This window comes from Oryzias latipes, chromosome 11 (genome assembly GCF_002234675.1).
Source record: "Oryzias latipes chromosome 11, ASM223467v1".
Classification (NCBI taxonomy): domain Eukaryota; kingdom Metazoa; phylum Chordata; class Actinopteri; order Beloniformes; family Adrianichthyidae; genus Oryzias; species Oryzias latipes.
In genome coordinates, this window is record NC_019869.2 from 6797601 (window position 1) to 6941779 (window position 144179).

The window sequence follows — 144179 nt, forward strand, 5'->3', positions numbered from 1 at the left end:
TAGCTAAACTGTCTGGGGCTTAAGCCCCTGGAAGGGTCTCCCATGGCAGGCAGGTCCTGGGTGACGAGTCAGACAGAGAGTGGTTCTGCAGTACCCAGTTACGTCACCCGAATTGGCCTCACCGGGGCCCCATGCAGTCACAAATGCAGCTCTCTGTCTGTCAACTCAGAGGTTTGTTAGCATTCTCCAGACATCAGTCTGCTGGTCCTCATGGAGGTTTACATTAACCAGAACAACCTGTTGACTTTGTCCGTTTTGATGTAATCTGGAAGCTGTTCCTTTGAGGAAGTATTTGGATGATATTCGACAGTTTTCACATTAATTAATTTTTTCAGTTGTCCTTAAAACCTTTATGCTAATCAACCACAATGAAGCAAATCAAAAGAACCGAAGAGGATAAATGTTTTTGTTTAAGTCTTTGTAAATTCAATAATAGAAGAAAGATTACTTCAAAAACGTAAAGATAAAAAAAAAAAAACGTTCAAAATAAGGTATAAAAAGCAATACAAAGAACAGTTATTTAAGTCTTTAGTTCAGGACTGGGAGCACTGGTCTCTCCTGAGTGTCTCCAAGACTGGACGGTGGGATCCTCTCTTGGCCTGACAGGTCACCTTCTCCCACTGGTCTGCAGAGAGCCTCAGGGTGCTGCTCCAGCTGTAGAGGCCGTCCTTCTGCAGCACCCCGGGGCTCCTGCTCTCCTCCCAGCTGCTGCTGCCGACTACCTCCCAGGACAGAGTCCAGTCTGAGGGGAAGCCCTTGTTGGCCACACACATGAGTGTGGCCTTCCCCTGCTGCAGCTCATTCATGGAGGGGGACAGCACTGTCAGCAAGGGCGACGCATCACCTAGGAGACACCAATCAGCTTAGAGGACAGGAACCACACAGCTGTCAATCAAAAAGCTCTCATTGGATGCAGTGGTTTCAGTTTGAAGAAGGTTTCTGTTCAGGTGTTTTTCTGCTCCATCAGTCATTGATTCACACATTGTTTCACTTCCTTGAAGAAATCTCTCATGCAGATCAGCAACGAGACAAACTTCAGTTTCTACTGAAAAATGTCAAACTGGGTTAGAAAAAGAGCAGATGCATCTTCATGTAGAAAACAAGTTTGGACTGAATGTCTTTAAAAAGCTTCATCATACATTAAAGAGATGTAGAAATAAGGACAAAAACACAACAATCATGTCAGTTTTTTGTGTCTTGGTGAAATTCCTTAAAACAAAATAAAAAATAGATATTTTGAAGTAAAATAAACTTTAAAATCTATTTTGAAAGATAAACTAACTAACTAATTGATGCTCACTGTGTCCACATAATACCTAATTTATGCTTTAACACAACACAATGTTTATAAAAGAGACATAAACAATAGTAGGATGTTGATTAAAAAATAAACCTTTTCTTTCATTTCTGTTAAATTTGATTTGACACAACTAAATATTCAGGTAATATTTAAAAATTCACAAACTTCTAGTCTGGTTTCTCCATTAAAGTCCATCACAGTGATACAAACTGACTGTAATCTCGTACAAAAATCTCTGACTTTACAGATGCGCTCTCTGACTGTCAATCTAAACTAAATGTTCTAAATTTGTTTTTTTTCTGCTAAAAGACATATTTTATTTCATAATTAAGGGAAGGCATTTTTATGGTTGGTTTCACACAGATTAAGTTTGTTTTAAAAGAAAAAAAAGAAAGATTATGTCATGTGGGGGAGGCTCGAGAGCCGGTAGGACCCAGACGCAGGGGCGGGAGGCAAACGGGTTCAGTGCTAGAGGGTTTAATTATAACAAATGGCGCTGCAGAGCAGGATGACAACAACAAAACAAAAACTCACTGTGGCGTGGCGAGGCATGAAACATGAGTGTGGCAAAAACATGGAGACATGAACACCATGACAAAAGGTAATGGACCAGCACAGGAGGAAGGCAAAGACAAGACTTAAATACAGACAGGGCAGACAAGACACAGGTGGACACGATCAGGGCTGATGGGGACCAAAGGAAGTAAAACTCAAGAAACAAGACAAGACAAGACCTTTCAAAATAAAACAGGAAACAGAACCAAACCATGACAGAACAAGACAGAAAGCAAAAACCAATACAAAAGAAACTCAAACCATGACAGATTAAAAAGGAAAAAACTACATAATACTTACAGATATTTTAAAATCTGATAGGAAAATAATGTAATAGATCAAAAAATACAAAAGCGACAAAGACTTTTACTTACTTCCAACATCCAGTCTGGTTCCTCCACCAAAAGTCCACCACAGTGATACAAACTGATTGAAGCGTCGTACAAAAGCCTCTGACTGTACAGAGATACACTCTCTGACTCTGAAACAAACAAACTCAACTGAAAAAATGGTAGAAAATCTAAAAATAAAACATCTTAGTTTTAGAAATTAAATTTTTCTTAGGTTATAATAAATAAATAAACTAGTAATTGTTTAATGATATTCTCACTGCAGTAACTAATGTAATCATTGCTCAGTTAAAGCTAAATGAAAGCACAACCACCAAAATGCTAAAAAAATGTTTAATGTCTCTTCTTAAAAATTAGAATGCATGCCACAATAAGTTTAACAGTTTTAAAATGTGGCTGCAGGTCATATAGATAGATCTACAACTTTACTGAAATCCATGTTTAAAACGTTGCTCTGCAAAATCATTTTTCTAGTGATAGCAGTACAGTTTGACTCCACAAATAATTCCCACCATGCATTGAAAAATTATCCACTCTTATGTCAGCAGAATTTCTGTCTTTAAATACAATAAACAGCTGTGTCAGTCATTTTAAGTAAAACTTCATTTGGAAATAAATCAACGTTAAGAATTTATGACAAAAATGTTTCAACATGTCTTAAAATGTGGTTTCTATTGTCGTGCTGATTTTTGTCAGCTGTCATGTTTCATCTACACATGAAGATAAAGGAAATAAGTAGCTGTTATGTGTTTCCTTTGCACGCTATGTTTCTAATTGAGTGGTAATTTTTAAAATCACTCAGATCTGAATTTATACATTTAGACGCTTCAAGAAAAATGGAAACAAAATAAAAAAAACTTCAGAAATTGAATACAAAAACAATTATAAAAACACTTCAATGTCCTGATATCACATTGAACAGCTATGCGGTCATGATATTTAAATAAGGTAAATAGTGCCTCCATTATCATCTGAAACCAAGTATTCCTGCTAAGTATTTATTTGTTCAGAAAACATTACTTCCAGTTTTCTGATAATCTTGATGATGAGGAGGATCTATGGTCATTCTGGAGTCAATGGTAGCATTTCCATAGAGACACTTTGCATCAGCAGCTCCATGCTCCAGTGCTCTGGGAGACTTTATAGTCCTGAGAGTTGAAGACTGGATGACTGACAGCTGTCCTTCATCACAGCAGAAGACACAGAAATCCTCCTCCTCATCCTCATCCAAAACATGACTGTGATCTGCGTCCTCATCTGGACTCTCCTCTGCTGCTGCTTCACAGGTAAAGTCCAGAGAATCCAACTCCTCTCCTCTATGAACATCCATCCCTCTGAAATGAAGGCCACAAAAGCATGAAGCTGCTTTCTGTTTCTGTCTCTGTATCCTCAGAGTCCAGAGGACAGGTCACAGTGACTCAGCCTGGAGCAGTGAGCTCTGCTGTGGGGGGATCTGTCTCCATCTCATGTAGAACCAGTCACAGGGTGGATGATGGTACTGACCTATCCTGGTACCAACAGAAAGATGGAGAAACTCCTAAACTACTAATTTACTATGCTAGCACTCGAGCATCAGGAACTCCAAGTCGTTTTACAGGCAGTGGATCAAACTCTGATTTCACTCTGACCATCAGTGGAATTCAGGCTGAAGATGCAGCAGTTTATTACTGTTTGGGTGAATTCTACATCAACAGCAAATACTCGTTCACACAGTGAAAAACAGTCGTACAAAAACCTCCTTCAGTCAGAGAGAACAGAAACCTAACTGACACAGTTCAATGAAGACACAGAGAAGCACACACACACTTTTAAGATAATATTGACAGTACGCGTGCTTTCATTAAATTCTACACCATCTGAAAATTTCAGATCCTAAACTTACAAAGAATCTTAGAAATAATTTTTAAACAACAGAATCTTAAGACTTAAGATATTTAAGACTTACAATCTATAAACCACTGTTCATGAAAAATAAGCCTCCAGTGTTGAAGATGAAACATGTTTTATTTTTATACTTCACATATTTCTATTTGATCCCCAGAAAAATGTTCCTGTGATTTGGTTTACGTTCATTCATGTGGGCTCTATCTACCAATAGTTGATATGCTGGTTGTCATGGCGATTACCTGATCTGATTCTTCTCCACATGCAACTGTCTTTAAAGGCATTTTATTTATTTATTTATTTAATATGTCGGAATTTAATATATAGAATAATGTGGGTGGGGGGTGAAAGAGAATAAAAGGAAGAGAGGTGGAGAAAGTGGGGGATACAGGCACTGATTTGAAGAAGTTATTATTTTAAGCTGTAACAATTATACGAGATCTGCTGGAAAGACAAATATTACTTCCAAATGTGAAATTCTGACATGAAGATGAGCAGAAGATATCTGTCCATCAATACACTGTGGGTTAGGAGGAGGGATGAATCAGAAAGGGAGCAGTGTGGCAGTGTGCACGTGGGGGTGGAGATACATGCATGCTGCCGAAGTCAACCGTGTCTTCATAAGGGGAACCAGATCCTTCCCAGCCAGATAAGGAGAGTCGGGGAGAGATCCCCAAGCCAGGAGCACCCCCGGCGGCGGGACCCACTCAGCCCCCCCCTACAGGGGCTCCCCCGGTGCCAGGAGCCATAGGCGAACACCAAACACAGAGACGTGGGCCAAGGACGAAGCCAGGGCCCAGAGCCATGAGCCGCCCACCACACGACCGGTGCCCAGTCTCTGCAAGCCAGCCCCGGCACCCGACCCGAAGAACCCAGAGATCACCGCGCAACCACAGCTCCACTACTCTACCCTCTACAGCCCTCCTCACCTGCTATGTTCTCCGACCCCTCCTCCCATATCCCCCCAGTGCCCTCCCTACTCTGCGATGGGGAGGGAGAGCCCCAGAGGATCCCGATGAGCCGGCCCCCAGGTCTGTCCCACCCATGCACTCTTGCACACACACTCGCAATATTCTGGTTGCCACCCACCCCCTGTCGCCACGCGGTAACCTCCTCCAGCCGATCGACCCCACACCGCCACATGCCGACCACCACTACAGCCGACTGGATACCCACTTTAAAGGCATTAAAAAAAAATTAATCAATACTTATCTTGTTGTTCCGAGCCAAACATGAGCTCATCCATCCGTCCATCCATCCATCCATCTTCCTCTGCTTATCCAGGACCGGGTCGCAGGTGCAGCATTCTAAGCATAAATGCCCAGACTTCCCTCGCCCCGGCCACTTCCTCCAGCTCCTCTGGGGGGGACTCTAAGGCGTTCCCAGGCCAGCCTACAGACAGTCTCTCCAGCGTGTCTGGATCTTCCCCGGGGCCTCTGCCCAGTGGGACATGCCTGGAACACCTCCCCAGGGAGGCGTCCAGGAGGCATCCAGACTAGATGCCCGAGCCACCTCAACTGGCTGCTTTCTCTCCCTACCCTATCTCTTAGGAAGCACCTAGCCACCCTACAGAGGAAGCTCATTTCAGCCACTTCTATTCTGGACCCTGTTCATTCGGTCATGATCCAGAGCTCATGACCATAGGTGAGTATTGGAACCTCCTCTGTGAACCGCCACGTTAACGTGGTGGAGGAGTTTGAGAGCTTGAGTAATCCCAGTAGCTAAGCTGTCTGGGGCTTAAGTCCCTGGTAGGGTCTCCCATGGCAGGCAGGTCCTGGGTGACGAGTCAGACAGAGAGATTCAGAAGACCCTCATGAGAAGCACAATGAAGGACACAGTTACGTCACCCGGATTGGCGTCACCGAGGCCCCATGCAGTCAAATGCATCTCTCTGTCTGTCAGCTCAGAGGTTTGCTAGCGTTCCTCTGTCCTCCAGACATCAGTCTGCTGGTCCTCATGAAGGTTCACTTTACCCAGAACAACCTGTTGACTTTGTCTGTTTTAGTGACATCTGGAAGCTGTTCCTTTGAGGAAGTATTTGGATGATATTAGATTTATTAGATAGTTTTCTCATCAATTGTTGTTAGTTTGCATTTTGAATTTGTCATTTGTCCTTCAAACATTTATGCCAATTAAACACATTGAAGCAAAACAACAGAAACTGAGGAAGAGGTTCAGTGTTTTTATTTAAGCCTTTATAAATGCAACGATGGAAGAAAAATGAGTTCAAAAACGTATAAAAGATGTCAAGAAACTTTTGAAAGAATTTATAAAAAGCAATGAAAAGAGCAGTTATGTAAGTCTTTCAGTTCAGGACTGGGAGCACTGGTCTCTCCTGAAAGTCTCTAAGACTGGATCCTTGGATCCTCTCTTGGCCTGACAGGTCACCTTCTCCCACTGGTCTGCAGAGAGCCTCAGGGTGCTGCTCCAGCTGTAGAGGCCGTCCTTCTGCAGCACCCCGGGGCTCCTGCTCTCTTCCCAGCTGCTGCTGCCGACCACCTCCCAGGACAGAGTCCAGTCTGAAGGGAAGCCCTTGTTGGCCACACACATGAGTGTGGCCTTCCCCTGCTGCAGCTCCTTCACGGAGGGGGACAGCACTGTCAGCAAGGGCGAGGCATCACCTAGGAGACACCAATCAGCTTAGAGGACAGGAACCACACTGCTGTCAATCAAAAAGCTCTCATTGGATGCAGTGGTTTCAGTTTGAAGAAGGTTTCTGTTCAGGTGTTTTTCTGCTCCATCAGTCATTGATTCACACATTGTTTCACTTCCTTGAAGAAATCTCTCATGCAGATCAGCAACAAGACAAACTTCAGTTTCTACTGAAAAATGTCAAACTGGGTTAGAAGAGCAGATGCATCTTTATGAAGAAAACAAGTTTGGACTGAATGTCTTTAAAAAGCTTCATCATACATTAAAGAGATGTACAAATTAGGAAAAAAACACAACAATCATGTCAGTTTTCAGTCAGAAAATCCTTGAAATAACAATTAAATATTCAGAAATTTTAGATGCCAAAAAATCAGTCCAGAATGAACATTTTTCAGTAAAAACTGCCTTTTCATACACTATGACCACATAAACATGCAATTCTTTTTAAAAAACAGACTGTTAATAGTAAATTCTGTAACAAAAAATACAACTTGTTTAAGTTTAAATATTTTAACTAAACAAGAGTTTAGTTCCAATCAATAAAAACTAAAACTTAACCTAAATGTTTCTTCAGGTAATATTCAAACATTTATTCCAGTCTGGTTCTTCCACCACAAGTTCACCACTGTGATACAAACTGACTAATGTGTTTTACAGAAACCTCTGACTGTACAGAGGCTTTCTCTCCAGCTTTTTTTAATTTGAATTAAATATTTCAAATTTCTTGATTCACATAGAAATGATGATTTATCTTATGTTAGGCAACACAATTTTGTATTTTCAAGTTTCACACAGACTAATTCTTTTTATAAAAAATGCATTTTACCAAAAATAATAGAATGCCCTTTTTCAAAGTATTTTAGTAACTCAGGATCAATTAAAGAAGGAAATCAAACAAGAAAACATAAAAAGCAACAAAAAGATCTACTTACTTCCAAACTCCAGTCTGGTTCCTCCACCAAAAGTCCACCACAGTGATACAAACTGATTGAAGCGTCGTACAAAAACCTCTGACTGTACAGAGACACGCTCTCTGACTCTGAAACAAACAAACTCAACTGAAAAATGGTAGAAAATTTAAAAATAACACATCTTAGTCTCAGAATAAAAACTAAATTGTAAGTCAGCTGTAAACAACTTTTAATCATATTTCTGCTTAAGAAACAGTTTTTAAAAATAACTAAATTATTATTACATGGCAGCAGCACCACCTGATCCCAAAACGCTGCTAAATTTTCTCTTACAATTTAAAAGAAGATCATTTGGACTGATTGAGCAAAATCCCACAATTCAATGAGTTACAGAGATGATGTAAGTAAAAAGTCAATGAATTCTGTCTTAAATACAATTAACCTTGGTATTATTTTTGTACTCTAAATTTCACGTTGAATTCTGGGAAATATTAAAAGCCCTTAAGTTTTACCTCATAGTTATATAGACACATCTACAACAAAAATGTCTGTGCACGTGTGGTTTTGTGAGTGATAGAATGTGTGTGTGTTGAATAATGTGAGTGTGCAGGAATCCTGATGACATGTGGAGAACTGCAGCTTCTGACTGATTCAGTGTGTTTGCATATGTGTGCTGCCTCTCTGCTTCCAGCAGTTAAAGCTCAGTGTTGATCAGTGGCCGTCCAGACCTTTCAGAGACACTGACTCGCCCGCAGCACAATGATGATGTCACTGACTCTGCTGCTCTTCACCCTGGAGCTCCTCGTTCAGGGTGAGACTGTCTTCTGGAAGCTTTGCTTCAAGCAGCAACCAGGTTCTCCACAATGATGTTCTGCTGTGATGGACAAACACTGAAACTAGCAGCACTGAGCTTCTTCTTCTGCATTTTTCTTTGAGCTGTTTTTGTCTCAATAATTCTTCTCTTTTTATTGTTTTCAGCTTCATCAGGACAACTGCTGACTCAGTCTGGAGCTCAGTCTGTAGTTCAAGGACAGACTGTCTCCATCAGATGTACAATCAGTCAAAGCACTAGCTACTGCTTTAACTGGTATCTTCAGAGACGGGCAGAAGCCCCTAAACTTCTTATTTATTGTACAAACTCTCGTCAGTCTGGAGTTTCTGATCGTTTCAGTGGATCAGGCTCTGGATTAGACTACACTCTGACCATCAGTGGAGTTCAGGCTGAAGATACTGGAGTTTATTACTGTCAGACTGGCTTCAGCATCAACAGTCAGTCTGTGTTCACACAGTGAAAAACTGTTGTACAAAAACCTCTTTCAGAAACTAAGAGAATGACACAGTTTACTGAAGACACAACACACACACACACACCTACACACACACAAACCCACACCCACATGTAATTTATTCAGTTTCTTATTTTATTTTTTACTGTGAACAGAGGTTGGGATGACTGATCCATTTAAATTCAATTTTCTAAATTCACTAAACTTTCAGTTTTACGTCTTACTTCAGGTCAGACTGTTTTCTTTTTCTTGTCAGGATTGAGAACATTTACTTAAACTTAAGGCTCAGCCGTGTCTCAGTGGTTCAGGCAGTTGAGCATGTCGGAGGATCGGCGGTTTGATCCCCACCAGTCAACTGTTGTTGTGTCCTTGTGTCCCTCCCTGCCTCCAGTGTTGATCCTCTGGTCAGGGTAGATTAAAAGTTAGAAAAATAAATAGAATAAAGTCAAAAGTTAAAAGTTAAAATTAGAAAACAAACTTACAAGGCATATAAAAATATAAGTATGAGTAAAATATGAACATGAATATTGCAGCGACCCAGTCTGTACAGAAGAATTATTGCACATAGAATTATTGCACATATTATTGTTTATTGCACTTAGTGATTCAGTCCGGTCTTCCTTTTCTGATGTCCTTTCCCAGAATTCTGATTGCTGTTGGGAAGAAGCTGCTGTGGAAGCGTGTGGTGTGTGTTTGGATGCTTTCAGGCCTGCGACGTCTGAGGTTGTGGCCTGAGTCCACACGCTTGATCAGTGTGTGAGCAGGGTGGTGTCTGTCTCTGATGATCTTAGAGACTCTCCTCCTGCAGCGCTGTTCGTAGATGGTGTCCATGGATGCGAGGTTGCAACCTATAATTTTGCCAGCTGTGTTGATGACCCTCTGCAGCATCTTTCTCTCTTTAATGGTGGTATTTCCGAACCAGGCTGTTAGTCCGCTGGTGAGGATGCTTTCCACAAGCCCCCTGTAGGCTTGGGTGAGGGTCCGACGCTTGAGACCAGCCTTCTTCAGCAGCCTGATGAAGTACAACCTCTGCTGGGCTTTCTTCACTGTGGCAACAGTATTTCTTTCCCAGCTGAGGCTGTCAAAAGGGCCATAGGCGTGAACCACCCCCTTTGTCAGTCTGCCCTAGGGCAGGTGTGGCTACATCATTAGCTTAACATCACCCAGTATGAAGGGGATGAATGAATAATGAACATACATTATAAGCGCATTGAGCGTCTGGAAAAACGCAGTTAAATCCAATCCATTATTATTATTATTAAACATCTCCACATCCATCAATGATTCCACTGACTTGCTGCGGCTCTAATTTCACTGTTTTCTTCTCACTTCTCTGATTGTTTCATCTGTAAGTTGATGTCATCAAAACAAAAACTGCTTCATAAAACTCTTGTAATTTGTCAGAAAGCTGCTCTCATCTTTGGTGTTAGTGGATCAAATATTGACCTGAGATTTAACGCAGCATGAAAATGTTTAAAAACTCCCATTGTTTCATCCATTTATTTGTATTCATTTCTATTTTATATCGTATGGAAAACTTAGTATACATTCTTGGAAATGCTGTTTTTTTGGCTCCACAGACCTTTTATCTTACACTACATCACATGATTTCAAATACAGAAACTATATTTCAGACTCAGAATCAGAAGTACTTTATTGACCACACACGTAGGAAATTTGTTTTTTTACAGTAGCATTGTAATATTAAAAGAAAATAGAATATAAAAAAGAACAAGTAATTGTAAAAAATAATAATTCTGTTTTTAAGACAATGTACATATTTTGATAAAAATCTTTTCATTTCATTTCAGAATCAAAATCAGAAGTACTTTATTGATCCCACACGTAGGAAATTTGTTTGTTACAGTAGCATTGTAATATTCAAGATAAATAGAATATAAAAAAGAACAAGTAATTGTAAAAAAACAACAACCCTGTTTTTAAGACAATGTACATATTTTAATAAAAATCTATTAATATTTTGTGAGAATGTTGGAGTTCATGTGGGGTAGGGGTTGTGAAGGGAGCTATGTTTGTGCAAGAGTTAGAAGATCTTTATACAATAAAAAACACACAATTATAAAATAATAGAATTCCTCTCATTTAGATTAAACATTATGTTCATGTTGCTTGAATAAGGCTCATTGCAACTCTATATTAATCCAATCATAAAATAAAACCAAATTAATGAATTTAACAAATCCATGCAAAACAACATTTTGTTAAGAGTATTACTTTCAGTGAATTGAGATTCATGATGATCCATGTTCCTGTTGGAGTCAGTGGTAGCATTTCCATAGAGACACTTTGCATCAGCAGCTCCATGCTCCAGTGCTTTGGGAGACTTTATAGTCCTGAGAGTTGAAGACTGGATGACTGACAGCTGTCCTTCATCACAGCAGAAGACACAGAAATCCTCCTCATCATCATCATCATCCAAAACATGACTGTGATCTGCGTCCTCATCTGGACTCTCCTCTGCTGCTGCTTCACAGGTAAAGTCCAGAGAATCCAACTCCTCTCCTCTATGAACATCCGTCCCTCTGAAATGAAGGCCACAAAAGCATGAAGCTGCTTTCTGTTTCTGTCTCTGTATCCTCAGAGTCCAGAGGACAGGTCACAGTGACTCAGCCTGGAGCAGTGAGCTCTGCTGTGGGAGGATCTGTCTCCATCTCATGTAGAACCAGTGAGGATGTTTATAGCAACCATTTCTCCTGGTATCAACAGAAAGATGGAGAAGCCCCGAAACGACTAATTTACTATATTAGCACTCGAGCATCAGGAACTCCAACTCGTTTTACAGGCAGTGGATCAAACTCAGATTTCACTCTGACCATCAGTGGAATTCAGGCTGAAGATGCAGCAGTTTATTACTGTCTGACTCTCATAACCCTCAACAGTCAGTATGTGTTCACACAGTGAAAAACAGTCGTACAATAACCTCCCTCACTCAAACTGAGCAGAAACTGAACTGATACAGTTCAATAAAGACACACCACGCGCACACACACACACATACATTCTCTGTTGAAATTATGTTGATCAAAATGGCAAACAAAAGGTTAGTGGTGGTTTATAATTTATTGATAAAGCTCAATGGGACAGTTTAGTGTGGGGAGGAGAGGAATGATCCATGATTGAGACTGAGGATGAAGATGAGGACGAGGATGAAGATCAGGAGGAAGGCAGACATTCATGTTTTAGGAACCAGGAAAAGATCAACCAAAATCTGGCACTGAGTGGTAGATTGAGGGTTTATACTGTTGGAACTGTGATGAGGAAACTGGCTACAGGTGAGAGGTGGGACTATAGACGAGTCAGAAACTCCATGCAGATCATGCAAAGGGACAAACACAAAGGGAAAAGACACACAGACACACAAAAACATGAGAGTCCCCCCCCCCCCCCAGAATTACTGTTTAGATCACTCTTTGATTTCAAATACAGTAAAATTAACAACAAAAAAGCTACATTTTTGTATATAAAACAGAAATCCGGAAAAAAATAATAAACATTTTTTGAACGTGTTTCCTCTCAAATCACCAGAAACTTGATTCAGTTGTTACCCCGGCGGATTTCATGGTTGTGTAGCTGTTAGAACTATTTCCTCACAGCTTTAAGGTGATCACAATTCAACAGCTTTGTGACCACAAAACGGAATAATGGTTTCAAAAAAAGTTGGATTGTCATCAAAATCTGTGGTCAAACAGTGTTTTTTTTCAGTTTTTAATTTTACAACTTAAATTCGTCTATGTATGTTTGTTTCATGGACAAGTGTGTCCAAGCTTTAGGTTTTCATTGCTAGTGTATTTATTGATAGGACTGAAAAATGACTGTCAGTGTAGAAACTCTGAACTCCTCATGAGATTAAAAACGTGCTTCTTCTTTGCTGTTTTACTACATTTGTTTATCTTTTGTTGTGTTACTAATGCTTGAATTTTTTATTTTTTTTATTGTACTTTAGTCATCACAAAATATTTCATGTGAGTATAAATAAGAACTTTCTTCTGTCATAGTATGACATGGAACCAAATCTGTTGAAAAAGTTTTTTTATTTGTACAAATAAATGAAACTGTAAAAGTCTAAAGTCAGAGTTTAAGAAAGAGAATAAAAGAAGAACTGCATAGAAAACAGATTTATAGTCAGAATGTTCCTGTTCAGGACTGGGAGCACTGGTCTCTCCTGAAAGTCTCTAAGACTGGATCCTTGGATCCTCTCTTGGCCTGACAGGTCACCTTCTCCCACTGGTCTGCAGAGAGCCTCAGGGTGCTGCTCCAGCTGTAGAGGCCGTCCTTCTGCAGCACCCCGGGGCTCCTGCTCTCCTCCCAGCTGCTGCTGCTGCTGCCGACCACCTCCCAGGACAGAGTCCAGTCTGAGGGGAAGCCCTTGTTGGCCACACACATGAGTGTGGCCTTCCCCTGCTGCAGCTCCTTCATGGAGGGGGACAGCACTGTCAGCAAGGGCGGCACATGACCCACTGCAGGGAAACAGAGAAAACATTTTAGAGCTGAGATGAAACTGCTGAGTGTTTCACTTCCCTCTCTAAGCTCAGTAACCATGGTAACAGACAGGCATCACTGATGAACCACAGAAACAGAAGTTTCCTAACTAACGTAAAAACTATTTAAAAAAAATAGCTTTTTTCAGTTGTGACACTTGTCTTATGTTTCAACTCTTCTTAGATGAACATTTTTATAGATCTTGCTTTTTTGTATTAAAGCATCTTTTTCCTAAGTCTGCACTGACAACTGCAAAGAAATCTAAAACAAAATTGTTTTGTTTTAGTTTTAAGCATTCTTTTATCAGTTATTTTACAAATTCATGCTCTGATGACCAAATTTAATGAATATTAAATAAACATTAAAATGAAACTATAATCTGTCCAAACTGATCTCTATCATTCATCAAAGTGCAGCTTTGTTCATTTTCAATCATTGTCACTAAAAGCTCATTAGAAGATTCTGACAGAAACTGACAACAAGGCTCAGCGTTGTCATGAAATTATTGAACAGAAACATAAAAAATGTTTTAAGTGTTCACATGTTAAGACATAAATTATCTATCAGAGAAAAAGAAGAAAGATGAGGAAGTTACAGATAATTGACTATTTTTCTCCGGTTCTTCTGACATTTTTACACAAATAAATTCTTAATTTACAGATGTTATGAGTGAACCAGAAACTTAAAATAAAAAATAAAAACACTTTTGAGATTTGAGATTTTGCGTCTCTACAAAAAAGTGTCATTGAAAAAAACGATTTTTTTTTTTTAAATACAAAAAACATCAACCTTAGATTATAAGAATTTCTTTCATAACATTTATCAGCTTGAAAGTTTTTATTATTATTGTTAAATTAAATCAAAGGTACTTACAGTCAACTACCAGTCTGGTTCCTCCACCAAAAGTCCACCACAGTGATACAAACTGATTGAAGCGTCGTACAAAAACCTCTGACTGTACAGAGACACACTCTCTGACTCTGAAACAAACAAACTCAACTGAAATGATGGCTGGAGATTTAAAAATAACATGTTTTATTTTTAGCAGTAGTTCAATTTTGTTTAATAAATGAGTTATAATTAAGATTAAAAAAACAACATTTGATCTTGGTTCAGATTTAGAAACTGTGACAATAATCAACCAAAGTATTATATCAGCACCACCACCTAATATCTACAAAATCTATTTCAAAATTAAAAATAAATAAAAATATTTGCTTTAATTTAAGAAAATTCCAACATTTACAGAGTAACAGTCTGGCAAAAATACAATGTAACAGTAGTTTTTCTTAGATTTTCAGAAATATTCTTAAATCGTCTTAAAGAAAAGAAACTGCTGTGTTACAATGATTAAGAAAACAAATTTTGAGTTAATTCTGCCTTTGTACATTTACATTCAAATCTTTAAAAAAAATGATATTTTTTTGTGATTTTCATTGTCCTGATGCTCTCTGAAAACCGTCATCTTTCTCTCCACAGTTTAAGGGATAAAATTGAAATCTTTGCACATCAGGTTTTATGTTTCATTTTAAGAAAAATTAAAACACTAAGTTTTGGTTATTACTCATTTAGACATGCGGCTGTGGTGCAGAGGTAGAGCGGTCAACCACTGATCTGAAGTTTGGTTCAAGCCTTTGTGACGCCTATGTGACGAAAAGAAATGAACCCCTCATTGCTTGTGTGTGTGAGTGAAAGTGTGTGAGTTTGTGAATGAGGCTGTGACTGTAAAGCACTGCGGGCAAGGTAGAGAGGTGTAATACAACTATACTCCTTTTTCAAATAAAAATTTGATTTGTGTCCAGGTGGTGTCCATTTAAGTCTGTGTTTATACATGTCTTTGAATATGAAAAGAACACACAATTATAGAAAAGATTATAAAAAATTTCGAAGTTCTCTCATGACATTAGGCAGCTTTTAGTTGAAATATGTTTTAAATATGTTTAAATAAGTTTAAATAAGTGATTCCATTGTCATCTGATAAAAAATGTATATATATATATATATATATATATATATATATATATATATATAGCTTGGAGCTGTACAACATCAACAGGACTCTAACAGCCTTCATAGGAAACTCAATGAAGCTGTGGAAAACCACCCTTGAAGCCAATGGGAAGCCACTTGCACAAGTGTCCATCAAATGTGGTATATACCAAGGTGATGCTCTGTCCCCACTGCTGTTCTGCATAGGTCTCAAACCCCTCAGTCAAATAATCAACAAGACTGGCTATGGATACCGACTCAGAAATGGGGCCAACATCAGTCACCTCCTCTACATGGATGACATCAAGCTATATGCTAAGAGCGAGCGTGACATTGACTCCCTGATCCACACCACCAGGATCTACAGCACTGACATTGGGATGTCATTCGGGCTCGAGAAATGCAGCCGGATGGTGACAAAGAGAGGCAAGGTAGTCCACACAGGAGGGGTCTCACTCCCAGAAGGAACAATAGCAGACATCTAGGACAGTTACAAGTACCTTGGAATTCGACAGGCAAATGGCAACCTGGAGCAGGCAACAAGGAAAGCTGCAACAGCTAAATATCTCAAACGAGTAAGGCAAGTCCTGAGAAGCCAGCTCAATGGCAAAAATAAGACCCGGGCAATTAACAGCTACGCACTGCCAGTTATCAGATACCCTGCAGGAATAATAAGATGGCCAAAGGAAGAGATACAGACCACGGATGTTAAAACACGAAAGCTCCTCACCATGCATGGAGGGTTCCATCCCAAATCCAGCACCCTGAGACTGTATGCTAGCCGCAAGGAAGGAGGCCGAGGACTAGTGAGCGTAGAAGCCACTATCCAGGATGAAACATCCAAGATCCATGAGTACATCAAGCTCAAGGCCCCAACTGACAGTGTGCTCAGTGAATGTCTCAGGCAATGGAGAGCAGAGGATACAGTGCTGGAGGACAGATCCTCATGGGAGGACAAACCCCTGCATGGGATGTACCACCGGACCATAACTGAAGTGGCTGATATCAAGAAGTCCTACCAATGGCTAGAAAGGGCTGGCCTACAGGACAGCACCGAAGCGCTCATCCTGGCAGCCCAGGAACAAGCCCTGAGCACCAGAGCTATAGAGGCTCAGATCTACCACACCAGACAAGACCCAAGGTGTAGGCTGTGCAAAGAGGCCCCTAAAACAATCCAGCACATAACTGCAGGATGTAAGATGCTGGCAGGGAAAGCATACATGGAGCGCCACAATCAAGTGGCTGGAATAATATACAGGAACATGTGTGCAGAATATGAACTGGAAACCCCAAGGTCAAAATGGGAAACACCTCCGAAGGTGGTAGAGAATGAGAGGGCAAAGATCCTGTGGGACTTCCAGATCCAGACTGATAGGATGGTAATGGCGAACCAACCAGACATTGTAGTGGTGGATAAAGAACAGAGGAAAGCCGTTGTGGTGGATGTGGCAGTGCCAAGCGATGGGAAAATCAGGAAGAAGGAACATGAGAAACTGGAGAAATACCAGGGACTCAGAGAAGAACTGGAGAAAGCATGGAAAGTGAAGGTGACAGTGGTGCCTGTGGTAATTGGAGCACTCGGGGCAGTAACCCCCAAGCTGGAGGAGTGGCTACAACAGATACCTGGAAAGACCTCAGACCTCTCAGTCCAGAAAAGCGCAGTGCTAGGAACAGCTAAGATACTGCGCAGGACCCTCAAGCTCCCAGGCCTCTGGTAGAGGACCCGAGCTTGGAGGAGAAACCACTCGCGGAGGGTGAGAGGGGCGTGTTATATATCTACTAGATGATATTTTGTTTTAAAACTACAACTTTCAATTTATTGATAATCATGATGATGAGGATGATCCATGTTCCTGTTGGAGTCAGTGAAAGAATTTAACAAATCCATGCAAAACAATATTTTGTTAAAAGTATTACTTTCAGTGAATCGAGATTCATGATGATCCATATTCCTGTTGGAGTCAGTGGTAGCATTTCCATAGAGACACTTTGCATCAGCAGCTCCATGCTCCAGTGCTTTGGGAGACTTTATAGTCCTGAGAGTTGAAGACTGGATGACTGACAGCTGTCCTTCATCACAGCAGAAGACACAGAAATCCTCCTCCTCATCATCATCATCCAAAACATGACTGTGATCTTCGTCCTCATCTGGACTCTCCTCTGCTGCTGCTTCACAGGTAAAGTCCAGAGAATCCAACTCCTCTCCTCTATGAACATCCGTCCCTCTGAAATGAAGGCCACAAAAGCATGAAGTTGCTTTCTGTTTCTGTCTCTGTATCCTCAGAGTCCAGAGGACAGGTCACAGTGACTCAGCCTGGAGCAGTGAGCTCTGCTGTGGGAGGATCTGTCTCCATCTCATGTAGAACCAGCCAGAATGTTAATGGCAACTATTTATCCTGGTACCAACAGAAAGATGGAGAAACTCCTAAACTACTAATATACCGTGCTAGCACTCGAGAATCAGGAACTCCAAGTCGTTTTACAGGCAGTGGATCAAACTCAGATTTCACTCTGACCATAAATGGAATTCAGGCTGAAGATGCAGCAGTTTATTACTGTATGGGTGAATTCTACATCAACAGCAAATACTCGTTCACACAGTGAAAAACAGTCGTACAAAAACATTTTTCAATCAGAGAGAACAGAAACTGAACGGATACAGTTCAATGAAGACACACACACACACTCACACACATACACCCCCCCCCCCCCCACACACACACACAAATAAACATGCTTCTCTTATTTTACGGTAACTTAATTTCTTTTTTTCAATTCATCAGAAATTCTGGTTTTATGATGTTTATTAACAGTCTTAATTTTACATTGTTCTGTGATTATCACTGTATATGAAGTCTGGGTCAGACTGACATCACCCAAAAGACATGAACCACACAGCTGTCAATCAACAATTTCACACTGGGGGCCACCTTGCCGAGGCCAACTGGGGCTTACCCTCCCTTTTGCAGAGTGGGGAGGGCATCGGGGGCAGATACGGGAGGAGGCTTTGAGGAAGGTGTTAGGTGAGGGGGCTGTAGAGGGTAATGTAGTGTGTGTGTGTGTGTGTGGGGGGGGGGGGGTGAAGCTTTGGTTGCATTGTGATCTTTGTTCTGCTTGGGTCAGGCGCCGGGGTTGGCCTGCACCGTCCTTGGCCCCCATTTCAGTGTCCGGGGCCATATGGTCTAAATGGCTGCCACCAGGTACAGCGGATCGCGCCTGTCCTGTGGCCTTAGGGCCCTGACGCCAGGGGTACTCCTGGTCGGGGGTCTACAGCCCCCTCTCTCCTGGTCTGACCGGTTGGACTAGGGAGGATCTGGTTCCCCCAAATAAACACGTGGTACATTTTTACAGTTTGCATGCATCTGCACCCCATTTGCTCCTGCACACTGGCTCACTGCTGCTGTATCCCTCGGTCCTCACCCACAATGTATTGATGAACGCAACAGGTATCTTCTCTTCATCTTAGTATTTCACTCTTGGATGTAATATTTGTCTTTCTTTCCAGCAGATCTAGCATAAATGTTATGAAGCTTAAAATCATAACCTACTCAATTTAGCAACTTGGCACTTGTATCCCCTCACTTTCTCCCCTATCCTTTTGTTTGCTTCTACCCCTCCTTTCACACTTTTCTTTTCTCTCTCTCTCCTCTGTGAAAAAAGAAAATACATATTTAAAACGTAAAATTTATTAAGTAAACAAAAAATAATAAAAAAACAAAAAGGGGTTTATAGAAATAAACATCCTATCCAAAGCTATCCGAACATACATAACCACTTATTCTTTTACCACTTTTAGGAAGCGATAAAAATTGGCAAACATGTTTATGAGAGTTTCTGTGCATAAAATTGTTCTAATGAAACAGATCAAACATGATAAGAAGAAATGTAAAAAAAATCTTTTTTTAATGATCAGTCAGTAAAAAGCACATTAATTCACATAAAAACACAGATTAACGGTACGCGAAATATTTACATGAATTTAATATAAGTCCTTCTATTTTTAATTTTGACATTTTATTTCTTATGTTGTTTCAAAGTAAACATTTAATTTAACAAATTTGCCATTCCACCTTAAAAAAAGTTATATTTTCTTAGGCCAGGGGTCGGCAACCCAAAATGTTGAAAGAGCCAAATTAGATGAAAAAAACAAATATGTCTGGAGCCGCAAAATATTAGAACCCCTATTTAAGCCTTATAATGAAGGCAACACATGCAATATGTATCTATATTAGCTATATTAGCCTATTATCAAAATGAATAAGTTGCTACAAACACATAATGAGCATTATTAACGATTAAATGTTTATTTGCCCTGCAGTGCATTCTGGGAGAACGACGCGTCACGTGACTGCCCTGTTGTGCAAGTTTAACTGCATTACAATATCAATGAATTATGTTTCATTGCTTTGATAAAATTAAAGAAATGTAATAAAGAAATCCGATTTTTGATGTCATTTTTATTTTGAGGATTCGAACAAAAACCAATAAAATGGAACATGCATGACTGGGAACTAAACAGAGTGCAATAAAACCCAGCCTGCTTTTATACAAAAAGAAAACGGCAGCCTTTAGAAAAAGTAAAACATATAAAATCAAATTAATAAAGTTAAGTTTTATTTCTGTGCAAATGGCAAGCAAGTCAGTGCAAGGGTAAAACGCAGCAGCATCCTCTTCTTGTTTTCGCTGTACATCTCTGGCAAAGACAGTCAGCTTGCGCTCGAATGACAAACAGCTTCAAGCATTTGCGGCGCCTGCAGACTTTCATTCAGCTCGTTTAGGTGGCCTGTCAGTCATATCCACCAAAAAGTGCAGCTTTTTCAGCCACTCAGTATCTTCCAGTTGCGGGTAGTTCAGGTCTTTGCTTTTCAGGGATGTTTTCACGTGTTATTATTCCAAACGACACAGCAAGTATAATTCTATTTTTTTCCGGACTAATTCACTTGTTCTGGGGCTCCCTTTTGTCTGATTGAATCTCATGGATATGGTTACTTTTTGCTTATTTTAATCTACTCCTCTGAGAAATCTGGGCATGTGTTAAATTACAATTGTTGAAACCTATTATATTTTATAAAGCTTTAATAGAGAGGGTTGGTGCAGTTTTGTGTGTCTCCTTTTTGTTTTGTTTGTTTTTTTTTTTGTTTTTTTCCAGCTCTTTTATTTAATTAAAAATAAGATTTTGCAAAAGTTCCTTTATTTCAACAGGTATTTGTGATTTGATGGACATTTCGTACAACGTCTGAATAAATTATATATATATGGATTAAAAAAAATTCAACTTTCAATCTATCGATAATCATGAAGATGAGGACGATCCATGTTTGGAGTCAGTGGTCGCATTTCCATAGAGACACTTTGCATCAGCAGCTCCATGCTCCAGTGCTCTGGGAGACTTTATAGTCCTGAGAGTTGAAGACTGGATGACTGACAGCTGTCCTTCATCACAGCAGAAGACACAGAAATCCTCCTCCTCATCATCCTCATCCAAAACATGACTGTGATCTGCGTCCTCATCTGGACTCTCCTCTGCTGCTGCTTCACAGGTAAAGTCCAGAGAATCCAACTCCTCTCCTCTATGAACATCCGTCCCTCTGAAATGAAGGCCACAAAAGCATGAAGCTGCTTTCTGTTTCTGTCTCTGTATCCTCAGAGTCCAGAGGACAGGTCACAGTGACTCAGCCTGGAGCAGTGAGCTCTGCTGTGGGAGGATCTGTCTCCATCTCATGTAGAACCAACAATGATGTTCAGTATTGGAGCAGCTATCACCTTTTATCCTGGTATCAACAAAAAGATGGAGAAACTCCTAAACTACTAATTTACTATGCTAGCACTCGAGAATCAGGGACTCCAACTCGTTTTACAGGCAGTGGATCAAACTCTGATTTCACTCTGAGCATCAGTGGAATTCAGGCTGAAGATGCAGCAGTTTATTACTGTATGGGTCAATTCCACATCAACAGCAAATACTCGTTCTCACAGTGAAAAACAGTCGTACAAAAACCTCCTTCAGTCAGAGAGAACAGAAACTGAACTGACACAGTTCATTGACAACACACACAGACATACAGTTACACACACACACATACTTCTCTTATTTTAAGGTAACCTAATTTTCATTTTTCAATTCATCACAAAGTCTGGTTTTATGGTGTTTATTGACACCCTTGGTTTTAGATTTGTTCTGTGATAATTACTGTAAATGAAGTCTGGGTTAGACTGACATCACCTCAGAGACACCAACCAACTTTGAGGACATGAACCCCACAGCTGTCAATCAAAAAGTTCACATTGGGGGCCACCTCATCGGGGCCCGATGGGGCTCACCCTCCCTATTGCAGAGTAGGGAGGACATCGGTGGCGGATACGGGAGGAGAGCTTGAGGACGGTGTTAGGTGAGGGGTGGTAGAGTATAAGACAAGTTAAAAAACAAAATACAAATTGTTATGACTGGTTTTAGGTAAAAAAATGTTTGTCAGAATTCTAATTACTTTTTTTATTCATTTATTTATTTATTTTTGTCTATTTAAAGTTTCACTGAAGTCTATGTTTAAAATGTTGTTTTTGCAGAAACTTTGTTGTTTTTAAATATTTGATCAAAAATAAATGCTTTGACAAATCGATGAATCAAAACTACAAATGTATTGATTCCTAAATTTAGAAATGTTATCTTATTCTACATTTAAGGTAAGAATTGATCATTTTAAGGTTCACACAAACTAATTGCTGTTAATTTTTTTTTTTTTTACAAAACTAAAATAAACTTATGTTTTATTATAATAATAGTAAAGAAAAGATGGAAATAAGACATAAAACATAAAAGCATGAAGAAGAAAAAACATAAAGCTCTACATACAACCAACTTCCAGTCTGGTTCATCCACCAAAAGTCCACCACAGTGATACAAACTTATTGAAGCGTCGTACAAAAACCTCTGACTGTACAGAGACACACTCTCTGATCATGACCGAAAATATGAGAAATATCATCCTAGTCTCAGAATTTATGTGAATTTTTTAGTTGATTCTGTATTAAACTGTAAATAACTGTTAATGTCAGTGCTTCTTCCCAAACTGTTGCAATAATGCATCAAATTATAATCATATTCATTTATTCATGGACAGAACTCTTTCTAAAAGTCTGGAAATCCATTTAACCGACATCTTTTGTGCTGTGATTTTATACTTTTCTTCCTTCAACCAATAAACTAGAAAACCAGCTTCTAACAGTCTCTAGTTAACGAACTGTAACTGTATTACTACTATAAAACAGGAGTTTTAAAATGGGGTTGAATTGCGGTGTAGTGGACAGCACTCTCACGCAAGAACATGAAGTCCCTGGTTCAAATCCTTAAGTCCTTTCTTTTTGGAGTTGGCATGTTCTCCTACACGTGTTTTTGTTTTTCTGGCACTTTGTTTCCTCCCACAGTCCAAAAACACGCTTCATTGGGGTCATTAGGTGTGAATGTGTGTGTCTGTCTGTGCGATTTGCAGTGGACTGAAAACTGTCAAATTATTTCAGTCAGACAACTCTTGCAGTAAGAAATATTTATTTGACATACTTAATTTCCCACATTCTTTAAGTTGGCATTCACATCTTTTGTTTGGCATAAGGCTCCGTTCAATTCCATGAGAGATTTCCATAAAACTTTCGGGTAACAAAACCCCCCTTTACGGAGCCCACAGGTGGAAACCGGGGAGGAGGGTGGGGCGAAGAATGAGCGCTGAAGGTAAGAAAGAATGAACAACTGTGCACCTGGGCTTAAATAGGACGCTGAGCAGGTGAGTTAATTGACTGAACCGCCCTAGGGTAGGGTATTACCTGTAAAACACTGCAGCGAGTATCTGCCCGAAATACGATAAATCGTCATTTCATCCAACAATTTCTAAGTAGAATGAGATTTAGTCAGACATTTAACCAGAAATTGATTTTTAAAATATTACATCTTCCTCCAGAATCTTGAAACTTTAGCAGTTTTGAATGTAGCTGCAGGGAGTATATGATTGTAAAATGGAAAAGTCATTATTGTTATTTATATCTTTTTTTTGCTGTGGGTTTCATGTTGAATTTTGCTTTTCAGACTTTTAGGAAGCAGTAAAAATTTGGCAAACATGTTTATGAGAGTTTTTGTGCATAAACTGGAGGAAACAGCTTGACATGTTAAAAACAGCAGATTCTGACTAATTCAGAATGTTTGTATTACAGTATAGTCCATTTTTTGTAAATAGCATCAGATAAAAATTTTTTAATAAAACAGATCAAACATAATAAGAAAAACTGTAAAAACAATTTTTATTTAATGATCAGTCAGTAAAAAGCACATTAATTCACATAAAACTCAGATGAACAGTACGCAATACATACATAAATTCCTTAAAAGTCCTTTTATTTTTAATTTTAACACTTTGTTTCTTTTTTTACAAAATTGCCATTCCACCTTAAAAAAATTATGTTTTCTATATTTTCTTCTTTTTTCCCGACACATTAAAGTGAACACAGATGCACTTTATTGTATAAACTTGAAAATTGTACTTTTTACTGTTAAAAAACATTATTTTATTTTTCAATATTGATATTTATTGGATTCCATGTTCCTGCTGGTGTCAGTGGTAGCATTTCCATAGAGACACTTTGCATCAGCAGCTCCATGCTCCAGTGCTCTGGGAGACTTTATAGTCCTGAGAGTTGAAGACTGGATGACTGACAGCTGTCCTTCATCACAGCAGAAGACACACAAATCCTCCTCATCCAAAACATGACTGTGATCTGCGTCCTCATCTGGACTCTCCTCTGCTGCTGCTTCACAGGTAAAGTCCAGAGAATCCAACTCCTCTCCTCTATGAACATCCGTCCCTCTGAAATGAAGGCCACAAAAGCATGAAGCTGCTTTTCTGTTTCTGTCTCTGTATCCTCAGAGTCCAGAGGACAGTACACAGTGACTCAGCCTGGAGCAGTGAGCTCTGCTGTGGGAGGATCTGTCTCCATCTCATGTAGAACCAGTCACAGGGTGGATGATGGTACTGACCTATCCTGGTATCAACAGAAAGATGGAAAATCTCCTAAACTACTAATTTACTATGCTAGCACTCGAGCATCAGGGACTCCAAGTCGTTTTACAGGCAGTGGATCAAACTCTGATTTCACTCTAACCATCAGTGGAATTCAGGCTGAAGATGCAGCAGTTTATTACTGTTTGGGTGAATTTTACATCAACAGCAAATTCTCGTTCACACAGTGAAAAACAGTCGTACAAAAACCTCCTTCAGTCAGAGAGAACAGAAACTGAACTGACACAGTTCAATGAAGACACAGAGAAGCACGCACACACTTTGTGACAGTACACATGCTTTCATTAAACTCTACACCATCAGAACATTTCTGATCCTACAGTTACAAAGAATCTTAGTAATAATTTTTAAATAACAGAATCTTAAGACTTAAGATATTAAAGACTTACAATCTATAAACCACTGTTCATGAAAACTAAGCCTCCAGTGTTGTAAATGAAACATGTTTTATTTTTATACTTCACATATTTCTATTTGATCCCCAGAAAAATGTTCCTGTGATTTGGTTCACGTTCATTCATGTGGGCTCTATCTACCAATAGTTGATATGCTGGTTGTCATGGCGATTACCTGATCTTATTCTTCCCCACATGCAACTGTCTTTAAAGGAATTTTATTCATTTATTTAATTTGTCGGAATTTAATAAATAGAATAATGTGTGTGTGTGTGTGGGGGGGGGGGGGGGGGGGTGAAAGAGAATAAAAGGAAGAGAGGTGGAGAAAGTGGGGGATACAGGCACTGATTTGAAGAAGTTATTATTTTAAGCTGTGACAATTATACCAGATCTGCTGGAAAGACAAATATTACTCCCAAATGTGTAATTCTGACATGAAGATGAACAGAAGATATCTGTCCATCAATACACCGGGGCCCAGAGCCAGGGCCCAGAGCCATGAGCCGCCCACCACACGTCCGGTGCCCAGTCTCTGCAAGCCAGCCCCGGCACCCGACCCGAAAAACCCAGAGATCACCGCGCAACCACAGCTCCACTACTCTACCTTCTACAGCCCTCCTCACCTGCTGTGTTCTCCAACCCCTCCTCCCATATCCCCCCAGTGCCCTCCCTACTCTGCGATGGGGAGGGAGAGCCCCAGAGGATCTTGGTGAGCCGGCCCCCAGGTCTGTCCCGCCCATGCACTCTTGCGCACACACTCGCAATATTCTGGTTGCCACCCACCCCCCCGTCGCTAGCCCCTCATGAGAAGCACAATGAAGGACACAGTTACGTCACCCGGATTGGCGTCACCGGGGCCCCATGCAGTCAAATGCATCACTCTGTCTGTCAGCTCAGAGGTTTGCTAGCATTCCTCTGTCCTCCAGAGATCAATTACCCAGAACAACCTGTTGACTTTGTCTGTTTCAGTGACATCTGGAAGCTGTTCCTTTGAGGAAGTATTTGGATGATATTAGATTTATTAGATAGTTTTCTCATCAATTGTTGTTAGTTTGCATTTTGAATTTGTAATTTGTCCTTCAAACATTTATGCCAATTAAACACATTGAAGCAAAACAACAGAAACTGAGGAAGAGGTTCAATGTTTTTATTTAAGCCTTTATAAATGCAACGATGGAAGAAAAATGTGTTCAAAAACGTATAAAAGATGTCAAGAAACTTTTGAACGAATTTATAAAAAGCAATGAAAAGGGCAGTTATGTAAGTCTTTCAGTTCAGGACTGAGAGCACTGGTCTCTCCTGAATATCTCTGAGACTGGATCCTTGGATCCTCTCTTGGCCTGACAGGTCACCTTCTCCCATTGGTCTGCAGAGAGCCTCAGGGTGCTGCTCCAGCTGTAGAGGCCGTCCTTCTGCAGCACCCCGGGGCTCCTGCTCTCCTCCCAGCTGCTGCTGCCGACCACCTTCCAGGACAGAGTCCAATCTGAGGGGAAGCCCTTGTTGGCCACACACATGAGTGTGGCCTTCCCCTGCTGCAGCTCCTTCGTGGAGGGGGACAGCACTGTCAGCAAGGGCGAGGCATCACCTAGGAGACACCAATCAGCTTAGAGGACAGGAACCACACAGCTGTCAATCAAAAAGCTCTCATTGGATGCAGTGGTTTCAGTTTGAAGAAGGTTTGTGTTCAGGTGTTTTTCTGCTCCATCAGTCATTGATTCACACATTGTTTCACTTCCTTGAAGAAATCTCTCATGCAGATCAGCAACAAGACAAACTTCAGTTTCTACTGAAAAAATGTCAAACTGGGTTAGAAAAAGAGCAGATGCATCTTTATGTATAGAACAAGTTTGGACTGAATGTCTTTAAAAAGCTTCATCATACTCTAAAGAAATGTACATACTATGTTTAAAACACAACAATCATGTCAGTTTTCTGTGTCATGTAGAAATTCCTCAAGTAATATAAAAATAGATATTTTGAAGGAAAACATTAAAATCTTTTTTGAAAGACAAACGTCTTTTTACAAAACTGAATTAATGCTCACTATGTCCACATAATACTTAATTTATCTTTTAACACAACACAGTGTTTATAAAGAGACATGAACAATAGTAGAATGTTGTTTAAAAAATAAACTGTTTCTTTACCTTCACGTAAATTTGAATTAGATCCAAATAAATATTCAGATAATATTTAAAAATGTATAAACTTCCAGTCTGGTTTCTCCATTAAAGTCTACCACAGTGATACAAACTGACTGTAATCTCATACAAAAACCTCTGACTTTACAGACGCCCTCTCTGACTGTTAATCTAAACTAAATGTTCCAAAAAATTTTTTTACAATGTAAGACATATTTTATTTTATAATTAAGGGAGGGAACTTTTATTATAGGTTTCACACAGAATAGGTCTGCTTTAACAGACAAAAAAGAAAAATTAAAAAGGGAAAAAAATACATAATACTTACAGATAATTTAAAATCTGCAACAGAACAAAAAATACAAAAAGCAACAAAAAATTTTACTTACTTCCAACATCCAGTCTGGTTCCTCCACCAAAAGTCCACCACAGTGATACAAACTGATTGAAGCGTCGTACAAAAACCTCTGACTGTACAGAGACACGCTCTCTGACTCTGAAACAAACAAACTCAACTGAAATGATGGCAGTGAAGCTAAAAATAAAACATCTACGTTTTAGAAATTAAAAATGATCTTAGATAGTAAGCAATAAATTAACTAATTAATGGTTTAATTGTTTTCTTTCAGCAGTAATTAATTTAATAATCGCTCAGTTAAAACTAAATGAGAGCACAACCAACAAAACGTTAAAAAAAGTTTAAATGTCTTTTAAAATATAAGAATGCATGCAAAAATAAGTTTAACAGTTTTTAAATGTGGCTGCAGGTCATATGGATCTACAACTTTACTAAAGTCCATGTTTAAAACGTTGCCCTACAAAAACATTTTTTCAGTAATAGCAGTACAATTTCACTCCAAAAATCATTCCCATCATGCATTGATAAAAAATCCACTCTTTGATCAGCAGAAGTTCTGTCTTAAATACAATAAACAGCTGTGTCGTCAGTTTAAGTAAAACTTCCTTTGGAAATAAACCTACTTTTAAGAATTTATAATAAAATGTTTCAAAATGTCTAAAAAAAAGTCAATGTTGTGGTTTTTGTTGTCCTGCTGCTTTCTGTCAGCTGTCATGTTTCATCTACACATACAGATAATTGAAACAAATAGCTGTTATGTATTTCCTTTGATCAATATGTTTCACCTTGAGTAGTAATTTTTAAAGTCACTCAGATTCTAACTTATACGTTTGGAGACCACAAGAATAATGGAAACAAAATGAAAAAAACTTCAGAAATTGAAAACAAATGCAATTGTAAAAACACTTAGATGTCCTCAAATCACATTCAACAACTTTATGGTCACGATATTTAAAAGGAAAAAAAAGCTCAAAGTCGCTCCATGATCATCTGAAACCAAGTAATACTGTAGGGGATTTATTTGTCCATAACTTATTACTTTCAATTTTCTGATAATCTTGATGATGAGGATGATCCGTGTTCCTGTTGGAGTCAGTGGTAGCATTTCCATAGAGACACTTTGCATCAGCAGCTCCATGCTCCAGTGCTCTGGGAGACTTTATAGTCCTGAGAGTTGAAGACTGGATGACTGACAGCTGTCCATCATCACAACAGAAGACACAGAAATCCTCCTCATCATCATCATCCTCATCCAAAACATGACTGTGATCTGCGTCCTCATCTGGACTCTCCTCTGTTGCTGCTTCACAGGTAAAGTCCAGAGAATCCAACTCCTCTCCTCTATGAACATCCGTCCCTCTGAAATGAAGGCCACAAAAGCATGAAGCTGCTTTCTGTTTCTGTCTCTGTATCCTCAGAGTCCAGAGGACAGGTCACAGTGACTCAGCCTGGACCAGTGAGCTCTGCTGTGGGAGGATCTGTCTCCATCTCATGTACAACCAGTCAGAATATTCATAGCAACTATTTAGCCTGGTACCAACAGAAAGATGGAGAAACTCCTAAACTGCTCATTTATTATATAAGCAGCAGAGCATCAGGGACTGCAACTCGTTTTACAGGCAGTGGATCAAACTCTGGAACAGATTTCACTCTGACCATCAGTGGAATTCAGGCTGAAGATGCAGCAGTTTATTACTGTCAGAGTCTTCACATCATCAACAGTCAGTATGTGTTCACACAGTGAAAAACAGTCGTACAAAAACCTCCCTCATTCTGGCTAAACAGAAACTGAACTGACTGCTGCAGCTGGAAGATGCTGCAAACACTGAAACAGTTCACTGAACATCCATTCTAACAATCAAAAACACAGACAATAGTCACCTTATGTTACCAGATATAAGAACTTGCTCCTGTTTTAATGGAAACTTCTTTAATTAATATATTAATAATCAATATATATTTTATCTTTTGTAAAAAAAAACACACAAAAAAAACGAATTATTCTTCTTAAGAAGTACAATCAAAAAGTATTATATAATTTAAGCTGTTAGGAAGACAGAGCCAACAGATGTGTTATAATATTTCAGAGTGTTCATGAGTCTGTGGACAGGCTCAACCCTTAAGACTCACTGACTCACTACAAAGCAGAATATAAAGCTTTGATGAATTCACTGGTTGATTTAAACTCATCTTTAACCCCTTCACACCTGATTTTTTTCTAAATATATAAACAAATATTTTCTTTAATGTTTTTTACATTCAAGGTGATGTTTATGATTTTTGTTATTATTTTATCTGTTACAGTCAATAGTCACTTTAGAAAAACAAATCAGATAATAAAGTCTAACACCTTACAAAGTAATATTTAAATCTTAACCAAGACAAAAGTACTTTTGTTCATGTACCTTGGATGGATGGCTTTGTAGCAGAGAAGTTTTATAAGCGGCCATTCAGACTTGGTTTATCTTAAGTTGTAGACATTTCAGGGCAACATGTTTACAACTTAAAAAAATAAGTTCAGAAGCCTTTTTCTAAAAAACTTTGTGCAAAGCCAAAAGTTATTAAATTATTTAAATGAAGCCGCTGTGCTGAGATCTTGGGCAAATTATTCCACCACACTGGGATCAGATTGTAGAGTGTAGAAATATTGATTCTGATTGTTTGCCATGTTTTACAGGAACCACCAGCTGGTGCTGCTTTGCAGAGTGTTGTTTGTGTGTTGGATTATAGACCTGGACTTGGTCCTGGTGTAAAAATCCACTTTTAAACATCCTGGCATACAAACAAATTTCCATGCTGTTAACAGCATGGAAATGATAACAAATTTAGCTTAAAGATACTGTAACTCCACACCAGGCACTCACAGACACCAATGGCTCTTAACCCTTGTGCTATCCTAGGCACTTTAACATTGGGAGTGGGGTCATCTAGACCCACTAGACAGTGCGCTGAACCTTTTTTCTTCAATGATTTGTGATCTTCACTGGTGTCCATGGATTACATGAAATCCTCTTTACCTTTATCCACCTTTGTCATGGTAGGGAGAACACGTCAATGGTCACCTTGACCCCATAGGATAGCCCAGGGTTAAAGGGTTTATTTGGTTTCTCAAATGACCGTTAAAGATACTTCACAGTGTATTATAGTAATTACATTTCCAAAAGCGAATGACTATATGCAGATGGAAGTTCAAATACATTTTTTCATGTCCGCCATGTTTAAGGCCAGATTCAAACCTGGACTGGTTCCAGAGTCTATCCAGGAGCTGTCCGAGGTGCTGACCATCAGCATGGAACATGACTGATTTCCAGGAGCTTTCCATGCATTCCTTCACTATTTAACTCTATATGTGCTGCTTTAAGTAAAGTCAACTGTAGTGTTTTGCGTATTTTTTGTATAAATTAGAAATACTTCTGGGAATGCTTTGGATCGCTATTGTTTGCTTAAGGAATCATCTTCTTTTCCTGGATCACCTGAAAAGACAAATCATCTAAAATGAGTGACTTTAAGTAGATGGAACTGATTTGAAGAGAGAACCATATTTTCTACATGTGGTTATTTTTGCAAAGTAATGACTGACTGATAGTTGTTTATATCTCAATATAAGTCTATGGAATTTGAGTTTTTTGGAGCCAGCGGGTACTTCCTGTTTGAGAGGTGAGGGGAAAGGGGTCACTCAGTCCAGTTCTCATATACAGTCTATGGCTCTACATGTCCAAACTAAAGATATTACCACACTCTCAACTCCAAAAGCAGAAGATTACATTCTAACATTTTAATGTGTACAATTCTTAAGAAAATCAACATTACATTACATTCATTGACTGTATGAGAGAAATCTTTGTCTTTACATCCCTAATATTTAGTTTAAAGAACCATTGACGTATATCACTCTACCAGCTCAGTGGCCTTGTGGTAAAGTGTCCACCCAGCAGGTACAAACCGTACATCACTTCCTTTTGTCGCCAACATTGTGAAAGGTAAGTTATTTAACTTAGTTTAGCTTCCTGTAGCATTTCCAGACAGTTTTGTGTCCTTTTTGACTGTCCGATCTATTTAAACAACAGATTCCTCCATATTGACACAAATGTATGATTTCCTCAACAACAGAGAGCTTCCCCTGACTGGATTACAGCGCCATAAAACTGGGAGAATGGCGCCCAAATGCAACACTGTATATTCTCATATTGTTGTCATTGCAGTCAATGAAAATCTCAGTGATGCATGATATCATGAAAACCACAAAGCTTGGAGTCATTTTTCTCTCTGTTTGATTGTTATTATTTTTTTCAGGACACTGGCAATGGGAAAAGATGAAAACTGAAGATGTTTTTCTCTGCGGGATGCCCCCGGGCTACTCTAGCCACTTTTGCAACTAAATGAACTGTTAATAATGTGTCTATATTAAGTGAGTAAATTGGTTGTTTCTGTTTGCATCCTCATACCTCAGAGGGCGGAAACTGCCAGTAAATAAAACAGAAGAAGACATTTACATGTGTGCTACAGATCAGTCAGACCAGCCATGCAGCCGAATTTGCACATGTGCATGTCTGTGTGGGCCGACTTTGCCGATGCGTAATAATGATTGTGCAGTTCTGATACACTACCAAAACCTCTGACTGTACAGAAACACACTCTCTGAATATGATACAAACAAAAAATCTAAATTGAAATGATGGCAGAAAATCTAAAAATAACACATCTTAATCTTTAATTTAAAAGTTTTCACTGTAAGTTATAATTAAACTGTGCATTATTTTATGTCATTGCTACCTTAGAAACAGTATTAATCCTTGTGTAATTAAAATTAAATCACACTAAATCAACCAAAATCCCCCCAAAAAATTAGAAATGTTGCCTCAGAAATTTAAAACCAAAAAAACAAGAACTGATTAGATCTCTTCACATCACATTCAACGGTTTTAAAGTGGTCATATTTCTAAAAGGTTCTAAGCTACTTCATTATCATCTGATCAAACAAAAATATATTTGTTAAAGAAATGGCCAAAAAAATCCCTGCTAATTATTTAATTAAAAAAATACTTTCAGGTAATTTTAAAAAATAATGACAGTGAGAATGATCCATGTTCCTGTTGGAGACAGTGGTAGCATTTCCATAGAGACACTTTGCATCAGCAGCTCCATGCTCCAGTGCTCTGGGAGACTTTATAGTCCTGAGAGTTGAAGACTGGATGACTGACAGCTGTCCTTCATCACAGCACAAGACACAGAAATCCTCCTCCTCATTATCATCCAAAACATGACTGTGATCTGCGTCCTCATCTGGACTCTCCTCTGCTGCTGCTTCACAGGTAAAGTCCAGAGAATCCAACTCATCTCCTCTATGAACATCCGTCCCTCTGAAATGAAGGCCACAAAAGCATGAAGCTGCTTTCTGTTTCTGTCTCTGTATCCTCAGAGTCCAGAGGACAGGTCACAGTGACTCAGCCTGGACCAGTGAGCTCTGCTGTGGGAGGATCTGTCTCCATCTCATGTACAACCAGTCAGAATATTCATAGCAACTATTTAGCCTGGTTCCAACAGAAAGATGGACAATCTCCTAAACTGCTCATTTATTATATAAGCAGCAGAGCATCAGGGACTGCAACTCGTTTTACAGGCAGTGGATCATCTAGTGGACAAGATTTCACTCTGACCATCAGTGGAATTCAGGCTGAAGATGCAGCAGTTTATTACTGTCAGAGTTATCACTACATCAACAGTCTGTGGGTGTTCACACAGTGAAAAACAGTCGTACAAAAACCTCCCTCATTCTGGCTGAACAGAAACTGAACTGACTGCTGCAGCTGGAAGATGCTGCAGACACTGAAACAGTTCACTGAACATCCATTCTAACAAACACAAGAGACACCTCATGTTACAAGATTTCTGTATTTTCATTTAATCTGCAGTACAAATACAGGCATTAATTTTTCTTTTTGTTTTTTTAAGAAATAAAACAACATACTGCTAGATAAGTGCAATCCAGAGACACACTTGTTTTTGTTTTCTGTAAAAATATGTGGGTTATTTTGTTTTTACTTTATTATTTATATATTTTTTGCAGAAGTTGTACTTTTTGAGGTCGCTTTATGACAAAAGCAAAGGAAGATACAACCTTCACCTTAAAAGGCAAAAAACATTAAAGAATAATTTTTATATAATTGGAAAGAAGTCAAATGGGAAGGAATAGTTTTTTTTCTGTTTCCTTTCCTGTTTATTTGATTTCTTACAATAAAAATACCAGTTTGTTTCTGACATAAAAGAGAGTCATGGCAAGGAATCATTTGGCAAACGGTCTTTTTATTTGCAGATAATTCTTCCTACATGGACTGCAACAAGTAAAATAAGAGTTTAGGAAAATAATGTAAAAGAAGAACTGCATAGAAAACAGATTTATAGTCATAATTCCAGTTCAAGACTGGGAGCACTGGTCTCTCCTGAAAGTCTCTATGACTGGATCCTTGGATCCTCTCTTGGCCTGACAGGTCACCTTCTCCCACTGGTCTGCAGAGAGCCTCAGGGTGCTGCTCCAGCTGTAGAGGCCGTCCTTCTGCAGCACCCCGGGGCTCCTGCTCTCCTCCCAGCTGCTGCTGCCGACCACCTCCCAGGACAGAGTCCAGTCTGAGGGGAAGCCCTTGTTGGCCACACACATGAGTGTGGCCTTCCCCTGCTGCAGCTCCTTCGTGGAGGGGGACAGCACTGTCAGCAAGGGCGAGGCATCACCTAGGAGACACCAATCAGCTTAGAGGACAGGAACCACACAGCTGTCAATCAAAAAGCTCTCATTGGATGCAGTGGTTTCAGTTTGAAGAAGGTTTCTGTTCAGGTGTTTTTCTGCTCCATCAGTCATTGATTCACACATTGTTTCACTTCCTTGAAGAAATCTCTCTTGCAGATCAGCAACAAGACAAACTTAAGTTTCTACTGAAAAATGTCAAACTGGGTTAGAAAAAGAGCAGATGCATCTTTATGAAGAAAACAAGTTTGGACTGAATGTCTTTAAAAAGCTTCATCATACATTAAAGAGATGTACAAATTAGGAAAAAAACGCAACAATCATGAAAGTTTCACTGTGTCCTAGGGAAATGTCTTATAGAAAAAAAATGAGACAACGTGAAATAAAATAACCCTTAAGAAAAGTTCTGACAAACATAACTATTTTGTTACAAAACTGAAGTACTGCTCACTGACTAAATATTACAAAATTAACCATTAACACAGCATGTCACTTTTAAGACAAACATAAACATTAAAAAAAGTTGAATAGTGGCTAAAAATTAGTCTTCTTTCTCTCTTAAATTCAACTTTGATCAAAATTTTTCTGCAGGTAATGTTCAGATGCTAGAATGTCAAATTAATAAACTTACTTCCAACATCCAGTCTGGTTCCTCCACCAAAAGTCCACCACAGTGATACAAACTGATTGAAGCGTCGTACAAAAACCTCTGACTGTACAGAGACACGCTCTCTGACTCTGAAACAAACAAACTCAACTGAAAAAAATGGCAGAAAATCTAAAAATATTTTTAATCTTTGGTTTTAAGAATTAGTTTTCTTTATTAAATAGTTGTAAATAAACCTTAATTATTTTTTGTTTGCATTTTTGCTTTAGAATTTTTTTTATTAACCGGCCGCATTGTAACATGACAGCAAAACCCCCTCATCCCTAAAAAGATGTTAAATTGCCTTTTTAAAATTAAAGAAAAGCATTTGGACTATTTTTTGCCCTATATTCCATAATTACAGAAGTCTGTTCTAAACGTCTGTGTCACTTTGATTTAATTAAATTAACTTTAGAGTTCAGTCTGCTTTTGTGCCATTACTTTTAAATCTTTAAAATATCTTTATATATATGATTTATTTTGTGAGTTTCACTGTCCTGTTGTTCTCTGCAAACTGTCATGTTTCTCTCCACATGTTAATAAACAACATTATTAGTTGTTGAAGTTTTTTTTATTTTTGAATAGGTTTCATGCTGCATTCCATGTAATTTAAATAAATTTAATTTTGCTTCACAGTCATTCAGAAAAATTTACGACAAATGAAATACGCTTGTGTATGTGTGTGTTTGTGTGTGTAGAATAATGTGAGTGTGCAGGAATCCTTATGACATGTGGAGAACTGCAGCTTCTGACTGATTCAGTGTGTTTGCATATGTGTGCTGCCTCTCTGCTTCCAGCAGTTAAAGCTCAGTGTTGATCAGTGGCCGTCCAGACCTTTCAGAGACACTGACTCGCCCGCAGCACAATGATGATGTCACTGACTCTGCTGCTCTTCACCCTGGAGCTCCTCGTTCAGGGTGAGACTGTCTTCTGGAAGCTTTGCTTCAAGCAGCAACCAGGTTCTCCACAATGATGTTCTGCTGTGATGGAGAAACACTGAAACTAGCAGCACTGAGTTTCTTCTTTTCCAATTTTCTTTGAGCTGTTTTTGTCTCAATAATTCTTCTCTTTTTATTGTTTTCAGCTTCATCAGGACAACTGCTGACTCAGACTGCTGGAGCTCAGTCTGTAGTTCAAGGACAGACTGTCTCCATCAAATGTAAAACCAGTCAAAGCCCTTACTTCTGCTTTAACTGGTATCTTCAGAGACGGGCAGAAGCCCCTAAACTTCTTCTTTATTGTACAAGCAATCGTCAGTCTGGAGTTTCTGATCGTTTCAGTGGATCAAACTCTGGATTAGACTACACTCTGACCATCAGTGGAGTTCAGGCTGAAGATACTGGAGTTTATTACTGTCAGACTGGCTTCAGCATCAACAGTCAATATGTGTTCACACAGTGAAAAACAGTCGTACAAAAACCTCCTTCAGAAACTGAGAAAAGGAAACAGTTCATTAAAGACACACACACACACACACACATACACACACATACACATGTAATTTAAGCTGTGTTTCTTTTTTTATTATAAATATAGGTTGGGATGAATGATTCATTTAAATTTAATGTGATGAATTCACTAAATGATCAGTTTTATGTCTAACTTCAGGTCAGACTGACTGTTTTCTTTTTCTTGTCAGGGTTGAGATCATTAACTGAAACATCTCCACATCCATCAATGACTCCACTGATTTGCTGCTGCTCTAATTTCACTGTTTTCATCTCATTTCTCTGATTGTTTTATCTGTAATTTGATGTCATCAAAACAAAAACTGCCTCTTTAAACCTTTAAAACTGTAATTTGTTAGAAAGCTGCTCTCTTCTTTACTGTTAGTGGATCAAATATGGACCTTTTATCTTGAAATACATCACCTGTTTTCAATTACAAAAACAACCTAATTTAATTTATTATATTTTCTATTGTAATAAAATGGGTAATTACAATATCTATATCTGATAAAGTTTTATTAGATAAACCTAACCAACACAAATATATTTTTTATTCTATATTTATAGTAATTAATAGTAGGCCCAAGTGTGGGGTTACAGGTCCAAACCTTGTTACGGGGGTATCTTGATGACCCAATTGCAGGAATGAAGAGCCAAGAGTAGTGAGGTGAATGCTTAAATTTATCCACAGGTTCCACATAACAAGCCTGTTAGGAATAATTAGAAATAGAATAGTTAGAAACTCCCTTTTTACTATTATTACATTTACCTATACCTTTTATTACACTAATGGTTTAAACTTAATTCACTGAGCATGTATTATCATCTCAAAATTATATTGCATCCTAAGACAGCACAAACAAGCTATTGTCCTCACAGTTTCTCCTCATCCTCCCTTTTTACTTTTTGTGTGTTCTGCTGTTTGTGCTCTGGCAAATGTCTGTGGGAACATCAGAGAGATCTGACACTTGAAGCTTTATAACCTTCAAGTATCCAGCCTGCAACAGCATGTGGGTGGGTTTTTCACACCATAGATCACCAGACCATCTTTTGAATATGTAAATGTCAGGTATATATACCAAGCCCTTTTCTGAGTGTCTTTGTTCAGACCTGGTTCAGACCTTGTTATCCTGTTCCTCTGTCTGTAACCCTGCGTACAAATCTGTGCTGTTTTGTGCGGAGTAAATCTTCACTGAAGCTAAGTTGTGTCTCTGAGTCATCATTCATTCATTTCTGTGTGCTGGAAACTAAAAAGGGAACGAACCAACCTAATATTTTTATTAATACAGTCCTTTCTAGAAAATCCAGTTTCCTCACAAAGCCAAACCAAGAACATGAGCTGAACCAAACGAAAACTACACTCCAAAACAGAGTACAGAAACAGGTGAGCTTATTAGAACAAACAAATGAATTAAAATGCTAGCAGCTGTACACATAACAGGAATAACGGAGAGAGGCGGGGCCTTCTAGGAGCCAAAGCCAATTTATACACAAAACGAAAGGAAACTGACAGATTGTAACAAACCAACCTATATTGACAGAAATTTTTCTATTTTGGTCGTCTCAAGAAGGATTATCTGAAGAGAACTGACTTGATGTTTTGGATATACAACACAGCACATTTAGTAGTTCTGGAGTCACTTTTTCTTGACTTGACTTGATATTTTGTGGAAATAACACCATAAATGTTGACTTGATGTCCAGCCCTTTTCTTTCAGCATCTCTGACATATGAGTCCTTCTCATCAGAAGTCTGGTTTTGTTCAGGTTCATACTGAGCCTCTTCCTCAGACACATCTTCCTCAGCTTCTGTTTTTTCTTAGTCATCAGGATCATTAGGAAAATATGTGAAAAAGTGAATAAAATTGATGATAAAATGATTATAAAATAACAGATTTCCACTTATGAGAGTAAACAAATTTATGTTTGTGATGTTTAAATGGGGCTCACAGCAACTCTATTTTTATCCAATTAAAAAAATAAGAGATGAAAGGATTCAAAAAATCAATGCAACATAAAATTTTGTTAAAAAGTTGTACTTGCAGAGAATTTGTATTGACAATTCTCCAGATTCCTGTTGGAGTCAGTGGTAGCATTTCCATAGAGACACTTTGCATCAGCAGCTCCATGCTCCAGTGCTCTGGGAGACTTTATAGTCCTGAGAGTTGAAGACTGGATGACTGACAGCTGTCCTTCATCACAGCAGAAGACACAGAAATCCTCCTCTTCCTCCTCCTCCTCCTCCTCATCCAAAACATGACTGTGATCTGCGTCCTCATCTGGACTCTCCTCTGCTGCTGCTTCACAGGTAAAGTCCAGAGAATCCAACTCCTCTCCTCTATGAACATCCGTCCCTCTGAAATGAAGGCCACAAAAGCATGAAGCTGCTTTCTGTTTCTGTCTCTGTATCCTCAGAGTCCAGAGGACAGGTCACAGTGACTCAGCCTGGAGCAGTGAGCTCTGCTGTGGGAGGATCTGTCTCCATCTCATGTACAACCAGTCAGGATGTTCATGGCAACAACTATTTAGCCTGGTACCAACAGAAAGATGGAGAATCTCCTAAACTACTAATTTACTATGCTAGCAATCGAGCATCAGGGACTCCAAGTCGTTTTACAGGCAGTGGATCAAACTCTGATTTCACTCTGAGCATCAGTGGAATTCAGGCTGAAGATGCTGCAGTTTATTACTGTCAGAGTTTTCATGTCATCAACAGTCTGTGGACGTTCACACAGTGAAAAACAGTCGTACAAAAACCTCCCTCATTCTGACTGAACAGAAACTGAACTGACTGCTGCAGCTGGAAGATGCTGCAGACACTGAAACAGTTCACTGAACATCCATTCTAACAAACACACAAACACTATAGACACCCAATGTACCAGATTTGTTCCTTATTTTCTGCAGTAGTCTTATAGAACCAGTTTAAGCAAGATAATATTGTTAAATCTGCCATTAATTTATTGATCACATATAAATGTTTTCATATTTTGCAAAAAAACCCAAAAAAGTTTAATTTTATTCAATCTGCAGCACAAAAAGAGACATTAGATTTTTTTGTTTTTGAAAGATTAGAAAATCAAACAACAAACTGCTAAATAAGTGCAATTCAAAAGCACACTTCTTTTTGTTTTGGTAAGGTATTATTAGACTTCGTATACAATTCATATTTTTTGCAGAACACTGAATAATAATTTTCAAATAATTAGAAAAAAGTCTAGTGTCCTATGTGTTACTATTTATTTTATTATTCACAATAAAATATGAGTTTGCTTCTGTCACAAAAGTTAGTCATGGAAGGAAATCAGTTGGCAAAAGCTCTTTTTATTTGCAGATACATTTTCCTACAGAAACTGTAAGTCAAAAGAGTTTAAGAAAAAGAATAAAACAAGAACTGCACAGAAAAACAGATTTATAGTCATAGTTCCAGTTCAGGACTGGGAGCACTGGTCTCTCCTGAAAGTCTCTATGACTGGATCCTTGGATCCTCTCTTGGCCTGACAGGTCACCTTCTCCCACTGGTCTGCAGAGAGCCTCAGGGTGCTGCTCCAGCTGTAGAGGCCGTCCTTCTGCAGCACCCCGGGGCTCCTGCTCTCCTCCCAGCTGCTGCTGCTGCTGCCGACCACCTCCCAGGACAGAGTCCAGTCTGAGGGGAAGCCCTTGTTGGCCACACACATGAGTGTGGCCTTCCCCTGCTGCAGCTCCTTCGTGGAGGGGGACAGCACTGTCAGCAAGGGCGAGGCATCACCTAGGAGACACCAATCAGCTTAGAGGACAGGAACCACACAACTGTCAATCAGAAAGCTCTCATTGGATGCAGTGGTTTCAGTTTGAAGAAGGTTTCTGTTCAGGTGTTTTTTCTGCTCCATCAGTCATTGATTAACACATTGTTTCACTTCCTTGAAGAAATCTCTCATGCAGATCAGCAACAAGACAAACTTCAGTTTCTACTGAAAAATGTCAAACTGGGTTAGAAAAAGAGCAGATGCATCTTTATGTAGAAAACAAGTTTGGACTGAATGTCTTTAAAAAGCTTCATCATACATTAAAGAAATGTACAAATTAGGACAAAAACACAACAATTATGTCAGTTTTTTCTGTCAGAAAATCCTTGATATAAGAATTTAAAGTTCTGAAATATCAGGTCTCCAAAAATCCGTCCAGAAAGACAATTTTGTGAGTTAAATCTGCCTTTTATTACACTATGACCACATTAGATAAAAAAACAACAACAAAAAACACACACTGTTAATAGCACAGTTTTTAATTCAAAAAACTATTTTAAGTTGATGTATTCTACTAAAAGTTAGTTTAGTTCAAATCAATAAAAACTGAAACTCAACCTAAATATTTTTTCAGGTAATATTTAAACATTTATTCCAGTCTGGTTCTTCCACCAAAAGTTTTCCACTGTGATACAAACAGACTGATCTGTTTTACAAATATCTCTGACTGTACAGAGACTTTCTCTCCAGCTGTTTCAAAATAAATAAACTAAATATTTCAGATTTCTTGATTCATATAGAAATGTTGATTTATTTAATATTAAGGCAACTCAATTTTATATTTTCAAGTTTTACACAGAATAAATTCTATTATAAAAATATATATTTTACCAAAAATAATAGAATGTCTTTTTTTGATGTATAATAGTAAGTCAGGATCAATTAAAGAAGGAAATAAGACACGAATACAGAAAAAGCAACAAAAAGATCTACTTACTTCCAAACTCCAGTCTGGTTCCTCCACCAAACGTGTACCACAGTGATACAAACTGATTGAAGCGTCGTACAAAAACCTCTGACTGTACAGAGACACGCTCTCTGACTCTGAAACAAACAAACTCAACTGAAATGATGACAGTAAATCTAAAAACAATACGTTTTATTGTCTCAGTGTAAACTGCATGATTAACTACGTTATAAAACTAGTAAAAGTATGAATGAATCCAGTATTAAATACTCTGATGAACAGAAAACAACTTTACAGTTATTTTGCTTTCTTGCATTTATATTCATATCTTTATGTTTACTTTCAATTATTTGTTTTTGGGGGAGTTTCACTGTCCTGCTGTTCTCTGCTTACTGTCATGTTTTTCTCCACGTTATGATAAATGGAGTAATTAGTTATTTTGTTTGAATTATTTTTGCACTCTAGGTTTCATGCTGCATCTTCAAATGAATTTAATTGCACTTAATTTTGGTTACGTGTTGTACAGATTCCTAGATAAATAAAAATAAAACGTTTGTGTGTTTGTGTGTGTAGAATAATTAGATTGTAGACTAGAGGAATCCTCATGACATGTGGAGAGCTGCAGCTTCTGACTGATTCAGTGTGTTTGCATATGTGTGCTGCCTCTCTGCTTCCAGCAGTTAAAGCTCAGTGTTGATCAGTGGCCGTCCAGACCTTTCAGAGACACTGACTCGCCCGCAGCACAATGATGATGTCACTGACTCTGCTGCTCTTCACCCTGGAGCTCCTCGTTCAGGGTGAGACTGTCTTCTGGAAGCTTTGCTTCAAGCAGCAACCAGGTTCTCTACAATGATGTTCTGCTGTGATGGAGAAACACTGAAACTAGCAGCACTGAGCTGCTTCTTCTTCAATTTACTTCAAGGTGTTTTTGTCTCAGTAATTCTTCTTTTTTCTGTTTTCAGCTTCGTCAGAAAAGCTCCTCACTCAGACTCCTGGAGCTCAGTCTGTAGTTCAAGGACAGACTGTCTCCATCAGATGTAAAGCCAGTTCAAGTGTTGGCACCTGCCTTAACTGGTACCTTCAGAAAAACGGAGAATCCCCAAAACTCTTGATTTATTATGCTACAAACCGTCAGTCTGGTGTTTCAAGTCACTTCAGTGGAAGTGGATCTGGAACTGACTTTACTCTGACAGTCAGTGGAATTGAACCTGAACATGCAGGAGTTTATTACTGTCAGCAGTGTAACAGCCTTCCGTTCACACAGTGAAAAACAATCGTACAAAAACCTCCTTCAGTCAAACTAAACTGAAACTGAACTGATACAGCTCACTAACAACACACACACACCTGGACATCCCAAAGCTTCATGTAAAGTACATTTACTAGTGAAGACAAAAATTTAAATCTTTCCTTACAAACCAAGGCCAAATATTTTATGTCTGAGAGTAATATGTAAAATAAGCACAATATGACAAAATAACAATTAGATAGTTTATGCACAATTTTCCTCTGTATACTAATTATTATAAAACTGTTCATCTCTATCTGATTTTCTGATGCAGGATTTAAAGCTAATATAGTTCAGAGACAACAGAGTCATTCTGTTGCTGCAAACTGAAAAGCACGGAAAAAGAAATCAAACCGATCATTTTACCACTTTGTTGTTATTTTACTTAATACAGAAATTTTAATTAAACCAAAACTTCAAAAAATAAAATTAATTTTAAGAAAACACAAAATATCAATTTGTCGTCTGTAAAACATGTCGATACATTAAACAATTTTGTGAACTTTGTGCTTTTGAGTAAAGAGATTTTACTTTCTGTTGGGTTTACATTTCAAACAAAAAATTCAGTTTATTTGACTTAGTTGACAAAGTTACAGTGTTCATCCCTCCATCCAATTCGCCAGTCCATTGCAGGGCTTCAATGATTATGTAACTGATAATCAAAATATTAAACATTATTCAGATTCCTGTTGGAGTCAGTGGTAGCATTTCCATAGAGACACTTTGCATCAGCAGCTCCATGCTCCAGTGCTCTGGGAGACTTTATAGTCCTGAGAGTTGAAGACTGGATGACTGACAGCTGTCCTTCATCACAGCAGAAGACACAGAAATCCTCCTCCTCCTCATCCAAAACATGACTGTGATCTGCGTCCTCATCTGGACTCTCCTCTGCTGCTGCTTCACAGGTAAAGTCCAGAGAATCCAACTCCTCTCCTCTATGAACATCCGTCCCTCTGAAATGAAGGCCACAAAAGCATGAAGCTGCTTTCTGTTTCTGTCTCTGTATCCTCAGAGTCCAGAGGACAGGTCACAGTGACTCAGCCTGGAGCAGTGAGCTCTGCTGTGGGAGGATCTGTCTCCATCTCATGTAGAACCAGTCAGGATATTTATAGTGATCGTTTAGCCTGGTATCAACAGAAAGATGGAGAAACTCCTAAACTGCTCATTCTTTATATTAGCAGCAGAGCATCAGGGACTCCAACTCGTTTTACAGGCAGTGGATCAAACTCTGGAACAGATTTCACTCTGACCATCAGTGGAATTCAGGCTGAAGATGCAGCAGTTTATTACTGTCAGAGTTATCACAGCGGTGGTGTGTTCACACAGTGAAAAACAGTCGTACAAAAACCTCCCTCATTCTGGCTGAACAGAAACTGAACTGACTGCTGCAGCTGGAAGATGCTGCAGACACTGAAACAGTTCACTGAACACCAATTTTTGGGCGGCAGTGGCTCAGGCAGATGAGCAGTTGTCCAATGATTGAAGGGTCAGCAGTTTGATCCCTGCTCCCTCCAGTCAAATGTTGTATCCTTGGGTATGATACTTCACCCTCCAGTGTGAATGTGCATGAATGTCCCGGTGATGGTCAAAGTGACCGTAGCCGCGAACTGGCAGCCACTTCTCGGTCAGTCTGCCCTAGGGCAGTTTTGGCTACATCAGTAGTTTACCATCACCCAGTATGAACAAGGAGTGAATGAATAATGGACACAATGTAAGTGCTTTAGCATCTGGAAATGTGTGGATAAATCCAATCCATTATTAGTATTATTCTAATAAACACACAAACACAACAGACACTTAATGACCAGATTTGTTCTCAATTTTTTTCAGTAGTCTTTAGGAAACAGTTTAAGACAAATAGTATTGTTAAATTGTATAAATAATTTATAAAAAACATATTTATGTTTTCATAGTTTGGAATAAAAAAATTTTTATTCAATCTGCAGCACAAAAAGAAGCATTTGATTAGAAAATGCAGAAATACAATGTTATTCCAATTTCCTGTACAAAGGAATAGTTATTTTCTAGATACATTTAAGTGTCTAGTTATGCAGTTTGGTTGCTGGGTAGAGTTTGTGTTAACAACAGTAAAACAAGCTGATGATTGCTGAGAAATGTCCTGACGTTAACTAAAAAGGATCCGTTCATCTTATGAAATTGTTGAAAAGAAATGTGTATAGTTTATGTGTTCATGTGTGTTCTTTCAAGAACAAGTGGGTCCAAGCTTTTGACTGCTACTGTATTTATTATAACAGGTCAAAATAGAAATTTTGAACTCCTGAGTTTAGCAAACCTCGTCCTTCAAAGCAAATGTTAGATATTTAGTTGCTTTTAACAAACTCTTTAACATCTTCAGGCTGTATGTCATTAATTAGCAACATGCCAATGGACAAAACCTAATTTAGCATCACCTTAAAAGGCAAAAAAATCGAAAGATTTTTTTTTTAAATTGGAGCGAAGTCTCCATATGATTCACTGTGTTTTTATTCCTCAACAAATTTATCACAATAAAACTATGAGTTTGCTTCTGTACAAAAATAGAGTCATTGAATGAAATCAGTTGGCAAAAGCTCTTTTTATTTGCAGATAATTTTTCTACTGAAACTGTAACAAGTCAAAAAAAGTTTGATAAAAAGAATAAAAGAAGAACTGCATAGAAAACAGATTTATAGTCATAATTTACAGATGTCATGACTGAATCACAGTTTAATGTTTGATAACAGCAGAGACTTAAAGTAAAAGTAAAACTTCAATAATAACATTTTAAATTGCATTTACAGATACATTTTTGAAAGATTTCCTCTTTTTTAGAACTAAATTAACTATTAAAACAATTTATCTTACCTTAAAGAAATACATTGAGTTTAGAATATTATTAAAAAATGTTAATGAGACCAAAAGTTGAAGTGTTTATAATGAATCAAAAGTACTTACAGTCAATCACCAGTCTGGTTCCTCCACCAAACGTGTACCACAGTGATACAAACTGATTGAAGCGTCGTGCAAAAACCTCTGACTGTACAGAGACACGCTCTCTGACTCTGAAACAAACAAACTCAACTTAAATGATGACAGAAAATCTAAAAATAATACAGTTTATTGTTACAATGTAAATTGTATATTACAGTTTATTACTGTCAGCAGCATAACAGCTTCCCGTTCACACAGTGAAACACAGTCGTACAAAAACCTAGAACGCTAAATAGGAACTGATCTACAGCCGCACTGAAGCAGAGGATTTCCAGACAAACACACCAAAGACATTAATTTTAAGTTTTGGTTTTTAGATGTAACAATTATTTTACTCATTATTAACTCAGATGTAAAACAATTTATGCAAAACAGTCTTCATTGAACTCACAAACACTATAAGTATTCATCTCTGAAATGTATTATTGTATTATTTTAAAACCAGTAGTTCAGGTTCAACTGCATCAAGCTGTCAGTTTTATGGTCAGTTAACCCACAAAAATGAACTGAAACTGATCATTTGACCTCTTTTCTGTCAAAAACGTATTGAAATGTTCAAATCCTCACCTCACTTACCTCCCCTCAAAACATTTCAGCCATATTTTTAAATGTTTCCTTGTGTCATGTTGAGTTTATTTTGATTTGATGAGTCACAAAGATTTTCTTTGACTTCTGTTTCATCAAACTATACAAAAACAAACAGCCGTTCGTGAACGTTTCCTTTATTTACTGAATCTTCCGTCACTGTGATCTCTGTGTGATCCCCTGACAGTTTGCGTGGTCCAGACTCTGAACCAAAGCCTTGTGAGTTGTGAGTTTTTCATAACTAACAGTAAATGTCTCTAATCATAAATCGTTCCTATTTTGGAACCACTTCCCTGTTTTTGGGTAAACCAACTCCATGTCCACTAAATGTATTTGTGAGCCACACTTTCATGATGATTCTTCAGGTGTCCTGAGTCTTTTTTCCATCAAAATTGAAATCCATTACAGCTCAAAGCTGTCTCGAATGAAAATCATTTTTTTCTTCTTCTCACCTTAGACATTTAGGGCCCTTGGTGGGGAGGGTGATTGGACATCGCTGTGAGTAATCAGGAGATGTCCTCTCAGTGCCCTACCCGCCAATTTTAACTGCACCCCCTTATAGTCCACACACCCTTTACCCCTCTAAATATACACTCCAACACAAACACATACATGCACACACACGCCCTCACAAACACACACACATGCATTTCACAAAGCAGGTGGGACCTCGGAGCATCTGTCCCCTACCCCATCCCTGGTAGGGGGTACCAGGCCCTTGGCAACGGCGGCCGTGTTCCCCGGGTGCCCGCTTCCTGGACACGGAAGCCCTTTCTCTGCGCAGGGAGAGGGATCCCTGAGTTCTCTGGCAAGACCAAGACATCACATCTGAGCCGGAGGGGGGAGGGGTCTGTGCCCGTGTGGTGTGGGCCTCACCAAATTTCCAAATGTGGGCGAGCCTAGTCGGGCCATGTTCACAACACTTCTTGTGGACGCCCCTCCTCCACTGGTGTCTTCCTCCTGGATGGGGATTGCTGGCCCCCTCTCCTGGACCAACCATGGGCGTGGTGGGTGGCTGCCTTGGGGGGTCCTAGCTCGTACCTTTGGTTGGGGTGGGGGGGTGCCCAGAACTCCTGGGTGGTGGTGGGGTGCTGGTCTGGGGCTGTGGGAGCTCTTCTGGGGTGGGGTCCCGTGCGCCGGAGGGCTCTCCTGGTTGGGCTGAAGCTGCACTCTCTGTCCCCCCATGACACCCTGCTCTCTGGCTTTGGGGGCCCCCGTGGCAGTCCTGGTGGCCCTGGCCTGGGTGGCGGATGTGGGGGTGGTTGTTCTCTATCTGCTACTGTGCGGGTGTTGGGGGGTTCTAGCTGCTGCTGCGGCAGGGGTCTTAGTGTGGGAATGGCTATGCACTCTCCCTCCTTCTTTTTACATTCCATTATACATTTAAGAGGAACATAAACACTCACAAGAGCACAGGTGTTAGCTCACCTTTACACTAAAAGTTTGTGTGATTGAATGAAATATTTCATACTAGTTGGTTTGAATGCATAGGTGTGCGTGTGTGAACAATATCTGTGTTGTGTACATGTTGACATGTGGACACTTTTGAGCCAACAGGTATGTTCGTAACATTTGAGTGTGTGTGTGGACAAGCCCCGCCCCTATAGACCTGTATTACATCTGAACCTAACCGTAACAAGTACAGCCATCCGGAAACTCGTTGCTTTATGCTGCTTCATGGTTTTACCCCCATTCCCTTTCAATAATCACCTTTCTACCCCACCCCTCTCTAACATCCCTCTCTCTTTTTCCCTCCTTTTCTTTTCCGTCCGGTCCAACACAAAAGATTTTCAAATATGATTAAAATGAATAAAGATTGGCCTCGATAACAAAAAGGGTTTATTCAGACACATCTCTGTTTTTTTTCCAGAAAATTCATAACCTCTATTGTTAAAGTAAATTATGTCCAACACGAGAGGCCTTCAGCTCTCATCAGTTTGCCCAGCTGTTTGACAGGAAAAGTAAAAAAAAATCAAAATCATTATTCATCAGCAGGATTTTAAATAGTAGCTTCACTAAACTGAAGTAAACAAAAATTTATTTTACGTTATTTAGTTTGTTGCGTTTGACACTTCTGTCTAATTCAAACATTTTTTTATTAATTCCTTTTAACTTATCTTCCACAGATTAGTTTATTTCTTCAAACTGTCAAAAATGTCCCAAATGCTACAATAAGAAATAATTAAAAATGATTCTAACTATAAAAATGATCCATATTCCTGTTGGAGTCAGTGGTCGCATTTCCATAGAGACACTTTGCATCAGCAGCTCCATGCTCCAGTGCTCTGGGAGACTTTATAGTCCTGAGAGTTGAAGACTGGATGACTGACAGCTGTCCTTCATCACAGCAGAAGACACAGAAATCCTCCTCATCATCATCCTCATCCAAAACATGACTGTGATCTGCGTCCTCATCTGGACTCTCCTCTGCTGCTGCTTCACAGGTAAAGTCCAGAGAATCCAACTCCTCTCCTCTATGAACATCCGTCCCTCTGAAATGAAGGCCACAAAAGCATGAAGCTGCTTTCTGTTTCTGTCTCTGTATCCTCAGAGTCCAGAGGACAGGTCACAGTGACTCAGCCTGGAGCAGTGAGCTCTGCTGTGAGAGGATCTGTCTCCATCTCATGTAGAACCAGTCAGGATGTTAATGGCAACAACAATTTAGCCTGGTACCAACAGAAAGATGGAGAATCTCCTAAACTACTGTTCTACTATGTTGGCAGCAGAGTATCAGGGACTCCAACTCGTTTTACAGATGGTGGATCAAACTCTGATTTCACTCTGACCATCAGTGGAATTCAGGCTGAAGATGCAGCAGTTTATTACTGTCAGAGTCTTCACTACATCAACAGTCAGTGGGTGTTCACACAGTGAAAAACAGTCGTACAAAAACCTCCCTCATTCTGACTGAACAGAAACTGAACTGACTGCTGCAGCTGGAAGATGCTGCAGACACTGAAACACTTCACTGAACATCCATTCTAACAAACACACAAACACAATGATACTTAATGTTACCAGATTTGTTCCTAATTTTCTTCAGTAGTCTTATAAACCCAGTTTAAGCGAGATAATATTGTTAAATCTGCCATTAATTTATTGATCACATATAAATGTTTTCATATTTTGAAAAAAAAAAAAAAAAGTGTAAATTTATTCAATCAGCAGCACAAAAAGATACATTAGATTTTTTTGTTTTTGAAAGATTAGAAAATCAAACAACAAACTGCTAAATGAGTGCAATTCAAAAGCACACTTCTTTTTGTTTTGGTAAGCTATTAGATTTTCATTTCATATTTTTGCAGAACACTAAAGAATAATTTTCATTATTATTCATTGTCTCAAATACAATATGAGTTTGCTTCTGTCACAAAAGAGAGTCATGGAAGGAAATCAGTTGGCAAAAGCTCTTTTTATTTTCAGATACATTTTCCCACAAAAACTGTAACAAGTCAAAAGAGTTTAAGAAAAAGAATGGAAAAGAAGAACTGCATAGAAAACAGATTTGTAGTCATAGTTCCAGTTCAGGACTGGGAGCACTGGTCTCTCCTGAAAGTCTCTAAGACTGGATCCTTGGATCCTCTCTTGGCCTGACAGGTCACCTTCTCCCACTGGTCTGCAGAGAGCCTCAGGGTGCTGCTCCAGCTGTAGAGGCCGTCCTTCTGCAGCACCCCGGGGCTCCTGCTCTCCTCCCAGCTGCTGCTGCCGACCACCTCCCAGGACAGAGTCCAGTCTGAGGGGAAGCCCTTGTTGGCCACACACATGAGTGTGGCCTTCCCCTGCTGCAGCTCCTTCGTGGAGGGGGACAGCACTGTCAGCAAGGGCGAGGCATCACCTAGGAGACACCAATCAGCTTAGAGGACAGGAACCACACAGCTGTCAATCAAAAAGCTCTCATTGGATGCAGTGGTTTCAGTTTGATGAAGGTTTGTGTTCAGGTGTTTTTCTGCTCCATCAGTCATTGATTCACACATTGTTTCACTTCCTTGAAGAAATCTCTCATGCAGATCAGCAACAAGACAAACTTCAGTTTCTACTGAAAAATGTCAAACTGGGTTAGAAAAAGAGCAGATGCATCTTTATGAAGAAAACAAGTTTGGACTGAATGTCTTTAAAAAGCTTCATTATACATTAAAGAAATGTAGAAATTAGGACAAAATCATAACAATCATTAAAGTTTTCTGTCAGAAAATCCTTTGAATAACAATTACATTTTCTGAAATATCAGATGTCCAAACATTCGTCCAGAAAGAAAATGATGTGAGTAAAAACTGCCTTTAAATACACTATGACCACATGACCACATACTTTTTTTTTAACACACAATGTTTATAGCACATTTTGTAATCAAATACAATTTTTTTTAAGTTGAAATCTTTTGACTAAAAATCAGTTCAGTTTTAATTGAAAAAAACTGAAACTATAGCAAAATGTTTCTTCAGGTAATATTTAAACATTTATTCCAGTCTGGTTCTTCCACCAAAAGTTCCCAACTGTGATACAAACTGACTAATGTGTTTTACAAAAACCTCTGACTCTACAGAGACTTTCTTTCCTGCTGTTTCAATTTAAACTAAATATTTCTAATTTCTTGATTCACATGGAAATTATGATTTATTTTATATTAGAAAACACAATTTTAATATTTTCAAGTTTCACACAAACTAAGTCTGCTTATAAAAAAAAAAATAATTTACCAAAAATAATCAAATGTCATTTTTATACAGTAATTTACTAGTAACTCAGAATCAATGAAAGAAAGAAATAAGACACGAATACAGAAAAAGCAACAAAAAGATCTACTTACTTCCAAACTCCAGTCTGGTTCCTCCACCAAACGTGTACCACAGTGATACAAACTGATTGAAGCGTCGTACAAAAACCTCTGACTGTACAGAGACACGCTCTCTGACTCTGAAACAAACAAACTCAACTGAAATGATGACAGAAAATCTAAAAATAATTCATTTTATTGTCGCAGTGTAAATTGTATTTAGTTGTTGAGTTGTAATTAAACTGTGTATTAATTTTAAACCTTTCTAATGAATCACAAAGTTGTAAATATAATCACATTAAAGCACAACCAGAAAATTTGATTGAAAGATTGAAAGCTGCCTCAAACAAAACTACAAAAAATATATCATTTTGATTAATTGTGCAAAAATGCACGATTAACTATGTTATAAAACTAGTAAAAGTATGAAAGAATCCAGTATTAAATACTTTGATTAACAGAAAACAACGTTATAGTTATTTTTCTTTCTTGCATTTAGATTCATATCTCTAGATTTTCTTTCAATTATTTGTTTTTTGGGAGAGTTTCACTATCCTGCTGTTCTCTGCAAACTGTCATGTTTTTCTCCACGTTATGATAAATGGAGTAATTAGTTATTTTCTTTGGATTATTTTTACTCTAGGCTTCATGCTGCTTCTTCAAATAAAATTAATTGCACTTCATTTTTGTTATGTCTTGTACAGATTCCTAGATAAATAACAATTAAATGTTTGTGTGTTTATTTGTGTAGAATAGTGTGAGTGTGCAGGAATCCTGATGACATGTGGAGAACTGCAGCTTCTGACTGATTCAGTGTGTTTGCATATGTGTGCTGCCTCTCTGCTTCCAGCAGTTAAAGCTCAGTGTTGATCAGTGGCCGTCCAGACCTTTCAGAGACACTGACTCGCCCGCAGCACAATGATGATGTCACTGACTCTGCTGCTCTTCACCCTGGAGCTCCTCGTTCAGGGTGAGACTGTCTTCTGGAAGCTTTGCTTCAAGCAGCAACCAGGTTCTCCACAATGATGTTCTGCTGTGATGGAGAAACACTGAAACTAGCAGCACTGAGCTTCTTCTTCTTCAATTTACTTCAATGTGTTTTTGTCTCAATAATTCTTCTTTTTTCTGTTTTCAGCTTCATCAGAAGAAATCCTCATCACTCAGACTCCTGGAGCTCAGTCTGTTGTTGAAGGACAGACTGTGTCCATCAGATGTAAATCCAGCAAACTCATTGGTGATGACATTAACTGGTATCTTCAGAAACCTGGAGAAGCTCCTAAACTCCTGATAGCTGATACTACAGAACGTCAGTCTGGTGTTCCAGATCGTTTCAGTGCAACTGCAGTTCAGACTGATTTCACTCTGACCATCAGCAGAGTTCAGCCTGAAGATTCAGGAGTTTATTACTGTCAGCAGCACAACAGCTTCCCGTTCACACAGTGAAAAACAGTCGTACAAAAACCTAGAACGCTAAATAGGAACTGATCTACAGCTGCACTGAAGCAGAGGATTTCCAGACAAACACACCAAAGACATTAATTTTAAGTTTTGGTTTTTAGATGTAACAATTATTTTATTCATTATTAACTCAGATGTAAAACAATTTATGCAAAACAGTCTTCATTGAACTCACAAACACTATAAGTATTCATCTCTGAAATGTATTATTGTATTATTTTAAAACCAGTAGTTCAGGTTCAACTGCATCAAGCTGTCAGTTTTATGGTCAGTTAACCCACAAAAATGAACTGAAACTGATCATTTGACCTCTTTTCTGTCAAAAACGTATTGAAATGTTCAAATCCTCACCTCACTTACCTCCCCTCAAAACATTTCAGCCATATTTTTAAATGTTTCCTTGTGTCATGTTGAGTTTATTTTTATTTGATGAGTCACAAACATTTTCTTTGACTTCTGTTTCATCAAACTTTACAAAAACAAACAGCCGTTCGTGAACGTTTCCTTTATTTACTGAATCTTCCGTCACTGTGATCTCTGTGTGATCCCCTGACAGTTTGTGTGGTCCAGACTCTGAACCAAAGCCTTTATGTGAGTTTTTCATAACTAACAGTAAATGTCTCTAATCATAAATCTTCCCTATTTTGGAACCACTTCACAGTTTTTGGGTAAACCCACTCCATGTCCACTAAACGTATTTGTGAGCCACACTTTCATGATGATTCTTCAGGTGTCCTGATTCTTTTTTCTATCAATAGTAAAATCCATTACAGCTGAAAGCTGTCTCGAATGAAAATCATTTCTTTCTTCTTCTCACCTTAGACATTTAGGGCCCTTGGTGAGGAGGGTGATTGGACATCACTGTGAGTAATCAGGAGATGTCCTCTCAGTGCCCTACCCGCCAATTTTAACTGCACCCCCTTATAGTCCACACACCCTTTACCCCTCAAAATATACACTCCAACACAAACACATACATGCACACACACGCCCTCACAAACACACACACATGCATTTCACAAGGAAGGTGGGACCTCGGAGCATCTGTCCCCTACCCCATCCCTGGTAGGGGGTACCAGGCCCTTGGCAACGGCGGCCGTGTTCCCTGGGTGCTGGCTTCCTGGACCCGGAAGCCCTTTCTCCGCGCAGGGAGAGGGATCCCTGAGTTCTCTGGCAAGACCAACAAATTACATCTGAGCCGGAGGGGGGAGGGGTCTGTGCCCGTGTGGTGTGGGTTCTGGTCATTGCCCCTTAGTGCTGGGCCTCACCAAATTTCCAAATGTGGGCGAGCCTGGTCGGGCTATGTTCACAACACTTCTTGTGGACGCCCCTCTTCCACTGGTGTCTTCCTCCTGGATGGGGATGGCTGGCCCCCTCTCCTGGACCAACCATGGGCGAGGTGGGTGGCTGACTTTGGGGGGTCCTAGCTCGTACCTTGGGTTGGGGTGGGGGGTGCCCAGAACTCCTGGGTGGTGGTGGGGTGCTGGTTTGGGGCTGTGGGAGCTCTTCTGCCAGCAGTTGGTTGGTGGGTCGGGCCAGTCATCGAGCTCTGGCGGGTCAGGCGTGGAGTCGGCCGGCCGGTCAGGCGTGGAGTCGGCCGGCCGGTCAGGCGTGGAGTCGGCCGGCGGGTCAGGCGTGGAGTCGGCCGGAGGGTCAGGCGTGGGGTCAGGCATGGGGTCAGGCATGGGGTCAGGCATGGAGTCAGGCATGGGGTCAGGCATGGGGTCAGGCATGGAGTCAGGCATGGAGTCAGGCATGGAGTCAGGCATGGAGTCAGGCATGGGGTCGGCCGGCGGGTCGGGCCAGCAGTCGGCCGGCGGGTCGGGCCAGCAGTCGGCCGGCGGGTCGGGCCAGCAGTCGGCCGGCGGGTCGGGCCAGCAGTCAGCCGGCGGGTCGGCCGACCAGGACGGGTTGGGGTGCGTCCATGACCACCACTGGATAGGGCTGTGATGCGTCTGGGACCACCTCTGGAACAGGATTGGGTCGGGGTGCAGGCGGCATCCCCCTGGGAGCCAGGACGGGTCGGGGTGCATCCAGGACCACCACTGACACAGGTTGTGGTGCATCCGGGACCACCACCGGAACAGGACGGGGCTGGGGTGCATCCGGGACCACCACCGGAACATGAAGGGGCTGGAGTGCATCCGGGACCACCACTGGAAGGGGTTGTGGTGCGTGCCGGACCACCTCCGGAACAGGAATGGGACATTGAAGGGGACGGCGGCGATGACCCCCCCTCATCAAATCAAATCAAATCAAACTTTATTTATAAAGCACTTTTCATATATAAATATAACACAAAGTGCTTTACATTAAAACACAACAAAATATAAAAACAAGCATTGACGATTTAAAAATAAATAAAATAAAAATAAATAAATAAATGGGGCCCCCCTCCCCGTACCTAGCCCCCCACTCCTTTCACACCTCCCACCCCCTAAGTGATGGCAAAGGACAATGAGGAATAGGCTGAGCACAAAAAGAGGATGCTGGAAACGCTAATAATTGGAACCTCCCCCTCCGTGAACAGCCGCATAGACAGCCAAATGCAGCTTCACAGGCGGGGACCGCTCCACCACAGCTAAGTGGTGATGCAGGTCCCCATCTAGAGCTGCAGTGGCTGAACAGCAGCCGACCCAGAAGGAGGGGTTCCAGCTGAGGAAGCACCGGAAATAAAAATGAATAAAAATGAGAATAAACAAGTAAAAATATTGATAAAAACAATAAAACATTAAAATAAGGTAAATTAAAATAACGCGTTAAAATCAGATTCAAGTTCATAAAACAAGATAAAATGGATAGATAAATAAATAAAATAAAAAGTACATATAAATAAATAAATAACTGAATAAATACATAAAAGTAGTAAAAAATTAGCTAAAAGCCAGGTTAAAAAGATGGGTCTTGAGCCTTTTCTTAAAAGCATTAATGCTCTCTGCGGCTCTCAGGTCCTCCGGCAGACTGTTCCACAAACGGGGGCCATAGTGCTGAAATGCAGCCTCTCCATAGGTTGTAGTTTTTACAGTTGGAATGGTTAACAGACCAGTGCCAGAGGATCTCAGGGTCCGCGAGGGTTCATACTTTACTAAAAGATCTGATAAATAAGAAGGCGCAAGACCGTTAAGACATTTAAAAACTGTTAAAAGTATCTTAAAATCAATCCTGAAGCATATGGGGAGCCAATGCAGGGATTTCAAAATTGGGGTGATGTGAGCTCGCCTCCTGGTCTTTGTAAGAACTCGTGCAGCAGAGTTCTGGAGAAGCTGAAGGTTCCTAATGTTGGTTTTTGGAAGACCAGAAAGCAGGGCGTTACAGTAATCAACTTTACTCATGATAAAAGCATGCATTAGCATCTCCATATTAGCAAGAGAGAGTAGTGGGCGGACTCTAGCCAGATTTTTGAGATGATAAAAACCAGTTTTAACCACCTGTTTTATATGGGGGATAAAAGTCAGCTTAGAGTCGAAGATAACACCCAGGTTTCTGACTGTTTCTGAATGACTTAATGAAAGTTCCTGTAGCTTCAGAAACTGTTTCTCCCTCTTGGCTTCAGGACCGATAACTAAAATTTCCGTTTTGTCCTGGTTGAGCTGCAGAAAATTATTTGCCATCCATAATTTTACATCTAAAATACAGTTAAAAAGTGCTTCTATTGGTCTTGTGTCATCAGGAGACATAGCTATATACAGCTGGGTATCATCAGCATAGCTATGAAAGCTGATGTTGTGGGTTCTGATGACATTCCCCAGAGGAAGCATGTAAATGTTAAAAAGCAAGGGGCCAAGGATGGAACCTTGAGGCACACCACAATTAATTTCATGGACCCCAGAGAAGTGCGTGTCCATGCTTACCATAAAGTTTCTCTCCATGAGATACGATTCGAACCACTTGAGAACAGTCCCTGAAAGGCCAAGACTTTTAAGTCTGTTTACAAGGATCAGGTGATCAACAGTATCAAAAGCTGCGCTTAGATCTAGTAGAACTAGTACTGAGATCTGACCTGAATCCAAGGCACATCTGACATCATTAACGATTTTTAACAAGGCTGTCTCTGTGCTGTGGTTCGTCCTAAAGCCAGACTGGTTTATCTCAAAAATGTTGTTTTGAGAGAGAAACTCATTCAGCTGAATAAAAACAAGTTTTTCTAAAACCTTACTTAAAAATGGCAAGTTGGACACAGGTCTGTAGTTATTAAAAATTGAAGGGTCTGAATTAGTTTTCTTGAGTAACGGTTTCACCACTGCCGTTTTAAAGGCAGCAGGAAAAATACCCGTCTGTAGAGAGGAGTTCATGATATTTAAAATCTCACTCTCAAAAGACCCGTAAAAGGATTTAAAAAGTGATGAGGGATGGGATCTAAAAAACAAGTTGTTGGATTAACTTGGGAGAAAACTCGACCAAGTGTTGCAGCTTCAACCAGGTCAAAACTGTCCAGTGCTTCCTCAGGTAACATCAAGCCAACATAACCAATAGAGAGGCTTTTCTGTTCTTTTATGATGTTAGATCTGACAGAATCGATCTCATGGCAAGGGGGGCAAAGTGGAGAACTGGGCCTGGTCAAATTCCCAGTAAGTCCTGGTCCGCTCTGCTTCCAAGCAGTAGGCCTCCAGAAGCCACATGTCCCGCTCTGCTGGGTCCAGGTAAATGTAAGGCTGGTCCATTCTGTCATGTAGGGAGGGCCGTGGTAGCGTGAAGGACCCAAAATGCAGAGGCGGAGGCACACGGTTCAAGGGCAAGAGGATTTAATCACAAACAAAAAGCGCTGCAGAGCAGGATAACAAAACTAAAACTAAACTTACTGTGAGCAAAACATGAAACATGGTATGAAGGGAGTCAGGGACGAGACGTTAGCGACGTTAATGGACCAGCACAAGAGGAAGGGAGAGACGAGACTTAAATACAGACAGGGCAGACAAGACACAGGTGAACAAGATCAGGAGAGATGGGGACAAGGAAGTAAAACTCAGGAACATGACAAAACAGAAAACCTTTCAAAATAAAACAGGAAACAGAACCAAACATGACAGAACAAGAATTAAAGCAAAAACCAAGACAAAAGAAAACCAAACCATGACATTCTGGGGTGAGGTCCCGTGCGCCGGAGGGCTCTCCTGTTTGGGCTGAAGCTGCACTCTCTGTCCCCCCATGACACCCTGCTCTCTGGCTTTGGGGGCCCCCGTGACAGTCCTGGTGGCCCTGGCCTGGGTGGCGGATGTGGTCATCCGGGGGGTGGTTGTTCTCTATCTGCTACTGTGCGGGTGTTGGGGGGTTCTAGCTGCTGCTGCGGCAGGGGTCTTAGTGTGGGGATGGCTAGGCACTCTCCCTCCTTCTTTTTACATTCCATCATACATTTAAGAGGAACATAAACACTCACAAGAGCACAGGTGTTAGCTCACCTTTGCACTAAAAGTTTGTGTGATTGAATGAAATATTTCATACTAGTTGGTTTGAATGCATAGGTGTGCCTGTGTGAACAATAACTGTGTTGTGTACATGTTGACATGTGGACACTTTTGAGCCAACAGGTATGTTTGTAACATTTCAGTGTGTGTGTGGACAAGCCCCGCCCCTATAGACCTGTATTACATCTGAACCTAACCGTAACAAGTATATCCATCCAGAAATTCGTTGTTTTATGCTGCTTCATGGTTTTACCCCCATTCCCTTTCTATAATCACCTTTCTACCCCACCCCTCTCTAGCATCCCTCTCTCTTTTTCCCTCCTTTTCTTTTCCGTCCGGTCTAACACAAAAGATTTTCAAATATGATTAAAATTAATAAAGATTGGCCTCAATAACAAAAGGGGTTTATTCAGACACATCTCTGTTTTTTTTTTCTTCAGAAAATTCATAACCTCTTTTGTTAATGTAAATTATGTCCAACACGAGAGGCCTTCAGCTCTCATCAGTTTGCCCAGCTGTTGGACAGGAAAAGTAAAGAAAAAATCAAAATCATTATTCATCGGCAGAATTTTAGATAGTAGCTTCACTAAACTGAAGTAAACAAATATTTATTTTACGTTATTTAGTTTGTTGCGTTTGACACTTCTTCTGTCTAATTCAAACATTTTTTTATTAATTCCTTTTAAACTTATGTTCCACAAATTAGTTGATTTCTGAATGTCCAAATGCTACAATCAGAAAAAATTAAAAATGATCCATGTTCCTGTTGGAGTCAGTGATAGCATTTCCATAGAGACACTTTGCATCAGCAGCTCCATGCTCCAGTGCTCTGGGAGACTTTATAGTCCTGAGAGTTGAAGACTGGATGACTGACAGCTGTCCTTCATCACAGCAGAAGACTCACAAATCCTCCTCATCATCATCCTCATCCAAAACATGACTGTGATCTGCGTCCTCATCTGGACTCTCCTCTGCTGCTGCTTCACAGGTAAAGTCCAGAGAATCCAACTCCTCTCCTCTATGAACATCCGTCCCTCTGAAATGAAGGCCACAAAAGCATGAAGCTGCTTTCTGTTTCTGTCTCTGTATCCTCAGAGTCCAGAGGACAGGTCACAGTGACTCAGCCTGGAGCAGTGAGCTCTGCTGTGGGAGGATCTGTCTCCATCTCATGTAGAACCAGTCAGGATGTTTATAACAACAACTTTTTAGCCTGGTACCAACAGAAAGATGGAGAAACTCCTAAACTACTAATTTACTATGCTAGCACTCGAGCATCAGGGACTCCAACTCGTTTTACAGGCAGTGGATCAAACTCTGATTTCACTCTGAGCATCAGTGGAATTCAGGCTGAAGACGCAGCAGTTTATTACTGTCAGAGTCTTCACATCATCAACAGTCAGTATGTGTTCACACAGTGAAAAACAGTCGTACAAAAACCTCCCTCATTCAGGCTGAACAGAAACTGAACTGACTGCTGCAGCTGGAAGATGCTGCAGACACTGAAACAGTTCACTGAACATCCATTCTAACAATCAAAAACACTGACAATAGTCACCTTATGTTACCAGATATTAGAACGTGCTCCTGTTTTTTATTCAGTGGAACCAGTTTAAACCAGATAAGCCCATTATTTAAAGATTATATTAAAAACACATATATATTTCACCTTTTGTAAAAAACAAAAAAAAAGATTATTCCCATGAAAAAGTACAATAGAAAATTGTGATATCATAATTTCATCTGTTAGGAAGACAGAGCCAACAGGAGTGTTATAACATTTGAGTGTATGGATGAGTGTGTCTGTGGACAGGCTCAACCCTTTTGACTCACTGACTCCTTACAAAGCAGAATACATCTTTAATGAATCAGTGGTTGTAATGAAAAATATTTATTAGTGAACAGAAGCAGTCTAATATGTGTATAAGCTATACTGTTGTACAAGCCTAACATTACTGTAATCTCATGAAATAAGTCTTTATTACTTTAAATATTCAATGAGGTAAATAGCTGCATAGTAGTAATTTAAATAGTAGTAGATATTTAAAAAACTAAAAACAAAGCTGCAAACAGATTTTCCACATTAATGCAGAACAAAATAAAGAAAGAAATGCAGTTTTTGTGAAACTTTAGAGCAGGGGTCACCAACCCTGTGCCCGCGGGCGACAGTGCGCCCGCGAGCACCCCTTGTGGCGCCCGCAGGGAATGCACCCAAAAAAAATCTTTTTTTTTTTTTTTTTTATTGAAGCAAATATTCAACAAACAACCACTGCATGTCTGTCAATGACAACAATATCAATTCTGAGATAAAGGTAGACAAAGAAAACCCAAATATGTAAACAAATATAACTTAAAAAATAATCACTAAAAGTAAGGGTCTATTACAAAAGTTTAAATAGATCAAATAAATTACACAATTTCTGGACATTCTTATGATTCATGTAATGTAAAGATTTTGAGAATAGGTTGAGGTGGTTGAGTAATCCATTAATGTGAGGATTAATATTCCTGTCTGTTTTTATTTACATTTATGTTTAAAAAGTTAAAATTAAGTTAAAGTTTTAAAGGTTTAAAAGTTTAGCTTTAGTGTGTTCAATAAATATTTATCTTGTTCGACTGCAACCTAAAGTCTGTTTTGAAATTAAGCTCCCTCTGCAACTGAGTTTGCCCCCCCCCCCCCCCCCCTGTAATACGAGTCTAGAAAATTCATGCATGTTTTTGTGTGTAAAATGAGCAAATAAAAATAGGGCACACAAAAGGAAGTCCTCAAATTGTGTTGTTTGTTTTTTTTGGGGGGGGGGGGGGGGGGGGGGGGGGCTAGGAGGTTTTTAGTGGCGCCCTTCATACCACTTGGTGCCCATGAAATAGCCCTCGGTCTCAAAAAGGTTGGTGAACCCTGCTTTAGAGGATATTTTTTCTTTTAATCTACATTTCTCAAAAACAGTTTAAGAAAGCAAACAGTAATTCACATAGATAAGGTAAAAGTAACTGCAAGGTCCAGTCTGTGAACTTTGAATGAGGAAGTCCAGCTCTGTGTGGACAAGGTTGATGATTAACTGAAGGAGAAAAGGAAAGAAGCACAGATCAATGCTGCAGGAATCCAGCACATCTCAGACTGTCTGAGCAGAAATTCTAATAGTTTAGATTTTGATTCACACATGATGGATGAAAGCAGACAAGAGGTTTCTTGTAAAGAACAGAGAGGCCTCCAGGTGATCCAGGTGAATGATTGCAGAGAGGAGAGAAGGATGAGGAAAACATTCAGATAAACGAGAAGCAGGTGAGTGTTTAAGTTTTGCAACTGCACCTTTGGTCAGCTGGATTATAAATACTTCTTCAAACCACTTGATCTATGAAGGGGACAGTGCTTATTAAAAGAAGAATTCTACTTTATTTTGTTGTTTATTAGACATTTCAAGTTCACTCAGGCTTCAACTGTCACAACCAGGCCAAGCAGATTAGAATCCAGACGAGGGGAAGAATCAAGGATGTATCAAAGTTACAAGAATTCATCTACAAGAGAGGACCATAGACACAGAGAACTACATAGAACAAAGGATAAGCCAACACTGTAGGATCAGGGAGAGCTCCTTAAATGCATTGTGGCTAGTTAGCAAAGTGCTGCCAGCTGTGACTGCTCCACAGGATCCACAGGTGAGTGGGCGGAGTCACAGCCAGCCTGCATGGAAACCTAAGAAAAAGGAAAAATGAGCAACAAAATAAAACCAAACATGCAAATCATAACATCAATATCTTCCTATATTTTACTCTCCATTATTGTTTCATGTTTAGAAAAAGTGTGAATATTTAGCTTAAGAAGGCGTCCAGTTTCTTTTTCCACTGGTGTCACATCAGACTTCTTTGTTTTTGTCGTTATGATGAATAGTGAATAGTAAACGTCACTGAATGTTTTTTTTTTTTTTTTTGTCTAGATGGATGTGATAAAGTCAGAGTTATCCTAGTCAAGATTTATTCATTTAATGGATTGTTATTTTGTAAAAAAAGAAAACAAATGAACATTTTCTGGCTCAGGCTAAGTCAACACAAAGTTTCTTTTTGAACTTAGGCTTCTTTAAACCTTCTTCAAACTACAGTCTCATAGTTCCTTGTCTTACATACTGATGCAGACTTTGAAGAAGAACAGTATGGAAGGAGACAGGATTCACATCGGCCTGTGTGAGAAAATGGACCAGATCAGAGATGGAGCTGAACCTGGATCCTCAAACACAAAGTAAGAGGCAGTTTCTGCTAAGAAGCTGCACTAAGAAAGTGACAAATGTTGCTCTGTTTGAAAGTGTTTGTTCTTTTTCCCCTTGAAAATCTACTGACATAATGAAAACATAAAACATTTTTGTGAACTGAATCATGTGAGCAGATGACATGAAGTTGTGAATGACAGACTGTTCAGATCTGTTTGTGTCTGCAGAGATCAGCTGTTCACACAGAGAGTCCAGTCTTCAGCATCCAGCTGTGTGTCCATGAAGAGTGACTGGTCCAAAGAACTGAATCCTCCAGACTTCAGTGCAGAACCTGGACCCTCAGCCTCAAAGTAACAGAGTTTCTCCTGAGCCGAATAAAACAGAAATGTTCAACAGATAAAAGCAGAATCAGAGGAAATAACTATAACACACTGGAAGTTTAATGGACAGAAAATATGTTTTAACACATTGAAGAATAAATAAAAACTAATAAACTTAAATATTTTTGACCTGCATTTATATGCAACGACAGAACCAGGAAGCGTCAAAAGAATGTCCATAAAACAGATGAGAACTTGACAGCATGTCACAATTGTGTTCATATTACCATCAAGAATCTCAGTCACTTGCTGTGGTACAGAAAAGGATATTTGTATTATTTGCTAAAACCATTATATCATAAAGTTTGTATACAGCTAAACATACAAAGTGTAGTTAACCTGCTGTTTAAATGAAAGTAGGCAATTGGTTTTCCAGTAGATCTGCAGCAGCTTTTTTTTTTCTTAAACAAACTACAGCTGAAATTCCTGTTTCCAACATCTGGAAGGTTTATATCAGCTTCATGAGATCTACAAGAAAATGTGCTGAAAGTATATAAAAAAAAACTGCTTATAAATCATAAAAGATAGATTTTTAAGTTTGCAAAATCAAGTTTTACTGTTAAGAACTAATAAAAATATAACATACCAGTTTATATTTAATATGTACATAAATTGTATTTCTTCTAACTTGATCACAGAAGTTACTCTGAACTTATGACAAGATTTAAGCATTTTCTGAGAACTGAATTATGTGAGCAGATGACATGAAGTTGGGAATGACAGACTGTTCAGATCTGTTTGTGTCTGCAGAGATCAGCTGCTCACACAGAGAGTCCAGTCTTCAGCATCCAGCTGTGTGTCCATGAAGAGTGACTGGTCCAAAGAACTGAATCCTCCAGACTTCAGAGCAGAACCTGGACCCTCAGCCTCAAAGTAACAGAGTTTCTCCTGAGCTGACAAGAACACAAACTGACAGGAAGGATCTTGAACTAAATTAGATTCATCAAGAATTATAACTGTTATGTCTCCAAATTACTGCCAAATACATATTCCACTTGGTCCCCTATTAACCACTTTTGATTTAATATATTGACTCACTTTTAAAACTTGTGTAAAAAGCCACTTTTGTTTTGGTAAAAAAGGTTTTCTGTGATGAGGGGGTTTTAAAATAAATAATGACGTGTAATCGGAAATTATTTAGTAGATTACAAAAATAAGTATAAAAGAATGGAATGAATGAATGAAATTAAAAAAAAGAAATTGCTCCAAAGATAAAACGATAAATTTGATCAATGTTGTATTTCTAAAGGATTTTTTTAACAATCCCAAAATAGTGTTGAGTAAAACTGAGGACAAATGGGAGAAAACCAGCTTGAAGATCATTACAGCACATCTGGCACCACTTTCAATGAATTTATGTCTGAATTATTAACAAAGTTGTACTAAAATTATTTTCTTTAAAATCGTACTATAGAATAGAATAGAATAGAATAGAATAGAATGGCTTTATTGTCATTGTGCATAGTACAATGAGATTTAAGCATCCCCATCAGTGCAAGAACAGTAAGGGAGGGAAAGGTAGTAAATAAAACATCGTAATATAATAAAATAAAAAAAGCAAACAAACAGTATATACAAGTGTGCAATATAAGCTGTAAACTGTATTGAAGAGTGCCGAGATAATTGTGCAAAAATTGCGTATGAAAAAACTGTGCGTAGACATGTCAAAGTGCAGAGGTGGCAATGAGGTAGATAGTTGGAGTAAACAGGAATGTTTTTTTTTTTTTCATCTGTGCATTTGGGAATTGAGGATGGTTATTGCCTTTGGAAAGAAGCTGTTTTTTAGTCTGTTCGTTTTGCTTCTGATGCCTCTGTAGCGCCTCCCGGAGGGCATCAGCTTGAACAGGTCTGAGCCGGGGTGTGAACTGTCCTTAATGATGTTCTGAGCCCTAGTGAAACAGCGCGCGGAGTAGATGTCCGTCAGGGTGGGGAGAGGGCACCCAATGATTTTCTGTGCCGTCTCTACGACTTTCTGCAGTCTCTTTTTATCGGCGGCCGTGCAGCTGCCGAACCAAACAGTTATGCAGTATGTGAGCAGGCTCTGGATGGATGACTGGTAGAAGGTCAGCAGCAGGTTGGTGTTAATTTTGTTCTTCCTGAGGACCCTCAGGAAGTGCAGACGCTGCTGAGCCTTCTTGATGATGGCAGTGGTGTTGGCTGTCCAGGAAAGGTCTGCAGAGATGGTGATGCCGAGGAACTTGAAGGTGTGGACCCTCTCCACATGCTCCCAATTAATAAGTAGGGGGGCTGGGTCCGCGCCATGTTTCCTGATGTCGACTATGATCTCCCTGGTTTTGTTGGTGTTAAGGGTGAGGTTGTTCTCTGAGGACCAGGTTGTCAACTTCAGGACCTCCTCTCTGTAGGCAGACTCATCACCCCTGGGAATGAGTCCGACCACCGTGGTGTCGTCAGCAAACTTGATGATGCAGTTGTTGTTGTGGGTCGGACTGCAGTCGTAAGTGTAGAGGCAGTACAGCAGGGGGCTTAGCACACAGCCCTGTGGGGCCCCAATGTTCAGTGTGCGGGTGGAGGAGTGGTGGGGGCCAAGTCTCACAGTTTGTGTTCGGTTTGTGAGGAAGTTGTTAATCCAAATGCATGTGAGGGGTGGGAGGCCGAGAGTGAGCAGTTAATTGCAGAGTCTGTCCGGGATTATTGTGTTGAAAGCAGAACTGTAATCCACAAAGAGCATCCGGACGTAGCTCTGCTGCTGCTCCAGGTGGTTCAGTGCGGAGTGGAGAGCCACGGCTACGGCGTCCTCTGTGGATCTGTTCTTGCGGTATGCGAACTGGTGGGTGTCCAAGTCAGTAGAGAGGTGGTCTCTGATGTGCTGGAGCATCAGCCTTTCAAAGCACTTCATTATGACTGGTGTGAGGGCCACTGGGCGATAGTCATTAGAGCATTTTAAATGCAAAAAGATGACTGATGTTTCAGTGCGATTCTTAATGACAGGCTGTGGAAGGCTGATTTTCCATTCTCATGATCTGTTTGTGTCTGCAGAGATCAGCTGCTCACACAGAGAGTCCAGTCTTCAGAATCCAGCTGTGTGTCCATGAAGAGTGACTGGTCCAAAGAACTGAATCCTCCAGACTTCAGTGCTGAACCCTCAGACACAAAGTAAGAGAGTTTCTTCAGAAATGAGCTGAGAGCAGCAAAAAAGGTTGCATGAATCACAGCTGTTAACACACAGATGCAGATGTGACCACTGTCACAGTCAGGCAAACATGCTGTTGAGAACCCAGGGATGAACTTGAAAGATGTAACAAAGTCACAAAAATGTACATTCAAAAAATATATAACTCATAGTACACACACAAGGAGACCTAGAGATTAAACAGGACAGGCCACCAGACCCAGAGAAAGTTCCTTAAATGTATTTGTGGATAATTAACAAAGTGATGCCAGCTGTGACTGCTCCACAGGATCCACAGGTGAATGGGCGGAGTCACAGCCAGCCTTCACAGAAACAAAAGAAAAGGCAAATGTTAGACATAAAAAAAGCAAATTGTAACAAACACAACCCAAAATTAATTAATTCAAATGAAATAAAGAGACATAAAATAAAAAAGCACTTTGTGTGGAATGAAAGGCGCTAAACAAAGTTTGAAGTGTGAAGATTCAGTGATACCACTGCAGTGTCTGTAAATGTGAGGAAAAAAATGCCTGCATTGATATTTGAGAAGGAATAAGTTTCATGCATTCATCTATGTTTAGCTGTTCATTGATCAGTTTTGGTTCTGCTCAGAATCTTTTTCTTCTTGTTGTGCACAGAGAGAGGAAGAGGAGTGGTGTTTGTGTGAAGGAGCAGCCGTCCACTTGTGCTTTGTGTCAGGATGTACTGAAGGATCCGGTCTCTACCATCTGTGGACACTGGTTCTGTAGACAGTGCATCACCTCCTACTGGGACCGGTCTGCTCAACCAGGACTCTGCTCTTGCCCCCAGTGTGCAGAAAGGTCCAACAGCAGAGCCTCACCGCAGACAGTCACTGAGAGCACCGGGGACCAAAGTAAGACTGAACCTCCTTGTGCTGATGTCTCAGAGCTTAACTTCTGTTTTTTAGGACATCACATGAAGTCATTAATTATTTTCTTTTTTTCTCAGCACATGTTGGTCTGCCGGAGCTTTTAGATGAACACCAGATCAGTCTGAGGAGCAGATGTGAGCATGTGACACAAGGAATTGAGGAAGCAGGAAGTGGAATGCTCCTCAACAGGATTTACACAGAGTTGTACATCACAGAGGGAAAGAGTGAGGAGGTTAACACCCAACATGAGGTCATGCAGCTGGAGACACCCTCCAAGAACAGCGAGGTTCTTGATGTTCCAATCAGGTGCAACGATATCTTTAAACCCTCCCTGAACCAACCTGAATCCATCAGAGTGGTTCTGACCAGTGGCGTCGCCGGAGCAGGAAAAAGTCTCTCAGTGCAGAAGTTCTGCTTGGACTGGGCCAACGGCTTGGAGAACCAAGAACTCAGTGCTGTGATTCCTCTGTCATTCAGGGAGCTGAATTTGATCAGAGATCAGCAGCACAGTCTTCTCTCACTGGTCCAGCTTTTCCACCCAGAGTTCAAAAAGATCAAGGCAGAGCAGCTGGCTGTCTGTAAACCTCTCTTCATCTTTGATGGCCTGGATGAAAGCAGAATCTCTCTGGATTTCCAGAACCCTCCCTTGGTATCTGATGTTGTAGAAAGTTCCTCAGTCGGTATGCTGCTGACAAACCTCATCCAAGGACATCTGCTTCCCTCAGCGCTTATCTGGATAACCTCCAGACCTGCAGCAGCCAGTCAGATCCCTTTGGCATGTGTTGACAGGGTAACAGAAGTACGAGGCTTCACCGATGCTCAGAAGGAGGAATTCTTCAGGAAAAGGTTCAGTGATGAAGAAGAGCTGTCCACCAGAATCTTCTCCCACATCAAGAACTCCAGGACCCTCTATGTGATGTGTCAAATCCCAGTTTTCTGCTGGATCATGGCTGTGGTTCTGGAAGACATGTTGACCACAGAGCAGAGAGGAGAGCTTCCCACCACCCTGACTGACATGTACTCGTACTTTCTGCTGGTCCAGACAAAGAGGAATATGAACAAGTACCAGCAGGAACATCAGAGCTCACAGGAGCTGTCAGAGGCAGACAGAGAAGTTCTTCTGAAACTGGGAAGGCTGGCATTTGAACATCTGGACAAAGGAAACATCATGTTCTACCAAGAAGACCTGGAGCAGTGCAGTCTTGATGTCACAGAGGCCTCAGTGCACTCAGGAGTTTGTACAGAGGTCTTTAAAAGAGAATGTGAGATCTTCCAGAAGCCGGTCTATTGCTTTGTTCATCTGAGCATTCAGGAGTTTCTGGCTGCTGTCTACATGTTCCACTGTTTCACCCACAAGAACTCTGAGGTGATGCAAGAATTCCTAAAGAGTCAAACAAGCTCTCTGGAGGAATTTTTGTGGAGAGTCATGGATATATCCCTGCAGAGTAAAACTGGACATCTGGACTTGTTTGCTCGCTTCCTTCATGGCCTCTCTATTGAGTCCAACTCCAAACTCTTGGGTAGCCTGCTGGGTCAGACAGAGAACAGTCCAGAAACCATTCAAAGAGTCATCAACAACCTACAGCAGGTGAACAGTGGAGACTGCAAAAGGGAGATGGATTTCATCACAACAAAGATGATCAAAGATGAAGTGTCTCCTGACAGAAGAATCAACGTTTTCCATTGCATGATGGAGATGAAAGACCTCTCAGTTCATCGGGAGATCCACAAATTCCTAAAATCAAAGGACAAAACGGAGAAGGATCTCTCAGAAATGCAGTGTTTAGCTCTGGCCTACATGCTGCAGATGTCAGAAGAGGTTCTGGATGAGCTGGACTTGGACCAATACAGAACATCAAATGAGGGTCGAAGGAGACTGATCCCAGCTGTGAAGAACTGTAGGAAGTTTAGGTAAGACTAGTTTGAGTTAGCCTAGATAATCGGTATGTCTCATTCCAACCTTTGATTCAGGGATATTGTTTTCATTCTTTTTATTGTTGTTGCCGTCGTTTCCCACAACAGTAGACTTATATTTACTGTTTCTAATCTAAAAGTTCTGCTGTGAAGTTGTTCTGATGAGATTCTCCCAACCCGAAGCTCAAATTATTCTGTTGAAGCTTCAAACAAAAGCAACACAAAGATATTAATCAATAAAAAAATATACATCAAGCTGATTTGTCTTCATTTCATGAGGACTTCAGAAGTTTTCCTTTTTCTTTGTCTTCCAGGCTGAGAAACTGTGGACTCTCAGAGACTGACTGTGAAACAGTGGCCTTGGCTCTTCTATCCGACCCGTCTCACCTGACAGAACTGGATCTGAGTGGAAACCAGCTTCAGGATTCAGCAATGATGCTTCTATGTGCTGGACTGGAGAATCCAAACTGTAAACTGGAGAGTCTGAGGTCAGAAAATGAGTTCATTTTTATCTAGATTTGCCGTTCTTTGCTGCTACTTTTGAAGTATGAAAGTGTTTTATATATTAAATTTTGATTGATAGAACTTTTTTTTGTTCTGAATTCAGGCTGAGGATCTGCAGTTTGTCAGATTTTAGCTGTGGTCTTCTGGGCTTTGCTCTGATGTCCAACCCGTCCCACCTGAAAGAACTGGACCTTAGAAGCGCTGACTTTCAGAGTTCAGCAATGCAGCATCTGTGTGCTTTTCTGGAGAATCCACACTGCAGACTGAAGATTCTGAGGTCAGCTCCATCTTTAAGTTGTGTTGAGATGAACAATAAAGTTATGTTAAAAGTGAGCCGTAGACATGAGTCTGATATTACACAGCTTCATGGTGGGAGATTTCTTCTTTATCATCTGCTGTCTTTTTTTTAAATGTTTAGTTTATTATTTCCTTTAGTTATAAACACTCAAAACCCAAGTTTTACAGTTATTTTGTCTTTAAACTCATCTCTTTTTTGGATTTAGGTTGGTGAACTGCACTTTGTCAAAGTTCAGCTGTGCAGCTCTGGTCTCAGCTCTGAAGTCCAGCCCGTCCCATCTGACAGAACTGGATTTGAGCTTGAACTTCATTCAGGATTCAGGAGTGGAACTTCTGTGTGCCTTTCTGGAGACGTCATGCTGCCTTCTGCAGACTCTGAGGTTACAGAGCTTCTGTTTTCCATAAAGCTCAGGAACAACTTGCAATCATCAACATGTGAATGCCGTTTAGCTTCTTTTATAATTATGGTCTGTTGTTTCCAAAGAGTAATATTTGATTCAGAAAGTGAATAAATTATTTTCTGTTAGTTTTTAAAGCTCCAAAACAAAACCTGTTTGCAGAAGAACCTCTGTACTCAGACTGTTTCTACATGAAAAAGCTATATATGGTTTGACCTTTGACCCAACACACATTCAGCTGGTACTGATGTGTGCTGACATGAACAAGGTGAGTGATTGTGCAGATATTTGGAGGTTCTCTTTAGAAGCTAGCTTGATGCTGTAAATGATCCACATGAAGGACTATGTCCCCTGATTCACTGAGCTGAAGAATGGAGCACCTGAAAACAGCTGCTGATGTCATGTCTGTTCCGGTTTCAGGTTGGAGCGCTGCAAGTTGTCAGTCATCAGCTGTGCTGCTCTGGTCTCAGCTCTGAAGTCCAACCCATCCCATCTGACAGAACTGGACCTGAGTGGGAACAAGCTCCAGGATTCTGATGTTCAGCAGCTTCATGATCTGGTGAAGAATCCAAACTTCAAACTGGAAACTCTCAGGTCAGCAGAGAGTTAAAGTCAGTCCAACATCTCCCAACAGAGTTGTAGTAAACTTGAAGTAGTGAATATGAGGGCAAAGATCTAGAATTTTCTGTGAGGCAGCAGATTTAAGTCACACTGTGAGAGAAGAAATGATGACAAGTTTAAGGACAGACATTTAGAAACCAACATCAGTCCTTTTCTTTCAGCAGAAGAACATCAGAGCTGACAGGAAACTGCTGCTCTGAGCAGAACTGAAGTCCCAGATTCTCAGTCTGGTGCTTCATTGCATCACATTCTAACCCAATAGAAAACATTGCATCTTTCCACATCATTCTTCTTCTCTCCTCAGGTTGAAGTGATCAAAAGTTGTTCTGAGAGTTTGATCTTTCTCCTGATGGTCAGAAGGAGGAAGCAGCAGCAAAGTGAGGAAAGTGTCTAAGTTGGAGAGATGACTGTTGGAGCTGCAGCTGAAACATCATGAAAAATGGATTCTTCCTCTTCTGGCTCATGACAAGGAAAAAAAGTATTTGATTTAACGTTGTAAATTCAGATTTAGTAAAAAAAAAATGTAATCGTTTTATTTTCTATATATATGTTTGTTCCAAGGAATGTTATTTGTTCATTAAGTATTTTTGAAGTTTAATTTTCAGTACAGATGATGGAAAAAGATTAAAGCCTTTGGTTCATTTTTAAGAACGTCTCAGTAATGAAGAAGATAAACGATGCTAAAAGTCAGTAATTTGATAACAAACATGTTTTTTTTTCCGTTTTACAAATCTTTAAGTTATGTAAAATAAACTGAGCCCTGAACAAAAAAGATTCACAATCAAACTGGAGACATTTGTATTTATTTGAAGACAACACAAAACTTGAAAAGAGCAAAGGACTAAAGTAAGAATAGATTTAAAAGAATTTTAAAGTGAGAGTTAGTCAGCAAGAGAGTCAGAAATTTCCAGTTCAGGACTGGGAGCACTGGTCTCTCCTGAAAGTCTCTATGACTGGATCCTTGGATCCTCTCTTGGCCTGACAGGTCACCTTCTCCCACTGGTCTGCAGAGAGCCTCAGGGTGCTGCTCCAGCTGTAGAGGCCGTCCTTCTGCAGCACCCCGGGGCTCCTGCTCTCCTCCCAGCTGCTGCTGCTGCTGCCGACCACCTCCCAGGACAGAGTCCAGTCTGAGGGGAAGCCCTTGTTGGGCGCCGAGTTGGACGCCGTGGGTCTCTTTCTGGGCCCCTGAACAGGCCACCCCCTCTTCCTTAGAGGATGGTCATCTCGATGGAGGCGCTGAGCTGCCGTGGGATCTTCTTCCCCGCCTCTGCGCCCTCACCTTTTTGTGGCCCCTCTGCGATCCCACTTCTGACACCAAATGTGACGGGGTCCCGTCAGGAAATAATGCAGAGGAGCCAAGGTGAGGAGGGTCGTTCTTTATTCAGAACCAGTTGACACCACAGTTTCTCAACGCAGGGCCACACAGCGCATGGCACCTCCGTCACTCCTCCTCACTACCTGTGATGCACCCTTTTAAATGAGGAGCCCCTCCCATTGGGTGTGGCTCTTCATCATCTTCCAGGTGGCACCACAGGTAGATATTTTATACATAAAATATAAACAAATGCACAAAATAAAAACAGTGTGGGCCCCCTCGCCATCTGACGGTGCCACACCGTCACAATATAAAACAGAAAAAAGGAAAAAAAGAAATAAACATTTTTTGAACATGTTATCGCTCCAATAATCAGAAACTAGATTCAGTTGTTATCCTAGGGGCTTTCATGGTTGTGCAGCTGTTAGAACTCTTGCCTCACAGCTTTGAGGTCCTGGTTCAAATCTGAACTGAAACCTTTCTGGGTATCTGTGTTCATGCTTTCTTTAGGCCCTCTGGCAACATGTAGTCCAAGAAGCATAATTTATAGGGTCAAGTGATGATTTATAGGTTTGAGTGCGACTATGTGGTTTTGTTTTTCTGGTTTTTATTTTACAACTTAAAATTATCTATGTATGTTTGTTTCATGGATAATTGTGTCCAAGCTTTAGGATTTTATCTGCTAGTGTATTTAAAAAATGACTTTCAGTGTAGAAACTCTGAACTCCTCCTATAAAAAACCTGCTTCTTCTTTGATGGTTTTTACATTAGGTTATCTTTCTATTTTTACTACTACCTCAATGCTTATTTCATTTATTTATTTTTTAATGTACTTTAGTCATCACAAAATATTTCATGTCAGTATAAAGAAGAACTTTCTTTTGTCATAGCAGGACATGGAAAGAAATCTGTTGAAAAAAAGTTTTTTTATTTGTACAAATATTTTTCAATTGAAATTGTAACAAGTCAGAAATGCAAACAGAGTTTGAGAAAGAGAATAAAAGAAGAACTGCATAGAAAACAGATTTATAGTCATAGTTCCAGTTCAGGACTGGGAGCACTGGTCTCTCCTGAAAGTCTCTAAGACTGGATCCTTGGATCCTCTCTTGGCCTGACAGGTCACCTTCTCCCACTGGTCTGCAGAGAGCCTCAGGGTGCTGCTCCAGCTGTAGAGGCCGTCCTTCTGCAGCACCCCGGGGCTCCTGCTCTCCTCCCAGCTGCTGCTGCTGCTGCCGACCACCTCCCAGGACAGAGTCCAGTCTGAGGGGAAGCCCTTGTTGGCCACACACATGAGTGTGGCCTTCCCCTGCTGCAGCTCCTTCGTGGAGGGGGACAGCACTGTCAGCAAGGGCGAGGCATCACCTAGGAGACACCAATCAGCTTAGAGGACAGGAACCACACAGCTGTCAATCAAAAAGCTCTCATTGGATGCAGTGGTTTCAGTTTGAAGAAGGTTTGTGTTCAGGTGTTTTTCTGCTCCATCAGTCATTGATTCACACATTGTTTCACTTCTTTGAAGAAATCTCTCATGCAGATCAGCAACAAGACAAACTTCAGTTTCTACTGAAAAATGTCAAACTGGGTTAGAAAAAGAGCAGATGTATCTTCATGTAGAAAACAAGTTTGGACTGAATATCTTTAAAAAGCTTCATCATACATTAAAGAAATGTACAAAGTAGGACAAAATCATAACAATCATGAAAGTTTTCTGTCAGAAAATCCTTTGAATAACAATTAAATTTTCTGAAATATCAGATGTCCAAACATTCGTCCAGAAAGAAAATGATATGAGTAAAAACTGCCTTTTAATACACTATGAACACATTTATATACTTTTTTTTAAACACACAATGTTAACAGCACATTTTGTAATCAAATACAATTTTTTTAAAGTTGAAATCTTTTGACTAAAAATCAGTTCAGTTTTAATTGACAAAAACTGTTTCTTTAGGTATTATTTAAACATTTATTCCAGTCTGGTTCTTCCACCAAAAGTTCTCCACTGTGATACAAACTGACTAATGTGTTTTACAAAAACCTCTGACTCTACAGAGACTTTTCTCTCCAGCTGTTTCAATTTAAACTAAATATTTCTAATTTTTTGATTCACATAGAAATTATGATTTATTTTATGTTAGGCAACACAATTTTATATTTTCAAATTTCACACAAACTAAGTCTGCTTATAAAAAAAAATAATTTACCAAAAATAATCAAATGTCATTTTTTATACAGTAATTTACAGGTAACTCAGAATCAATTAAAGAAATAAATAAGACACAAATACAGAAAAAGCAACAAAAAGATCTACTTACTTCCAAACTCCAGTCTGGTTCCTCCACCAAACGTGAGCCACAGTGATACAAACTGATTGAAGCGTCGTACAAAAACCTCTGACTGTACAGAGACACGCTCTCTGACTCTGAAACAAACAAACTCAACTGAAAAAATGGTAGAAAATTTAAAAATAACACATTTTATTGTCGCAGTGTAAATTGTATTTAGTTGCTGAGTTGTAATTAAACTGCGTATACATTTTTTAACCTTTCTAATGAATCACTAAGTTGTAAATATAATCACATTAAACCACAACCAGAAATTTTGATTAAAAGATTGAAAGCTGCCTCAAACAAAACTACAAAAAATGTATCATTTTTATTAATTGTGCAAAATTGCATGATTAACTATGTTATAAAACTAGTAAAAGTATGAATGAATCCAGTATTAAATACTCTGATGAACAGAAAACAACTTTACAGTTATTTTGCTTTCTTGCATTTATATTCATATCTTTATGTTTTCTTTCAATTGTTTGTTTTTTGGGGGAGTTTTACTGTCCTGCTGTTCTCTGCAAACTGTCGTGTTTTTCTCCACATAATGATAAATGGAGTGATTACTTATTTTGTTTGGATTATTTTTGCACTCTAGGCTTCATGCTGCATCTTCAAATGAATTTAATTGCACTTAATTTTGGTTATGTGTTGTACAGATTCCTTGATAAATAAAAATAAAACGTTTGTGTGTTTATTTGTGTAGAATAATGTGAGTGTGCAGGAATCCTTATGACATGTGGAGAACTGCAGCTTCTGACTGATTCAGTGTGTTTGCATATGTGTGCTGCCTCTCTGCTTCCAGCAGTTAAAGCTCAGTGTTGATCAGTGGCCGTCCAGACCTTTCAAAGACACTGACTCGCCCGCAGCACAATGATGATGTCACTGACTCTGCTGCTCTTCACCCTGGAGCTCCTCGTTCAGGGTGAGACTGTCTTCTGGAAGCTTTGCTTCAAGCAGCAACCAGGTTCTCTACAATGATGTTCTGCTGTGATGGACAAGCACTGAAACTAGCAGCCCTGAGCTTCTTCTTCTGCATTTTTCTTTGAGCTGTTTTTGTCTCAATAATTCTTCTTTTTTCTGTTTTCAGCTTCGTCAGAACAGCTCCTCACTCAGACTCCAGGAGCTCAGTCTGTAGTTCAAGGACAGACTGTCTCCATCAGATGTAAAGCCAGTTCAAGTGTTGGCGGCTGCCTTAACTGGTACCTTCAGAAAAACGGAGAATCCCCAAAACTCTTGATTTATTCAGCTACAAATCGTCAGTCTGGTGTTTCAAGTCACTTCAGTGGAAGTGGATCTGGAACTGACTTTACTCTGACACTCAGTGGAATTGAACCTGAACATGCAGGAGTTTATTACTGTCAGCAGTGTAACAGCCTTCCGTTCACACAGTGAAAAACAGTCGTACAAAAACCTCCTTCAGTCAAACTAAACTGAAACTGAACTGATACAGCTCACTAACAACACACACACACATGGACATCCCATAGCTTCATGTAAAGTACATTTACTAGTGAAGACAAAAATTTAAATCTTTCCTTACAAACCAAGGCCAAATATTTTATGTCTGAGAGAAAGATGTAAAAAAAGCACAATATGACAAAATAACAATTAGATTGTTTATGCACAATTTTCCTCTGTATACTAATTATTATAAAACTGTTCATCTCTATCTGATTTTCTGATGCAGGATTTAAAGCTAATATAGTTCAGAGACAACAGAGTCATTCTGTTGCTGCAAACTGAAAAGCACGGAAAAAGAAATCAAACCGATCATTTTACCACTTTGTTGTTATTTTACTTAATACAGATATTTTAATTAAACCAAAACTTCAAAAAATAAAATTAATTTTAAGAAAACACAAAATAAATATCAATTTGTTGTCTGTAAAACATGTCGATACATTAAACAATTTTGTGAACTTTTGTTTTTGAGTAAAGAGATTTTACTTTCTGTTGGGTTTACATTTCAAACAAAAAATTCAGTTCATTTGACTTAGTTGACAAAGTTACAGTGTTCATCCCTCCATCCAATTCACCAGTCCATTGCAGGGCTTCAATGATTATGTAACTGATAATCAAAATATTAAACATTATCCAGATTCCTGTTGGAGTCTGTGGTAAGCATTTCCATAGAGACACTTTGCATCAGCAGCTCCATGCTCCAGTGCTCTGGGAGACTTTATAGTCCTGAGAGTTGAAGACTGGATGACTGACAGCTGTCCTTCATCACAGCAGAAGACACATAAATCCTCCTCATCATCCTCATCCAAAACATGACTGTGATCTGCGTCCTCATCTGGACTCTCCTCTGCTGCTGCTTCACAGGTAAAGTCCAGAGAATCTAACTCCTCTCCTCTATGAACATCCGTCCCTCTGAAATGAAGGCCACAAAAGCATGAAGCTGCTTTCTGTTTCTGTCTCTGTATCCTCAGAGTCCAGAGGACAGGTCACAGTGACTCAGCCTGGAGCAGTGAGCTCTGCTGTGGGAGGATCTGTCTCCATCTCATGTAGAACCAGTCAAAATATTTATAGTGATCGTTTAGCCTGGTACCAACAGAAAGATGGAGAAACTCCTAAACTTCTCATTTATTATATTAGCAGCAGAGCATCAGGGACTCCAACTCGTTTTACAGGCAGTGGATCAAACTCTGGAACAGATTTCACTCTGACCATCAGTGGAATTCAGGCTGAAGATGCAGCAGTTTATTACTGTCAGAGTGCTCACTACATCAACAGTCAGTATGTGTTCACACAGTGAAAAACAGTCATACAAAAACCTCCCTCATTCTGGCTGAACAGAAACTGAACTGACTGCTGCAGCTGGAAGATGCTGCAGACACTGACACAGTTCACTGAACACCAATTTTTGGGCGGCAGTGGCTCAGGCGGTTGAGCAGTTGTCCAATGATTGAAGGGTCAGCAGTTCGATCCCTGCTCCCTCCAGTAAATTGTTGTATCCTTGGGTATGATACTTCACCCTCCAGTGTGAATGTGCATGAATGTCCCGGTGATGGTCAAAGTGACCGTAGCCGCGAACTGGCAGCCACTTCTCGGTCAGTCTGCCCCAGGACAGTTTTGGCTACATCAGTAGTTTACCATCACCCAGTATGAACAAGGAGTGAATGAATAATGGACACAATGTAAGTGCTTTAGCATCTGGAAATGTGTGGATAAATCCAATCCATTATTAGTATTATTCTAATAAACACACAAACACAATAGACACTTAATGACCAGATTTGTTCTCAATTTTTTTCAGTAGTCTTTAGGAAACAGTTTAAGACAAATAATATTGTTAAATTGTATAAATAATTTATAAAAAACATATTTATGTTTTCATAGTTTGGAATAAAATAAAGTGTCATTTTATTCAATCTTCAGCACAAAAAGAAGCATTTGATTAGAAAATGCAGAAATACAATGTTATTCCAATTTCCTGTACAAAGGAATAGTTATTTTCTAGATACATTTATGTGTCTAGTTATGCAGTTTGGTTGCGGGGTAGAGTTTGTGTTAACAACAGTAAAACAAGCTGATGATTGCTGAGAAATGTCCTGACGTTAACTAAAAAGGATCCGTTCATCTTATGAAACTGTTGAATAGAAATGTGTATAGTTTATGTGTTCATGTGTGTTCTTTCAAGAACAAGTGGGTCCAAGCTTTTGACTGCTACTGTATTTATTATAACAGGTCAAAATAGAAATTTTGAACTCCTGAGTTTAGCAAACCTCGTCCTTCAAAGCAAATGTTAGTTATTTAGTTCCTTTTAACAAACTCTTTAACATCTTCAGGCTGTATGTCATTATTTAGCAACATGCCAATGGACAAAACCTAATTTAGCATCACCTTAAAAGGCAAAAAAATCGAAAGATTTTTTTTTTAAATTGGAGCGAAGTCAAGCATGATTCACTGTGTTTTTATTCCTCAACAAATTTATCACAATAAAACTATGAGTTTGCTTCTGTACAAAAATAGAGTCATTGAATGAAATCAGTTGGCAAAAGCTCTTTTTATTTGCAGATAATTTTTCTACAGAAACTGTAACAAGTCAAAAAAAGTTTGATAAATAGAATAAAAGAAGAACTGCATAGAAAACAGATTTATAGTCATAATTTACAGATGTCATGACTGAATCACAGTTTAATGTTTGATAACAGTAGAGACTTAAAGTAAAACTTCAATAATAACATTTTAAATTGCATTTACAAATACATTTTTGAAAGATTTCCTCTTTTTTAGAACTAAATTAACTATTAAAACAATTTATTATCCCTTAAAGAAATACATTGAGTTTAGAATATTATTAAAAAATGTTAATCAGACCAAAAGTTGAAGTGTTTATAATGAATCAAAAGTACTTACAGTCAATCACCAGTCTAGTTCCTCCACCAAACGTGAGCCACAGTGATACAAACTGATTGAAGCGTCGTGCAAAAACCTCTGACTGTACAGAGACACGCTCTCTGACTCTGAAACAAACAAACTCAACTGAAATGATGACAGAAAATCTAAAAATAATACAGTTTATTGTTACAATGCAAATTGTATATTACAGTTTATTACTGTCAGCAGCATAACAGCTTCCCGTTCACACAGTGAAACACAATCGTACAAAAACCTAGAACGCTAAATAGGAACTGATCTACAGCTGCACTGAAGCAGAAGATTTCCAGACAAACACACCAAAGACATTAATTTTAAGTTTTGGTTTTTAGATGTAACAATTATTTTATTCATTATTAACTCAGATGTAAAACAATTTATGCAAAACAGTCTTCATTGAACTCACAAACACTAAAAGTATTCATCTCTGAAATGTATTATTGTATTATTTTAAAACCAGTAGTTCAGGTTCAACTGTTATTCTGCTGCATCAAGCTGTCAGTTTTATGGCCACAAAAATGAACTGAAACTGATCATTTGACCTCTTTTCTGTCAAAAACGTATTGAAATGTTCAAATCCTCACCTCACTTACCTCGCCTCAAAACATTTCAGCCAAATTTTTGAATGTTTCCTTGTGTCATGTTGAGTTTATTTTTATTTGATGAGTCACAAACATTTTCTTTGACTTCTGTGTCATCAAACTTTACAAAAACACACAGCAGTTCATGAACGTTTCCTTTATTTACTGAATCTTCAGTCACTGTGATCTCTGTGTGATCCCCCGACAGTTTGTGTGGTCCAGACTCTGAACCAAAGCCTTTATGTGAGTTTTTCATAACTAACAGTAAATGTCTTTAATCATAAATCTTCCCTATTTTGGAACCACTTCACAGTTATTGGGTAAACCCACTCCATGTCCATTAAACATATTTGTGAGAAACACTTTCATGATGATTCCTTAGGTAACCTGATTATTTTTTCTATCAATAGCAAAATCCATTACCGCTGAAAGCTGTCTCCAAAGAAATTCATTTCTTCTTTTCAGAATATTAAACTGTTTTTATAGTGGCTTTACATAAAAGGAAGTAAAAAAATATTTATTTTTATTTATTTTATTTAGTTTGTTGTCTTTCACACTTCTCTTCTGTCTAATGCTAAATGTTTTTATTAATTTGTTTTAAACTTATCTGCTACTGTTTAGTTAATTTCTTTAAACTTTCACAAAATGTCCCAAATGCTACAATTAAAAAAATACACATATATATGTTAATTATAAAAATGATCCATGTTCCTGTTGGAGTCAGTGGTAGCATTTCCATAGAGACACTTTGCATCAGCAGCTCCATGCTCCAGTGCTCTGGGAGACTTTATAGTCCTGAGAGTTGAAGACTGGATGACTGACAGCTGTCCTTCATCACAGCAGAAGACACACAAATCCTCCTCATCCTCATCCAAAACATGACTGTGATCTGCGTCCTCATCTGGACTCTCCTCTGCTGCTGCTTCACAGGTAAAGTCCAGAGAATCCAACTCCTCTCCTCTATGAACATCCGTCCCTCTGAAATGAAGGCCACAAAAGCATGAAGCTGCTTTCTGTTTCTGTCTCTGTATCCTCAGAGTCCAGAGGACAGGTCACAGTGACTCAGCCTGGAGCAGTGAGCTCTGCTGTGGGAGGATCTGTCTCCATCTCATGTAGAACCAGTCAGGATGTTAATGGCAACAATTTAGCCTGGTACCAACAGAAAGATGGACAATCTCCTAAACTACTTTTCTACTATGTTGGAAACAGAGTATCAGGGACTCCAACTCGTTTTACAGATGGTGGATCAAACTCTGATTTCACTCTGACCATCAATGGAATTCAGGCTGAAGATGCAGCAGTTTATTACTGTCAGAGTCTTCACTACATCAACAGTCAGTATGTGTTCACACAGTGAAAAACAGTCGTACAAAAACCTCCCTCATTCAGACTGAACAGAAACTGAACTGACTGCTGCAGCTAGAAGATTCTGCAGACACTGAAACAGTTCACTGAACATCCATTCTAACAAACAAAAACCCTTACCCAGATAATGTCAACCTCTGTTCATTTAATAATCGCAAATATAGATTTGATATTTTGTAAAAATAAAAACAGAATATTCTGACTAAGAAACACAATAGCACACTGAAATAAACTCTGATTCCATTATTTAAATTGTTATGATAATAGAGAACAGGCTGTTCAAAACCCATGACATATGAACATGCAGAGAAATTTGAAACCAGTTTAGCTTTGACCAATCAGGGTCTCTGGTTTGGTAGTGACGTATGGGTACCATCCTTTTCAAAACATGTAAGCGCCCATCTTTGAAAAATGACCATGAAGAAGAAATCAACAACAGTGATTTGTGCTCGGCTGGATTTCAAAGACACCAAGTCTTTCATATATTGGAATTGAGCTGTGAAAGAAAAAGCCTGGAGTGTCATGACTAGAACACGGAACGGACCCAGGCGCTGGAACCCAGAGGCAGAGACAGGTGAGTGAAAGGTAAGTAAAGAGTTTATTTTAAGTTCTTGCTGATTCCGGGCGAAGCTGTGGGTAACGTGGCTGCGGCTCTTGATTGAAGTCTCCGGTACCGTACGTGCAGAGTCCCAAGAGCTGGGAGGCCAGACAGAGTTCATGGCGTGGCTGGAGATCCAGAGGAGCACAGAGACTGTGGCTCACAAACACAGGTGGCGTCGACGAGGAGTGTTGCGGCAGCTGCTGCTCGAGGAGGTGAGATTCAGGTGACACTCTTGGCGTGAGGTGAGAACCTGAAGCAAAGAAAACAGTCAAGGTCAACTTGGGACAAGACAAGGGGGCCAGACGTAGTGAGCTTCAGGAAACTAGGCACCATCAGGGTTAACGGACTAGCGAAGAATGATGAAGCTGGGTCTCCTTAAGTAGCAGGTGTCTGATGAGTAGAGTGGTCACAGCTGAGAGAGATGAGCAGCAGAGCTGGAGGAGTCTGCCAGGCCACCATGACAGTACCCCCCCCTCAACGACCGCCTCCTGGCGGTCCAGGCCGACGATCCGGGTGGGCGCGGAAGAAGTGGGTGATGAGGGAAGGGTCGAGGATGAGGGAACGGGAGACCCAGGAGCGTTCCTCAGGGCCGTACCCTTCCCAATCCACCAGGTACTGGTGGCCACGGCCACGGCGGCGGATATCCAGGATGCGGGTGGCCGTGAACGCCGGAGCCCCATCAATAATACGGGCGGGTGGTGGGGAAGTGGAAGGCGGGCACAACGGACTGTCCAAAAAGGGCTTGATGTTAGAGACGTGGAACGTGGGGTGCACCTTAAGCGCAGCGGGCAGACGAAGGGGGACACAGGAGGGATTGAGGATGCCAACTTGCGGGACGAGGTCTGCAGGGGAATGTTTTTAGATGACAGCCACACTTTCTGACCGACCTGATAAGTGGGACCGGCCACCCTGTGGCGATTGGCGATCCGACAGTTCTCCTCCTTGGTCCGAAGCAAAGCCTCTCTGGTCTGGTTCCACACTCGCTGGCAGCGTTGAAGATGATGCTGCATGGACAGGACAGCCAGATCCAGCTCCTGAGAGAGGAACAGAGGGGGTGAATAGCCCAACGAAGCCTCGAAGGGGGAGACCCCGGTAGCAGATGAGACGTGAGAGTTGTGGGCATACTCGATCCACACCAACTGAGTAGCCCAATCAGCTGGATTTTGGGCAGCCAGACAGCGCAGAGCCGCCTCCAACTCTTGGTTGGCACGCTCTGCCTGGCCGTTAGATTGGGGGTGATAGCCGGAGGACAAACTGGCGGTAGCCCCCAACGCAGAACAGAAGGCCTTCCAAACATGGGAAATGAATTGAGGGCCCCTGTCAGAGACAATATCGGCTGGAATCCCGTGATGGCGAAAAACATGGTTCACTAGGAGGTCGGCTGTCACAGTGGCTGAAGGTAACTGGGGCAGAGGGATGAACTGGGCGGCTTTGGAGAAGCGATCAATGACCGTAAGAATAACTGTGTGACCTTGTGACGTAGGTAGCCCTGTAACAAAGTCCACGGCGATGTGCGACCAGGGTCTATGTGGAGTGGACAGAGGATGGAGCAGGCCGACAGGAGGTGAACTGGAGGACTTAGATCTAGCGCAGGTGGTGCAAGCGGCGACATACTCACGCACATCCTTGTCCATTCTAGGCCAGTAAAACCTCTTCCGGAGGAGACTGAGGGTCCTAAACACCCCGCCATGACAGGCGACACGAGAACTGTGGCCCCAGGATAAAACGTCCGACCTGAGTGAAGTGGGGACGAAGAGGACACCGTTAGGACAGGAGTCGGGTTTGGGTTCTTTACCCTGGGCATTAATAACCCGGTTTTCGATGTCCCAGGTCAGACTGCCCACGATGCAAGTAGGAGGGATGATGGTATTGGAGGTTGTTGAGTCATCGGGGCTGAATTGGCGTGAGAGAGCATCAGGTTTGGTGTTGCGACTGCCTGGCCTGTAGGTAATAGTGAAGTTGAATCTGTCGAAAAATAAACACCACCGAGCTTTTCGAGAATTTAACCGTTTGGCGGAACGCAAGTATGCCAGGTTTTTGTGGTCGGTCCAGACAATGAAGGGTAGGTCCGCTCCCTCCAACCAATGACGCCACTCCTCCAGCGCTAGTTTGATGGCCAGCAGCTCACGATTACCCACATCATAATTCCGCTCGGCGGGAGTAAGTTTCCAGGAAAAGAAAGCACAGGGTTTGAGTTTGTTAGAAGCGCTTTCTTTCTGGGAGAGGATCGCTCCGACCCCAGTGTCCGAAGCATCAACCTCTACTACGAACTGTCTGCCCGGGTTGGGTTGCGTGAGGATGGGAGCTGAGATGAACAGTGACTTGAGGGTGTCAAAGGCGGCTTGAGCATTAGGGTTCCATTGAAAGGGCTTGGAAATAGAAGTTAGCTGAGTAAGGGGTGAGGCAATGCTGCTGTAATTACAAATGAATCTTCTGTAAAAGTTGGCAAAACCCAGGAACTGCTGTAGTTTTTTGCGAGTGACAGGGGGTTCCCACTGGGAGACTGCTTTGATTTTTGCGGGATCGGGACGGATGCGACCAGCCTCGAGGATGTACCCAAGGAACTGGACAGACGGGGTGTGAAATTGACATTTTTCTGCCTTAACAAACAGCTGATTTTCAAGTAACCTGGTCAGAACCTGGCGCACGTGATTTTCGTGTTGGACGGGATCACGGGAAAAAATAAAGATATCGAGGTAGACGAAGACGAACCGATTAATGAAATCTCGGAGCACGTCATTCACGAGTCTTTGAAAAACCGCGGGGGCGTTGGTGAGGCCAAAGGGCATGACCAGGTACTCGTAGTGGCCGAGGGGAGTATTGAACGCGGTTTTCCATTCATCCCCCTCCTTGATACGGACTAAATGATAGGCATTGCGAAGGTCAAGTTTAGAAAAAATCTGAGCGCCTTGAACTGAATCAAAAACCGAGCTTATGAGGGGAAGTGATTATTTGTCTTTGATAGTGACAGAATTAAGTTTGCGGTAATCAATACAGGGATGCAAGGTTTTATCTTTTTTCACCACGAAGAAAAACCCAGCACCAACAGGAGAAGAAGACAGACGAATGTGACCGGATGAAAGCGCCTCATGGATGTAGGACTCCATAGCGGCCTTTTCGGGACCAGATAAAATAGATGCCCCTTGGGCAACGTAGCCCCTTGACGGAGCTCGATGGCGCAGTCATAAGGCCAGTGGGGAGGTAGAGCATTAGCTTTGCATTTACTGAAGACAGCTTTAAAATCATGGTAGCAAGAGGGAACCTTAGTGAGATCGATAGATTCAGCAAGAGCAGTTAACAGGAGCTAAATCGGGGATGGCAGACTGAAGACAGTTAGCCATACAGTAGGCACTCCAAAAATTAACCCGTTGGTAAACCCAATCAAACTGGGGGTTATGATGTTTCAACCAAGAACAACCCAAAACTATAGGATTATGAGGAGAGTGAGTAATAAAGAATTGAATGTTTTCATGATGATTACCGGATGTAATAAGCTGGATGGGACCGGTACGGTGAGTGATGACTGAGAGGTGCTGACCCCCCAAGCCAGCAGCTTTAACGGGGGTCTCCAAGGGTTCAGTAGGTAGCGATAGAGATTTTACGAGGCCTAAGTCAATGAGGCTTTGTTCGGCTCCAGAGTCAATTAAAGCCTGAGCCTCTGTGACACGAGAATAAAAACATAGCTTGACAGGAATGCAACAAAAGTCTGTGGGAGGAGAAACAGACTTACCCGCCCGCGGCCTGCCGTCTAGCGGGGGGTTCGGGAGTTTAAACGAAGCTTACATTGGGAGACCTGATGACCGGGATTTCCACAGTAAAAGCATGAGCCTTCATTACTCCGCTTCTGACGTTCTTCGGCAGACAGCTTTGAGTGGCAAATCTGCATGGGTTCTTCAGGTGATTTGCGAGGTAAGACCGCCGGGGACTCTGTGAGATGGATAGAGGAAGGACACTGGTTAGCAATAAGCGGAGTACGAGGTTGAGAGGTGCGCTCCAGTTTACGTTCACGGAGGCGAATATCAGATCGTAGAGCAGCGTTGACTAAACCTTCAAAGCCGGTAGCTTCTGGCTGAGTGCACAGATGATCTTTGATGTGGTCATTCAATGATTGGTAAAAAACACCTCTGAGTGCGGGGTCCGTCCACCCCGCTTCCACGGCTAGGATGCGGAAATCAATGACATGGTCGCAGACAGATCGATCACCTTGCTTGAGGCTTAGCAATCGTCTAGTGGCTTCTTCCTGCTTTTTGGGTCGGTCAAAAACGAGTCGAACCTCGTTAATGAATCTTTCGAGGGGGAGTTGAGGAATATGATTGACCGCCAGGAAGGCTTGGGCCCATCGCAGAGCTTTACTCCTGAGGGAGTTGACGATTAGCGTTATTTTGGTGAGATCTGAGTGGTAGAAACATGGAGAAAGTTGGAAAAGGAGTTGACATTGTAACAGAAACCCCCCACATGCTTCAACATCCCCGTGAAATGGCTCAGGTTGTAACCGGAAATTTTCCGGGGTAGAAGCGGAAGTAAACAGATCGCTGGGGGATGGGACTGAAGCTGGAGCTGTGGTGTTTAAGGTCTGAAGAGTCCGTGTGATAACCTGGATACGGGAAATAAGGTCCTCCTGAACAGAAGTGATGCGAGAGAGCATATTGGAGTGGAGTTCCAAGAAAATACCTTGTTTCTGCACAGCATGGCGGAGAATTTCCGGGTCAGCTGGGTCGGGGTTTTGGCTAGTCCGTTCTGTCATGACTAGAACACGGAACGGACCCAGGCGCTGGAACCCAGAGGCAGAGACAGGTGAGTGAAAGGTAAGTAAAGAGTTTATTTTAAGTTCTTGCTGATTCCGGGCGAGGCTGTGGGTAACGTGGCTGCGGCTCTTGATTGAAGTCTCCGGTACCGTACGTGCAGAGTCCCAAGAGCTGGGAGGCCAGACAGAGTTCGTGGCATGGCTGGAGATCCAGAAGAGCACAGAGACTGTGGCTCACAAACACAGGTGGCGTCGACGAGGAGTGTTGCGGCAGCTGCTGCTTGAGGAGGTGAGATTCAGGTGACACTCTTGGCGTGAGGTGAGAACCTGAAGCAAAGAAAACAGTCAAGGTTAACTTGGGACAGGACAAGACAAGGGGGCCAGACGTAGTGAGCTTCAGGAGACTAGGCACCATCAGGGTTAACGGACTAGTGAAGAATGATGAAGCTGGGTCTCCTTAAGTAGCAGGTGTCTGATGAGTAGAGTGGTCACAGCTGAGAGAGATGAGCAGGAGAGCTGGAGGGGGAGGAGTCTGCCAGGCCACCATGACATGGAGGAAGATTCCAGAGATTTGCATCACTTTAACATTTCACACCAAGCCTCTTCCATTTGTGACTACATGCACTAGTATCAGGTAGAGAGAGAACTGTGTGAACATCATCTCCTAAAAGTGTGTTCAAGAATGCACGTTTAGCATGTTGATGAATGCGTCACACATGCCATCAGTATACGTGGCTTGAGACAGCTGTGTCTCTACCTGATCTTTTTCTGAAACCGGTACCCTGCAGGTACAAACCGTACATCACTTCCTCTAGTCGTCAACATTGTGATAGGTAAGTTATTTGAATTAACTTGGCCCCCTGTAGCATTTCCAGACAGTTTTGTCTTCTTTTTGAATGTCCGAGCCATTTGAACAACAGATTCCTCTAAATTGACACAAATGTATGATTTCCTCAACAACAGAGAGCTTCCCCCGACTGGATTACAGCGCCATAAGACTAGGAGAATGGCACCTAAATGCAACACTGTGTATTTTCATATTGTTTTCATTGCAATCAATGAAAATCTCAGTGATGCATGATATCATGAAAACCACAAAGCTTGGAGTCATTCTTCTCTCTGTTTGATTGTTTTTAGTTTTTATAGGACACTGGCAACGGGAAAAGAGGAAAACTGAGGAGATGCTCCTGGGCTACTGCAGCCACTTTTGCAACTAAATGAACTGTTAATAATGTGTTTGTATTAACTGAGTTAATTGTGTGTTTGTGTTTGTATCCTCATACCACAAAGGGCGGAAACTGCCAGTAAATGAAACAGAAGAAGAAAACATTTACACGTGTGCTACAGATCAGGCAAACCAGCCATGTGTTCCGACTTTGCACATGTACACATCTGTGTGGGCCGACTTTTCTGAAACATAATGATTTTGCAGTTCTGATCCACTATCAAAACCTCTGACTGTACAGAAACACGCTCTCTGTTAAAACAAACAAAAAAACTCAACTGAAATGATGGCAGAAAATCTCAAAATAACATCTTAATCCTAAATTTTAAAATAAACCGTCCATTATTTTATGTCATTGCTAACTTAGAGACAGTATTAATCATTGTTTAATTAAAATTAAATGACACGACATCAACCAAATTACAAGGAAAAATGTTAAAATGTTGCCCCAGAAAAAAAAAAAAAAAAAAAAAGAATTAAATTAGATCTCTTTACATCACAAAAAAAGTTTTACGGTGGTAAAATATTTCTAAAAGGCTTACAGTGACTCCATAATCATCTGACTAAAAAAAAATATAGATATAATGTGACGGTTAGTCCAAGGGAGAAAACCCAGGAGCAGGAAGAACGACCCGGATCAAATTGTTCACTGGGAAGGCTTTAATTCTCCCCAGAAAAAAAAAAAACCTGCAACACCCAACCGGGTGCATAGAAACGAATACGCTCCTGCATGGAACAGAGAACCACAACCATTTAAATAGAGAGTCAATCAGAACCTGAATGCAGAACAGCTGTGACAGTCAGACATCAGGAGGGATCTCAGCTGAGACAAAGTTAAACCTATATATGACATATAAAGAAATGACCTTAAACTACCTCTAATTATTTCTTTAAAACAAAAATACTTCCAGGTTTTTCTTAATAATAATGACAGTGAGAATGATCCATGTTCCTGTTGGAGTCAGTGGTCGCATTTCCATAGAGACACTTTGCATTAGCAGCTCCATGCTCCAGTGCTCTGGGAGACTTTATAGTCCTGAGAGTTGAAGACTGGAGGACTGACAGCTGTCCTTCATCACAGCAGAAGACACACAAATCCTCCTCATCATCATCCTCACCCAAAACATGACTGTGATCTGCGTCCTCATCTGGACTCTCCTCTGCTGCTGCTTCACAGGTAAAGTCCAGAGAATCCAACTTCTCTCCTCTATGAACATCCGTCCGTCTGAAATGAAGGCCACAAAAGCATGAAGCTGCTTTCTGTTTCTGTCTCTGTATCCTCAGAGTCCAGAGGACAGGTCACAGTGACTCAGCCTGGAGCAGTGAGCTCTGCTGTGGGAGGATCTGTCTCCATCTCTTGTAGAACCAGTCAGGATGTTTATGGCAACAGCTATTTAGCCTGGTACCAACAAAAAGATGGAGAAACTCCTAAACTACTAATTTACTATGCTAGCACTCGAGCATCAGGAACTCCAACTCGTTTTACAGGCAGTGGATCAAACTCTGATTTCACTCTGACCATCAGTGGAATTCAGGCTGAAGATGCAGCAGTTTATTACTGTCAGAGTTTTCATGTCATCAACAGTCAACATGTGTTCACACAGTGAAAAACAGTCGTACAAAAACCTCCCTCATTCAGGCTGAACAGAAACTGAACTGACTGCTGCAGCTGGAAGATGCTGCAGACACTGAAACAGTTCACTGAACATCCATTCTAACAAACACAAAAACACAATAGATCCCATTCAAGTCAATTTAATTGTATTTATATAGCCCAAATTCACAACAACAGTCATCTGAATTGGCTTCATTGAGACAACTTATGTTACCAGATTTGTTCCTAATTTTCTTCAAATGTCTTGAGGAACCAGTTTAAGCCAGATATTGTAAACCATTGTCATTAATTTACTAATCACATAAATATGTTTTCATATATTGTAAAAAAAAATAGTGTCATTCCATTCAATTTGCAGTACAAAAAGATGCATTAGATTTTTGTTTTTTGGAAGATTTGAAAATCAAACAACAAACTGCTAGATAGGTTTTTTTGTAAAAATGTGTGGGGTATTTTGTTTTCAATTTACATTTTTTTCCAAGCTTTTGACTACTACTGTTTTTATTGTTTCAGGTCAAAATAAGAATTCTGAAATCCTCCTGAGGTTAACAAACCTCGTCCTTCTTTTCAGTTTTAAGCATTTAGTTCCTTTTAACAAACTCTTTAACCTCGTCAGGCTGTATGTCGCTAATTTGCAACATGCCATGAAATTAAGGACAAGACCGAATTTAGCATCACCATAAAAGGCAAGAAAAACAAATGAATACTTTTCATATAATTGGAAAGAAGTCGAGTGTGAAGGGGTTGGGGGTTTTCTTGTTTGTTTTCTTGTTTATTTTATTCCTCAACATATTTTATCACAATAAAAATACGACTTTGCTTCTGACATAAATAAGAGTCTTGGAAGGAAATCAGTCAACAAAAGGTATTTTTATTTGCAGATAATTTTTACTTGATAAACTGTAACAAATTAAAAAAAGAGTTTAAGAAAAAGAATGGAAAAGAAGAACTGCATAGAAAACAGATTTATAGTCATAGTTCCAGTTCAGGACTGGGAGCACTGGTCTCTCCTGAAAGTCTCTAAGACTGGATCCTTGGATCCTCTCTTGGCCTGACAGGTCACCTTCTCCCACTGGTCTGCAGAGAGCCTCAGGGTGCTGCTCCAGCTGTAGAGGCCGTCCTTCTGCAGCACCCCGGGGCTCCTGCTCTCCTCCCAGCTGCTGCTGCTGCTGCCGACCACCTCCCAGGACAGAGTCCAGTCTGAGGGGAAGCCCTTGTTGGCCACACACATGAGTGTGGCCTTCCCCTGCTGCAGCTCCTTCGTGGAGGGGGACAGCACTGTCAGCAAGGGGGTCACATGACCCACTGCAGGGAAACAGAGAAAACATTTTAGAGCTGAGATGAAACTGCTGAGTGTTTCACTTCCCTCTCTCAGCTTCACTGATGAACCACAGAAACAGAAGTTTTTCAACTAAAGAAAAACATGAAAAAAAGAACATTTTCCATTTCTATCACTTCTTATGGTTAATCATTTCTTACAGTAACATTTTTAAGCATTTGTGTTTTTCCACTTCATTCCAGAGTCTCATTTATGTTTCAGCATTTACAGCTGCAAACATTTCTCAATGGAAAATTCATCTTCTGTGTTTTTAAGCCTTACTTTATAATGTTAATTCATGTTCTGATAGTCACAATAAATTATCATCAAATACACATTAAAATGTAACTATAATCTGTTCAAACTGATCTCTATCATTCATCAAAGTGCAGCTTTGTTCATTTTCAATTATTGTCACTAAAAGCTCATTAGAAGATTCTGACAGAAACTGACAACAAGGCTCAGCGTTGTCATGAAATTATTGAACAGAAACACAAAAGGTTCTTCTGATTCACATTTTAGAACAGACTTTTTTTCTTTGAGAAACATTAAGAAAGATGAGGAAGTTACAGATGTTTGAAACTATGAATACATTCCTGCTGTTTCTTTGACATTTTTATACAAATAAATTCATAATTTACAGATGTCATGACTGAATAACAGTTTAATGTTTGATAACAGCAGAGACTTAAAGTTAAAGTAACACGTCTATAATAACATTTTAAATTGCATTCACAGATACATTTTTTAAAGATGTCCTTTTTTAGAACTAAATTAAGTATTAAAACAATTTATCTTACCTTAAAGAAAAACATTGAGTTGAGAATATTATAAAAAAATGTTTTAATGTTAATCAGACCAATAGTTGAAGTGTTTATAATGAATGAAGTACTTACAGTCAATCACCAGTCTGGTTCCTCCACCAAACGTGAGCCACAGTGATACAAACTGATTGAAGCGTCGCACAAAAACCTCTGACTGTACAGAGACACGCTCTCTGACTCTGAAACAAACAAACTCAACTGAAATGATGACAGAAAATCTAAAAAAAACACAGATTTTATTGTTACAATGTAAATTGTATTCCATTGTTGAGTTGTAAGAACATTTTGCATATTCTTTTTTACTATTGTAATAAAACATAACGTTGTAAATATTATTTCGGTAAAGCATAATCAGAAAATTCAATTGAAAGATTAAAAGCTGCCTCAAACAAATCTACAAAAAATGTATCATTTCGATTAATTTTATAAATTCACTAAACTATCACTTTTATGTCTGTCTTCAGGTCATTCTGACTGTTTTCTTTTTCTTGTCAGGGTTGAGAACATTTACTTAAACTTAAGGCTCAGGCGTGGCTCAGTGGTTCAGTTAGTTGACCATGTTGGAGGATCGTCAGTTTGATCCCCACTAGTCAACTGTTTTTGTGTCCTTGTGTCTCTCCCTGCCTCCAGTGTTGATCCTCTGGTGTGTGAATGCGTATGAATGTCTTGGTGATGGTCAAAAGGGCCATAAGCATGAACCACGCATCATTAGCTTAACATCACCCAGTAAGAATGGGGGGTGAATGAATAATGAACATACATTTTAAGCCCATTGAGTGTCTGGAAAAGCACAGATAAATCCAATCAAATTTATCTATCTATCGATCGATCGAAGTGTGGTGGAGCGATCGTGATCGAGGGCTTAGTGAGATTGTTGAATGTGTGTTTTGTAAGTGGCCATGTGCCGCTTGTTGGATGAGTGCGTGTGTGGTTCCCCTGTAAAAGGGTAAGGGTGATAAGTATGAATGTGGTAGTTTTAGGGGCATTAGTCTGTTGAGTGTTGTAGGCAAAGTGTATGGGAGAGTGCTGATTACAGTTTTTCTCAGTCGCTTTAGTACAATTCTCAGATCAGAATTGAAAATTCGTGTGTGCATTTCTCAAAACAGTTTGTACAAACTGCAAAACACTATGGATTTCTTGCAAAAGCCTGTAACTTGCTCAAAATCTTTAGTTCATCTCTCAAAACTTAGTCTTTATTTCATTGAACATGTCAGTGCCATCAGAATGTCAAGTCCTTGTGTCATTGTCTACGAACAAGACGGTCAAATTACTTAGTCATGTTGTCAATATAACTGTGTACTTTAGATGGGGGTTCTGACGTAAACTATGGCTAAAGTTTTGATGACAATTATTGTAAATGTAAGTTACACCTTTTTTGTTTGATTGCAAGAGACTGGACAAGATTCACATTTACACTTTTATTGTTCACATTGTACTTTGTTGACATACCATGTCATACCAACATAGAAAAACCCACAGGAAACAGTAACACAAAGGGAAAAAAAAGATAGGACAATATTCTGTACAACAGTACAGGCAGTGCAGTAGGAATTGGTGTGGTCTTCCTACACCTCTTGTCGTTCCTGTATGTTAGGCCACAAATTCTCATCCACATCACAGCGAATATCCTCTCTTGCAATGCAGGGAAATATGTTTGTCACATTATGACAACTTGGTCAACCATTTTGCAGTTAATGACTTATACGATGAACTAATGACTGGGTGTTTTTAGGAGTAAGACTATTGCACAGTGAACTATATAATACATTGTGATCAACATGACATAAACTATTGACAATTGACAATTGACTATTGACAAGACTGGATGACTGACAGCTGTCCTTCATCACAGCAGAAGACACAGAAATCCTCCTCCTCCTCATCCAAAACATGACTGTGATCTGCGTCCTCATCTGGACTCTCCTCTGCTGCTGCTTCACAGGTAAAGTCCAGAGAATCCAACTCCTCTCCTCTATGAACATCCGTTCCTCTGAAATGAAGGCCACAAAAGCATGAAGCTGCTTTCTGTTTCTGTCTCTGTATCCTCAGAGTCCAGAGGACAGGTCACAGTGACTCAGCCTGGAGCAGTGAGCTCTGCTGTGGGAGGATCTGTCTCCATCTCATGTAGAACCAGTCAGAATGTTTATTGGAGCAGCTATCACTATTTAGCCTGGTACCAACAGAAAGATGGAGAATCTCCTAAACTACTGTTCCATCATGTTGGCAGCAGAGTATCAGGGACTCCAACTCGTTTTACAGATGGTGGATCAAACTCTGATTTCACTCTGACCATCAGTGGAATTCAGGCTGAAGATGCAGCAGTTTATTACTGTCAGAGTTTTCATGTCATCAACAGTCAGCATGTGTTCACACAGTGAAAAACAGTCGTACAAAAACCTCCCTCATTCAGGCTGAACAGAAACTGAACTGACTGCTGCAGCTGGAAGATGCTGCAGACACTGAAACAGTTCACTGAACATCCATTCTAAAAAACACACAAACACAATAGACACCTTATGTGGCCAGATAGAATGAACTGCTCCCAATTTTACTCAGTGTTCACAAAAAAACAGTTTAAGTCAGATAATAATGTCAACCTCTGTATTTCATTTACTAATTGCAAAAATAGATTTGATATTTTGTTTAAAAAAAATCTGAATATTCTGACTAAGACACATAACAGAACACCACTGAGATAAACTGTGATTCCATGATTTAAGTTCTTATGATAACAGGGAACAGGCTGTACAAAAAGCAGGGCATATGAACATGCACTGAAAGTTGAAACCAGTTGAATTTTGACGAACCAGGGTGTCGGGTTTGGTGGTGAATTATGGGAAGCATCCTTTTCAAAACGTGAAAGTGCCAACCTTTGGAAAATTGACAAATTGTACAACAAAAACAATTGTAAAAAACTTAAACAGCATTAAACAGCTTTATGGTCATGATATTTCAGTAAAAGGTGAATAGTGGCTCCATTATCATCAAAGCAAGTATTCATGCTAAGGTTTTATTTGTTCCTAAATTTTAATTCCAGTTTTCTGATAATATTGATGATGAGGATGATCTATGGTCATTCTGGAGTCAGTGGTAGCATTTCCATAGAGACACTTTGCATCAGCAGCTCCATGCTCCAGTGCTCTGGGAGACTTTATAGTCCTGAGAGTTGAAGACTGGATGACTGACAGCTGTCCTTCATCACAGCAGAAGACACAGAAATCCTCCTCATCATCCTCATCCAAAAATTCAAAACTCCAAACATCTTCCTCTTCTGGTTCAAGACAAGGAAAAAAAGTATTTGATTTAAAGATGTAAATTTAGATTTAGTCAAAAAAAATGTAATCATTTTATTTTCTATATATATGTTTGTTCCAAGGAATTTAAAACTTGAATCTTAAATATAATAATTAGATAACATTAACTTTTAGTATTATATTAAAAAATCTTTGAAAAATATGGAAAGTGATTCATGTGAAATCAGTGAAAATGATTTTCTTTTTTTATTGTATTTAGATAAACTCACTCAGGATTAAGTTGTTCCGTTGTTTTTATCTGTCTATAAACCCATCCTTCATGTTCAGGACAGCTTTGCTCATTGAAGTCTGTTTTTTCAGTCAACTTTCATTGTTATTTCAATGTTTTTGATGTTATTTGTTCATTAAGTATTTTTGAAGTTTAATTTTCAGTACAGATGATGGAAAAAAATTAAAGCCTTTGGTTAATTTTTAAAAAACGTCTCAGTAATGAAGAAGATAACCGATGCTAAAAGTCAGTGATTTGATAACAAACATGTTTTTTAGTTATGTTATATAAAATAAACTGAACCCTGAACAAAAAAGATTCATAATCAAACTGGAGACATTTGTATTTATTTGAAGACAACACAAAACTTGAAAAGAGCAAAGGACTAAAGTAAGAATAGATTTAAAATCATTTTAAAGAGAGAGTTAGTCAGCAAGAGAGTCAGAAATTTCCAGTTCAGGACTGGGAGCACTGGTCTCTCCTGAAAGTCTCTAAGACTGGATCCTTGGATCCTCTCTTGGCCTGACAGGTCACCTTCTCCCACTGGTCTGCAGAGAGCCTCAGGGTGCTGCTCCAGCTGTAGAGGCCGTCCTTCTGCAGCACCCCGGGGCTCCTGCTCTCCTCCCAGCTGCTGCTGCCGACCACCTCCCAGGACAGAGTCCAGTCTGAGGGGAAGCCCTTGTTGGCCACACACATGAGTGTGGCCTTCCCCTGCTGCAGCTCCTTCATGGAGGGGGACAGCACTGTCAGCAAGGGCGAGGCATCACCTAGGAGACACCAATCAGCTTAGAGCAGCGTTTTTCAACCTTTTCTGAGCCACGGCACACTTTAACCTTAAAAAAAATCCCGCGGCACACCAGCATCCAAAAATTAAAAAAAAAGGAGAAACTCATAGTCTGTTTTGATCTACAGCCCCTCCACAATCTCACATGCATTTTTGAGATAATTGTTACAGAAAAAGCTGGAAACTGCAGCTTTTTTTTTTCTAAAAGATGCAATAAAAGTTAAGTTAGAAGATTTAAAAACAGTTTGTTGTGTGTTCGTTGGTTTCAAGACGTTTAACAACAGATCTCCTTATGCGCTGTCACTCTCACAATCCAATGCATCATGGGAGATGTAGTGCATGAAACGGCCGAAGATCGCTTTTCGGAGCTTCATTGTTTTGTTCACTTGTTCCACGGTCTGATACCGGACTCTGTGGAAAGCTACACCGCTAAAGACGAGCTTTAGCTGGTATTTTTGTTAGAACTGAGCGACTTTACGAGCTAAATCGGGACAAGGAAGTGAAGACTTTAAGCACTTCTGATTGGTCAGACCGATGACATGTGATTAAGCCCCTCAAGAATGATTGGTGGAGACAGTTAAAGCGACGGGACTTTTCCCAAATACAGCCGAAGGTGCAGCTGAATCGCGTCATTCTTATCAAAATGTCTTTAATAAAATAAAATAAACGCAAAGAAAAAGTATTTTACGATCTTTTATATTCCTAACTCCTCAGTGTTTTATCAGGGCCTGTTTGGATGAACACAGAGCTGAATCCTGGAGATGGGAAATTTTTTTGATCAGTTAATGAGGGCAATTTCCCACGGCACACTTGACCATCTCCCACGGCACACTAGTGTGCCGCGGCACACTGGTTGAAAAACACTGGCTTAGAGGACAGGAACCACACAGCTGTCAATCAAAAAGCTCTCATTGGATGCAGTGGTTTCAGTTTGAAGAAGGTTTCTGTTCAGGTGTTTTTCTGCTCCATCAGTCATTGATTCACACATTGTTTCACTTCCTTGAAGAAATCTCTCATGCAGATCAGCAACAAGACAAACTTCAGTTTCTACTGAAAAATGTCAAACTGGGTTAGAAAAAGAGCAGATGCATCTTTATGCATAAAACAAGTTTGGACTGAATGTCTTTAAACAGCTTCATCATACATTAAAGAAATGTACAAATTAGGACAAAAACATAACAATCATGTCAGTTTTCTGTGTCATGTAGAAATTCCTCAAGTAATATAAAAAATACACATTTTGAAGTAAAACATTAAAATCTATTTTGAAAGACAAACGTCTTTTTACAAAACTGAATTAATGCTCACTATGTCCACATAATAATTAATTTATCCTTTAACACAACACAATGTTTATAAAAGAGAAATGAACAATAGTAGAACGTTGATTAAAAAGTAAACTTTTTCTTTACCTTCAGGTAAATTTGAGTTAGATCCAACTAAATATTCAGATAATATTTAAAAATGTATAAACTTCCAGTCTTGTTTCTCCATTAAAGTCCATCACAGTGATACAAACTGACTGTAATCTCATACAAAAACCTCTGACTTTACAGACGCGCTCTCTGACTGACAATCTAAACTAAATGTTCCAAATTTTTTTATTTTCCACTGGAAGACATATTTTATTTCATATCTACTTTTTAGAATTTATAATTAAATGTTTCAAAATGTCTAAAAAAAGTCAATGTTGTGGTTTCTATTGTCCTGCTGCTTTCTGTCAGCTGTCATGATTCATCTACACATACAGATAATTGAAACAAATAGCTGTTATGTGTTTCCTTTGATCAATATGTTTCACCTTGAGTAGTAATTTTTAAAGTCACTCAGATTCTAATTTATGCGTTTGGAGACCACAAGAATAATGGAAGCAAAATGAAAAAAACTTCAGTAATTGAAAACAAAAACAACTGTAAAAACACTTAGATGTCCTCACATCACATTCAACAACTTTATGGTCATGATATTTAAAAAAAAAAAAAGCTCAAAGTCGCTCCATGATCATCTGAAACCAAGTAATACTGTTGAGGATTTATTTGTCCATAAAATATTGCTTTCAATTTTCTGATAATCTTGATGATGAGGATGATCCATGTTCCTGTTGGAGTCAGTGGTAGTATTTCCATAGAGACACTTTGCATCAGCAGCTCCATGCTCCAGTGCTCTGGGAGACTTTATAGTCCTGAGAGTTGAAGACTGGATGACTGACAGCTGTCCTTCATCACAGCAGAAGACACAGAAATCCTCCTCCTCCTCATCCAAAACATGACTGTGATCTGCGTCCTCATCTGGACTCTCCTCTGCTGCTGCTTCACAGGTAAAGTCCAGAGAATCCAACTCCTCTCCTCTATGAACATCCGTCCCTCTGGAATGAAGGCCACAAAAGCATGAAGCTGCTTTCTGTTTCTGTCTCTGTATCCTCAGAGTCCAGAGGACAGGTCACAGTGACTCAGCCTGGACCAGTGAGCTCTGCTGTGGGAGGATCTGTCTCCATCTCATGTAGAACCAGTCAGAATGTTTACAGCAACTGGTTAGCCTGGTACCAACAGAAAGATGGAGAATCTCCTAAACTACTAATTTACTATATTAGCACTCAAGTATCAGGAACTCCAACTCGTTTTACAGGCAGTGGATCAAACTCTGATTTCACTCTGACCATCAGTGGAATTCAGGCTGAAGATGCAGCAGTTTATTACTGTCAGAGTGCTCACTACATCAACAGTCAGTATGTGTTCACACAGTGAAAAACAGTCATACAAAAACCTCCCTCATTCAGGCTGAACAGAAACTGAACTGACTGCTGCAGCTGGAAGATACTGCAGACACTGAAACAGTTCACTGAACATCCATTCTAACAAACACACAAACTCAATAGGCACCTTGTTGGAACCAGATTTAGTATAATTTGTAAATATTAATTACGTCCAGTTTACAATAATAAGAGAAAATTATATTATAAAATAAATCCTTTTTATATTTATTTTTATCAGTTACACTGGTTTTGGATCTGTTGGTTCATGACTCTTTCTTTGCAATCTTACTCACTTTTAGCCTCAGGGGGAGCTCTTTGTTAGTTTTTGGAGACTTTGGGACGGAGGAGGAAAAGGTTTTTTTAAAACAAAAAATATTTCTGAGGCCAAAAATGACAAATAAACACTGAAACAGTTCACTGAACATCCATTCTAACAAAGCCACACAATATAACAGATTTGTTCCCAATTTTCTTCAGTAGTCTCAAAGAACCATTTTTAGCCATGGTGCCTCTGGCAGCTCTCCTCCCCCTCCCCTCTCTGCTCCTGAGGATTCCCAGCCGTATTCACTCAACTCATCAACCTCCAGCAGTCTTAAGGAGATCCAGCCCTTGCTTTCATCTCCAGTTCATTGCTCCTCCATGGTGCATAGTCAGGTCACTTATGTTCTCGCTCTTAAAGATTTAACTCTTGTTAATATTTTCCTACGCCTTGTTTTCAGGAAATACATGCCACGAGTGTTGACCTAGGATTCACCTCCAGAGCTATTGGTCCTCCTCGATCACCTCGGGATTCCTGCTCATGCCAAATTGAAGTTGAAAATACAACCTTCACCTTAAAAGGCAAAAAACACTAAAGAATAATTTTTGTATAATTGCAAAGAAGTCAAGTGTGAAGAGGTAGTTTTTTTCTCTGTTTCCTTTCATATTTTTTCCTGAAAATGAAAATATGAGTTTGCTTCTGTCATAAAAGAGAGTCATGGGAAGAAATCAGTTGGCAAAAGGTCTTTTTATTGCAGATAGTTTTTCCTACATTAACTGTAACAAGTCAAAAAAGAGTTTCAGAAAGAGAATAAAAGAAGAACTGCATAGAAAACAGATTTATAGTCATAGTTCCAGTTCAGGACTGGGAGCACTGGTCTCTCCTGAAAGTTTCTATGACTGGATCCTTGGATCCTCTCTTGGCCTGACAGGTCACCTTCTCCCACTGGTCTGCAGAGAGCCTCAGGGTGCTGCTCCAGCTGTAGAGGCCGTCCTTCTGCAGCACCCCGGGGCTCCTGCTCTCCTCCCAGCTGCTGCTGCCGACCACCTCCCAGGACAGAGTCCAGTCTGAGGGGAAGCCCTTGTTGGCCACACACATGAGTGTGGCCTTCCCCTGCTGCAGCTCCTTCGTGGAGGGGGACAGCACTGTCAGCAAGGGGGGCACATGACCCACTGCAGGGAAACAGAGAAAACATTTTAGAGCTGAGATGAAACTGCTGAGTGTTTCACTTCCCTCTCTAAGCTCAGTAACCATGGTAACAGACAGGCATCACCGATGAACCACAGAAACAGAAGTTTCTCAACTAAAGAAAAACATGATTAAAAAAAATAACATTTTCCATTTCTAACACTTCTTATCGTTTAACTTTAATTCATGTTCTGATAGTCACAATAAATTATCATCACATGAACATTAAAATGTAACTATAATCTGTTCAAACTGATCTCTATCATTCATCAAAGTGCAGCTTTGTTCATTTTCAATCATTGCCACTAAAAGCTCATTAGAAGATTCTGACAGAAACTGACAAAAAGGCTCAGCGTTGTCTTGAAATTATTGAACAGAAACACAAAATGTTCTTCTGATTCACATCTTAGAACAGATTTTTTTCTCTGAGAAATATTAAGAAAGATGAAGAAGTTACAGATGTTTGAAACTATGAAAACATTCCTGCTGTTTCTTTGACATTTTTATACAAATAAATTCATAATTTACAGATGTCATGACTGAATAAAAGTTTAATGTTTGATAACAGCAGAGACTTAAAGTAAAAGTAAAACATCAATAATAACATTTTAAATGCATTAACGGATACATTTTTGAAAGATGTCCTTTTTTTTAGAACTTAATTAACTATTAAAACAATTTATCTTACCTTAAAGAAATACATTGAGTTGAGAATATTATAAAAAATGTTTTAATGCTTCTCAGGCTAAAAGTTGAAGTGTTTATAATGAATCAAAAGTACTTACAGTCAACCACCAGTCTGGTTCCTCCACCAAACGTCCACCACAGTGATACAAACTGATTGAAGCGTCGTACAAAAACCTCTGACTGTACAGAGACACGCTCTCTGACTCTGAAACAAACAAACTCAACTGAAATGACAGCAAAAAATATCTGAAAATGACACATCTTGGTTTTAGAATTTAAATATAATATTGTAAATGTGTTTTTTTATTCCAAATACTGTAAATAATGCTTGATTGCTTTCTTTCTTCATAAACGGTTTAAATAACTAACTTTATGTTACAATGATGAATCACTACCTGTTTCCTCAAATATGGTAAAACTTCATCTTTAAAAATTAAACTAGCATTTGGACAAACTGAGCAATTTTCCATTATTTACAGAGTTACAGAGCTGGTAAAATTATGAAGTAAAACAAGTTTTGCCTAAAATTATTGATTAATCATTGTAGTTGTTTTGTTTACAAAATAGGTTTCATGTTGCATCCTGGGAAAATGTAATACACTTAGTTAAATTTACCAAACTATTATATAAGTTTTAATTTGAAAATAAATACTTTTAAAAAAGGTTAAACACAAAAGTAAACATATGCATCTTAGTAAAATATATTATATTATTTGATACGAATCTTAAAGAATAAGATATATTTCAGATGTTAAATCCTATTTTATCAAGAAATGTTAAACAAAATAAATCATCAGATATTTTTCCAATAAATGTTTTGATTTGGCAAAAAATAGTGATGCTTCACATTTCCTTCCAGATGTATTTCCTTATTAATCCTAAACCTTTTAATTCTTCAATCTTGTTTCAAATATGGTATCTATACATTAAAAAATTAATAAAAATAAAGTTTTAGTGTTCAGAGTAATTTTTTCAATGTCCTCTTTTTTATTTCTGCATCTCAAAGACTTTTTTACACTGAAAACAGACAAACTGACATGACTCAGAATTTTGACTTTAATGCTGTTTCATGTTACAAAAGATGTTGACTTTTTAATCTAAGATTCACAACGAATGATGTAAAACAAGATAATAAAAAATGTAACAGAAGTTTGATTCTTGCAAATGTTGAGTTTGATGCAGATTTAAGGAAACTTGAAAGAAACTTTAATGTCAAACTTCATAAAAATGTAATTTTTTTTCTCATTAATAATCTGAAACGAAAAATTTATATTTTTTCATTTTCATATAACTATATATAAGAATCCAAGTTCCTGTTGGAGTCAGAAGAAAGTTATTTAATTAGAATTGTGATGCTCTATAAACTGTAGTAAAAACTTTTTTTACATACATTTGGAGAAAGAAATTACATCAATAATCATTAACACATATATGATTAAATTATTGACAATCATAACAGTGAAGATGATCCATGTTCCTGTTGGAGTCAGTGGTAGCATTTCCATAGAGACACTTTGCATCAGCAGCTCCATGCTCCAGTGCTCTGGGAGACTTTATAGTCCTGAGAGTTGAATACAGGATGACTGACAGCTGTCCTTCATCACAGCAGAAGACACGCAAATCTTCCTCATCATCATCCAAAACATGACTGTGATCTGCGTCCTGATCTGGACTCTCCTCTGCTGCTGCTTCACAGGTAAAGTCCAGAGAATCCAACTCCTCTCCTCTATGAACATCCGTCCCTCTGAAATGAAGGCCACAAAAGCATGAAGCTGCTTTCTGTTTCTGTCTCTGTATCCTCAGAGTCCAGAGGACAGGTCACAGTGACTCAGCCTGGAGCAGTGAGCTCTGCTGTGGGAGGATCTGTCTCCATCTCATGTAGAACCAGTCAGAATGTTTATAACAACAACTATTTAGCCTGGTACCAACAGAAAGATGGAGAAACTCCTAAACTACTAATTTACCTTTCTAGCACACGAGCATCAGGAACTCCAACTCGTTTTACAGGCAGTGGATCAAACTCTGATTTCACTCTGACCATCAGTGGAGTTCAGGCTGAAGATGCAGCAGTTTATTACTGTCAGAGTTTTCATGTCATCAACAGTCAGTATGTGTTCACACAGTGAAAAACAGTCGTACAAAAACCTCCCTCATTCAGGCTGAACAGAAACTGAACTGACTGCTGCAGCTGGAAGATGCTGCAGACACTGAAACAGTTCACTGAACACCAATTTTTGGGCGGCAGTGGCTCAGGCGGTTGAGCAGTTGTCCAATGATTGAAGGGTCAGCAGTTTGATCCCTGCTCCCTCCAGTCAAATGTTGTATCCTTGGGTATGATACTTCACCCTCCAGTGTGAATGTGCATGAATGTCCCGGTGATGGTCAGAGTGGCCGTAACTGCAACCTGGCAACCTGGCAACCACACCTCGGTCAGTCTGCCCTAGGACAGTTTTGGGCACATCAGTAGTTTACCATCACCCAGTATGAACAAGGAGTGAATGAATAATGAACACAATGTAAGTGTTTTAGCATCTGGAAATGTGTGGATAAATCCAATCCATTATTAGTATTATTCTAATAAACACACAAACACAATAGACACCTAATGACCAGATTTGTTCTCAATTTTTTCAGTAGTCTTTCAGAAACAGTTTAAGACAGATAATATTGTGAAATTCTGTCAATAATTTATTCGTCACATATTTGTGTTTTCATATTTTGTAATAAAAAATGTGTCATTTCATTCAATCTGCAGCACAAAAAGATGCATTTGATTTTGTTTTTTGAAAGATTAGAAATTGCAAAAATACAATGTTCTTCCAGCTTCCTGTACACAGGAACAGTTCTTTTCCAGATAAATGAAAGGGTTTAGTTGCAGTTTGGTCGCTGGGTGGAGTTTGATGCTGAGTGTTTACAACAGTGAAAGAAGCAGATGATTGTCCTGACATCAACTAAAAAGGATCTGTTTATCTTATGAAACTGTGCAATAGAAATGTGTCTAGTTTATCTGTTTATGTTTATGTGTTTCAAGAACAAGTGGGTCCAAGCTTTTGACTGCTACTGTATTTATTGTTTCAGGTCAAAATAGGTATTCTAAAATCCTCCTGAGTTTAACAAACCTCGTCCTTCTTTGCAGTTTTTTGCATTTAGTTCCTTTTAACAAACTCTTTAACCTCTTCAGGCTGTATGTCGCTAATTTGCAACATGCCAATGGACAAAACCTACATTTAGCATTACCTTAAAAGGCAAAACCACTAAAGAACTTTTTTTGATTGAAATGAAGTCAAGTGTGATTCTATGTGTTTTTATTCCTCAACATATTTTATTACAATAAAACTACAAGTTTGCTTCTGTCTGTGTTGGGTATTTTGTTTTTCGTTTCGTATTTTTGCAGAAGTTGCACTTATGACATAAGCAAAGGAAAATACAACCTTCACTTTAAAAGGCAAAAAACACCAAAGAATAATTTTTATATAATTGAAAGGAGGTCAAGTGTGAAGGGGTTGTCTTTTTTCCTGTTTCCTTTCCTATTTATGTTATTACTTACAATAAAAATACCAGTTTGCTTCTGTCATAAAATAGAGTAATGGAAAGATATCAGTCAACAAAAGGTCTTTTTATTTGCGAATAATTTTTCTACATGAACTGTAACAAGTCAAAAAGAGTTTAAGAAAGAGAATAAAAGAAGAACTGCATAGAAAACAGATTTATAGTCATAGTTCCAGTTCAGGACTGGGAGCACTGGTCTCTCCTGAAAGTCTCTAAGACTGGATCCTTGGATCCTCTCTTGGCCTGACAGGTCACCTTCTCCCACTGGTCTGCAGAGAGCCTCAGGGTGCTGCTCCAGCTGTAGAGGCCGTCCTTCTGCAGCACCCCGGGGCTCCTGCTCTCCTCCCAGCTGCTGCTGCCGACCACCTCCCAGGACAGAGTCCAGTCTGAGGGGAAGCCCTTGTTGGCCACACACATGAGTGTGGCCTTCCCCTGCTGCAGCTCCTTCGTGGAGGGGGACAGCACTGTCAGCAAGGGCGAGGCATCACCTAGGAGACACCAATCAGCTTAGAGGACAGGAACCACACAGCTGTCAATCAAAAAGCTCTCATTGGATGCAGTGGTTTTAGTTTGAAGAAGGTTTGTGTTCAGGTGTTTTTCTGCTCCATCAGTCATTGATTCACACATTGTTTCACTTCCTTGAAGAAATCTCTCATGCAGATCAGCAACAAGACAAACTTCTGTTTCTACTGAAAAAATGTCAAACTGGGTTAGAAAAAGAGCAGATGCATCTTTATGAAGAAAACAAGTTTGGACTGAATGTCTTTAAAAAGCTTCAACATACAATAAAGAGGTGTAAAAATTAGGACAAAAACATAATAATCATGTTAGCTTTCTGTGTCATGTAGAAATTCCTCAAGCAATATAAAAAATAGATATTTTGAAGTAAAACATTAAAATCTATTTTGAAAGACAAACATATTTTAACAAAATTGATTTAACTCACACTATGTCCACATAATACTTAATTTATCTTTTAACACAACACAGTGTTTATAAAAGAGAAATGAACAATAGTAGAAAGTTGTTTAAAAAATAAACTTTTTCTTTACCTTCAGGTAAATTTGAGTTAGATCCAACTAAATATTCAGATAATATTTAAAACTGTATAAACTTCCAGTCTGGTTTCTCCATTAAAGTCCACAACAGTGACACAAACTGACTGTAATCTCGTACAAAAACCTCTGACTTTACAGACGCGCTCTCTGACTGTCAATCTAAACTAAATGTTCCAAAAAAAAAATATTTCCGCTAGAGGACATATTTTATTTCATAATTAAGGGAGGGAACTTTTATCATAGGTTTCACACAGATTAGGTCTGTTTTAAAAGACAAAAAAGAAAAATTAAAAAGGGAAAGAAATACACAATACTTACAGATATTTTAAAATCTGACAGGGAAATAATGCAACAGAACAAAAAATACAAAAAGTAACAAAGAATTTTACTTACTTCCAACATCCAGTCTGGTTCCTCCACCAAAAGTCCACCACAGTGATACAAACTGATTGAAGCGTCGTACAAAAACCTCTGACTGTACAGAGATACACTCTCTGACTCTGAAACAAACAAACTCAACTGAAGTGATGACAGTGAATCTAAAATAACACATCTTAGTTTTAGAAATTAAAAATATCTTAGATAGTAAACAATAAGTAAACTAATTAATTGTTTAATTATATTCTTTCTGTAGTAATTAATTTAATAATTGCTCAGTTAAAACTAAATGAGAGCACAACCAACAAAACGTTAAAAAAAAAGTTTAAATGTCTCTTTTAAAATATTAGAATGCATGCAAAAATAAGTTTAACAGTTTTTAAATGTGGCTGCAGGTCATATGGATCCACAACTTTACTAAAGTCCATGTTTAAAAAGTTACCCTACAAAAACTTTTTTTTTTTCAGTATTAGCAGGACAATTTCACTCCAAAAGTCATTCCCATCATGCATTGATAAAAAATCCACTCTTTGATCAGCAGAAGTTCTGTCTTAAATACAATAAACAGCTATGTCAGTCAGTTTAAGTAAAACTTCCTTTGGAAATAAATCTACTTTTTAGAATTTATAATAAAATGTTTCAAAATGTCTAAAAAAAGTCAATGTTGTGGTTTCTGTTGTCCTGCTGCTTTCTGTCAGCTGTCATGTTTCATCTACACATACAGATGATTGAAACAAATAGCTGTTATGTGTTTCCTTTGATCAATATGTTTCACCTTGAGTAGTAATTTTTAAAGTCACTCAGATTCTAATTTATACCTTTGGACAACCCAAGAATAATGGAAACAAAATGAAAAATACATCAGAAATTCAAAACAAAAACAATTGTAAAAACACTTAGATGTCCTCACATCACATTCAACAACTTTATGGTCATGATATTTAAAAAAAAAAAAGCTCAAAGTCGTCCATGATCATCTGAAACCAAGTAATACTGTTGAGGATTTATTTGTCCATAAATTATTACTTTCAATTTTCTGATAATCTTGATGATGAGGATGATCCATGTTCCTGTTGGAGTCAATGGTAGCATTTCCATAGAGACACTTTGCATCAGCAGCTCCATGCTCCAGTGCTTTGGGAGACTTTATAGTCCTGAAAGTTGAAGACTGGATGACTGACAGCTGTCCTTCATCACAGCAGAAGACACAGAAATCCTCCTCCTCATCCTCATCCATAACATGACTGTGATCTGCGTCCTCATCTGGACTCTCCTCTGCTGCTGCTTCACAGGTAAAGTCCAGAGAATCCAACTCCTCTCCTCAATGAACATCCGTCCCTCTGAAATGAAGGCCACAAAAACATGAAGCTGCTTTCTGTTTCTGTCTCTGTATCCTCAGAGTCCAGAGGACAGGTCACAGTGACTCAGCCTGGACCAGTGAGCTCTGCTGTGGGAGGATCTGTCTCCATCTCATGTAGAACCAGTCAGGATGTTTATAACAACAACTATTTAGCCTGGTACCAACAGAAAGATGGAGAATCTCCTAAACTATTGTTCCATTATGTCGGCAGCAGAGTATCAGGGACTCCAAGTCGTTTTACAGATGGTGGATCAAACTCTGATTTCACTCTGTCCATCAGTGGAGTTCAGGCTGAAGATGCAGCAGTTTATTACTGTCAGAGTGCTCATTACATCAACAGTCTGTGGACGTTCACACAGTGAAAAACAGTCGTACAAAAACCTCCCTCATTCTGGCTGAACAGAAACTGAACTGACTGCTGCAGCTGGAAGATGCTGCAGAGACTGAAACAGTTCACTGAACATCCATTCTAACAATCAAAAACACTGACAATAGTCACCTTATGTTACCAGTTATAAGAACTTGCTCCTTTTTTTATGCAGCCTGATAATAATGGAAACTTCTTCAATTAATATATCAAATACCAATATATATTTTATCTTTTGTAAAAAAAAAAACACAAAAAAACGGATTCTTCTTTTTAAGAAGTACAATCAAAAAGTTTGATATAATTTAAGCTGTTAGGAAAACAGAGCCAACAGGTGTGCTATAATATTTCAGAGTGTTCATGAGTCTGTGGACAGGCTCAACCCTTGAGACTCACTGAATCCTTACAAAGCAGAATATACAGCTTTAATGAATTCACTGGTTGATTTTAACTCATCTTTAACCCCCTCACACCTGATTTTTTTCCAAATATAAACAAATATTGTCTTTAATGTTTTTTACATTCAAGGTGATGTTTTTGATTTTGTGGAAGATTGTTTGGTTACAGTCAATAGTCACTTCAGAAAAACAAATCAGAAAATAAAATTTAACACCTTACAAAGTAATATTTAAATCTTAACCAAGACAAAAGTACTTTTATGGATGACTTTGAAGCAGAAAAGTTTTATAAGCGCTCATTCAGACTTGGTTTATCTTAAGTTGTAGACATTTAAGGGCAACATGTCTGCAACTTTTGGAGCCAGCGGGTACTTCCTGTTTGAGAGGTGAGGGGGAAGAGGTCACTCAGTCCAGTTCTCATATACAGTCTATGGTTCTACATGTCCAAACTAAAGATATTACCACACTGTCAGCTCCAAAAGCAGAAGTTTACATTCTAACATTTTAATGTGTACAATTCTTAAGAAAATTATCATTACATTACATTCATTGACTTTAAAAGAGAAATCTTTGTCTTTTACATCCCTAATATTTAGTTTAAAGAACCATTGACTGTATATCACTCTACCAGCTCAGTGGCTTGTGGTAGAGTGTCCACCCAGCAGGTACAAACCGTACATCACTTCCTTTTGTCGCCAACATTGTGAAAGGTAAGTTATTTAAATTAGTTTGGCCCTGTGTAGCATTTCCAGTAAGTTTTGTCTCCTTTTTGAATGTCCAAGACATTTGAACAACAGATGCCTCCATATTGACACAAATGTCTGATTTCCTCAACAAACAGAGAGCTTCCCCCGACTGGATTACATCACCATAAGACTGGGAGAATGGCGCCTAAATGCAACATTGTATATTTTCATATTTTTGTCATTTTAGTTAATGAAAATCTCAGTGATGCTTGATATCATGAAAACCACAAAGCTTGGAGCCATTCTTCTCTCTTTCTGATTGTTATTAGTATTTACAGGACACTGGCAACAGGAAAAGATGAAAACTGAGGATGTTTTTCTCTGAGGAGATGCCACCAGGCTACTGCAACCACTTTTACAACCAAAGAAACTGTTGACAACGTGTCTGTATTAAGTGAGTTAATCGTGTGTTTGTGTTTTTAACCTCATACCTCAGAGTGGAAACTGCCAGTAAATAAAACAGAATAAGACATTTACATGTGTGCTACAGATCAGGCAGACCAGCCATGCAGCCCGACTTTGCACATGTGCATATCTGTGTGGCCGACTTTGCTGATGCGTAGTAATGATTGTGTAGTTCTGATCCACTACCAAAACCTCTGACTGTACAGAAACACGCTCTCTGAATATGAAACAAACAAAAGATCTAAATTGAAATGATGGCAGAAAATCTCAAAATAACACATCTTAATCTTGAATTTAAAAGTTTTCACAGTAAGTTATAATTAAACTGTGCATTATTTTATGTCATTGCTACCTTAGAGACAGTATTAATCATTGTTTAATTAAAAGTAAATGACACTAAATCAACCAAGTTCCAAGGGAAAATTTTGAAATGTTGCCTCGAAAATTTAAAACAAAAAAACAAGAACTGATTAGATCTCTTCACATCACATTAAAATATTTTATAGTAGTCATATTTCTAAAAGGTTCTAAGCTTCTTCATTATCATCTGATTACACAAATATACAGTTATTAAAGAAATATCCATGAAGATCCCTGCTATTTTATAAAAAAATACTTTCAGGTAATTTTAAAACATATTGACAGTGAAGATGATCCATGTTCCTGTTGGAGTCAGTGGTAGTATTTCCATAGAGACACTTTGCATCAGCAGCTCCATGCTCCAGTGCTCTGGGAGACTTTATAGTCCTGAGAGTTGAAGACTGGATGACTGACAGCTGTCCTTCATCACAGCAGAAGACACACAAATCCTCCTCCTCATCATCATCCAAAACATGACTGTGGTCTGCGTCCTCATCTGGACTCTCCTCTGCTGCTGCTTCACAGGTAAAGTGCAGAGAATCCAACTCCTCTCCTCTATGAACATCCGTCCCTCTGAAATGAAGGCCACAAGAGCATGAAGCTGCTTTCTGTTTCTGTCTCTGTATCCTCAGAGTCCAGAGGACAGTACACAGTGACTCAGCCTGGAGCAGTGAGCTCTGCTGTGGGAGGATCTGTCCCCATCTCATGTAGAACCAGTCAGGATGTTCATAGCAACTGTTTAGCCTGGTACCAACAGAAAGATGGAGAAACTCCTAAACTCCTAATTTACTATACTAGCACTCGAGAAACAGGAACTCCAACTCGTTTTACAGGCAGTGGATCAAACTCTGATTTCACTCTGACCATCAGTGGAGTTCAGGCTGAAGATGCAGCAGTTTATTACTGTCAGAGTTTTCATGTCATCAACAGTCAGTATGTGTTCACACAGTGAAAAACAGTCGTACAAAAACCTCCCTCACTCAAACTGAACAGAAACTGAACTGATACAGTTCAATGAAGACACACACACACACCCACACACACACCCACCCACACACACACACACACACACACACACTCACACACAAATTCAAAAATAAGCACGTGGGGTTTGTTTTCCCCCCAAAAACTTTTGATATGTCTTTTTTAGTTTCAAACAGTTTATATAAATTAGTTAGATTCTGACTTTGGATTTTAAACACAGAACAACAATAAAACAGATGTTTGATATAAAATACATAAATCAGAGATCAGTTATAATTTAATTTAATTTAAATATTACTTTAACAGTTAATATATCAGCTTGTTGAATTTCATTCATACCTTTTTTAATTTTAACTTACCAAACATGCTGAAAGATGTTTATCAAAGTTCAGTTGTATTCATTTTTTATCTTCATCACCAAATCATCAGTTTTCATCAGATGATGACAGAAAAAACAGAAAAACTGTGATGTCGTTGAACCTAAAGAGAAGTACAACTTGAAAATACATGAACATGCTTTCACTTTTAACACTTTAAACGTGTTTGCATTTGTGTGAAAAGATTCCTCTTCTTCTTTAGATGTTGGTCGTCTCTCGCTTTTTGTCTGAATAATATCCTTTATTTATAATTTCACCTTCGTCAGCAGAAATCCTTCTGACTCAGATTTCTGGGGTTCAGTCTGTTGTTCAGAGACAAACTGTCTCCATCAGATGTAAAGTCAGTTAAAGTTCTGCTGCAGCTTCAGTTGGTAACTTCAGAAGTTTTTAAAGACAAGAGACCTGATGAGCAAAGAAACAATGGAGGTGTTGAGAAACACTTTGTGTCTCTCTTGCTATCAACTTACAGCATTTTCCATATTTACATTGGAAGGACATGTTGGATGTCTCCAACCCATCCCATCTGACAGAACTGGACCTGAGTGGGAACAAGCTCCAAGATTCTGATGTTCAGCAGCTTCATGATCTGGTGAAGAATCCAAACTTCAAACTGGAGACTCTCAGGTCAGCAGAGAGTCCAACATCTCCCTACAGAGTTGTAGTAAACTTGAAGTAGTGAATATGAGGGCGAAGATCCAGAATTTTCTGTGAAGCAGCAGATTTCAGTCCCACTGTGAGAGGATGATGACAAGTTTAAGGACAGACATTTAAAAACCAACATCAGTCCTTTTCTTTCAGCAGAAGAACATCAGAGCTGACAGGAAACTGCTGCTCTGAGCAGAACTGAAGTCCCAGATTCTCAATCTGGTGCTTCATTGCATCACATTCTAACCCAATAGAAAACATTGCTTCTCTGTTGCTGGCTTTGAAAGAGATTTACTAGAAAAAGGAACTTAAAAGGATACGGGGAGTGAGATTCTTTATTGATTTATTTAAATAAGAAAAAATATACCACTGATGTGTCTTTTATGTCTAATCTAAATTCTCATGTGTTTGTAAAATCAAGGTTTGGTTGTTCCAGATTCTTTGTTTAAGCAAAACTAAAGTTTGTTTCCATATGAAAAGGTTAAACATTACATATGAGTTGAGTTAATTTATCAATAAAGTGACTTTACTTCACTGCTTAATTTTTGCCCACTGTGAGTTTGACACCCGTGCATAATGATAAATGAAATAAATGAACGACCCTGGGGGTATTTCAGTCAGTCAACTTAAGCAGTGCATTTACCTGGTTACTCCTCCCTGCAGGCGGTTCAGTCTCATCAACTCACTTGTTCAGCGTCCTACTTAAGTTCCAGGTGGGGTCCAATCCTCTTCTTCCATTTCCGCGAGCTCTGCATTCGTCACCCCACCCTACTCCCCGCCTTCCACCTGTGAGCTCCGTTAGGGGCAGTTTAATACCCAAAGTTTTCTATGGAGATCTTTATTTTATGTATCTGAACGAGGCCTTGTGCCAAACTAAAAGAAACATGGAATAAATCTTCTTCACTGCATGAGTTGTCTGACTAAAATAGCTGTTGTTATGCGTTTCCTTTGCACACTATGTTTCACATTAAATGGTAATTTTTAAAATCACTCAGATTTGAATTTAATTTAAAACTTCCTGAGACTGAAATTGCTGACAGCTGATCCTCTGAAAAAATGGAGCAACTCATCAGAAAATTATACAGCTCTAGAAAAATGGAGACGAACTGAAAAAACTTCAGAAATTGAAAACAAAAACAATTGTAAAACACTTTAACAGCATTAAACAGCTTTATGGTCATGATATTTCAATAAAAGGTGAATAGTGGCTCCATTATTATCTGAAAGCAAGTATTCCTGCTAAGGATTTATTTGTTCATAAATTTTACTTCCAGTTTTCTGAAGTCTGGATGATGAGAATGATCTTTGGTCATTCTGGAGTCAGTGGTAGCATTTCCATAGAGACAGTTTGCATCAGCAGCTCCATGCTCCAGTGCTCTGGGAGACTTTATAGTCCTGAGAGTTGAAGACTGGATGACTGACAGCTGTCCTTCATCACAGCAGAAGACACACAAATCCTCCTCATCATCATCCAAAACATGACTGTGATCTGCGTCCTCATCTGGACTCTCCTCTGCTGCTGCTTCACAGGTAAAGTGCAGAGAATCCAACTCCTCTCCTCTATGAACATCCGTCCCTCTGAAATGAAGGCCACAAAAGCATGAAGCTGCTTTCTGTTTCTGTCTCTGTATCCTCAGAGTCCAGAGGACAGGTCACAGTGACTCAGCCTGGACCAGTGAGCTCTGCTGTGGGAGGATCTGTCTCCATCTCATGTAGAACCAGTCAGGATGTTCAGTATTGGAGCAGCTATTACCTTTTATCCTGGTACCAACAAAAAGATGGAGAAACTCCTAAACTACTAATTTACTATGCTAGCACTCGAGAATCAGGGACTCCAAGTCGTTTTACAGGCAGTGGATCAAACTCTGATTTCACTCTGACCATCAGTGGAATTCAGGCTGAAGATGCAGCAGTTTATTACTGTTTGGGTCGATTCTACATCAACAGCAAACTCTCGTTCACACAGTGAAAAACAGTCGTACAAAAACCTCCTTCAGGCAGAGAGAACAGAAACTGAACTGACACAGTTCAATGAAGACACACACACACACTCACACACACATAAACACATGCTTCTCTTATTTTACGTTAACTAAATTTCCATTATTCAATTCATCAGAAAATCTGGTTTTCTGATGTTTATTAACAGTCTTGGTTTTAGTTTTGTTCTGTGATCATTACTGTATATGAAGTCTGGTTTAGACTGACATCACCCCAGAGACACCAACCAGCTCTGAGGACACAGCTGTCAATCAAGAAGTTCACATCGGGGGCCACCTCGTTTGAGCCCGCTTTTACAGTTGGGGGGGGGGTCATTTTGGAGTGGGGAGGGCATCGGGGGCTGATACGGGAGGAGGGTTTTAGAAAGGTGTTGGGTGAGGGGGCTGTAGAGGGTAGTGTTGTGTTTAGGGGGTAGGGGTGGAGCTGTGGTTGCGTCGTGATCTGACGAGGCTCCAGCTGGGTGATGGGCGGCTCCTGGGTCCGTTGGGTCCTGGTTCCGTCCTTGATCCCCATCTCAGTGTCTGGCAACCGATGGCCTAAATGGCTGCCACCAGGGACAGCGGATTGCACCTGTCCTGTGGCCTTAGGGCCCTGACGCCGGCGTCGCCCATGCTCCCCTGTGCCTGAGGGGTGTTCTCTACACGTGGCCGGGTGGGTGGGCGGTCCCCCATGCTCAGACTGCATGGGTCCTGTCGCCAGGGGTACTCCTGGTTGGGGGTCTACAGCCCCCTCTCTCCTGGTCTGGCTGGTTGGACTAGGGAGGATCTGGTTCCCCCAAATAAACACGTGGTACATTTTTACAGTTTGCATGCATCTTCACCCCCATTTGCCCGTGCACACTGTCCCACTGCTGCTTTATTCCTCGGTCCTCACCCAAAATGTATTGATGGACGAAACAAGTATCTTCTGCTCATCTTAGTATTTCCCTCTTGGATGTAATATTTGTCTTTCAAGCAGATTTAGCATAAATGTTATGAAGCTTAAAATCATAACCTACCCAAATTAGCAACTTGGCACTCGTATCCCCTCACTTTCTCCCCTTCTTTTTGTTTTCTTCTACCCACCCCCACCCCCCTTTCCCACTTGTCTTCTCTCTCTCCACTCTTTAAAAGAAAAAGAAAATATATATTTAAAATGTAAAATTTAATTAATACATAAAAAATAATTAAAAAGCAAAATACAAAAAGGGGTTTATACAAATATACAGCCTGGCTATCTGAAGATACACAACCACTTTTTGTAAATGTAAAACCTGTCCAACACAAAAGGCCTTCAGCTCTCATCTGTTTACTCAGTTGTTGGACAAGACAAGTTGAAAAACAAATAAAAATTATTATGACTGGTTTTAGCTCAAAAATGTTCGTAAGAATTCTTATTCTTGTTATTTATTTTATTTCTTGTTATTTTTATTTTATTTATTTTTTCTATATCATTCTTTGATTTACACATCCTCTGAATTTCCTTAAAAAAATCACAGCAGATCCTTAATCATGTCAAAAATAAGATTTGACTGAATATCATTAAAAAGTTCATCAAACATAAAATAAATAACAAGAAAGAAAAATATGCCAGTTTTTTTATGTACAGAATATCTGATAACTAAATTGTAAATTTAATTTTATTGGGGATTTTTTTTCTTATTGCATCTTCATCCAGTGTCTTGACACTTTTGAATGTGGCTGTAGGTCTTCTTCCTCTTTTGGCTTCTCCCATCAGGGGTCGCCACAGCGAACAAGTCGCATGGTAAACTTGTCAATGTTTTATGCCGGATGCCCTTCCTGATGCAACCTTCTCAAAGCAACCGGGCTTGGGACCGGCACAGAAGTAGAGAAGGGAACAGGGAGCAGCCCGGAGTCGAACCCTGGTTTCACGGACGGAAGGCGCTGCGAACCAGCACGAGCTAAACCGGCTCCCCTAAATGTGGCTGCAGGTCATTTGTATTATTGTGGAATCATTATCATGGCAAATCTTTTTACTGAAGTCTATGTTTAAATGTTGATTTTGCAGAAACTTTGTTGCTTTGAAATATTTGATTAAAATCAATGCTTGCAAAAATCAATGAATCAAAGCTTCAAATGTATTTATTCCAACACATAAAAATGATATCTTATTCTACATTTAAGGCAAGAATTTATATTTTTACGGTTCACACAGACTAACTGCTGTTAAAAAAAACTTTATTTTATGAGAATGAAATAAACTTATTTTTATATTATAAAAACAATATGTAAAAGTTGGAAATAATATACAAAAACATTAAAAGCATAAAGAAAAAAACTCTACTTAATTCCAACCTCCATTCCACCAAAGGTCCACCACAGTGATACAAACTGATTGTAGCATCCTATAAAAACCTCTGACTGTACAGAGACACGCTAACTGACCCATGAAAAAAAAAAAAATGTGAGCCTAGTCACATTATTTCACATAAAAACACAAATTAACAGTATGCAATATTTTCACATAAATTCAAAAAAAGTGCTTCTATCATTAATTTTTACATTTTGTTTCTTATTTTGTTTTAGAATAAGCATTTAATTTAACAAATTTGCCATTTCAGATTAAATAAAAATATGTTCTTAGGCAAATTATTTTTTTTTACTTTCCGCATCCCTCTTTTACAGTGAACACAGATGCACTTTATTGTATAAATTTGAAATTTGTATTTTTACTGATAAAAAAAACATGATTTTATTTTTCAATATTGGTATTTATTGGAATCCATGTTCTTGTTGGAGTCAGTGGTAGCATTTCCATAGAGACACTTTGCATCAGCAGCTCCATGCTCCAGTGCTCTGGGAGACTTTATAGTCCTGAGAGTTGAAGACTGGATGACTGACAGCTGTCCTTCATCACAGCAGAAGACACACAAATCCTCCTCCTCCTCATCCAAAACATGACTGTGATCTGCGTCCTCATCTGGACTCTCCTCTGCTGCTGCTTCACAGGTAAAGTGCAGAGAATCCAACTCCTCTCCTCTATGAACATCCGTCCCTCTGAAATGAAGGCCACAAAAGCATGAAGCTGTTTTCTGTTTCTGTATCCTCAGAGTCCAGAGGACAGGTCACAGTGACTCAGCCTGGACCAGTGAGCTCTGCTGTGGGAGGATCTGTCTCCATCTCATGTAGAACCAGTCAGGATGTTTATAGCAACTATTTATCCTGGTACCAACAGAAAGATGGAGAAACTCCTAAACTACTGTTCCAATATGTTGGCAGCAGAGTATCAGGAACTCCAAGTCGTTTTACAGATGGTGGATCAAACTCTGATTTCACTCTGATCATCAGTGGAATTCAGGCTGAAGATGCAGCAGTTTATTACTGTCAGAGTTTTCATGTCATCAACAGTCAGTATGTGTTCACACAGTGAAAAACAGTCGTACAAAAACCTCCCTCATTCTGGCTGAACAGAAACTGAACTGACTGCTGCAGCTGGAAGATGCTGCCGACACTGAAACAGTTCACTGAACATCCATTCTAACAATGAAAAACACTGACAATAGTCACCTTATGTTACCAGATATAAGGACCTGCTCCTGTTTTTACTCAGTAGAACCAGTTCAAACCAGATTAGCCCATTCGTTAATTATTACATCAATTATTTATTAAGTAATGTATTTATTTCATCTTTTGTAAAAAGAATATAAAAATAAAATCTGATTATTCCCATGAAGAAGTACAATCGAAAATTGTGATATCATAATTTAAGCTATTATAGGAAGACAGAGCCAACAGGAGTTTTATAACATTTGAGTGTGTCTGTGGACAGACTCAACCCTTTTGACTCACTGACTCCTTACAAAGCAGAATACATCTTTAATGAATCAGTGGTTGTAATGAAAAAAATATATTAGTGAACAGAAGCAGTCTAATATGTGTATAAGCTATACTGTTGCACAAGCCTAACATTACTGTAAACTCGCGTGAAATAAGTCTTTATTGCTTTAAATGTTCAATGAGGTAAATAGCTGCATAGTAGTAATTTAAATAGTAGTAATTATTTAACAAACTAAAAACAAAGCTGCAAACAGATTTTCCACATTAATGCAGAACAAAATAAAGAAAGAAATGCAGTTTATGTGAAACTTTAGAGGATTTCTTTTCTTTTAATCTACATTTCTCAAAAACGGTTTAAGAAAGCAAACAGTACTTCACAGATAAGGCAAAAGTAACTGCAAGGTCCAGTCTGTGAACTTTGAATGAGGAAGTCCAGCTCTGTGTGGACGAGGTTGATGATTAACTGAAGGAGAAAAGGAAAGAAGCACAGATCAATGCTGAAAGAATCCAACACATCTCAGATTGTCTGAGCAGAAATTCTAACAGTTTAGAGTTTGATTCACACATGATGGATGAAAGCAGACAAGAGGTTTCTTGTAAAGAACAGAGAGGCCTTCAGGTGATCCAGGTGAATGATTGCAGAGAGGAGAGAAGGATGAAGAAAACGTTCAGAGACATGAGAAGCAGGTGAGTGTTAAAGTTTTGCAACTGCACCTTTGGTCATTTGGATTATAAATACTTCTTCAAACCACTCGATCTATGAAGAGGAAGGTGCTTATTGAAAGAAACATTTTGATTTATTTTGTTGTTTATTATACATTTCAAGTTTGATCAGGCTTCAACTGTCACAACCGGGCCAAGCAGATTAGAATCCAGACGAGGGGAAGAATCAAGGATGTATCAAGGTTACAAGAATTCATCCACAAGAGAGGACCATAGACACAGAGAACTAGATAGAACAAAGGACAAGCCAACACTGAAAGATCAGGGAGAGCTCCTTAAATGCATTGTGGCTAGTTAGCAAAGTGCTGCCAGCTGTGACTGCTCCACAGGATCCACAGGTGAATGGGCGGAGTCACAGCCAGCCTGCATGGAAACCTATGAAAAAGGAGAAATGAGCAACAAAATAAAACCAAACATGCAAATCATAACATCAATGTCTTCCTATATTTTACTCTCCATTATTGTTTCATTTTCAGAAAAAGTGTGAATATAGCTTAAGAAGGCATCCATTTTATTTTTTCACTGGTGTCACATAGACTTCTTTGTTTTTGTCGTTATGATGAATAGTGAATATAGTAAACGTCATTGAATGTTTGTTGTTTGTCTACATGGATGTGATAAAGTCAGAGTTATCCCAGTCAAGATTTATTCATTTAATGGATTGTTATTTTGTAAAAACTGAAAACAAATGAACATTTTGTGGCTCAGGCTAAGTCAACACAAAGTTTCTTTTTGAGCTTAGGCTTCTTTAAACCTTCTTCAAACTGCAGTCTCATAGTTCCTTGTCTTACATACTTATGCAGACTTTGAAAAAGAACATTATGGAAGGAGCCAGGATTCACATCGGCCTGTGTGAGAAAATGGACCAGATCAAAGATGAAGCTGAACCTGGATCCTCAGACACAAAGTAAGAGGCAGTTTCTGCTAAAAAGCTGCACTAAGAAAGTGACAAATGTTGCGCTGTTTGAAAGTGTTTGTTCTTTTTCCCCTTGAAAATCTACTGACATAATGAAAACATAAAAAAAAATTCTGAAAACTGAATCATGTGACATGAAGTTGGGAATGACAGACTGTTCAGATCTGTTTGTGTCTGCAGAGATCAGCTGTTCACACAGAGAGTCCAGTCTTCAGCATCCAGCTGTGTGTCCATGAAGAGTGACTGGTCCAAAGAACTGAATCCTCCAGACTTCAGTGCAGAACCTGGACCCTCAGCCTCAAAGTAACAGAGTTTCTCCTGAGCTGACTAGAACAGAAATGTTCAACAGATAAAAGCAGAATCATAGAAGAAATAACCATAACACACTGGAAGTTTAATGGACAGAAAATATGTTTTAATACATTGAAGAATAAATAAAAACTACTAATCTTAAATATTTTTGACCTGCATTTATGTGCAAAGACAGAACCAGGAAGCATCAAAAGAATGTCCATAAAAAATATGGGAACTTGACAGCATGTCACAATTGTGTTCATGTTACCATCAAGAATCACAGATAGTCACTTGCTGCGTTAAAGAAAAGGATATTTGTATTATTTACAAAAAACATTATATCATAAAGTTTGTATACAGCTAAACATACAAAGTGTGTTTAACCTACTGTTTAGATGAAAGTAGGCAATTGGTTTTCCAGTAGATCTGCTGGCAGGAAGTGTGGCTGAAAAAAATGATCATTACATTTATCAGTCTTCATATAAAATATTCTCAGCAGCTTTTTTTTCTTAAACAAACTATAGCTGAAATTCCTGTTTCCAACATCTGGAAGGTTTATATCAGCTTCATGAGATCTACAAGAAAACGTGCTAAAAGTTTATAAAAAAAACTGCTTATAAATCTTTAAGGATAGATTTTTAACTTTGCAAAAACAAGTTTTACAGTTAAAAACTAATAAAAAATATAACATACTGGTTTATATTTAATATGTACATAAATTGTATGTCTTCTAACTTGATTCCAGAAGTTACTCCAAACTTATGACAAGATTTAAGTATTTTCTAAAATCTGAATCATGTGAGCAGATGACATGAAGTTGTGAATGACAGACTGTTCAGATCTGTTTGTATCTGCAGAGATCAGCTGTTCACACAGAGAGTCCAGTCTTCAGCATCCAGCTGTGTGTCCATGAAGAGTGACTGGTCCAAAGAACTGAATCCTCCTGACTTCAGTGCAGAACCTGGACCCTCAGCCTCAAAGTAACAGATTTTCTCCTGAGCTGACTAGAACAAAAACTGACAGGAAGGATCTTGAACTAAATTAGATTCAACAAGAATTTAAACTGTTATGGCTCCAAATTACTGCCAAATACATATTCCCCTTGATCCACTATTAACCACTGTTTGATTAAATATATTTTAAAAGTTGTATAAAAAGCCACTTTTGATTTGGTAAAAAAGGTTTTCTGTGATGAGGGATGTTTTAAAATAAATAAAGACATGTAATCGGAAATTTAGTTGATTACAAAAATAAGTATAAAAGAATGGAATGAATGAATGAAATTAAAGAAAAAAGAAATTGCTCCAAAGATAAAACAGTAAATTTGATCAACGTTGTATTTCTAAAGGATTTTTTTAACAATCGCAAAATAGTGTTGAGTTAAACTGAGGACAAATAGGAGAAAACCAGCAAGAAGATCATTACAGCACATCAGGCACCACTTTCAATGAATTTATGTCTGAATTATTAACAAAATTGTACTAAAATTGTTTTTTTCTTTAAAATCGTACTATAGACCATTTTAAATGCAAAAAGATGACTGATGTTTCAGTGAGATTCTTAATGACAGGCTGTGGGGCTGATTTTCCATTCTCATGATCTGTTTGTGTCTGCAGAGATCAGCTGCTCACACAGAGAGTCCAGTCTTCAGCATCCAGCTGTGTGTCCATGAAGAGTGACTGGTCCAAAGAACTGAATCCTCCAGACTTCAGTGCTGAATCCTCAGACACAAAGTAAGAGAGTTTATTCAGAAATCAGCTGAGAGCAGCAAAAGGGTTTGCATGACAGCTGTTAACACAGATGCAGATGTGACCACTGTCACAGTAAGGCAAACATGCTGTTGAGAACCCAGGGATGAACTTGAAAGATGCAACAAAGTCACAAAAATCTACATTCAAAAAACAGATAACTCATAGTACACAGACAAGGAGACCTAGAGATAAAACTGGACCGACCACAACACCCAGAGAAAGTTCCTTAAAAGCATTGTGGATAATTGACAAAGTGATGCCAGCTGTGACTGCTCCACAGGATCCACTGGTGAATGGGCGGAGTCACAGCCAGCCTGCACAGAAACCCAAGAAAAGGCAAAAGTTTGACAAAAAAAAGCAAATCGTAACAAACACAACTCAAGTATAATCAATTTACATGAAATAAAGAGACATAAAATAAAAAAGCACTTTGTGTGGAATGAAAGGCGCTAAACAATTAAAAGTGTGTAGTGTTTGAAGTGTGAAGATTCAGTGATACCACTGCAGTGTCTGTAAATGTGAGGAAAAAAATGCCTGCATTGATATTTGAGAAGGAATAAGTTTCATGCATTCATCTATGTTTAGCTGTTCATTGATCAGTTTTGGTTCTGCTCAGAATCTTTTCTTCTTGTTGTGCACAGAGAGAGGAAGAGGAGTGGTGTTTGTGTGAAGGAGCAGCCGTCCACTTGTGCTTTGTGTCAGGATGTACTAAAGGATCCGGTCTCTACCATCTGTGGACACTGGTTCTGTAGACAGTGCTTTACCTCCTACTGGGACCGGTCTGCTCAACCAGGACTCTGCTCTTGCCCCCAGTGTGCAGAAAGGTCCAACAGCAGAGCCTCACCGCAGACAGTCACTGAGAGCACCGGGGACCAAAGTAAGACTGAACCTCCTTGTGCTGAAGTCTTAGAGCTTAACTTCTGTTTTTTAGGACATCACATGAAGTCATTAATTATTTTCTTTTTTTCCGCAGCACATGTTGGTCTGCCGGAGCTTTTAGATGAACACCAGATCAGTCTGAGGAGCAGATGTGAGCATGTGACACAAGGAAGTGAGGAAGCAGGAAGTGGAATGCTCCTCAACAGGATTTACACAGAGTTGTACATCACAGAGGGAAAGAGTGAGGAAGTTAACACCCAACATGAGGTCATGCAGCTGGAGACACCCTCCAAGAACAGCGAGGTTCTTGATGTTCCAATCAGGTGCAACGATATCTTTAAACCCTCCCTGAACCAACCTGAATCCATCAGAGTGGTTCTGACCAGTGGCGTCGCCGGAGCAGGAAAAAGTCTCTCAGTGCAGAAGTTCTGCTTGGACTGGGCCAACGGCTTGGAGAACCAAGAACTCAGTGCTGTGATTCCTCTGTCATTCAGGGAGCTGAATTTGATCAGAGATCAGCAGCACAGTCTTCTCTCACTGGTCCAGCTTTTCCACCCAGAGTTCAAAAAGATCAAGGCAGAGCAGCTGGCTGTCTGTAAACCTCTCTTCATCTTTGATGGCCTGGATGAAAGCAGAATCTCTCTGGATTTCCAGAACCCTCCCTTGGTATCTGATGTTGTAGAAAGTTCCTCAGTCAGTGTGCAGCTGACAAACCTCATCCAAGGACATCTGCTTCCCTCAGCGCTTATCTGGATAACCTCCAGACCTGCAGCAGCCAGTCAGATCCCTTTGGCACGTGTTGACAGGGTAACAGAAGTACGAGGCTTCACCGATGCTCAGAAGGAGGAATTCTTCAGGAAAAGGTTCAGTGATGAAGAAGAGCTGTCCACCAGAATCTTCTCCCACATCAAGAGCTCCAGGACCCTCTATGTGATGTGTCAAATCCCAGTTTTCTGCTGGATCATGGCTGTGGTTCTGGAAGACATGTTGACCACAGAGCAGAGAGGAGAGCTTCCCACCACCCTGACTGACATGTACTCATACTTTCTGCTGGTCCAGACAAAGAGGAATATGAACAAGTACCAGCAGGAACATCAGAGCTCACAGGAACTGTCAGAGGCAGACAGAGAAGTTCTTCTGAAACTGGGAAGGCTGGCATTTGAACATCTGGACAAAGGAAACATCATGTTCTACCAAGAAGACCTGGAGCAGTGCAGTCTTGATGTCACAGGGGCCTCAGTGCACTCAGGAGTTTGTACAGAGGTCTTTAAAAGAGAATGTGAGATCTTCCAGAAGCCGGTCTATTGCTTTGTTCATCTGAGCATTCAGGAGTTTCTGGCTGCTGTCTACATGTTCCACTGTTTCACCCACAAGAACTCTGAGGTGATGCAAGAATTCCTAAAGAGTCAAACAAGCTCTCTGGAGGAATTTTTGTGGAGAGTCATGGATATATCCCTCCAGAGTAAAACTGGACATCTGGACTTGTTTGCTCGCTTCCTTCATGGCCTCTCTATTGAGTCCAACTCCAAACTCTTGGGTAGCCTGCTGGGTCAGACAGAGAACAGTCCAGAAACCATTCAAAGAGTCATCAACAACCTACAGCAGGTGAACAGTGGAGACTGCAAAAGGGAGATGGATTTCATCACAACAAAGATGATCAAAGATGAAGTGTCTCCTGACAGAAGAATCAATGTTTTCCATTGCATGATGGAGATGAAAGACCTCTCAGTTCATCGGGAGATCCACAAATTCCTAAAATCAAAGGACAAAACGGAGAAGGATCTCTCAGAGATGCAGTGTTTAGCTCTGGCCTACATGCTGCAGATGTCAGAAGAGGTTCTGGATGAGCTGGACTTGGACCAATACAGAACATCAAATGAGGGTCGAAGGAGACTGATCCCAGCTGTGAAGAACTGTAGGAAGTTTAGGTAAGACTAGTTTGAGTTAGCCTAAATCATTGGTATGTCTCATTCCAACCTTTGATTCAGGGATATTGTTTTCATTCTTTTTATTGTTGTTGCCATTGTTTTCCACAACAGTAGACTTATATTTACTGTTTCTAATCTAAAAGTTCTGCTGTGAAGTTGTTCTGATGAGATTCTCCCAACCCGAAGCTCAAATTATTCTGTTGAAGCTTCAAACAAAAGCAACACAAAGATATTAATCAATAAAAAAATATATATCAAGCTGCTTTGTCTTCATTTCATGAGGACTTCAGAAGTTTACCTTTTTCTTTGTCTTCCAGGCTGAGAAACTGTGGACTCTCAGAGACTGACTGTGAAACAGTGGCCTTGGCTCTTCTATCCGACCCGTCTCACCTGACAGAACTGGATCTGAGTGGAAACGAGCTTCAGGATTCAGCAATGATGCTTCTGTGTGCTGGACTGGAGAATCCAAACTGCAGACTGGAGAGTCTGAGGTCAAAAAATGAGTTTGTTTTTATCTAGATTTGCAGTTCTTTGCTGCTACTTTTGAAGTATGAAAGTGTTTTATATATTACGTTTTGATTGATAGAACTTCATTTTTGTTCTGAATTCAGGCTGAGGATCTGCAGTTTGTCAGATTTTAGCTGTGGTGTTCTGGGCTTTGCTCTGATGTCCAACCCGTCCCACCTGAAAGAACTGGACCTTAGAAGCGCTGACTTTCAGAGTTCAGCAATGCAGCATCTGTGTGCTTTTCTGGAGAATCCACACTGCATACTGAAGACTCTGAGGTCAGCTCCATCTTTAAGTTGTGTTGAGATGAACAATAAAGTTATGTTGAAAGTGAGCCGTAGACATGAGTCTGATATTACACAGCTTCATGGCAACCCAGTCTCATCCTAAAATGTGTAGTAGCTACATTTGTCCACATGGAAATACGTGACAGGTTCACAAAAACGGCCCGTAACTTGTGAGACACTTACGTTTCATTTTCCTATTCATTTTCTATTAGCCTTCTCAGGATCACGTGACTTCTGAGGTTTTGCCTGCCGTGAAAAAAAACATGGCGGATGCTCGTTCATTTTTCGGTAGAAAATCCCACAAAACAGGATTTTTTAAGGACTAATCTTTATTCTGACAACATTTCTAGTGAGAAATATACCATTTACTTTCAGAAGGCTTTTATAAAAATGCAGTTTTTAGTTATCTTTTTTCGCTCTGTGAAAACGTTTTTTTAGGGGCTCTAAATTGTGAAAAACAAACGTTTACACCTACGTTAGTCCACAGGGCGAAACGTCTTTATTTTACAACAGTGGTCCCAAGCCACCGGGCCTCGGGACACTTGGCACCGGTACCGATCCATCCGCGGGACACTTGGCACCGGTTCCAATCCATCCGCGGGACACTTGGCACCGGGCCGCGGGACACTAGGCATCGGTACCGATCCATCCGCGGCACACTTGGCACTGAGCGGCGGGACACTTGGCACCGGTACCGCGGGACACTAGGCACCGATCCATCGGCGGGACACTTGGCACCGGGCCGCGGGACACTAGGCACCGGTACCGATCCATCCGCGGCACACTTGGCACCGGTACCGATCCATCCGCGGGACACTTGGCACCGGGCCGCGGGACACTTGGCACCGGTACCGATCCATCCGCGGGACACTTGGCACCGGGCCACGGGACACTTGGCACCGGTACCGATCCATCCGTGGGACACTTGGCACCGGGCCGCGGGACACTAGGCACCGGTACCGATCCATCCGCGGGACACTTGGCACCGGGCCGCGGGACACTAGGCATCGGTACCGATCCATCCGCGGCACACTTGGCACCGGGCCGCGGGACACTAGGCACCGGTACCGATCCATCCGCGGGACACTTGGCACCGGGCCGCGGGACACTAGGCACCGGTACCGATCCATCCGCGGCACACTTGGCACCGGGCCGCGGGACACTAGGCACCGGGCCGCGGGACACTTGGCACCGGTACCGATCCATCCGCGGGACACTTGGCACCGGGCCGCGGGACACCGGTATCGATCCATCCGCGGAACACTTGGCACCGGGCCACGGGACACTAGGCACCGGGCCGCGGGACACTTGGCACCGGTACCGATCCATCCGCGGGACACTTGGCACCAGGCGATCCGCGGAAAATTTTTGCACCGGGACGCACAGAAAGAAAAAATAATTTCCATTTTATTGTTTTATTTTTATTTTGAAATTTATTTTATTTTGAAAAGTGACCGGATAAAGTTGCACATGATTACACAGTAGATTTACGTTCATTATTATTATTACTTAAGAGAAAATACCCCCCCCGGTCCACGGTAAACGTGCCCCCCACCCCCACCGGTCTGCGGTAAACGTGTCTTGCGTTTTACCGGTCCGCGGTTGGGGACCACTGTTTTACAACACTTGCGCATTCTTTTCTCGTTCATTTCTGTGGGTCACGTGACTGACAGGTTTCTTAGCAGGAGCCAGGACCCAAAATATAGCGGACATCGCCTGGGTTTTTGATGTGAATTTATTATTATTGGCTTTATAAACACTTTGTTTTATATCACTCAACAAAATAGTATCAACGGAACATTTTTATGTTGCTATGGTGGTAGCTACGGACGCTACCGGCGAACCGGAAGGAAGCCACGGTTTTCTTTTTTTATTGAAAAAGACAATTGAGGTTAACGTTTGAGACAATTTACTGACTTTTGATTCGTTTTAATTGCTTTTACTGCGAGAAATGGACACTAAATTTATTAGTTTTATAGTAATGAGTTCTACTAAATGTTTTTATAGAAAATACCAAGACCAGTCAAAACCGGTGTCCTTTACACCGGCGTCCTAGCTACATTTTTTTTCTTCATACGATTTTTTCTTTGTCATATTTACAGATCCATCTCTAGGAAAAAGAAATTAAACTTTAGTGTAGCCACATGTCTTTTGAGTAATTTAAACAAAAAATATTTACACAAAGCAGGCTTGTTTCGTCAGTCCACGGGTTGGGCAACTAAATGGTGACACCCACTACCTATTTAAACCCCCTGGAGTTTTACATGCTTTGTGGATCGCGATGGAGCCGGTAGGGGACAAAGTCGATGACGCTTTATTTCTCGCAGACGCGCTTATAGAAGAATTCAAGGTGGGTTCGATTTCATTGAATTTTGTAAAAATGAAAAAAAAAAAAACGTTTATTTATATAACCAGTGACATCGTGTATGTCTTTATAACTTTATTTTGTAGCGTAAACAGCCTGCAGCTGTACAACCGTCGGGAACAGGCCCAGTGACCTTTGTTAGGCACGAGGAGGACGAGTATGGAAATCCTTTGCCTAAACGTCGTAGAACAGGAGAGCGGCGGAAACCTGTTTCATCCAAAAGTGAGTAAACCTGGTCACATTGCTTGTTGCACTTTTAAAACAACAAAGGAAAGGGGATGGAATCAAGGGAAGTAGGAAGCTGCTGACAAGATGGCCACACAAGGTTTGGCATCAGGCACACACGTGGCTTTCGCGGTACAAGTCTAGATTTGTTTTTGTAATTTTGGCAGAACCAGAATAGAATTGGGGGGGGGGGGGGGGGGGGGGGGCTATTGATACCTCGATTTTTAAAAAGTACTCGGACACCATCCTTTTTGAAAAATTATATTTACATTAAATAAAAAAAACTCATTCAAACGCAATGCATTGTGGTCTAAACATGCCAATGTGGTGAGCATGGACGCACACTCGTTTTGGCAGACTTCCTAGGGGAGTTAAAGGGCACTGGCTTTTGGAATTTAGATTTGGAAAAAGTGGTTAGCTTATAGCACTTTAGGGTGAAAATGGTGAAACAATTTGGGCTACCATTCAGAGAACTAGACTAAGTGGCCCAACCCCCCTGGCGCTCCCGCTGCCCACAAGGCCAGTGACGGGGTGGGGGGACATCATCATCATCATCATCGTCATCGTCATCATCATCAATAGCCAATCATGATAGAAGGGGATAAGGCTGTGTGAAACGCCTCCATTTACTCCCACTCTAATAACAAGACCCCACTAGTTCTAAATCCTTTTTAGTCGTACAATACAAATATGGAAAACCTACTTTCCACTGTCTTTGTAAAGGGTGAACTGGAATTTGGCGAGGGATTACTGGAATTTAGTGAAAGGCAAGTTCATTTCAGTGTCTTTTTATTTATTTTTTTATCATGGGCGTTTTCTGTATTATAAAACACATATAGATTGTTTTAGTCTATATGATGCCTAACAGGCCAAGATGTTAGCAGGGTATTATCAAGGCTATCTATGCGTACACCATTCCAAGGACCACAATAATTACCTTTAATATGTTATTAAACTTGTCTCAATTAGGAAGTTCTGGATTTTGAGTAATGTGGCTAGAATTGAAAAACTGCTATAACTTTCTCCATAGTGCACTATCCAAAAATAAGCATTTGTTTCAGCTCTAGGATGCTAAGCAACCAGAACAGTGAAAGGCCTGTATGTCTGGCAGATAATTCTCTTTACTCGTGCTCTTATTTATTTCAGGAACTCCAACAATGGCTCAAAGTCCAACTGTAGACCAATTGTGCATGCCATCTACTAGTGGACAGCAGAGTGTGACAGAACCTTCTCACGATATAGGTAAGTTATTGATACAGTTGTCCTCAGAACTTTTTTTTTCTGAGAACAATTTAAAGTATATTAAAATGTAGTTGATCTACATAGTTTACCTCAATTTTTTTCTGTCTAAACAGTTGCTGCATGAATTCCCCTCAATCCATAACTGCTAAAAAACTATATAATGCAGGAATATCTAGTGGTTGGATGCTAAAATTCGGGCACCATGCTCACTGCTTTTTTTTTTAAAGGCGAAGAAAGTCCTCAATTTCACAAAGTGAAAATCTAATTGATACAACCATTTTGCGACTGCCATTTATAAATCCATTGTGCTCTGAAGATGAAAACATTGTCACGTATTCATAGCCTTTTGGAGTTCTTAATCACGTGGAACACATTTTCAGAATCTACTTTTACATACTGTAACACCCCCCCTGTTTCTTCTTTTTCCTCAATAGGGTCCCTCATCAAAGAGGTTCAAGACCTTCTGGGCCCCGCTGAAGACCCAACTCCATCACACTGGACGGCTAGGAAAGCTTCGTCCTTGGAAAAGTGGACAGTGTTGAGACCTTTTATGGTCGATCAGATGTTGCAATCTGGGAAGCCAAAAGGGGGACAATGCCATCACTGTCGCTCTCAGGTTGCAGTAATAGTGTGTCACGACTGTTTGCCAAGACCACTTTATTGTGCGTCATGTGATTTGGCTGTACATGACAACAGAGTACTTCACAACCGATCAGCGACGGTGGAGGGATTTTATAGGCCACTCCCACCAACCACTTTCATCAAGGAAGAGGGAGGAAAACTTACTTTCCACGAAAGAGGTACTTTTTCTCATTAAAATCACATGGGCCTTTTAAATTTGTTAAATAAATCAAAACCACCCTCAATGCTTGTTTAAAAATCTTTTAAAAAAAAAAAAAAAAAAGATGCATTATTTTTTCCTTTGAGAAATAAAACACATTTGCAGATAATATTTTATGTTTTAACTAATATGAATTGTTTACTTTTACAAGCATGCCTTTTGCCTGTCGTCCTTCCCTGCTGTGACTGCTCTACTGGTCAAACAGAAGTTTCTGCAGGAAAACAAGTGATTCTGATTGGAATGAATGGTAATGTTCCTTTCTTCTTTTTTTCAAAATAATAGTCTTTCAAAGTTATACTGTATGTGAAGGAATTTGTTTTATTATTATCATTGTTTAAATGTATTTCTTTAAATGTTAACTCAGATTGACCTTTTTACCTCTTCTAAAAACAGTTCTGTGTGTTTGGTCATCTGCTTCTCATGCCCAGCCAGGAACAGGGGGGTTTTACGACACACTGTCCTCAGCTGATAAGTGATACTGTTTAAACTTAGAATCCAACCAAAGGGGTCATTGTACGACACCCCCTAATGAACTTTTTGTCTTTGTCTTGAATTGTTACCTCCCACTTGTGTTCTTAATAAAAGCAGCACAGGGAGGGGCAGACCTTTGAGAAGAGAAACGTGGTGGACCTTTTCCAACACATTTGCTCCTCTCCCTCGTGCATGAGAAACTTGATTCTTGTTGTGGTTTGTTGTTTATAATTGTGTTTTTCTTTAATGTCTAGATGCATTTATCTGACATTCTTTGGTCCATTCGAGCCGGATGACAACATATCTGCGTCCTTGGGGGAGGATCATGCCGATTGAAGTCTGTGCACAGCCCGTGAGACTAGGTCTCCGGAGGAAAGTCCGTCGTAGTGAATTCTACGCCGGCCAATCGACTGGTCTGATCCCTGGGTCCGGATTGACGTTATTCGTTAACCAGTCAGACCACAACGACAAGGCAAGTACAGCGCTTTTTCAGGGGTTCGAGTCCCCGAAGTGGCCCAGAATTCTGAGGGACAGGTTCAAGTCCTGTTGCCTAAAACACGTGTGGGTTTGGAGTCCCGGAAAAGTCCAGAATTCTAAATAAAGGTGTAGGTTCGAGTCCTGCAGCCTAAAACGCGTAAGAGGGTTCAAGTCCCTAAAAGGCCTAGAATAACAACAAAAATAAAATAAAAAAAGTTTTTTTTTGGTGTGAATGTGTGTGCATGTGTGAAAGGAGTGAACTTGTTCGAAGCAGTGAGCAGCTGGAAACCTTGCGGTGTTAACACAAGGCTGCTTGAACACAAGGCTGCTTGTTGGAGTAGAACAAGATTTCATCTCATTAGGCTTTAGGTGAAAAGAACCCAGAGTCTAAAACGGGTTTTGCTCCTGGGAGGACCCTAAACGTGTGACCGGATCAGACAATAGGTCTGACCTAGAAGCTTGTTGCACGGGGAGTGAAATTCGGTCCTGAGAGAAATTCTCTGTTGGTTCTGATCACGCTCTGTGACTAACATAAATAAAAGAAAAAAGAAAAAAAATGGGGGAATTCAAATGAAAAAATATATATGGAAAGAGGTTCATCCAGGTTCAACTACAATTTTAAGGGGAATGTACTGAATTAGTTCAAAGGTTACAAATTAAAAACAGAATTAAAAACTAAAAAAGAAACAAAAAAATGGTGAAGAATTAATTTGTGCAAAACTGTGCTTAAATGAAGCAACGAAAAATAAAGAATGGCATTCAGAAAAGTAAAACTAGAGAAGCATGTCTGATTCCTAAAAAAGAAGAGGATAAATCAGTTGTGAGACTCAGACCCCTGCAACAGCAGGCTGCAGCAGGCTGCAGACCGAGCAGGAGCAGGATGAAAGGGGGGGAGAGCAGAAACCAGCTGATTTCTCACCTCCTCCCTACCAGGGGACAAATGCTCCTCTGTTGACGGGTTTTTACCCACCAGTGACTGATTTAAATAAACCAGAAAAAGGAAAAATAATGTTAGGAGGAAAAGGGAAAAAAAACTTGAATGGAGTAAAACTATGGGGGTTGGTTTGGAAGAAGCTGGAGAGTCATCTGAACCCAATGATTGAAGTGTCCAATCCTAGAGCTGGAGAAGATGGCCAGAGGCCTACACTTCTTTTGCTTAGCACCTGGACATTAGAGGATGTACGGAAGGCAGTGAGGGGAGTTATCTCTCACGGGCAAATGATGGAAGTTCAGAGAGCTTACCATCTGAATGGCATTGAATGTCAGCAAGCATGTATGACTGCTATGAAAGCAGACTGGGCAAAAGTAAAGGAATCCTATGAATGATGACAATCCACCCAGACCTCTTCCGCATAACAGTCTAAGAGTTAATTCAAAGTCTTACACTTTTAGGACAAAGAATTAGAGAAGCCTTTCCAATGAGACCTGATTATGGAAAGATTGGTCAAACTAAACAAAAAGATGGAGAGTTAGTGTCTGATTTTAGAGTCAGATTTGAAGAAGTTTTAAAGCTAATTGTGGACTCAGAGATAATGATGATGGTCCCTATAGACAGCAGCTGAAACAAGTTTTACTGCAAGCTATGAGACCAGAGATTGCAGACTAGATAAGGACACTTTACATAGATCTACCAACAGGAGCACTACAACAGTTTGTGAATTTTGCTGTTCATGCAGAAAAAATTGATGGTGAATAGAAAGAAATTTAGGAATCAAAGTGTAGATACATTTTGGCAGGAAGAAAGTAGTGATGTGTTTTTTGGAAGGAATGTGAACAGAGGGAGAAATTGTGGTCGTGGAAAAGGAAATTTTAAAGAAAATTTTAGAAGAAGGTCTAGAGGAAGTAGCAACAGAGGGTCAGAGCAGGTTGATGATGGATGTTGGATTTGTGGACAGAGAGATCATTGGGAGAGAGATTGTCCTGAAAGGAAGAAATCAGATTGACTAGATGGTAGAAGTAATGTCAAGATTAACAATGAATCTGAACCAGAAATTCAACGAATTTGTGATGAATTTTTAGATCTCACTGAAGTTTGTCTTATGGAAAAGCCAGAAATAACTCTTTATGTTCAGGGACAATCGTTTGTTTTTCTTTGTGATTCAGGGGCTTGTAGAACTGTGATAAGAAGTTATTACAATGATTTTCCTAAGTCAAATAAAACAATACAAATGAGATCTGCAGATGGTCAAATTGAAACTAAACATTAGAGTAAACCAGTTTGTTTTGAAAATCCTGACACTAATGAAACAACAAGCATTCCTGTGGTTTTAGCACCAAACTGTCCTTTTAATCTTTTAGGGAGAGATGTCATGATAAGATTAAAGTTAGGAATTTACCCCACCAGAGAAGGGGGGATGCAAGCACGACGTTGCCCCGATACAGACATCTGTGTGCTAGAAGGCAGAGGTGAACCACACTATTATTGGATTTTAGATCTACCTAAAACTGATCTTGGACAGACTGCAAAAAACTTAATGGAGAAAGCAAAAGCCAGAGTGTCACCCCATGCAGATTTTATGTCTTCAGACATTCTGTATGTCATGTTAAGATGCAAAAAGTCTCCTGGTCCTGACAGGAGATATGACGAAGCAGTGAGTAAACTAGGATTTCAAAAATGTACAATAAATGATTTTTATTGGAAAGATGAAACTAGTTTCTGTACTGTGACAGTTACACCAGAAGCAAAAAACTTAATGTGTACAGAAAGAGTGACAAGTTGGAAACAAATGGCAGATGCAGTTCCATTTATTTCTTGTTCTAAAGGTTCACGAGAAAAATGGGAAGAAATGAAAGAACATGTGCAGGAAGTGACCTATACTTTGGACTGGCAGACTGATCCGGAAACTGGAATTTCTACCAATCCTGAAACTTAGTTTAAAAGGATTGCATTAAACTGGGTAGTGATTACACAGGCTAATGTGCATCTGACTGACAGAAGTAGCTGAGTGAAAATTATGTTGACAGAGGAAGAGGAAGATTCTCTTAAAGACCTTCCACAGTCACTTTGGACTAAAGAGCCAGCAGATGTAGGGTTAATTACAGGATGCCCACCAGTGGTCATTAGATGGAAGAACAGAGGGTTTAAAACATCAACAGGAAAACCAGTAACACATGTAGACTTACTGAAAGAATTATTAACTGCTGTAATGTTACCATCTAAAGTGGCAATATGTAAATGTGAGGGACACACACAAAAAAAAACAGATCATATTTCTAAAGGAAATGCCTTTGCAGATGCAACAGCAAAGCAAGCTGCAACAAAAGATGTAGAAATATGCACAAATGAGGATGTGACTGCAGATGCAACCACTGATGTTTTAAAGGAAATGCAACACAGTGCACCGAAACAAGAAAAAGATTTATGGTTGAAAAAGGAGCAAAGTTGAACAAGGTCTTTATGTCAGCACAGAAGGGAAACCTATTTTACCAAAATCCATGTACAAATGGGCAGCAATTTTGAGTCATGGGCTTTGCCATGTCTCAACAGGGGGGAGGATGAACTTATTAGAGAAATATTAAACAACTTGTGGATTTATGCTCTATAAACTCTATAAAAAAATTTTTTTGTAAACAATGTGTTACATGTATGCATCATAATCCCCAAGGCAATGTTAGACCTAAGAGAGGAAAATTTCCTGAACCACCTTTTCCTTTCCATACAATCCATATGGATTTTATTGAATTGAATAAAAGTAAAGGATTGAAATATTGTTTAGTGATTATTGATGCATTTTCCAAATGGGTTGAAATTTTTCCATGTGCAACACAAGATGCTATTACAGTAGCTAAAGCTATTTGTAAAAGAATAATCCCAACTTTTGGCATACCACAAGTGATAAGAAGTGATAATGGTACAGATTTTGTAAATCAAGTGATAGACAAAATGGCTCAACATCTTTGTATTGATTTAAAGAGACATTGTAGTTATCACCCACAGAGTGCAGGATTAGTTAAGAGAACTAATGGCACTATCAAATCAAAGTTAAAGAAATGCATGGAAGAGACAAACAGACAGTGGCCTGACTGCATAGACTTAGTTCAGCTAAGCATGCGTATCACACGCACAGCAGGTCAACCTTTAACGCCTTTTGAAATGTTGTATGGACGTTCTTATAGGTTACCAGACATTGATCCTACACAGCAACATTCTCCAGATGATGATGCAAATTTAGTGGATTATTTGAGAAAAATGTTTACCACTAAAGATGTACAAAGGACAAATCAAGTGCCAGATTCCTTCTTATCTCCACAGGACACTTCACCAGTGCAGGTTGGTGACTGGGTGTTTGTGGAGGCCATAAAAAGGAAGTGTTGGTCCAGCCCACGGGGGGAAGGGCCATTCCAAGTCCTGCTGACTACACCAACAGCTGTAAAGATTGCTGAAAGGACGTCTTGGATCCACCTGTCACACTGCAAGAAAAAGCATCTGGGTGAGGCTAATTCCAACTGCTAGGTGGGGAAGTCTGACTACAAAGGGAGGCAGCTGTATAGAAGCTGCTTGTCTCAACGTCAGCGAAGCCGAGACATCCACCTAGTCTTAGGGAAGAAAGCACACCAGAACTCTTTTGCACTACACGGATCCTACACTGTTAGAGGACTTGAGGAGGTGATGTGCTAGTAACCTCTCCCTCCCGAAGATAGGTACATATCCACCATGGCGTGTCCAACTGGGCTAAGAGACAGTTTATTTTGTTTACTGTTCCTGCTATTCCTGACAGGAGCAACCACATGGATTCGATTCTTTTGGAATCATTATCCACCCGCAAGAAGAACCACCAGTGAGGAAAGAAACATTTCTCGACGATGGCTGAGTATTGATGAACATGATGTTTTGAATAGTCCAAAAATGAACATAACTCACCTGTATATGACAAATTCTTGGTATAGGTATGTTATGTTACTGGCTAAGGAAAAGAATAGATCGGATTGCTATGTTTGTTCTGTAATTGAAGCTTCATCCCTACATCCTAATTTGCAGGCAAAGCAATTTTCTGAGTGGAAAAGCGACTGTGTTATTGAATATAGTACCAGAGGGTATATTAGTACTGGAGCCGTCACCACTTCAAATGGAACTCTTGTAAGACCGAGTTGTAAGAGTTTGTATCAGTTTAAAAAACTGAAATTGACAAAATCATTAGCTCCATATGCTAGTGTGGAACCAGGAACTGTGTTTCCACATTGCGTAACTAACAATGGCACAGAGTTTTTAGGAACTTTGCCGACGAAGATGTGTCATGAACTTCTTGTTCCCTTCACAGTCCAGATAATCAATGACAGAGTTTCCCATGGTTATGCAGTTCCCTGCCCCAGAGGACGTTGTGTTGGATCTAATCCAGATTTAATTCCAGGTAACAATGGTACTTATGTGGTTGATCAAATGTTTTGGTTATGTGGGCAGGCCCTCTACCTCAGTCTGCCTAGAGACTGGAGTGGGATTTGTGCTCCCGTAAAGGTCACAGATCACACTTTCATAGTTTCTGCAGTCCATGAGCCTCACCTGCGCCACAGACGTAACCTTATTGATGTCAAGCCACATGATTCCATTTGGGGATCAGATGTACCTGGAGACCATAAACTCTGGAATACGGGGGCAAAAGGTAACTATGGCATTGTTTCCCTGAGTGGGAAATGCTAAAAACGCTCTCAGAATTGAGACCATTGATTATTGATTAGGTTTATTTTTGAACGCTGAATTAAAGCATTTAAAGTCTATAATGAAGAAATGTCAAGCATGAGACTTAAGGTTCTACAGAACAGATTGGTTTTGGACTTATTGGTTGCTCAGGAGGGATGTGTTTGTAAAATATTAAATGATACCTGTTGTACATTTATTCCTGACAACACAGATGAAGGTCACAGCATCACTGAAGCATTACATCAACTTGAATAGGTTCAACAGGCAATGCAGGATGACAGGAAACCCCAATCTTGGGATTTCTTCTCCTGGTTTGCTTTTGGTTCCTGGTAGCAACTTTGTTAAAAATAGTGACACCTATTCTTATGGTACTGATCATATGTTGTGTGTTCACTATGTGCATTTTTCCTTGTATTCAATCTATGATTTCCAGAGCAGTGAATGGTGGAGTACAAAGTGTTCTTCTGAGTCAAGAATACAACTTGTTATTAAAGGGAGAACAAGATGACTGTAATGATTTTGAAATTGAAATGACTTGAAAAAAAAAAAAAAAAAAAAAAAACGTCTCATCTGAGTGTAAATTGATAGTGTTATGAAAATGAAGATGTCACAGAAAACTGAAAAGGGATGTGATATTGGATGTGTGATTTTGACATTTATCAATGATAAATAGGAGGGAGTATGTGAAGGAATTTGTTTTATTATTATCATTGTTTAAATGTATTTCTTTAAATGTTAACTCAGATTGACCTTTTTACCTCTTCTAAAAACAGTTCTGTGTGTTTGGTCATCTGCTTCTCATGCCCAGCCAGGAACAGGGGGGTTTTACGACACACTGTCCTCAGCTGATAAGTGATACTGTTTAAACTTAGAATCCAACCAAAGGGGTCATTGTACGACACCCCCTAATGAACTTTTTGTCTTTGTCTTGAATTGTTACCTCCCACTTGTGTTCTTAATAAAAGCAGCACAGGGAGGGGCAGACCTTTGAGAAGAGAAACGTGGTGGACCTTTTCCAACACATTTGCTCCTCTCCCTCGTGCATGAGAAACTTGATTCTTGTTGTGGTTTGTTGTTTATAATTGTGTTTTTCTTTAATGTCTAGATGCATTTATCTGACACTGTAATAAAATGTGATTTATTTCTTTTAAAGGACGATACAACCTATCCCTGCCAAATGTTACCTGTTCCTGTGGAAAAACCTGGGATGTTGGCATTGGTGATTTGGTTGAAAGTGGATATTGGCCAGCCACAGTACATTTTGAGACTTTATATACAGTGGATTTGTTCACATCATATGAAGATCTTAAAATTACTGCACCAGGAATGTCAAGGCATGCTTTTGTCGGAATGCTTGAACAGCGCACTAAAGTCTTTGGTCGAGTAAGTTACATAATTGAGGCAACAACTGTGTTTTACATTGACTGTTGTATCTTTAACTTTTGTCTTTTTTTTGTTTTCTTTTCGTTTTGTTTTGAACCAGAGTGGAAAAATATGTGGCGACACCATGCAGAAATCTTTTCTGGAGTGGTCCTATGCCAAATTTGAAGTTGAGAGGCTGTCACTGGTGCATCACTTTAAGTGCCCAGCATGCACCCCCTCCATGTTGGCTGTTGCAGTGGATGGGAACCGCAAACTTTACCGCTTCAGAAGCCAACCAGGGTATGGGGTAAACATTTTCAATGTTATTTGAATTTTCTATGGATGTATTTTAACATGTTTTGTTTTTTTTTCCATTAGACCTGATGGATTTTTTGACGGTGTTTTTTTGGCGAAAGATACAGAGGTGGCCTCTTTTGTGGACTATATCCATGGTGCAACACGACATGTAAGGTCGACTTTTTTAAAAGTGTATTAAGTTTCTCAAAATATTCCATGCATCTTAATATACAACAATCAAATTTGTATATCTTTTGGTCATCTGTAATAGAATCCTGGAAAGGGAAGATGTGGAGGAGGCGAGTGGTTAGCAGCACGAGAGTCCTCTCACAAATCTGCCAGCAAAGTGGATGAGGAAGGTGTTGAGGTTGCTGTGTGCCGTCATGGGGTCTTGTTGAAAGGACTCAATATGTTCCGTGGAGAAATTTTTGCATATCCTCTCTTTCTCCAAAAAGAACTTGCTGCTCAGAATGTAGGGTTTTTCTGCTCCGATGTGGTGTGCAAATATTGGCCATATCTGCAGAAGGTTGTGCGCCACTGTCCTGAACTACAGGGGTTGTTGACCAATGCATCCTTTCCTCTCAATCATGCATGCTAAAGCACATTCCTGGATGTGTGAGGTAATGATTGCCAACCTCTTTTGCACTATCACTCCAGATATTAAACTCAATGCTAACGGAAACAAATCACATTTGTTGCAGTTGCAGTGGGGAGGTCGAAACCAAGAGGGAGCAGGAATAACAATGGGGGAGGAGGTTGAGCAAGTGAACAGCTTCCTGTCTCGGGCAGCCATATGTTCTAAATACATGTCCAAAGCTGGTAAGTATATTATAAAAATGTATTGTTTTTTGTTATGCTGGGCTAATATATGTTGTGCTTGAAGTACGCACAGATATCCTTACGATACAGGCTATTGGATGGAACAAGCGGAAGGTGGAAAAGCTTGACCAGATTCTAGCAAAAAGATACATCAAGGTAAAAACTAGACATCCATTTTCCATGACTCTTAGACTTCTTTCATTCAAACACTGTTCAACAATGTTGCAATATTTTTGACAGACCGCACAAAGGATTTCTGAAGCATTGGCAGATCTTGATCAACTAACTAAAGAGCTGTCGATACAAGAAGACACTGTCCAGCAATGGGTGTCTGATGTAAAAAATTGGGCTGCAGGTACTGTGAAGCTTATTGGGGGGAAAAAATTATAGACAGACAGACACACAAAAATTGTTCTTTTTTTTTTAATTCCAATGACATTTATATTAGTAAACCTCCAAATGAATGCCTTTTTATAGAATTTTTGGCCCAAGTCAAACTGTCAAAGCACCTTGTGTTCTTAAAATAATTTTAATTACTTCTACTTTTCTCCCCACAAGATTCAACTGGTCATAATGACCTTGAAAAAACCATTGAAGGACTGTATCTGAGCATCAAACAGAGAAATATGAATTGTATCGCAAGGCTGGTGAGGGGAAAAAAATAAAAAGTTATTGAAAATGTCTGAAATACTCTTGTAAGATAAAGCTGGGTATGCATGAACTTTTTTTTTCCCTCTAGATGGCAACAAACGGCGTCATCTATTACGAAAGAAGATTGCTACAGAAAAGAGAGCCTTAGACGATGCCATCACAAAACGAAACACTGATTTGTCTGAAACAGAGAAATTACCTTCTTCTGATGTGCTTTTGGCTCATGAGAACTATTTCTGGCCTTGGGAATGTACGTTTTTTTTGTTTTGTTTTTTATTCAACAAAAAACTTTAATACCTAACTTTAGATGAATTTTAATGGGGATTTGAAATGACTGAAACTGTGCTGAATTTTAGGTCATGGTGACATGGTTAAGAAAAAGCAGCTTTTTGACAAGGGTAATGCTGCTGACCAGGTTGAAAGAAGAGAAGGTCATTGTGGTTCGGGAAGTTAAGCAGCACTGGGAGTACCTAAGGAATGCGGTTGGGATGCTTGAAGAGCTTTCTTCTCAGATTTCTGAAGGGATCACTGAGCCAAAGTTGGTAAAACATTCTTTTATAAATGAAAATATGGAAAGACACTTGATTTTAATTTGTCTTTTTGTCATCGTCAGGCAACACTGACGCCTTGACAGAGCAAGGACGAGAGGGGCTACTGTGTTTGCTGAAAAGAAGGTCGACAGAACTCCGTGCTCGACAGGATGCTGCACGCAAAATATACCAGAATGTTTTGGGATTGCAAGCATTGTGTTTAGATGACTCTTCCACAGATGAGGAAAACTTAGACAGTAGTTCCTCGGATGAAGATATTTGACACCGCCATGCCCACCCCACCCCCAAATGTCTCCAGAAGAACATAAGTAAACTGTGATAATTGACCAATAAATTCTCTTGAATGAAATTGGTGGATTTTTAATTTTGCACTACTCTTTTTACATTGCATAATTTAAAGGTATTATTAAACTAGTTCTGATATGGATATTATAGTATATGTATGTATATGTGTATACATATATGTAGGTATGTACAGTGAGGTCAATAAGTATTTGATCACCCTGTGATTTAGCAAGTTCTCCCCCTTAGGAAACATGGAGGGGTCTAAAATTTTTTCCATTTCCACAGTGAGAGCCAGAATCTAAAGAAACATTCAGAAATCGCATACGATTTTTGTAAACAATTTATTTGTATATTACTGTTACAAATAAGTATTTGAGCACTTAATTATCAGAGATTTCTGACCAGCAAAGACTTGCAGTTCTGCTTTTAAATAGGGCAATTGCCAAGCAGCTTGGTGAGAAAAGGACAACTGTTGGAGCAATTGTCAGAAATAGAAGAGGCTAATGATGACTGTCAATGTCCCTCGGACTGGGGCCCCTCGCAAGATCTCATCTCGTGGGGTATGGATGATGCGAAGGAAGGTGAAGAATCAGCCCAGGATTACACGGGAGGAGCTGGTCAATGACCTGAAGAGAGCTGGGACCACTGTTTCCAAGGCTATAAGTAATACATTGAAACGTCATGGTTTAAAATCATGTATCGCACGGAAGGTTCCCCTGCTGAAGGCAGCCCATGTCAACGCCCGTCTGAGGTCTGGCAATGACCATCTTGATGATCCAGACGAGTCATTGGAGAAAGTCTTGTGGTCTGAGACCAATATAGCACTTTTTGGTCTCAAATATATTCAGTGTGTTTGGAGGAGAAAGAAGAAGCATCATCCCAAGAACACCATACCTACAGTGAAGCACGGAGGTGGAAGCATCATGCTCTGAGGGTGTTTTTCTGCATAAGGGACAGGACGACTGCACTGTATTAAGGAGAGGATGAACAGGGCTCTGTGTTGTGAGATATTGGGCAAAAACCTCCTAACCTCTGTCAGAGCGTTGTAGATGGGTCGTGGCTGGGTCTTTCATCATGACAATGACCCGAAGCAAACAGCCAAGAAAACCAAGGAGTGGCTCCGTAAGAAGCATATCAAGGTAATGAAGTGGCCTAGCCAGTCTCCAGACCTAAATCCAATAGAGAATCTTTGGAGGGAGCTGAAACTCCGTGTTGCTCAGCGACAGCCCCGAACCCGACAGATCTAAAGAAGATCTGTAGAGGAGTGGGCCAAAATCCTAATGCAGTGTGTATTAACCTAGTGAAGAAATATATGAACCGTTTGACCTCTGTAATTGATTAACAACGGCTTCTGTACCAAATATCAAAGTTGTTTAACTCAAGTGATCAAAAACGTATTTGTCACAGACTTTTACAAAGAAATTGTACAACGTGATTTCTGAATGTTTCTTCAGATTCTGTCTCTCACTGTGGAAATGCACATATGATGAAAAATTTAGACACCTCCATGTTTTAAAATTGTGAGAACTTGCTGAATCACAGGGTGATCAAATACTTATTGACCTCACTGTATATAAGTATCAATGTTACTGTTTTTCTTGGAAAACAATGGATCACACATAGGATGTATGATCCATCCCCTTGGGTCCAACCTGAAGCTAAGTATCAGGAGCTGAACATACGTACATTATTTTTTGGGAGTAAATGGCAATATGCAATTTGAATTGATCTCAAGACCTCATCTCTCACATCCACATAAAATTTTGATCATACCGAAAACGTTTAACCCCTTAATATCCATTGATGCACATATGCATATCCATTCCAATATATTTAAATTTTTTCCGCAGGTGTAAATTAATGTAGATGTTAATAGGTAAACAATGTATGAAATTCATAAATTATATATTTTAATGTGACAGGCTCTGAAAGTTTTCAAAGCTAAAGTTTAATTCTATATCAAATGAAAGTATAAAAAGGGGCCTATGCTTTGTTCTTGTGCGCTTGCTTTGAAGAGGGGAGGGGCGGCAATGACTGCGCGTGAGTAGTTAAAGGACTGGCTTGCCAAGAAGCTGATGCAAGACTACAAACGGTAAGAAATGAACATACATCGGGAAATCTAAACTATTTGAACTTTAAAATAAATACCAATAATCTATAATTTTTTCTGGTCATGCAAGCTTTACCTCTTAGCTAATATTTCAGCTAACCCACGCATGACACAAGTCAAGCAGAACTAACCCCCCCCCACGAACAATATTTTCAGTGACAGTTAACTTTAATGACGGTGTATTACTTTTGTAATTTAGAATTTTAGTTTATAAAATTAATACATCTCTAGACGGAGTCATACTGTTGAATGACATTAGCTAATCTGGCCCGGGTTCTGGCAGCACGCGGGTCGGTCGGTGCCAGCTAATGAAACTACCTCATATATCGATCGCAAGGGTGCTTCTTTGTTGGTCAGAACCTAAACAAAGACGTAGGCAGCAGGGTAAGACACGACAAACTAGTTCTAACATAAAGAGAAGAATGTAATGAGAAATTGTTTTTCCGGTTTCGGAGTAGTAATGTTTTTGAAGTGCTGGTGGAACGGTTTGGCACCATTTTGGTAATATGTCATAACTGATAATTACTACAAACAAAGTAACTGCCCATTGATTGCTGATTGACAGTACTGCCACAACACAATATCTGGTTTCTGCTATATGTAAATGCTATGTACTTTTGGGATCTTTGTAGTACGTAGTTGTGAAAAATATAATTGTCAATAACCAATAACAACCTACCACAAACATGTGCTTGGTTGTTTAAATTTACAGCTAGTTGTGAATTTCAATGTGAACACTACAATTTATCTAAACACCTTCTCTTAAGTTTTACATTTTAAGTAAATCATTATATAGAACATCTTTCATTTTGACTAATTGTGGAACATACAAAATAAAGTCAATGTATATCTGAAGATAATTTCTATTTCTGTTTATTATTTACATATAGTAAAAGAGTGAAGCAATTGCAGTTTATTTTGACTTAAAAGACTTCATGTTAATTTTCCATTTAACAGGGGTACTAAATAAAGTTAAACTTGACCACATTTAACAATGACTTTATTTTTTCTATTGTCATATCAAATTTGATATGAAGAAGTGTATTCTACAATTCATGAATGAATATTTTGAATAAAATATGAAGTACTAAAGTTAAGACTAGGTCCTCTGTAGGTTTATGTTATTGAAAGCAAACACCCACGAAATTAATAGGTTACAAACAAACAATTAAATGGAATTTCTGCTGTGCCCCAATTTCAACACCTTAGATAGAAACAGCATGTCATTAAGTTTATTTGTTTATATGTTTTTTATGCTGGAAAATAATGCAAATCCAGTGGTTCGACTCCAGAACACAAATGTAAGTTTGTTTGACTAGTCGATCAAATGTATAGTATATACTATTGAACTTAAGTGGGTTTTTTAAATTCAATTTCAGTGTTTTTTTTTCAAAACATATTTTCTATATATATTTTATATATATTCACAGGTCAAGATGCCACGAGGATCTACAACAAAACTTTGTGTCAGCTGCAAAGCTGTGATTGGTGTGGCAACTAAGACATGTAAAGTATGCCAAACAATCCAGCCAATGAGGCAAAGGCTTGCCAAAAAACTGGAGAAGTTTCAATCCAAAAAGGAGACTTGGTTGCAAAAACACAAGAAAAACAAAACCACCACACATGTTTTGGATGAGGCATCGGTTTTGGTACGTGTTTTATGTCTGCAATTGTATTTTATAATTTTAGTTATTACTGATGATGTAACAATTTTTTTAGGTGGAAAAGTTGAATACTTTGGGACAAAAAGCCGTTGTGTTTATTGCCAGACCTGGAAAGAAAACATCTACGTGGCATACACATGTCATTCACCCTAGGTGGCAATTAACCGATCAAGCTGGACAGTGTCTGGACCGCATGAAAGACCTATATGAGCTAATGATCAATGGTAAGTATTTCTGTCTGAAAATGTTTATAATTTCAGCCAGTTTGTTCCTAGGATTAGTGCATTCAAATTTGTCATTATTTCTAGAGGTAGAAAAAATAATAACGTTTGACTAATCTAAAACACTTGGAGTATATAGTGATATATTTTTCACGGTTATTGTGCTGCTTTATTTGTCACTTTTGATTTGATTAACTTTAGTTTTTATAGTACCGGTATTATTTTATTCTGTAGAAGGAATTGTAGTACATTAAATCTATCCAATGTGTTGGAATAAATGTATATCTGATCTAAAAAAGTAAAACAAGTTGTAAAATTGTGATATGTTTAAATTTAGCAAATGTATTTCAAGACAAAAAAATTATATGCATAACAAGACAACTGCATTTAGATTATTTTATTTATTTTCCCCATTGAGGTTGGACGAGCCTTCAAATGCCCTCTGGTCCAGTCATCCAGCCTTCACCTCACCAGCCATTCAACCTTCAACTGCACCATCCATCCAGCCTTCAGCCTCACCAGCCATTCAACCTTCAACTGCACCATCCATCCAGCCTTCAGCCTCACCAGCCATTCGACCTTCAACTGCACCATCCATCCAGCCTTCAGCCTCACCAGCCATTCAACCTTCAACTGCACCATCCATCCAGCCTTCAGCCTCACCAGCCATTCAACCTTCAACTGCATCATCCATCCAGCCTTCAACCAGTATGCAGATTCATAACATTTTAATAATATGGTGACGTAGTCTTCTGAAATACATGTTAAAACCACAACATATTGTAAGATGTTGAAATGGTGTCAAAAGAGCATTCTTTTTGTTTATTTAAATCACACTGGAAAAACTGTGGGCTTAAATGTTTGCATAATATTAATTGAAATCAACAATATAATTTACAGAAAATGTTCTTTATTTCTAGCAGGTGTTCCAGCAAAGAAAAAGAAAAAAAGAGATAACAAGAAAGATTCACCTGGAGGTAAATGGGTTATCTTTTATTTGCTATCAACAGCTTCAGATACAAACATAGACAATGTTATTGTATCTTCTAAATGACATGCTTAATGACCTTAGTCAACTATTTAAAATTGAGGTTACCTTTATGTGGACTTAACAGAGTTATGTGTTCCTCACAAGGATACTTAAAATGCTAGCAGCAAAAAATTGACAAACAGTGATAACAAAAAGACTAGAAAAAGAAAATAAAAAGCTAATGTTCTATTAACAAAAAAGAAATTGCTGCAACATATCTAAAATTATATTTTATATATATACATAAAATATAATTTCAGTTATGTTGCAGCAATTTCTTTTTTGTTAATAGAACATTAGCTTTTTATATATATGTGTGTGTATATATATATATATATATATATATATATATAAAATATACTTTCAGTTATGTTGCAGCAGATTAATTTAACTTTTTGATAGTTTGACTGTCAAATCTATATTAATATCATATATTTAATTGACATTATTTTTACATGTAACTTGTTCATGAAAAAATAAATGTGACATTCATAATCTACTTTTGCGAAGAAGGTCATGTTATCATTAGGATTTGTTAGTATGTTGTGTGAAATGTTTGCAAAATCACTCAAAAAGTGATTTACAGGTTTTGACTTAATTTTCAGCAACAGTTATAAATGACCTAAGGAAAAACTGTTGTGATCTGGCCATTTCTTTGTTTTTTTTGAACATATACAAATACTGTGTAGTAGCTTATAACCACAACTAAATGGTGAAGCTGTGCATGCTATAAGTGCTTCTAATTAGTGATGGAGAAAACAAAGCTTCCCAAAGCTCTAAATTCAACTGTTTCAAAAAAAAGTTTAGTGTTTGAGAAGCATTTGTCTCAATGAAAATCAGCTGGCCAGACTTCATTACTGCTTCAAAATAAGAAGGCAATAAGAAGACAGTGAACTGAGATAGTAATTAGTTATTTGATGCTATACAGCTTTAAAAATTTTTTTTATAATTTAGTTGTCACAGACTATGTGTCCATGTATAAAATACATTACAGCATTTAGTGTTTGCTTTTGCAAAACCACAGACAACATGAAG

The 144179-nt window shown here is 39.5% G+C and overlaps 3 protein-coding genes and 15 gene segments (V, D, J or C); 11 read left to right on the forward strand and 7 right to left on the reverse strand.

Moving 5' to 3' along the window:
- Positions 1–518: 518 nt before the first annotated feature.
- Positions 519–821, reverse strand: LOC111948164. The segment is given in 1 exon segment: positions 519–821. A coding segment is annotated over 1 exon segment (273 nt).
- A 2618-nt stretch (positions 822–3439) lies between these two features.
- On the forward strand, positions 3440–4127 carry LOC111948162. The segment is given in 2 exon segments: positions 3440–3491; positions 3599–4127. Coding segments are annotated over 2 exon segments (375 nt in total).
- A 2124-nt stretch (positions 4128–6251) lies between these two features.
- Positions 6252–8184, reverse strand: LOC101173397. The segment is given in 3 exon segments: positions 6252–6710; positions 7674–7780; positions 8165–8184. Coding segments are annotated over 3 exon segments (423 nt in total).
- Positions 8185–13059: 4875 nt separating this feature from the next.
- LOC101174112 lies at positions 13060–46445 on the reverse strand. The segment is given in 3 exon segments: positions 13060–13416; positions 45130–45236; positions 46441–46445. Coding segments are annotated over 3 exon segments (432 nt in total).
- LOC110015873 lies at positions 41550–42226 on the forward strand. The segment is given in 2 exon segments: positions 41550–41704; positions 41870–42226. Coding segments are annotated over 2 exon segments (357 nt in total).
- A 1526-nt stretch (positions 46446–47971) lies between the features above and the next one.
- LOC111948163 lies at positions 47972–48649 on the forward strand. The segment is given in 2 exon segments: positions 47972–48191; positions 48299–48649. Coding segments are annotated over 2 exon segments (375 nt in total).
- A 496-nt stretch (positions 48650–49145) lies between these two features.
- Positions 49146–51205, reverse strand: LOC101175577. The segment is given in 3 exon segments: positions 49146–49582; positions 50555–50691; positions 51201–51205. Coding segments are annotated over 3 exon segments (453 nt in total).
- A 91-nt stretch (positions 51206–51296) lies between these two features.
- On the forward strand, positions 51297–51985 carry LOC110015870. The segment is given in 2 exon segments: positions 51297–51491; positions 51657–51985. Coding segments are annotated over 2 exon segments (360 nt in total).
- Positions 51986–58317: 6332 nt separating this feature from the next.
- On the forward strand, positions 58318–58926 carry LOC101164573. The segment is given in 2 exon segments: positions 58318–58369; positions 58477–58926. Coding segments are annotated over 2 exon segments (375 nt in total).
- Positions 58927–60368: 1442 nt separating this feature from the next.
- Positions 60369–70499, forward strand: LOC101171966 (NACHT, LRR and PYD domains-containing protein 12-like). The gene is made up of 12 exons (XM_023959776.1): positions 60369–60658; positions 61506–61609; positions 61805–61927; positions 62708–62830; positions 64955–65071; positions 65726–65961; positions 66057–67890; positions 68208–68381; positions 68501–68674; positions 68901–69074; positions 69513–69686; positions 70018–70499. Exons 2-12 carry the CDS (start codon positions 61524–61526, stop codon positions 70025–70027), a joined length of 3225 nt encoding a protein of 1074 aa, XP_023815544.1. The 5' UTR covers positions 60369–60658; positions 61506–61523; the 3' UTR covers positions 70028–70499.
- LOC101172947 lies at positions 70497–90183 on the reverse strand. The segment is given in 3 exon segments: positions 70497–70817; positions 89053–89180; positions 90090–90183. Coding segments are annotated over 2 exon segments (246 nt in total).
- Positions 79204–79697, forward strand: LOC110015869. The segment is given in 2 exon segments: positions 79204–79255; positions 79363–79697. Coding segments are annotated over 2 exon segments (372 nt in total).
- Positions 90184–93864: 3681 nt separating the features above from the next.
- LOC101173432 lies at positions 93865–94310 on the reverse strand. The segment is given in 1 exon segment: positions 93865–94310. A coding segment is annotated over 1 exon segment (273 nt).
- A 2278-nt stretch (positions 94311–96588) lies between these two features.
- Positions 96589–97321, forward strand: LOC101170977. The segment is given in 2 exon segments: positions 96589–96640; positions 96748–97321. Coding segments are annotated over 2 exon segments (372 nt in total).
- Positions 97322–98062: 741 nt separating this feature from the next.
- Positions 98063–104397, reverse strand: LOC101173675. The segment is given in 3 exon segments: positions 98063–98459; positions 103203–103246; positions 104210–104397. Coding segments are annotated over 3 exon segments (471 nt in total).
- LOC111948178 lies at positions 100778–101356 on the forward strand. The segment is given in 2 exon segments: positions 100778–100905; positions 101013–101356. Coding segments are annotated over 2 exon segments (375 nt in total).
- Positions 104398–117154: 12757 nt separating the features above from the next.
- Positions 117155–144179, forward strand: part of LOC110013702 (NLR family CARD domain-containing protein 3-like) — a 32297-nt gene continuing 5272 nt past the window's right edge. The window contains exons 1-6 of one of the 2 annotated variants that reach the window (XM_023959649.1): positions 117155–117243; positions 119163–119279; positions 119939–120174; positions 120271–122104; positions 122422–122595; positions 122716–122889. In XM_023959649.1, coding sequence (XP_023815417.1) covers positions 117158–117243; positions 119163–119279; positions 119939–120174; positions 120271–122104; positions 122422–122595; positions 122716–122889 — 2621 coding nt within the window. In that variant the 5' untranslated portion in view covers positions 117155–117157. Of the gene's footprint in view, positions 117244–118401; positions 118527–119162; positions 119280–119938; positions 120175–120270; positions 122105–122421; positions 122596–122715; positions 122890–144179 lie in introns of those variants that run through there. The other variant, XM_023959650.1, reaches the window with a different exon arrangement.
- LOC111948161 overlaps positions 140148–144179 on the forward strand; it is a 5935-nt gene continuing 1903 nt past the window's right edge. Inside the window, exons 1-4 of one of the 3 annotated variants that reach the window (XM_023959652.1) lie at positions 140148–140211; positions 141660–141878; positions 141949–142117; positions 143035–143091. In XM_023959652.1, the coding sequence (XP_023815420.1) occupies positions 141666–141878; positions 141949–142117; positions 143035–143091 (439 nt within the window). In that variant the 5' untranslated portion in view covers positions 140148–140211; positions 141660–141665. Of the gene's footprint in view, positions 140212–140636; positions 141531–141659; positions 141879–141948; positions 142118–142585; positions 142823–143034; positions 143092–144179 lie in introns of those variants that run through there. The other 2 variants (XM_023959651.1, XR_002874088.1) reach the window with 2 other exon arrangements.

Bases quoted from the DNA above. Each gene is read 5' to 3' on its own strand.
- LOC101171966 (XM_023959776.1), top strand. From the start codon at position 61,524: ATGGAAGGAGACAGGATTCACATCGGCCTGTGTGAGAAAATGGACCAG. The intron at 61,610-61,804 runs GTAAGAGGCAGT...TTGTGTCTGCAG, and splicing joins CCTGGATCCTCAAACACAAA to AGATCAGCTGTTCACACAGA. The intron at 65,072-65,725 runs GTAAGAGAGTTT...TGTTGTGCACAG, and splicing joins GCTGAACCCTCAGACACAAA to AGAGAGGAAGAGGAGTGGTG.